At 38.8% G+C, this 144,179-nt stretch overlaps 2 protein-coding genes across 3 annotated transcripts; one reads left to right on the top strand and one right to left on the bottom strand.

The window, feature by feature from the left end:
- The first annotated feature begins 58,545 nt into the window (after nucleotides 1-58,545).
- On the top strand, nucleotides 58,546-72,486 carry PGRMC1 (progesterone receptor membrane component 1). The gene is made up of 3 exons (XM_074278631.1): nucleotides 58,546-59,066; nucleotides 66,077-66,232; nucleotides 69,806-72,486. Exons 1-3 carry the CDS (start codon nucleotides 58,739-58,741, stop codon nucleotides 69,907-69,909), a joined length of 588 nt encoding a protein of 195 aa, XP_074134732.1. The 5' UTR covers nucleotides 58,546-58,738; the 3' UTR covers nucleotides 69,910-72,486.
- A 12,299-nt stretch (nucleotides 72,487-84,785) lies between these two features.
- On the bottom strand, nucleotides 84,786-102,501 carry LOC141549213 (A-kinase anchor protein 17B-like). 2 transcript variants are annotated; one of them, XM_074278636.1, is made up of 5 exons: nucleotides 100,487-102,501; nucleotides 99,365-99,418; nucleotides 97,682-97,806; nucleotides 93,640-93,757; nucleotides 84,786-91,301 (listed from the first exon to the last, which is right to left on the bottom strand). In XM_074278636.1, exons 1-5 carry the CDS (start codon nucleotides 101,351-101,353, stop codon nucleotides 89,676-89,678), a joined length of 2,790 nt encoding a protein of 929 aa, XP_074134737.1. In that variant the 5' UTR covers nucleotides 101,354-102,501; the 3' UTR covers nucleotides 84,786-89,675. The 2 variants fall into 2 exon arrangements, with proteins under 2 accessions (XP_074134737.1, XP_074134738.1); XM_074278637.1 differs by lacking the exon at nucleotides 99,365-99,418 and having other exon boundaries at nucleotides 100,487-102,500.
- Nucleotides 102,502-144,179: the final 41,678 nt, after the last annotated feature.

The raw sequence follows: 144,179 nt of genomic DNA, 5'->3' as shown, positions 1-144,179 counted from the left end.
TTCTTCCAGGAAGATAGGCTGATATGGATAACTCTGTTTGACAAAATTGTAATTAGTTCAAATAGTAGCCTCCACTCCTTTTTTCCCCAAGAATGAATTACAAGTTTATAGGCTAATTTGTTGCCAAGAATAAAAGTCCATCATGTATACATATATTGTATTTAATTTATACTTTAACATATGCAGCATGTATTGGTCAACCTGCCAAATGGGGAAAGGAGTGGGGAGAAGGAAGGGAAAAATTGGAACAAAAGGCTTGGCAAAGGTCAATGCTGTAAAATTACCCATGCATATATCTTGTAAATAAAAAGCTATAATAAAAAAAAAAGATTAACTTACTTTCTATCCAGACTTCTCTATACTTAGGTACTAAAAACACTAAGTGTTTCACTCTTGGTCCAAGAATTCATATCCCTCTTCTCTGTTAAAGCTTTCACCCACATATACATGATCATTCCCCATTGCCAGTTAACCTCCTTACAACTTCCTGCTTTCATCAAACAATCATCAAGCCTTTATTACAGGCTTACTCTGTGCCAGGTGTGATGCTTAATGCTGGAACTAGAAATACAACGGTGAAATGAGGGGACATCCCTTTAGGGGACATGCATTCTATTAAGGAAACTTCATTAAAAAGAGAATAGTTGAGATGGATTTTGAAAGAAAGCAGGACTTTCAGAAAGCCAAGATGAGGGGAGGGAATACTTTTGAGGTATGAAGGATTGTAAGTGAAAATACATTGGAGGCTGGGTGGGCGGTGAAACCAGAAGATCAATATAGTTGGACTATAGAGCTTATGGAGGGTAGTAATATTTAAAAAGATGGAAAAAGTAGGGCAGATTGTAAAGAGATTTAAATCCAAACAATGGAGTCTAAATTTGATTCCTATAGGTAATAGGGGGGTCATTGGAGTTTTGGTGTCTGTGTGTGTGTGTGTGTGTGTGTGTGTGTGTGTCTTTGTGTCTGTGTGTGTGTGTGTGTGTGTGTGTGTGTGTGTGTAGAGCACTTAAGTAGGGAAAGCCCGTTGGCAACTGTGTGAAGGATGGATTAAAATGGAGAGAGAGGCTCTAGACAGGTTAATTAAAATGGAAGTTACTGTAATAGTCCTGGTATCTTGAAAGTATCTAAGAATGCAAAATAATGAGAATTCATCAAAAATGATGAATAGTTCCTATATTTTCTTAGCACATCATGTATAAATCTCCTGAAGAATCTTTCCCTATTTACCCATTTTCCTTGGTTCCCTATAATTCTACCTGATGCAGTAACTTGCTCAAAGGCTATGATCACACCTTGCTCTTGCTCTTCTGTTGTAGCTTGATGCACACTTCTTATATAAATTTTGGTGTCCCTTTCACCTTAGTCTTTACTCATACATGTTTCTGCAAGCCATTGATAATAAAATTGTTTTACTGGCAAAAAAAAAAGATATTAAAAAAGATTTTAAAAAAAGAATAGCTGTAATCATCCCTTTAAAGACAGAAGATTTTCTGCTTTTCAGTGGGTATGGCATCTGCCCATTTATTATTAAACTTTGTAAGAAAAATTATCATAGTATTTCTTTTTTAAATTTTCTTTTAGTGGCCTCTATTCTGTAACTATAGTCTTGGTGATAGTGTTAGAAATCTTGAGGCCTTATTCAGAAGCATCAAACAAGGGAAGAACTTTTCCCATGAATACACTTAGCCAACTGAGTCAGGAAAAAAATATACCCATCCTCAAGACAAAAAGAGAAACAAGTATTTAGCTACATTCCCGGGATGTTAGGGGGCTTGTACCAGAAGAGAGGCTGATATGGATAACTCTATTTGTAATTAGTTCTAATAGTAGCCTCTACTCTTTTTTTTCCAAGAATGAATTACAAGTTTCTAGGCTAACATGTTGCAGAGAATAGATGTGCATCCCTTTATAGAGTGGAGAAGTGTTCATTTTTCAGTGGTATGCCATCTGCCCATTATTATTAGCTTTATAATAAAAATTATCATAGTATTTCTTTTCTTAAGTTTTCTTTTAGTAGCCTCTATTCTGTAACTATACTCTTGGTAATGGTGTAATAAGACTTATCCTGAAGTATCAGATAAGGGCAGAACTGTCTCCTCGAACACTCTCAGCCAACTGAGTCAGGAAAAGATGTACCCATCCTTAAGACAAAAAGAGAAACAAGTATTTAGCTCCACTCCCAGGATGTGAGCAGGCTTGTTCCGTCAGATAGGCTGCTATGGATAACTATTTGACAAAATTGTAATTAGTTCAAATAGTACCCTCTTTTCTTTTTTTCCTAAGAATAAATTACAAGTTTAGAGGCTAATATGTTGCAGAGAATAGATGTGCATCCCTTTAACGACTGAAGAATGGTCCATTTTTCAGGGGTATGGCATCTGCCCATTATTATTAGCTTTATAATAGAAGTTATCATAGAATTTCTTTTATTAAATTTTCTTTTAGTACCCTCTATGCTGTGACTACAGTCTTGGTTATAGTGTAATAAGACTTATCCTGAAGTATCAGACAAGGGCAGAACTGTTCCCGTGAATTCGCTTCACGAACTGAGTCAGGAAAAAAATGTACCCATCCTCGAGACAAAAGAGAAACAAGTAATTAGCTACACTCCCGGGATGTCAGCAGGCTTGTTCCAGAAGATAGGCTGATATGGATAACTCTATTTGTAATTGTGATTTGTATTTGTAGTATTTCTTTTTTTTTTTCAAATTTTCATTTAGTACCCTCTATTCTGTGACCATAGTCTTGGTGACAGTGTTAGAAATCTTCAGGCCTCCTCCTGAAGTATCAAATTAGGGCAGAACTTTTCCCACAAATACACTTAGCCAATTGAGTCAGGAAAAGATGTACCCATCCTTAAAACAAAAAGAGAAACAATTATTTAGCTACAAACCCGGGATGTTAGGGGCCTTGTTCCAGAAGATAGGCTGATATGGATAACTCTGTTTGACAAAATTGTAATTAGTTCAAATAGTAGCCTCCACTCCTTTTTTTCCCAAGAATGAATTACAAGTTTAGAGGCTAATATGTTACAGTGAATAGATGTCCATCCCTTTAAAAAATGAAAATTATCCATTTTTCTGTGGTTTGGCATCTGCCTATTATAATTAGCTTTATAATAAAAATTATCATAGGATTTCTTTTCTTAAATTTTCTTTTAGTAGCCTCTACTCTGTGACTATCGTCTGGTGACAGTGTAAAAGGCCTTTTCTTGAAGTATCAGACAGGGGCAGAACTGTCCCCTTGAATACATTTAGCTAACTGAGTCACAAAAAAAAAAAAAAAAAAAACGTACCCATCCTCAAGACAAAAAGAGAAACAAGTATTTATACTCCTGGGATGTCAGCAGGCTTGTTCCGGAAGATAGGCTGATATGGATAACTCTATTTGTAATTAGTTTAAATAGTAGCCTCTACTCTTTTTTCCCAAGAATTAATACAAGTTTCTAGGCTAATATGTTGCAGAGAATAGATGTGCATCCCTTTAAAGACTGAAGAATTGTCCATTTTTCAGTGGTATGGCATCTTCCATTATTATTAGCTTGACAATAAAAATTATCACAGTATTTCTTTTCTTAAATTTTCTTTTAGTACCCTCTATTCTGTAACTATACTCTTGGTGACAGGGTGAGAAATCTTCAGGCCTCCTCCTGAAGCATCAAACAAGGGCCTAGCATTTCCTTTTTTTTAAAATTTCTTTTAGTACCCTCTATTCTTTGACTATAGTCTTGGTGACAGTGTAATAAGCCTTTTCCTGAAGAATCAGCCAAGGGCAGACCTGTCCCCTTGAATACTCTCAGCCAACTGAGTCAGGAAAAATATATATTCATCCTTAAGACAAAAGAGAAACAAGTATTTAGCTACACTCCCTGGATGTTAGCGGGCTTGTTCCATAAGATAGGCTGATATGGATAACTCTGACAAAATTGTAATTAGTTCAAATAGTAAGTACCCTCTATTCTTTTTTTCCTAACAATGAATTACAAATTTAGAGGCTAATATGTTGCAGAGAATAGATGTGCATCCCTTTAAAGACTGAAGAATTGTCCATTTTTCAGTGGTATGCCATCTGCCCATTATTATTAGCTTTTTAATAGAAGTTATCATAGTATTTCTTTTTTAATTTTCTTTTAGTAGCCTCTATTCTGTGACTATAGTGTTGGTGACAGTGTAATAAGCCTTTTCCTGAAGTATCAGACAAGGGCAGAACTGTTCCTGTGAATACGCTTCACCAATTGAGTCAGGAAAAGATGTACCCATTCTTAAGACAAAAGAGAAACAATATTTAGCTACACTCCCAGGATGTCATCAGGCTTGTTCCGTATGATAAGCTGATATGGATAACTCTGTTTGTAATTGTAATTTGTAATTAGTTCAAATAGTAGACTCTATTCTTTTTTTCCAATAATGCATTACACGTTTATAGGCTAATATGTTGCAAAGAATAGATGTCCATCCCTTTAAACCATGAAAATTTTCCATTTTTCAGGGGTATGGCATCTGCTCATTATTATTAGCTTTATACTAGAAGTTATCGTAGTATTTCTTTTATTGAATTTTCTTTTAGTAGCCTCTATTCTGTGACTACAGTCTTGGTAATAGTGTAATAAGACTTATCCTGAAGTATCAGACAAGGGCAGAACTGTTCCCATGAATACACTTAGCCAACTGAGTCAGGAAAAGATGTACCCATTCTTAATACAAAAAGAGAAACAAGTATTTAGCTCCACTCCCAGGATGTCAGAAGGCTTGTTCCATAAGAAACGCTGATATGCATAACTCTATTTGTAATTGTAATCTGTAATTAGTTCAAATAGTAGCCTCTACTCTTTTTTCCCAAGAATGAATTACAAATTTAGAGGCTAATATGTTGCAGAGAATAGATGTCCATCCCTTTAAAGACTAAAGAATTGTCCATTTTTCAGTGGTATGGCATCTGCCCATTATTATTACCTTTATAATAAAAGTTCTCATAGTATTTCTTTTCTTAAATTTGCTTTTAGTAGCCTCTATTCTGTGACTATAGTCTTGGTGACAGTGTAATAAGCCTTTTCCTGAAGTATCAGACAGGGGCAAAACTGTCCCTTTGAATACTGTTAGCCAACTGAGTCAGGAAAAGATGTACCCATTCTCAAGACAAAAAGAGAAACAAGTATTTAGCTACACACCCGGGATGTCAGCGGGCTTCTCCCAAGAAGATAGGCTGATGTGGATAATTCTGTCTGACAAAATTATAATTAGTTCAAATAGTAGCCTCCACTCCTTTTTTTCCCAAGAATGAATTACAAGTTTAGGGGCTAATATGTTGCAGAGAATAGATGTCCATCCCTTTAAAGACTGAAAAATTGTCCATTTTTCAGTGGTATTATTATTAGCTTTATAATAAAAATTATCATAGGATTTCTTTTCTTAAATTTTCTTTTAGTAGCCTCTATGCTGTGACTATATTCTTGGTGACAGTGTAATAGGTCTTATCCTGAAGTATCAGACAAGGGCAGAACTGTTCCCATGAATTATCTTAGCCAACTGAGTTAGGAAAAAAATATACTCATCCTTAAGACAAAAGAGAAACAAGTATTTAGTTATACTCCCGGGATGTTAGTGGGCTTGTTCCAGAAGATAGGCTGATATGGACAACTCTGTTTGACAAAATTGTAATTAGTTCAAATAGTAGCCTCTACTCTTTTTTTTTCCAAGAATGAATTACAAGTTTCTAGGCTAATATGTTGCAGAGAATAGATGTCCATCCCTTTAAAGAGTGAAGAATTGTCCATTTTTCAGTGGTATGCCATCTGCCCGTTATTATTAGCTTTATAATAAAAATTATCATAGGATTTCTTTTCTTAAATTTTAGTAGCCTCTATTCTGTGACTATAGTCTTGGTGGCAATGTAATAAGCCTTTTCCTGAAGTATCAGATGGGGCAGAACTGTCCCCTTGAATACTGTTAGCCAACTGAGTCAGGGCCACATAGCTTTATGTTCCAGATCAGGGTGGCTCTAACTCTCTTCCTTGACAGCAGCCTTGAGCAGTTGGGAATATATTCCCTGGATCAGGAATTCGTCATGATTTTTATGTCACGGCCCCTCTTTAGCTATCTGGTGAAGCCTTGAGGCCCCTTCTCAGAATGTTTTCAAATATAGCACAGGCACTCACAAAGAAAACTCATTATGTTGAAATACAGTTATCAAAAAATAATCATTCTTTCAAACAAGATGACTGTCCATTGACACTGACCTTCACGCTGTTCCTTGAACAAGACAATCCATCTCCGATTCCTTACATTTTCAAGGCCCGTGACCTCCATGCTTGCAATGCTTACTTTCCTCATGGCTTTCTCCTGGCTTCCCTGCTTCTTTCACAACCCAGCTCTCCCTCTCCACAAAGCCTCTCTCAGTCCTCCTTCATGTCGGTCCCTTTCCATGTTAGCTATCTTCTCCAATTTATCCAGCTTATAAACTTATATAGCTTATTTGTCAATAGTTTTTGGACTATTGCCTATTACTGGACACATAGTAGGTGCTTAATTAATGCTCTTTGACTGACTGAACAAGAGATGTACTGGTAAATGCTTACCAACCCCCCCCACAAAAAAGTATACACAAGACATACTTTTAAGTTTAATATTCAGATTTTCTCCATCAAAAAGCTAAATTAAGTCCTTGTTTGTAGTTTTTCCAATTTCAATGGTGTAAATACTCCAGCAGGAAATTTAACAATAAGCTTTCAAAAGCCACCCACTATATCCCTAAATTGAGCTCCTTTTGGTATTCTGATTTCCCTTGCTGAATTTTTTTTTTATCCACAAATGTAGATAAACCTTCGGAGGGTATTATTCACATTCTCATACTGAGTCAGTGTCAAATAGATTCTCCGTGTCATAGATTTTGATGTGGAAGGGAACTCCACCACCTTTCATCCATTTTATAGATAAATGGAGGCCCACCAAAGTTAGAAATCTTGTCTAAAGTTACACATAGGATTAAAGAACTAGATCTGGGGGCTCTGGACTTAGAATCAGGAAGACCCAAATTCAAATGCCATTTGAGGTTTCTAAAGTCTCTGTGACCCTGGATAAGTCACTTGATCTCTGTCTCAAGGTTCTCATCTGTTAAATGGAGATAATAGCACTTTCCTCCTAAGTTGTGAAAATCAAATGAGAAAATATTTGTAGTTGTAGACTTTAAAACACTATATGAATGTCAAATCTTATTATTCTTGTTAATATCATTGAGACATAGAATTTTCGAGTTGGAAAGGGTTATAGGGGCCATCTAGTCCAATTCAAAGCCATGAGAGAAACCTTTCTACAAAGACCTGCCCAAGTTCCACCCTTTGTCTCATCTCTGTCCCCTGGGACCAAACAGAAAAAGTCAGGCTTTTTAAGTATAAGAAGATAGATATCAAGTTTCCCATTCCTTTCCACTCCTAGTGTTCTCCAGACCAAAAAGATCACTAGCCCTAGAGCCTCAGAACCTGGGGTCATATCTTCCTCTGTGTGTGACTTTGATCAGACCACTTCTCCTCACTAGACTTCAGTTTCCTCACATGTAAGATGAAGGGGTAAGACTAGATGGTCTCTAGAGTCTCCTCCAATTCTAGATCTAGGATATTATGTGTGAACTTGGAAAAGTTCCCCTCCCTGGACCTCAGTTTCCCCATATTGAAATGAGGGAGTTGCAGCAAAAGAACACTAGGAAATGAGTGGGCCACAACATAGCATTTGCACTCTTTCTGCTGCTGTTTGCTTGCATTTTTGTTTTTTCTTCTCAGGTTTTTTTTACCTTCTTTCTAAATCCAATTTTTCTTGTGCAACAAGAAAACTATATGAATATGTATACAAATATTGTATTTAACATATACTTTAACATGTTTAACATGCATGGGACTGCCTGCCATCTAAGGGATGGAGTGAAGGGAAGGAAAAAGTTGGAACAGAAGGTTTTACAAGGGTCAATGTTGAAAAATTACCCATGCATATGTTCTGTCAATAAAAAGCTATAATAAAAAAAAATAAATAAATTAAAAAATGAGAGGATTGTATTAGATGGACCTCAGAAATCTCTTCCAGTTCTATATCTCATATGACATAGACTCAAGGCCCTTCAACATCCTGGTTGTCCCCTCTGGGTATTCCCCAGTTTACCAATGTCCTTCTTAGCATGTGTGACCAGCTCTGAGCCACACACTGGGCACAGTGGAATAGAAAGGTTCTATTTAGTACATTAGGCATAATTTCTAGAATGTCAGGCCTGAACTCAAAAGACCTGAGTTCAAATGTGACTTCAGACAAAATTTATTAGTTGAATGACACTTCACCTCTGTCTGCCTCAGTTTCTTCATCTATAAAACTGGGATCATAACAGCAGCTCCCTTCCAGAATTGTTGGGAGGATCAAATGGGGTAATAATTGTAAAGCACTTAGCACAGTTCCTGGTGCATGAGGAAATGTTATATAAATGCTAACTTATTATTATCACCCCTTTATTCTTGGAGACCGTGCCCAAATTTGAAGTCACTTTTGTTACCATCACACTGACTACTGTTGTAGTTCTTTTTTTCCTCCAAACAACTAAGTAGCTAAGCCTCCACCCTTTTGTATTTGTAAAGTCCATTATCTGAACCTGGGTATCAGGCTTTACCTTTATTTCTATTCAACTTCATCAGCCCAGTTTTCTAGCTTGTCACAGATCCTTTGGAATCACAGAGTACCTCCCCCCCCCCCCCCCCCGCCGTGTACAGCTTTGCACATCTACAAACTTGATACAAGTGTCACTGAAACAAATCACTGATAAAATTTTAGCTAGTATCTTATCATATTGGGGCCAGTTCTGAACATAGAGACCCGAAGACATAATTTTGAGTTCCATCTAAGATACTAACTATGAAACTGAGTATCTTTTAACTCTGTGAGCCTCGGTTTCCTTATTTGTAAAATGGAGATAATAATAGCACCTACTTCATGGGATCTGTGAGATTTAAGTGAAATAATACGTGTAAAGTGCTTTTCAAAACTTAAACTTTTAATAGAAATTCTAAATTAAAATTGATTTTCTTTTTAAAATTCATTTTATTATTAAATTATTAATTATTAAATTAATTTATTTTATTAAATTAATATATTATTATTCAAATAAAAATTATTATTAAAATTATTATTTTTTTTTAATTTTCAAAACATATGCTTAGATAATTTTCAATCTTCCCCATTGCAAAAAAACCTTGTGTTCAAAATTTTGTTCTCCTTCCCTTCCCCCCACCTCCTCCCCTAGATGGCAAGTAATCCAATGTTAAACAGGTACAATTCTTCTATGCATATTTCCACGATAAAATTAATTTTAATTTTAACTTTTAATTAATATAATGGTACTAAGCCAAGCTCTACACCCAAAGGGATCAGAGAAAAAAAAAAAGGAAAGACCTGTATTACAAAAATATTCATAGTAGCAAAAAAACCCAGAAACTAAGAGTGCCCACCTATCAGGTGGTGCAATGGATAGAGTACTGGACCCAGATTCAGACAGATCTAAGTTCAAATCCCCCCTCACACGCTCACTGACCATGTGACTGTGAGCAAGTCACTTAGCTCTGGTTGCCTCAGTTTTCCCAACTGTAAAATAGAGATAATGATGGCATTTACCTCCCTGAGTTGTTATGAGGATTAGATGAGATAATATTATAAATATGCATTCGTGCATCATAATTTGTTCAGCCATCCCCCATTAATTAAGTTTCCAGTTCTTTGAAAGCTACAAAAAGAATGGCTAAACTATTTCTAGGGACACCTAGGTGGCTAACCCTAAATGCTACGGTGGATACAGCATGAAGCCTGTAGTCAGGAAGATTCATCTCCCTGAGTTCCCAATATTATATATATAATATAAATATTATAAATCTGTGTCTAGCACATAAGGCACTATATAAATGCCTCTTCCCTCCCTTCCCTTGGCCCCTTTATTGCAGGATGGCTACACAAATAATGGTATATGAATATACAGTATCGTGTCATAAGAAATGACAAAAAAAGATGGTTTCAGAGCAAACTGGAAGAACTTGAGCAAACTAATGGAGAGTGCAATGAGCAGAACTAGAACAATACATATGATAGTAGCATCATAAACGAAATCAGCTTTGAAAGCCTTTGGGACATCCCGATCAACAATCAGCTCAGAGGATTGCAGACAGAACACAACATCCGCCTCCTGACAGAGGTGAGGGATTGAAAGTGCAGAGGGAGACCCACATTTGTGGACATAGACAATGTGGGACTCTGTATGAGTGGACTGTGCGTGTTTGTTATGAGAGGCTGATTTTCCTTTTCTTATTTTTTGATTTGTGCAATGAGAGCTAGTGGGAGACAGAGATAATAAATGTTTGTAAAAATAAATATATGTTTTTAAAACAGTTCAGGGCCAAGCCCAGGTCTAGAGTGCACTCCACTGGAAACCTCCTCCCAGGTTGACATGAAACCATTAATGACCACCCTTTTTTTTTTCCAACTTAATTTAATTTTCTTCAGTTATCAAAAATCTATTTTCTCTCTCTCTCACCTCTGCTCCCTTCCACCCCCCACTGGAAAGAAAAAGTAAAAAAAAAAACAAAATCTTTGTAACAAAATATGCATACTCAAGCCAAACTCCCACATTGGCCATGTCCAAAAAATATATGTCTCTATCTGCACCCTGAGTCCATCGTCACTCTGTTGGGGGAATGGGGAGGAGTAGCATGTTTTATGATCAGTTCTCTGGAATCATAGCTGATCAGAATACTTAAACCTTTCAGGGGGGTTTTAATCTTTACAATCTCATTATTATATATTATATTGTTTATATGTTTTTATTTATACATATATTATATACATTTTTCTCCTGATTTGACGTGTTTCATTTCCATCAAAGTCTACCTCAGTTTCTCTGAAACTGCCCCCTTCCGAATTTGTGCAATTGTTTTCCATTGCATCCGTGCATCATAATTTGTTCAGCCATCCCCCATTAATTAAGTTTCCAGTTCTTTGAAAGCTACAAAAAATTGGCTAAACTATTTCTAGGGACACCTAGGTGGCTAACCCTAAATGCTACAGTGGATACAGCATGAAGATTCATCTCCCTGAGTTCCCATCTGACCTCAGATGCTTAATAGCTGCATGATCCTGGACAAGTCACCTAATCTGTTTGCCTCAGTTTCCTCACTTGTAAAATGAGCTGAGGAAGGAAATGGCCAACCACTCCAGTATCTTTGCCCAAAAAAACAACCCAAATGGGGTCATAAAGACTCAGAAATGCCTGAAAAACAACAAAAATACTTTCATGTACATGGATCCTTTTCCTCTTTATCTCTTGGGAATATAGGCTTAACAGTGGTATCTCTGGGGTGAAGGGAATGGACAGTTTTGTAACTTTTTGAGTCTTCCAAATTGCTTTCCAGAACGAGCCAGTCATTCAATCAGATGAAAAGTCATTTAATTCTCGTATTTTCTCGTGCACATCCTTCTGTCTTTTCTACAAGAACAGCATGAGATACTGTGTCAAACATTTTGCTAAAAAAAATCTAGGGAAAATATCTATAGCAGTCCTTTTGATCTATTAGGTTAGTAGTTTTGTTCCTTGCCCCCCCCCGCCAAAAAAACCCATACAATAGAGGTATATGAATTTCTACTTGCTGATAAATATCTCTATTGAGTTCTTCCTTTGGAGAAGAAAGTTATATTTCATAATAATGGGACTTTTCATTGTGAGTAAGGACTGGGAACGGGAAGCAGAATTCTTTAGGTGAACTAATTAGAGCAATCCAGTCTTATCATCCCTCCCCTCACTGAGTTCTCGTCTAGTCTTACCCATTTATCATATTTGTCATTTCTGCTTTACTTTGTCTTTCCTTCTTCTGGAGAAGTCTCCTGCTCCCATGCTTTTCCTCAATCGCTTTCTCCTTTGGTTTGCTTCTTGCCTACCCATTCTCGCTCTTCAACTAACCCAACCCAACCCAAGGAGCAATTATTAACCACCTACTCTGTCAGGCACTGTACTAGGAATAGAGAATGAGAGGAGTAGGGACTGGTATCCTTGGTGTAAGGAACTACTGGATCAGAAAATCCTTCTGCTGATATAGATCAATACCTTCTCTGAATTTTAAGAATCTTTGAAAGTTTCCTAGAATACTGAGATGTTAAATGACTGATCCAGGGTCACACAGCAAGCATGTGTCAGAGAAAAGAGTAGACACAAAGCCCCAAACAAAAACGAAGAACTTCCAATCCCTACAAAGATGCTAAGTAAAGTTTGTCCCTTCTCAGTGGTATTTGTTTTTGAATAGGGAACTTTTAAAGAATGGAAAAGGTGGGGCAGCTGGATGACACTATGGATAGAGCACCAAGCTGAGTTCCAATCTGACCTCAGACACTTTCTAGCCGGGTGACTCTGGGCAAGTCATTTAACTCCACTTACCTGAAACAAACAAAAAACCATATAGTATATAATATAGATAGATAGATAGCTATAGATATAGATATAGATATAGATTATAGTTAGCCATACTATAATAATTGAGTCCCTACATCTCCTTAAATCATTCTAACCCAATCAATCTCTTCTGTCAACAAACATTTACTAAATATTATTAAATTAAATAATTAAACATTCCCTATTAGGTATCCAGCAGGGGATTAAAAAAACAAAAATGGAAAATGCCCCTGCCCTCGAGGAGTTTCTGATCCTTACCAAGATATTTTCATTTTGTGCACAGTATGACCCTTTAGTCCACCCTCTTCTATTTACAGAGGAAGAAACTGAGGCACAGGGAGAAGTGGCTTACCTATAGGAGTTTACCTTCTACATAAAGTATCTTCCTACTCCATATAAACAAGGTTTATCAGCTAAGAGCTGATTAATTGACAATTAATGGACAGAGTCCAGCAGGCTCAAATCTGATTTTCTCTTTAATACCTTCACCAACTGCCTAAAAGATCTGCTACCAAAAAAAATGACCATAAATACTCCCCAGTCAGGAAGCACTTGATCTTTCAATAAAATGGGCCTGCTGCTGCTTGTGTTAGTGCTATTGTTGTTCAGTTGGTTTCAGTCATGTCCGAGTCCTTGTGACTCCACATGAGATTTTTTTTGACAAAAATACTAGAGTGGTTGGCTATTTCCTTCTCCAGCTCGTTTTACAGGTGAGGAAACTGAGGCAAACAGAGTCAAGTGACTTACCCAGGGTCACTGCTAGTATATGTCTGAGACCAGATTTGAACTCAGTAAGATGAGACTTCCTAACTCCAAGCCCAGCAATGTGTATATTGTATCATGACATCCTAGAGGAAAAGGACATTAATAACCTTACTCTTTTTCAATAATAATAAGAGCACTTATGTTATGCTTTGATATTTCAAAGAATTCTGTAAATACTATTTCATTTTTGTCTTCACAACAACCCTAGGAGATATGTGCTATTGATATCCCCATTTTACAAATGAGGAAACTGAGGCTGAGAGAGGTCAAGTATCTGAAGAGATTAACTATCTGAAGCAGGATTTGAACTCAAGTTTTCCTGACTCTAGGTCCAATGCTGTATCCATTGTATCGCTGAGCTGTAAATTACACCTTCTTGAAAACTAGAGAAAATTTTACAGCAAGTTTCTCTGATAAAGGCCTCATTTCTCAAATATATAGGGAACTGAATCAAATTTATAAAAATAAGAGCCATTCCCCAGCTGATAAATGGTCAGAGGATATGGATAATTTTCAGAAGAAATGAAAGCCATCTGTAGGCATATAAAGAAATACTCTACATCACTCTTGATTAGAGAAATGCAAATTAAAATAACTCTGTTGGTGTGAGATGATATACCTCAGATTGTCACGAATGCCAGAAGACAGAAAAGGAAAACGACAAATGCTGGAGGGGATATGGAAAAATAAGGCCACTAAATGAAGTACTGATAAAGGAGAAAGCTAGTCCAACCATTTTGGAAAACAACTTGGAAGTATTCTAACAGGGCTATAGAAATGTGTATGTATTCTTGGATCCAGCACTACTACTGTATTCCAGAGAGGCTTTTTTTAAGGAAAAGGACCTCTGTTAGGTTCTTACTAAGTTTCTGGAGACAACGAAACATTACAGACCTGAATGTACAAAATATTTATAGCAGCTCTTTTAGTGGTGGCAAAGAATTAGAAATAAGGGGACGTCCATCAGTTGGTGAATGGTGAAACAAGTTGTGCTATGTGATTGGGATAGAATACTATTATATTATGAGAAACGATGAAGGGGAGAGTTTTCAGAAAACCGTGGAAAGATTTATCTGAATTGATACAAAGTGAAGTTAGAACACCGAGGAGAACATTGTCCACAGTTAACAGCAATTTTGTAATAACGATCAGCTACTCTGATCGAGACAATGATCCAAAACAGGAGCCGTGATGAAAAAGGCTATCCAGCTCCCGAGTGAGAATTGAGTACAAATTGAAGCATAATTTTAAAATTTTCTTTATTTTTCTTGCTTTTTTGTAACATAGCTAATATGGAAATATGGTTCGCATGATTTCACATGTTTAATTTTATTGCTTTCTTTCTCAATGGATGGGAGAGAGGCCACAGGGAGAGCACTTAGAACTCAAAATTTTGAAAAATTAATGTTAAAAATTTTAAAAATAATAATAAAATTTTAAAGCCAACAAATTCTACCTTCTTGCATATTTGCTAGAGAAAAATCGTCCCTTTAACTGGCAAAAATATCAATCAATGTGCAAACATTCATAAATCCATCCTGAGTGTTCTTGGTTAAGGAAATTGACCTCTCTGAGACTCAGTTTCCTCCACTGCAAAATGAAAATGTTGGACTGGAATGGCCTATGAGCTCCTTTCAAGAACTAGATCTAGAATCCCACCATCCTATGAATTAAACAAGTTAAAAGAGTGTGTGTGTTTTTAAACAAATAATTACCCCATCAAGATGTGTTTGGCCTCTTATCGCCATCTAGTGGCTATTTGAGGACAGGTCCTATTCCATTCCTAAATCAACTTCATTTTGGCTGATTTGATTAGCAGAGCAATAATTACATGGAGAGATTTAGGGCTGGAAATGACCCACAATTCTTCCATCTTACCTCTCCCTTCAAGTAGCTTCCCTGCTCTGTGCTTTTAAGTAACTAATATGCAACAGCAGTTTAAATAAGGATCTTGCACTACAGCTGATCTTCAAACAGTAAGCATTTATTAAGCATCTAGTGTATACCAGGCATTGTGCTAGGCATTGGGGTACAAAGGAAAAAATGAAACAAAGAGCTTACATTCTAATCTAGGAGACAACACATACAGGTAAAGGTATTTTTGTTTTTACTGAACCTGTGATTTCACAGGTGCAGAAAGCTTCTGATAAGAAATCCCTTTATCAAGGAAGGGTGGCACCTCCGTTTCAGAGAATTATCTGGAGCACCAGGAGCTTAAATAATTTTCCTAGGTTTACATAATAAGTGTGAGAGATGGGAATAAATATCTGTGTGTATACACACACACACACACACACACACACATATTTATTCTCATCTCTCACACTTATTATGTGAACCTAGGAAAATTATTTAAGCTGGATGTGTGTGTGTGTGTATATATATATATATATATATATATATATATATATATATATACACATATATACACACACACACACACACACACATATTTATTCTCATCTCTCACACTTATTATGTGAACCTAGGAAAATTATTTAAGCTGGATGTGTGTGTGTGTATATATATATATATATATATATATATATATATATATATATATATATATATATATATATATATATATATATGTATACACACACACACACACACACACACACACACACATCCAGCTTAAATAATTTTCCTAAGTTTACATAGTAAGTGTGAGAGGTGGGAATATATATATATACACATACACACACATCCAGCTTAAATAATTTTCCTAGGTTTACATAATAAATGTGAGAGATGGGAATAAATATGTGTGTATATATATATATATATGTATATATATACACATTATATATATATATACACACATTTTATATACACACACACACACACACACACACACACACACACACACACACACATCCATACACTGTGGGTTGAAACCCCATATAGCATCACCTAACTGAAAAAGAAATACAAAATGACTTCCTCCCTCTACCTGGTTGCCAGGGAGATGAAGCAGAGTTAGATACAGAATTGCCTACTGGCATCTTGGCACTGTGGAAGGCGGACAGATAGGCTGGGCTCTTTAAGCCTCCCTATTGGATTTGTTATCATCGTCATTTCTGGTGCTGTTTGTTGTGTCCAACTCTTTGTGATCCCATGGACCACAGCAAGCCCAGACCCCTTTATCCTCCACTATTTTCCAAAGTCTGTTTGGATACAGGATGGAAATTACCTCGACCCTCTCCACACACTCCTTTTCTCCTACAACCTCTCAATGTTCCTCCCTCATATATCTTTCAATCCCCCATCATGCCTGTTTCAGAACAATCAGTGTCTGGACTCTTTCTTATCATCCTATTCTCTGCCGGGTCAGGATAGAGAGAGAAGGGGCTCTCAGATTGCTCCCCATGTTGAATACAAGGACAGAGATTACAACCTGGGACTTCCTTGGCTGTCAGCACCACATACCTGCTCTCCCAATGACAACTCTTTTATTTATTTATTTTTTTATCTTGACAATAATTTATTTCTTTCCCTGATGAAATCAGCAAACATATGTCTCCTTTTTTCTTTTTATTATAGCTTTTTATTTACCAGATATATACATGGGTAATTTTTCAGCATTGACAATTGCCAAACCTTTTGTTCCAACTTTTCCCCTCCTTCCTCCAACCCCTTCCCCCAGATGGCAGGTAGTCCAATACATATTAAATATGTTAAAGTATAAATTAAATACAATATATGTATACATGCTATGACAACTCTTTTAAATCAAAGATTTGTAAAAATAAAGAAACAAATAAATGAATTTTTTTTAAATTGTGACTCATGCCCCTAACTCCCACCAGATCAGGATGGAAAAGACTGACCTCCAGGATCATTCTTTTTTTCCTATAGAAAGTAGAAACTATAACTCCGACCCCACTTTGGAAAATGTCACACTATATTTCAGCCTTGATGTCTGCTTCAGCTCATGGTGTTTGCTTTGCTATTCACACCCAAATCATCAGCATCAGTTCAGAGTGGAGAGAGAATAAGCCCCTTGATCCTCAGTGATGAACCCCAGGTGTCACTGCTACTATTACTGAACCCCATTTATCCAGGCTACTGACCACAGCAGGGTTCTTTTTCATTATTATTATTATAGCTTTTTATTTATAAGATATATGCATGGGTAATTTTTCTTTTTTTATAATTCTTTTTGGTTATAGCTTTTTATTTACAAGATATATGCATGGGTAATTTTTCTTTTTTTATAATAATTTTTATTATGGTTTTTAATTTACAAGATATATGCCTGGGTAATTTTCCAGCACTGACAATTACAAAACCAAGTTTTTCCCTCCTTCCCCCCATCCCCTCCCCGAGATGGCAGGTTGACCAATACATGTTAAATATGTTAAAGTATATATTAAGTAAAATAATATGTATACATATCCAAACAGTTATTTTGCATAGCAGGGTTCTATAACACTGTGGACTAGCTATCAGGTGCCATTGGGAAATGGAGGGAAAAGACAGACAGAGATCCTTAAGTCCCATCCTTTCTCCTCAGGTTTGTTCCGGCCCCCATGGACAGATTGCTTCCCAGAATACTACTGGGGCTTTCAAATAGCTCCCATTGTGGCTGGGCCAGATTTGGGAGACTTTGCCAGAAAAATTGGTTGCTGCTTATGGATAATTGTTCTTCTGTTCTGACTGTGACCATCAGTGAAGATGTCTGAGATTCAAATGAGAAACAGAACATTCTGGGAAACACAGGTGACAGTGGGCTCTTTTTGGTGAGTGACCTTATGGGGAATTTATGGAAACAGACCAATCTAATAGAAGAAGAGGAAGAGGAAGAGGAGGAAGAAAAGAGAAAGGGCTAGTTTTTAATCACAGAAGAAAATAGGAGGTACAGAAAGACACATCGCTTCAAAATTAACATGTTGAATTTATTATATATTTTTTAAAAGTTCAACTTTTTTTTCAGTTATCCTCCACCCATTGATGGCGCAAAAAATAAAAACCATTACAATTATGAATAGACGTGCAAAACAAATTTCCTTGTTATCGATGTTCCGAGAAAAAAGAAAAGAAAATATGCTTCAGTATCTACTCTTGAGTTCATCAGTTTTCTTTTCCGGAGATGTTTCATTACGAGTCCTTCAGAATTATCTTAGGTCATTGTGTTGATCAGAGTTACGAAGGTTGATGATCTTTACAACATTGTTATTATTTAATTTATTTATTTTATCACTTTTTAAATTCTGAACTCTATTTCTTCCTCCTCACCCTGTACTAAAGAGGACCACCATTTCACACCCCCACAAATATATATGTATATATTAATACACATTTTACATACATATATATACACACACAATCATACTATCCATATGATTGTCAGGTTTTTCTCTGGAGGTAGATAGCATCTTTCTTCATATATCCTTGGTAGTTGATTTGAATATTTACAATAATCAATAACCGTCTTTCACAGTTCAGCTTGGAACAATATTGCCATTACTGTGTTCCTTTCACTCTTCATTATTTTATGCAAGTGTTTCTACATTTATTGAAAAGTCAATCGGCTCATCATTTCTTATGGCACAGTAATATTCCATCACAATTTGTTCAGCCATTTCCCAATTGATGGGCATCCTCTCAATTTCTAGTTCTTTGTCACCACAAAGAAAGCATCATAAATATTTTAGAATATTAGAAATATTTTAGAACATAGAGGTTTTTTTTTTCTCTAGTCACCTTGGGAAAGAGATCTAATAGTGATATTGCTGGATCAAATGGTACACACAATTTTATAACTCTTGGGCAGAATTCCAGATTGTTCTCCAGAATATCTGGATCAATTCACAATTCCACTGACAGAGAATTAGTGTCTCAGTGTTTCCACATCCTCTCCAACATTTGTGGCTTTCCCTTTCTACCATTTTAGTCAAACTGCTAGGTGGGAGATGCTATCTCAAAGTTGTGGTATCTTTGGGTTTATCAAACACTAGATTACTATGCTCATTTGCTTCTGTGTATCTATACCTAATCTATTCTGTTGAGCAATCACTGTCTTTCTTATTCAATACTTAATTGTTTTATATTTAATATGTATGGGAATGCCTTCCATCTAGGAGAAGGGGTGGAGGGAAGGAGGGGAAAATTCAGAACAGAAGGGAGTACAAGGGATAATGTTGTAAAAAATTACCTATGCATCTGTACTGTCAAAAATCTTATAATTATAAAATTAATTTTAAAAATACTTAATTGTTTTGATGATTACCACTTTGTGATAGAGGCTGAGATCTGGTATTGCTAGAGCCCCCTTTTTTTGTATTTTTTTTTACCAATAATTCCCTTCATATTCTTGACATTTTGCTCTTCCAGATGACTTTTGTTATTATTTTTCTAGCTCCAAAAAGTAATTCTTTGGTAAATTGATTGGTATGGCATAGAATAAATTCATTTTAAGCTTTATCAGATTATCTTCTGCTGAGTTTTGTTGGCAATATAGAAAAATACAAAAGATTTGCATGGGCTTATTTTATATGGTCCAACTTTATTAAAGTTGTTTGCTTTATTTTTTTAGTTGATGATCTAAGGTTCACTAAGTATATTATCATGTCATCTGCAAAGAGTGTTCACTAAGTATGCCATCATGTCATCTGCAAAAAGTGTTAGCTTTTTTCCTCATTGCCTATGTATATTCTTTAAGTACCTTTTTATGTCTTATTGCTATAACTAGCATTTTCAGTAGAATGCTGAATAGTAATAGTGATAAAGGACATCTGTTCTTTACCTCTGATCTTACTGGGAAGAGTTCTAGCTTATCTTCATGGCAGATAATGTTGGCTCTTGATTTAAATTCTACTTATCATTTTAATGGCAAACTCCATGTATTATGCTTTTAATGCTATTTTTTAAAGAAGGAATTATTCATTTTGTGAAAAGTTGTTTCTGCTTCTATTGAAATCAAATGATTTTTATTGGGAAATGGCTGAACAAGTTGTTAAATATGATTGTGATGGAATACTATCGTGCTGCAAGAAATGACAAGGAGAATACTCTCCGAAAAACTTGGAGAGCCTTACATGAATTGTGAAATGAGTAGAATCCAGAGAACATTAAACACAGTAACAGCAATATTTTTTATAGTTTTTATTTACCAGATATAGGCATGGGTAATTTTACAGCATGGACAATTGCCAAACCTTTTGTTCTAATTTTTCCCCTCCTTCCCCCTCCCCCAGATGGCAGGTTGACCAATACAAGTAACAGCAATATTATATACAATGATCAACTGTGAATAGTGTACAGTTATTCACTTAGATCTTCTCAGCAATACAGTGATCCAAGACAAATCTGAAGGACTTATGATGAAAGGTGTTGTCCATCTCCAGAGAAAAAACTGGGGGAGCCTGCATGCAGATCGAAGATACTTTTTCTTTATTTGGGGGAAGTTTTGTCTATTTTTTTTTCATACCATAACTTAAATATAAATGTGTTTTGCATGATCATTCATGTATAACCTATGTCAAATTGCTTGTCTTCTCAAGGCAGGAGGAGAGATGAGAAAGAATCAAAATTTGAAAAAAATGTTCAAATTGTTTTTGCATGTAATTGGGGGGAAATGGGATATTAAATTAACTTAAAAAGCATTTCGCATCAATATCCATTAGAGAAATTGGTCTATAGTTTTCTTTTTTCTGCTTTTGCTCTCCTTGGTTTATCTTTTTAAAAATGCATATTTGTTTCACAGAAACAATTTTTTCAAGTCATTTCTGTAGTTTCAAAATGAAATGTTCTTAAAACGTTTGGTAGAATCCACTTGTAAATCCATTTGATCTTGGGGTTTTTCCCTTCCCTCAGGGAGTTCATTTATGGTTTGCTTAATTTCTTTGCCTAAGATGTTTTATTCAAGTAGTCTATTTACTGTTTTCTTAATCTGGGCAATTTATCTTTTTGTAAATATTCATCCATTTCATTTAGATTATCTGTTTTTTTGGCATAAACTTGAGCAAGACAGCTTCTGATAATTGCTTTTATTTTATCTTCCTAGTATTTCTCAAAGTCCAGTTCTAAAAGGCTATTTTTTTTTTTGGCTTGGCTTGCTCCCCAGACCCAGATCTATCAAACTAACTGAAAAGGAGGAATTATCTCATTTAAAGTTCAGAATGGTAAAGTTGGCCAAACTGATAATATAGATAGAATGTCCCATCTGAGAGAAGAAGGGAGAAGGGAGCAAATATTTACTAATTACTTCTGGGAAGAATACTCTGTCCACTGCACCCCCTAGCTGCCTAGAGAAGGAAAAGTATTGCTAGGACAAGTTGGCAATAATAACTGGTTTTTTGGCTGTGATAGTTGAGACTTAGACTAAGGAAATATAAAACGTTTTAGGCACATAGCATCTGCCCCTTTGGAGTCTTTGCACAAGTGGTTGCCCAGGTCTTGAGCTCACTCCTTCCTCACCTGAGTCTCACAGAATAACATATATTAATAATAATAATAATAACAACAATAACAGCAGCGAACACTTATATGATATTTACTATGAGCCAGGTACAGGGAGAATTGCTTTAAAATTTTATCCCAAATCATTAAAATTTATTATCTCAATAATAGCAATGTTGTAGATATACAATACATAGTAGTAAATTATTTTAGTCACTGTGTTTCACAAGCATAAAGATTTAAGTTGGTGGGATAAAAATTCACTATTTGGTAAAAAAAAATACATAAATAAATAAAATTACTATGACAACTAGAAAGCAGTCTAGAAGAAATGACATATAATTTAATATCTTATACCATTACCATCTTATACCATTTACAAGATAAGATCAAAATGGAGACATGACCTAGAAATAAATTAGAAGAACATAGTGAAAACTCTTAGCCAATAATTTCCCTACTTTCTTTCAAATATCTAATGTCAAATAAAGGCATGCATTCTTATTTCTTTTTTCTATTTTTAAAGTGGTAAAGGTCTAATCTCCCTGACAAAAACCTTTTCTGGCATTTGTATATCAAGGATGATGTTCTTCACTTGCCTGTTTTTGTTTTCTCTGGCATTTATTATGTGTATATCTTCATATACATAGTCTATTACATATATATGTATATATATATATATAAAATACACATACACACATATATTATTTGAATTATTTGTTTTCTTCCATATCATTCTATTGACTTCACCTTTTAGATGATTGGTTAATTCCCTGCCAATTCATACACTCGAACTATACCTTTGAGCTTGGTCTTTCAGAGAGACTGGATAATTTAGATAAAGAAATAGTACTGGAAAGAGAAATCAATCAGACACACACTGACTAGATTCTCTATAAGGGAAATCTTTGAAATTTCTTTGGCCTACTATGTGAGATTGAGAATCATATCTCCGATGAACCACAGAGCACCAAATGGAACAGCAATTATGTATATTTCTTGGACCTAGCTGAAAGCCATAGAAATGTAAGCTAGCTACAGGGCAGAAACAAAGAAGGTGTCCCTATTGGTTGGCCATCTAGCGACTGAATTTTTTTAGGTCCCAGGCCAAGCCTCATTTGGTCACTGTTTGGGTCCTGGTTGACTCTGATTCACTTGCATGTCATGGTATCACCTCCTTAATGAAATAGTCCTCTTTGAGAATAAATTAAAAACCAGAAAAAGAATATGGAACATATTACTTACTAGACTTATAGATAGGAGAAGAGTGTATGAATAAACAAGAGATAGAGAGCATTGTGAGATGTAAGGGGATAATTCTGATTACATTAAGTTGAAAAAGTCTTCTACAAATGAAATCAATGTAGCCCCAAGATTAGAAGGAGAAAATGTGGGGAAAATTGGATAGACAATTTCTTGGATAAAGGTCTCATATCTCACCTATATAGAGAACTTTGTCAAATTTATGAGACTAGGAGTCGTTCTCCTATTGATGAATGGGTCAAATGATATGAAAAGGCAGGGGTTTTTATGAAGAAATCAAAGATATGAAGCTTTTTGAAAATTTGTCTAAATCACTATTGCTTAGAGAAATGCAAATTAAACACCTCTAAGGCACCACCTCACACCCATCAGATTGACTAACACTACAGAAAAGGAAAATGACAAATGCTGGAGATGGTGTGGAAAATTATAATGCACTGTTGATGGATTGTAAATTGTTTTAACCTTTCTGGAGAATAATTTGGAATTACGTTCCAAGGGCTATAAGACTGCCCCAGCAATAATATCCCAGAGGTCAAAAAAAGGAAAAAAGACCTATATGTACAAAAACAGTTACAGCAGCTCTTTTTTGTAAAAATTAGAAATTGAGAATAAATCAAAATTTGACATTTAAAGACTAACCCCAAGAAAAGCATAAAAAGGTATGATAAATGAGAAATAATAAGGGACTAACGACCTAACCTTTTTAAGTCCCTTATTATTTCACTTGCATTTACCTTTTAGAAAGCATTTTTGGTTCATCTACGGTCTTTTTGTCAAACATGCTTGAAAGCCCTCTATTTCATATACTCAATTTTCTAGGTAGGTTTTTTTTGTTACAATCCTAGAGCCTTTGTTTTTCAGTATATGATTTTATAAGCCTTCCACTCCTTTATAATGGTAGCTGCTAAATCTTGTGTGATTTTTGGGAGGGTTTCAGGATATGTGAATGCTCTCTGAGCACTTCCAGTATTTTCTCTTTGAGCTAAGAGCTTTTTTGACTATAATATTCCTGGGAATTTTTATTTTGGGATTTCTTTGAGGAAGTGACTAGTGAACCCTTTTAATTTTTTACTTGAACGAAAGTAGTTTTAAGGTATCTAGGCCATTTTCCTTTATAACTGATTGAAATGTGATTTCTTGGCTCTTTTTTTATTCCTGGCTTTCAGGTAGACCAATGAGTCTTAAAGTATCTTTCTTTAATCTAGTTTCTATTGTTTCTGTCAGATATTTCATATTTTCTTCAAAAATTCAAACTTTGTTTGAAAATTTCTTAGTGTCCCATGGAACCACTACCTTCCAATTGGACAATTCTAATTTTTAAGAAGTTATTTTTTATTGATATTGTGAGTCTCTTTTACCAAGCTGTCAAGTCTCTTTTCAGAGCTTTTTTGGTTAGTTTTTATTTCTTTTTCCATTTTCTTTTCATTTTTAGTTCTACCAATCTTATTTGGTTTTAAATTTTTTCTATTAAAAAATCTTTAATGCTTGCTTTAACTGTTTTAATGCTTGTTTTGGGGCTTGTGTCTAATCTGCATTTTTATTTGTAGCTTTTCTTATAGACGTTTTCAAGTCATTCTCTTCTTCTGAGCTTGTGTCTTGAACTTTCCTATCACCATAGTAGCTTTTTATGGTCAGGTTCTTTTTCGTTTGTTCATTCTTCCAGTCTACTTCTTGACTTGAAACCTTAGGCTACTGTTGAGCACTTCTCACTTTTTGGGGGGTGGAGTGGGGGTGAAAAGGATGGAAAGTCTAGCTTAAGCTTCTCTTTGTTATATCTTTCTGTTGTTTTCACAGATCATTCTAAACTTCTAAAGCTTCTAAACTTTTATAACTATGTATAACCTATATAAAATGGAGTGGGAGAATTAAGATCTTAAAATGTTTTAAAAATGAATGTTAAAAATTGGGTTTTATACATGTACCTGAGGAAAAACAAAATATTATTCCAAATTGGTGTGATTGGAGAAGACATTTGTTCACTGACCTCTTGGTCTGAGCTCTGCAAAGTCTTGATCCAGCTTTGGGTCTGTTGGACTGTTTGGTTAAGTTTCAAGCATCTGTACTCAGGTGCTGTTAGCCCAGTGAAATGCTCTGCAGGTTCAGAGCAACTAAACTATTAGCTAACCTTTGGTATTAGTCTTCTGTTCTGGTTTTTCCACTGCATACAAATACTGGGCTAAAAGTTACTGCTCTGCTCCTGTGCTCAGAGACACAGCTAAGTTATTGAAATATGAAAGGCTAAGGCCTTTGACTCAATCACAGATACTCCTTTCCATCCTAGATCTGTGACCCAAAACTAGATAACAGGACACAGAGCTGCCAGATGGCATCCATTCTTGCTTCAGGGCTAGTTCAAGGGTTCCCTGAGATCTTTTTGCTGTCTTAGAGCATCCTGTCTTGGTGCTCTCTCCTTCCCTGGGTCCTAGAATGCTTCTGGCTGGTCACTGCTTCCACTCTAGTGCTCTCCTGGCCATACCTTGCTTACAGACTTCCTATGCTGTCTGTCTTACTAAGGCATGCCGGGCTGGAAAAATGGCTCATTATGACTTTTTTTTTTGGGGGGGGGGTTCCCAATCAGAATTTGATCTGATGAGTTCTCTAGCTTGTTGTGGAGGAGGTATATGGGGAAAACTAGACAGAAATGTTGATTTTTCACCCCGGTATCTTTTCCATACTTTCTCATACACTTAAAAAAAAAAAAAGTCAAACTCTAGTTAATGGGGATTTGTATTTTTAGGTACCATTCTCTCTTAAAAAAAAAAAAAGTCTGATCTGGTGAGTTCTCTAGGCAGAAATGTTGATTTTTCACCCCGGTATCTTTTCCATACTTTCTCATACACTTAAAAAAAAAAAGTCAAACTCTAGTTAATGGGGATTTGTATTTTTAGGTACCATTCTCTCCTCTTCTTCCTTGTATATAGAAATGCTCATATTGTTGTTCGTCAAGGTCAGAATAACAAAAAATAAAAAAAAATATTATGATAAAAATCACACTTAGTTCCAATAGAATGGGGAAGATTGCAGCCTTGAAATGTGCTCAGCCTTTAGTCATAACAATATTTAACATTTATAAAGCACTTTAGTGTTTCCAAATACTTTTCATTTTTATTTCATTTGATCCTCACAATAATCTGGAAGGTAGATATTATTATTTTTCAGATAAGGAAACTGAGGCCCCGCAAGGATAAGTGATTTGCCCAGTGTCACATAGCTAGTGATGGATGAAGCAGAATTTAAGTTAGGTGCTCCTGACACTAAAAGCAATGTTCTAGACATTATTTCAAGCCAAGTTTATTTTCTGGCTGATTGAGCATTTCTGTCTAATAACGGTACATAAGCTAGGAAGAATAATTGTGGAAATCATTTTTGAAAAGGACAGGTTGGCCTTTTCTCCCTAGAAAGGTGCCCTGGTAACACGCCAGCTGTGCTCTTTTATTCACACAGCCTGGTCACTTTGGCCACTGCTTGCAGGTCACCATGACCCTGAGTGATTTTGGAATGCATTGCGTGCCGTCTCTTCTCAACCAGACCTTGGGAAAGATGGGAAATGCTTGAGAACTAGCGGAGTGGGGATGGGCTGCAGTTTTGCTCTGCACAAGACTAATCAGCTTGGCAGGAACAGATCCTTTCTAAAGATCAGCAATGGCATTCATACTAATACAGACATTTCCTATCTAATGCTAAACTTTTGGATACTGGGGGGGTGGTCCAATCTTGAATCTATAGCCCATCAAAGGGTCTTATGGTGACTTTTTTACATCCAAGCACATGGAAATAAAGGCTGATAGGGAGAATTTTTTAAGTCAACCAGAGGTGCTCCATAAAGGAGACTGTGACCCCCAGGAGCAATAATCACTACTCTTTGGCTGAGCTTATTAGCACAAACAAAGCCCTGGTCAGCTTCCTAAAATGCTATTTTTTTAGGAAGAAGAAGAGGTGATTTTGGTCAGAATCGTGTTTTCTGAAATGCAATATCCTAAGTTCAATCCCCAACCCCTAGTAGAATACACTGAGAACCATAGTTTATGTTCTTTGGTACTCTGCTACCGCCCTTTTCCTCTGTACTGGTCTCCCCAGGACTTCTCAACTCCAGACACATTTTGTACTAACCACTTGGCCATTTGAACTTAAATAATAGTTTTAAAGATAGCAATGTCTCAGGACTAGGCCATATCCCAGGGAACTGGATGAGGGTTCAGGCTTCTTCCAGCACTGGGTTAATGAGGCTTGCTAAAATGACAGAGCCAACTCCTGAATGGTTCCCAGTGACTAAAGCTGTGAAGCTCAGGTCCCTGGGAGAGCAAGCAACCAGAGCTATTGCCCAGCTCCAAGGAAGGTGCCCTAACGAGACCAATCAGAGCTTTCCGAGATCATCCCTGCTACAAAGGATGGGTATCTCTGAAAGGATCACAATGTGCATTGTTGGAATAAAACCAACTGAGAAGAAAGAGATATGTTTCACTGTAAGAGATTGCCAGTTCCCAGTAGGCTGAATTCTGAAGTCCTTCAATGCCGTTTGAACCTATGTAGTCATGGACATTGGACATTTTGTTCTCCAGCCTCTCCTGGCTTCACTCTTCACCAGTTTGGACCAGTCAGCATAGGTTTCTCTCAATTGCTCATATGCACTGTTTCTTTTGGCAAAATAATATTCCATTGCATTCATATACTTTAGTTTTTTCTATTCTCTCTTCCAACCAATGGGCACCCCACTATGTCTCTAGTTTGTTGCTCCTCCCCTCCTTTTCCCCTCCCAAGTAATGCTGGGAATATTTTGATCCTATAAGCCTGCCTCCTACTTTCTGGCAATATCCCACCCCACCTCAACCTCTAAGCATGGAAAGTTTCCATTTAAAGTCAAGCACTGGGGGCAGCTAGGTGGCGCAGTGCATAGAGCACCAGCCTTGAATTCAGGAGGACCCCAGTTCAAATCTGGTCTCAGACACTTAACACTTCCTAGCTGTGTGACCCTGGGCAAGTCACTTAACCCCAGCCTCAGAAAAAAGAAAAAAAATTTTTTTAAAAATTTAAAGTCAAGCACTGAAAGATATGAGATTGTCAATGTAGGTATAGTTCTATACCTAACAGAACCCTTTAAAGGAGTGAAATTAAGGTTGTAATTTTTTTTTCTCATCTAAGTTCACAGATCCCATGAAATGTATCTATGGAGTCCTTGGCAGGGATGTCAATCAGTTCTGGTCCCTTCCTCTTTCCACTAAAGTTTCCACTATTGCTTCTCCTTCATTCAACAAACATGCTAAAGTCCCCTGTCTCTATTTTTTAAAAATTTTATTCATCCAAAATCGACCCTTTCTCCTTCCCCCTCTCCGCCCAAAGGAAAAACAAACTTTGTTACAAACAGCTATAATCAAACAAAATAAACTTCCATATTGGTCACATCTAAAATAAATATACACATTGTTTGTGGCAGCCCTTTTTGTAGTGGCTAGAAACTGGAAGATGAATGGATGCCCATCAATTGGAGAATGGTTGGGTAAATTATAGTATATGAAGGTTATGGAATATTATTGCTCTGTAAGAAATGACCAGCAGGAGAAATACAGAGAGGCTTGGAGAGACTTACATCAACTGATGCTGGGTGAAATGAGCAGAGCCAGAAGATCACTATACACTTCAGCAACGATACTGTATGAGGATGTATTCTGATGGAAGTGGATATCTTCCACAAAGAGAAGAGCTAATTCAGTTCCAATAAATCAATGCTGGACAGAATCAGATACACCCAGAGAAGGAACACTGGGAAATGAGAGTGAACTGTTTGCACTATTGTCTTTCTACCCAGGTTACTTTTACCTTCTAAATCCAATTCTTCCTGTGCAACAAGAAATTCGGTTCTGTACACATATACTGTATCTAGGATATACTATAACATATTTAATATGTATAAGATTGCCTGCCATCTGAGGGAGGGGGTAGAGGGAAGGAGGGAAAATTTGGAAAAGAAGTGAGTACAAGGAATAATGTTGTAAAAAATATTACCCATGCATATGTACTGTCAAAAAATTATAATTATAAAATTAATAATAAAAAATAAAATAAAATAAATACATGTATATAGTTTTCTTTTTTATGTAGGTATGAGACAAACAGAAAGACAAAGAGACAAAGAAAGAGACAAAGATAGAAAGATAAGGAGAGAGACAGAGAGATGGGGAGAGAGAGATGTTTTATTCGGCACTCCGAGTCTTTCGCCTATATGTCAGAAAGACACAAAAATTCATGAAGCATTCCAAAATGTTGAGGGTATATGGGTGTTTAAGGACCTTTGCAGGGCTACCTATTCACTTTTGGTGTCCACCTGACACTCAGCTCTTACCTGTGACTCCCAAGAAGCTGTGTCATATGCAGGGGCCACAGACAAATAGCTAAATCAGCTTGAGCTGAAGTGCCAGATCTTAAATTGATTAGTGAGTTAGGGGATGTCTACACTAAACATGGGAAGACTTTTTCCAATGGGTAGATGGCAATTGGTTTCCAATATCCACGAAGGTGACTGAAGCAGACACCATGGAGCACTTAGAGCTCGGACGAACACTGAAGATACCATGGTCATCCACTGCATCCTGGGTCATTTGTCTTGCTTTGATGACTGAACTTTAATGACTATGGAAAAGAGAAAGAGGCTAGTGACTCTATCCAACTCTGCCTCTTAAATCTAATTCACACACAAGTCAAGACATCACCCTATGATATCACTGGACCTCTTTGAAAAGTAAGGAAAAGGGGTGGAGCTACAATAGCAGAGAAAATGTGGGAACTTACCCAGGGCTCTCCCAAATTTCCCTCCAAACAACTGTAAATAATGCCTCAAAATGAATTTGGAGTGGCAGAAACTAGAAAAGGACGTGCTGAAAAAATTTTTCCAGCCTAAGACAACTTAGCAGTCTGGCAGAAAAAGTCTACGGTGGTAGAGTGAGAACAAAGCACAGTCCAATACAATGTCTTGGTAAGACAGCAGCAGGCCTCGGGGGCAACTGAATTGGCAGCAATGGCTTCCTGAACTCAATCCACAGATGGTAAATGCATTTGACAACTGGTCAGGAGATTTCAGGGGTCCCTTTGCTCCCATTAGATTCGGGGCTCTGCTTCATTGGCCATACCCAGATCCTTGGGGCTGCAATCCTAGAGTGAGGGAGAACACTAGCACACCAGAGTTTATGGCCTCAAGGGAATGGGGAGCCTCATTCTAGTTCCAGAATGGAGAAGAATGCTTGTGGCTGTTCACAGACCAGAGCACAAGCCAGGAGAGTTAGTAAACACATTTCTCCTTATATCATACCACTTTGGAACAACTGAAAACTTAGAGATCCTCAGAACTAGCTCTGAAAACAGTAGCACAATAAACCTGAAGCTCGGGGCAGCACTTCCTCTGTAACATGAAGTTAAAAGTCAAGAAACAAGCTGAAAAAATGAGCAAACAACAACTGAAAAAGAACCTGACTGTAGAAAGATATTATGGTGACAGAGAAGTTCAAAACACAAATTCAGAAGAATAGCTTAAAGTCAAAACTACTTCATCCAAAGGGGAAACTGTAAATTGGTCTCAGGCCCAAAATATTTCCTAGAAGAGCTCAAAAAAGAGTTTTAAAAATCAGATAAGAGAGGAAGAGGAAAAAATGGGGAAAGAAATGAGAATGGTGCAAGAAAATCATGAAAAAAGTCAACATTACACTTGTTTAACTTATATTGAATTGCTTTCTGTCTTGGGGAGGTGGGAGGGGAAGAGAAAGGGAGAAAAATTTGGAAGACAAGGTTTTACAAAGGTGAATGTTGAAGACTATCTGCATATATTTAGAAAGATAAAATACTATTAAAAATTTTTAAGAAAAAAAAAAAAGAGTCAACAGATTGGTAAAAGGAAGCTCAGAAAATACTAAAGAAAATAATACCTTATTTTTCAGAATAAACCAAATGGTAAAAGAGACATAAAATCCACTGAAGAAAACTCCTTAAAAAGCAGAATTGGCCACTTGAAAAAAGAGCTACAAAAGCTTATTTTCGTTGGAATTGGCTCAAAGAGGGAATAACATGCACATTCAACATGGTAAAGAAATCTATCTTATTCTACAGGAAAGTAAGAAGGGAAGAGGATAAAAGAAGGAAAAGTACTGATAAAAGGGGGTTGGATTGGGGAAGGTGGTAGTCAGAAGCAAAATACTTTTGAGAGAGGACAACACGATAAGAGAGAGGAAGTAGAATATATGTGGACTGGGTGGAATAAGATGGAAGGAAATACACAGTAATCATAACTGTGAAAAAATGTACAGCAAGTTTCTCTGATAAAGGTCTCATTTCTCAAATATACAGAGAACTGAGTCAAATTTATAAAAAAAAAAAAATAGGAGCCTGCAGTTTTCAAATGAAGTAATCAAAGCTGCCTTTAGACATACACAAAATACTGTAAGTCAGGGGTAATTAAACTTTTTTCACTTGCCACCCCTTTACACCTGAGAAAATTTTACATGACACTGGGTATGTAGATATGTAAAATAAGTACACAAATCAAACGTTTACTGATAATAAATCATATTCAGTTGTAGGACCCCATGTAGGGTCACAAACCACAGTATAAGATATATTTATACATTTATAAGATATATTTATAAGATTTATACATTTATAAGATACACATATTTATACACAGTATAAATCACACTGATTAGAGAAATGCAAATTAAAAGAACTTTGAGGTATCATCTCACACATATCAGATTGGCTATTATGAGAGAAAAGGAAAATGACAAATGTTGGGGAGAAAATTGAAACACTAATGCACTGCTAGTGGAGTTGTGAACTGATGCAACTATTCTGGAGAGCACTTTGGAATTATGTCCAAAAGACTATAAAACTATGAATATTTTTTGACCCAGCAATATCAGTACAAGATCTGTATCTCAAAGAGAATTAAAAAAAACATAGGAAAGAACTTACATTATAGAAATACTTATAAGCAATTCTTTCAATGGATAAAGAATTAGAAGTTGAGGGGATTCCCATCAATTGAGAAATTGGCTGAATAGCTTGTTAAATAGAATTATGATGGAATACTGTTATGCTTGTAAAAAATGACAAGCTGGTACCCTCAGAAAAACCTGGAAAGATTTACGTTAATTGATCCAAAGAGAAATGGGCAGAATCAAGACAACACTGTTCACAGAAAGAGCTATATTGTATGATGATCAACTAACTGTGAATGATTTAGCTCTTCTCAGCAATACAATGAATGATCCAAGACAATTCGGAAGGACTTATGAAAGTTCATCCCCAGAGAAGGAACTGGTGAGCCTGAATGCAGATCAAATTTGTTCTTGATTCTCTTTATTTGGGCTGATCTTTCACAGCATGACTTATGGGGATATGTTTTGTGTGAATATACACGTATGTATAGCCTATGTCAAGTTGCTTGCCTTCTCAAAGTGGGGAAGGGGAGAGAAGGGAGGCACAGAGAATTGGGGACTCAAGATTTGAAAAAAAGAGAGAATGTTAAAATTATTTTATCTGTAAATGGAGAAAAAATAAAATATTAAAATATTCAATACATTCTTGGCTCCTGAACCATTTCACATACCTGGTCTTTGTTTCATAGACAGTGTCTCCCTTAGTGAGGTAGCACAAAAGAATGTAAAATTTGAAATCAGAAGGACCAGAGTTCAAATCCTATCTCAGACATTTGCTAGCTTTGTGACCTTAGAAAAGTCACTTAATTGCATTCAGTATCAGTTTCCCCAGCAGTAAAATGAGCATAGTAATAGGCCCTACCACATGGGATTGTTGTGAAGATTGAATGAGTTAATTTATGTAAAGTGCTTTGCACACCTTAAAGAACTTATAAATGCTTATTACTGTTATTATCCTTCTTGTTGTCCCAAATACCTGATCCCTGTGTTTGATCAGGTGATTCTTCCTCAGGACATGCCAGGTCTTTATGCCCCATTATGTGGCTGGCCCCTAATTCCTGGTACATATCTGGTCCCTGAACCCTCTGATGTCTCCAGTTGTTGTTCCTTTATGAATTTGGTCTCTACATCCTGCGCTGTTGCTTGTCCAATTACCCTTTCTGTCCTTGATCCCTTTGTGCTGTTGTGGGATTGTTTCTCGGACCCTGCTGCCTACCAGCTTCCAGTCACCCGTTATGTGCTGGCATAGACCCAATACCAGTCAAAAGCTCCCATCCCCTATCGTAGCTAGGTTTAAGTTTCCTGGTTCATAGTCAATCCCCATTCCTTGGTACGATGTTGTTCCCCATCCCCTGCCTGCTTTTATTCTTCTCATCCCACACCCTGTCCTGAAGTGGCACCCTACATCCTGGTACTTAGCAGTTTGTCCTTGTCTCCTGCCATGCTATTCTCCTTGAACCTTGTTCCCTGTGTCCTAGTATGTACCATCTCAGGCAGCTGATCCTTGCACCCCTTCATGCCAGTATTTGATAGGTGCGCTTGGGACCAGTACATAGCTGATGGCTGTGCCCTTTGTTTGGGTGGCTCTATGCATACTTTTATGTAGCCAGTCTCTGTACTCGGTCATATGCTCGGTCTGTGTACCTCGGAGATATTGTGGCTTTGGTTCCAGACCGCAAGCTCGCAATAAAAGCGGGTTATATGAATTTTTTGGTTTTCCAGTGCCTATAAAAGTTATGTTTATACTACAGTGTAGTCTATTAAGTATGCAATAATATTATGTCTAAAAAAACCCAACCAAGTCTATATCTTAACTTAAAAATATGTTATTGCTTAAAAAAATAAAAAAATAAATGCTAACCATCATCTGAGCCTTTAGCTCAGGGGGAGGGTCTCTCCTCAGTGTTGAGGCTGCTGATTAATCAGGGTATTGGATGTGAAAGCTTGGGGTAACTGTGGCAATTTCTTAAAATAAGACCAAAATTAGGGCAGCTACTTGGTGCAGTGGATATAGCATTAGCCATGAAGTCAGGAGGACCTGAGTTCAAGTTTGACCTCAGACACTTAACACTTCCTGGCTGTGTGACCCTAGGCAAGCCACTTAAGCCCAATTGCCTCAGCAAATAAACAAACAAATAAATAAAAGGGCGAATAAATGAATGAATGAATAAACAAACAAATGACTGACTGAATGAATGAATGAATAAGACCACAATGAAGTTTTATGCATCAATTAATTCTTCTCACAAAACATTTCCTGGTAACCCGAGATGTTGTTTGATAGCATTTTACCTCCAGTAGAATCTCTTTCAAAACTGAAATCAGTCCTCTCAAACCCTGCCACTGTTTTATCAAGTAAGTTTATGTGATATTCTTCAATATTGCTTCAGGGAGTAGGAAGGCCCACAGAGAGGGAGAAAGATAGGAGGTGTCCAGTCAATGGAGCCAGAACACACACAGCATTCCTCAGTTAAGTTCATCAGTGGGTGCGGGTAGGATTTGTGACAGCCCAATGACAATAGTATCATCAAAGATCTCTGATCATAAATCACCATAACAGTGTATAATAAAGAAAAAGTTTGAAATATTGAATTCCCAAAATGTGCCACAGAGACATGACATGAGCACCTGCTATTAGAAAAATGGTATCAATAGACTTGTTTGATGCAAGTTTGCCACAAATTTTCAATTTGGGGGAAAAAAAAGAATAACACAATAACTGCAAAGTGCATTAAAATGAGATATGTCTGTATATGCGTATGTTATCTGGTTCCATGAATGCACTTCATATAGCTAGTGGTGTCCAGTTTTATATATTTGTATATATCCTAGGCCTCTCTTCCCTGTTATATGGCAGGGGGCAGTCCTGGTTTATAGCTGGATTCCGGATCCTGCTATGTCCTTCATCCCTGTGAGCTCATACGTTCCTCATCGCCGTACCTACTCATACAGTTGGTTCCTCTATTATCTTATGTACATTGTACCTATAGCCCATTTCCTTCTATGTATGCGGTCCTTATACCCTGTTAAATGTTTATTCCCTGGATGCAGTACAGTTTGTACTGCAATATAATCCTAGGACAATCTTATGTGGTTGATTATTGCAGGCCTCTACCATGGGCCCTCCCATGTCTGTGATCCTTCCTATTTTGGAAGGTCCCTATAACCCATTATGTGGATAGAGCCTAGACCCGCTGTGGTCTCTAATCTCTGTATGTTGTTATGAAGGTGGTCTCCATGCTCTCTTAAGGCCGTACATCCAGGCAATACCCCAGAGAAGTGCTGATCTCGACCAGCCAGTTTTCCATAAGGAGAGTCAACCAGTGAGCATTACAGAATATTAGTGCTGCTGGGGAAGGGCTTCACATTTATGGATGCAATTCCTGCTGATAATGCTCAAGTGTGGCTTGGAGAGACTTACATCAACTGATGCTGAGTGAAAGGAGCAGAACCAGGAGATCACTATACACTTCAACAACAATACTGTATGAAGATATATTCTGATGGGAGTGGATATCTTCAACACAGAGAAGATCCAATTCAGTTCCAGTTGATCAATGATGGACAGAAACAACTACACCCAGAGAAGGAACACTGGGAAATGAGTGTAAAATGTCTGCACTATTGTCTTTCTACGCAGGTTACTTATACCTTCGGAATCCAATTCTTACCGTGCAACAAGAAATTTGGTTTTACACACAGATATTGTATCTAGGATATACTTTAACACATTTATTATGTATGGGATTGCCTGTTATCTGGGGGAGGGAGTGGAGGGATGGAGGGGAAAATTTGGGAAAATGAATACAAGGGATAATGTTGTAAAAAAAAAATTACCCATGCATATGTACTGTCAAAAAAATTATAGCATTAATAAAAAAAAAAGATAATGCTCAAGTGTTCACTCTGGAGTCAGATGACTTAATGGCAAATCTCTGCTCTGATGCTTGATAGCTCCATGACCTTGAGAACCTCCCTAGTTTCCTCATGTATAGGATGAGGAGATTAGACTACCTGTTTTGAGGTTCTTCCTAGCTCAATCTATAGCCCCCATGTATGAGCACAGGCAGGTCACTTTCTCTCCCCAAGCCTCAGTTTCCTTCTCTGTAAGATGAAAAGGTTGGACCAGGTGGTTTCTGAGGTCCCTTCCACCTCTAGAGTTACAATCCTATGAAAAAGGGGAGTCAGGGGCAATTAGGTGGAACAATGGACAGAGCACCAGCCCTGAATTCAGGGGGACCAGAGTTCAAATGTGACCTCAGATACTTAACACTGACCATGGGCAAGTCACTTAACCCCAACTGCCTCAGTTAAAAAAAAAAAAAAAAAAAAAAAAAAAAAGGAGGGGGGGGGGAGTTAAAAAAATAAATAAATAAATAAACTTTGAGATCTTTAAAATGCGTAGGAAGAAAAAATTCCTGGTGCCTCTAGGAGCAAATAAAGAAAACAGCTTGTACCTTTCTTCTGCCTGAATGTGTACAGACTGTAATTTAGGCAAATAGTTCCCCCCCAAGACGTTCAGAAATGCCTGAGATTCTTTTTTTAAGAAGTATTCTTCATTGAGAAAAACAATATTCATGAGAACAACAGCCATGGAAATGGAAAAATGGTTTGAGGGAAAATATACCTCCTTCCCTTCCTTATAGAGGTGGGAGATTATGGATGCCACATAGTACATAGACTGTTATTCTGGGTTGATGTGTTGATTGGTTAACCTGAACTAGGTTTTTCCCCTCTTGCTTATTAAAAATCTTTCCTATGAGGAATGTCCCACTGAAGGGAGGGAGGATTACATTCAAAAATGAAGATGAAGTTAAAAAATATATATAATGTTTAAAAGAAAGAATGCCCATGGGTACAGAACAGTCTCTGGGTTAAGATGGAGTTGGGGTAGGAGAAACACTCTCTAAAACAAGAATTCTTATTTTTTTCTGTGTCCAGGACCCCTCCTCAGAATTATGGATCTGAATAAATAAAAGAGGGATGACGTCAATGGGAAACAAAGAGATAAAAAGCAGAAAGAAGCATGTCCTACCCTAGTTAGCTTTTTAACTTCCTTCAACGTGGAACTTCTTCTGAACTTCTTCTCAAAACACTTTGTATTTCTTCCCCGGATACTTCTTGTTGGCCCAGGCAGAATGTAAGCCTCCTGCTAGCAGGCACTTGCAATCGTGGGAGCCGAATCCCTGGCACTGCACCCAGTAGCCAGCACATCTAGGTGCTCACTGTCTGCTCATTGGTTCACTTTGTGATTGACCCTGAGACAAATCATTTTCCCAGTCTGCCCATTAGTCTCTCAAATAGGGGGTTAGATTACAAAAATTCTGAGATCAGTTCCAACTGTAGATCCTGGGATCACTAAGACCAAAAAAGGGCAACACTTGGGGTGTCTTTGAGGGGACAGTTGAAAATGCTAGGCTTTCAGTGAATGAAGGAGAGTCTCCAGAGGCTAAACTGGATCTGAGACTACTCCAAAGTGGCAGCAGGAAGTTGAGGGCCCTTATCTGGGAGTAGCCAGATTGTCTGCAGTGGCCACAGGAACCTAAGCCTAGAACTGAAAGGGAACAGAAGTGTTCAGGAAAAGAGCATAGGATTGTAGTTTTAGAGCTCCAAGGAAAGTCAGGAAGCTTTAATACCCTCTTTTTACACAGGAGGAAACAGAGACACAGAAAAAATGATTTACCCAAAGCCACACAAAAGCTCTTAGCTCTAGAACTACAAGGGACCTCTGAGGCCTTTTAGAGCAATACCTTCTTTTTACAAAGAAACTGAGCACATGAAAAATTACTTGCCCAAAGGCACACAAAAACTCCCAGCTCTGGGGCTAGAAGGGACCTCTGAAGCTTTTTAATTTAATCCCCCCTTTTTTTTTTAATTAAAGGTTTCTTTTCACAACATATGCATGAATAATTTTTCTTTTCTTTTTTTAAATTTTTTAAATTTTTAATTTTTTATTATAGCTTTTTGTTTACCAGATATATAAATGGGTAATTTTACAGCAATGACAATTGCCAAATCTTTTGTTCTAATTTTTCCCCTCCTTCCCCCTCCCCCAGATGGCAAATGAACCAATAAATGTTAAATATGTTAAAGTCTAACTTAAATACAGTATGTGTATACATGTGCAAGGATAATTTTTCAACATTAACCCTTGCAAAACCTTGTTTTCCAATTTCCATGCCCTTCTCCAACCCCTCCCCTTCATGGCAAGAGATTCAATGTTATACATGGTAGAAATATCTATTAAATTCCATAAATGCCTACATATTTATACAATTACCTTGTGGCAAAAGAAAAATTAAATCAAACAAGAAAAAATGAGAAAGAAAATTAAATGCAAACAAACAACAACAAAAATAGTCAAAGTGCTATGTTGTGGTCCACCCTCAGTTCCCACAATCCTCTGTTGGGTGTAGATGACTCTTCATCACAAGACTGTAGGAAAATGGTCTCATTCAACTAATTGTTGCAAAGAGCCACACCCATCAGAATAGAACATCATATAATCTTCTGGTTGCCATGAATCGTGATCTCCTGGTTTTGCTCATTTCCCTCAGCATCATTTCCTGTAAGTCTCTCCAAGCCTCTCTGCATTCCTCCTGCTGGTTATTTCTTACAGAACAATAATATTCCATAACATTCATATACCACAGTTTATTCAGCCATTCCCCAATTGATGGTCAGCCACTCAGTGTCCACAGTTTCTGGCCTCCACAAAGAGGGCTGCCACAAACATTCTTACACATACAGGTCCCTTTCCCCTCTTTAGTATTTCTTTGGGATATAAGCCCAGTAGTAACTCTGCTGGGTCAAAGGGTATGCACAATTTTATGACTCTTTGGGCACAGTTCCAATTAATCCACTCTTTTTATAGAAGAAAAAACCAAGACACAGGAAAAATTAATCACCCAAAGTTACACAAAAACTCCCAGCTCTAGAGCTAGAAGGGGTCTCTGAGGACTTTAGTTCAATCTGTTCTTTGTACAGAGAAAGAAACTGAGTGGCAGGAAAAATTACTTGAACAAAATCTCACAAAAAGCTCCTTGCTCTAGAGCTACAAGGGACCTCTCAGGCCTTTTAGTTCAATCCCATCTTTTTGCAAAGAAAGAAACTGAGGGAAAATTATTTGCCCAGTCACACAAAACCTCCTTGCTCTAAAGCTGGAAGGGACCTCTGAGGCTTTTTAGTTCAATACCTGCTTTACAAAGAAAAAAAAAACTGTTGCAGGAAAAATTAATTGCCCAAAGCTCCTAGCTCTAGGGCAAGAAGGGATCTCTCAGACCTTTCTGTTCAATCCCTTTTTTTTTTTTTTTTTTTTTTTTTTTTTACAGAGGATGAAACTAAGACATAGGAAAAATTACTTGAACAAAGTCACACAAAAGTTCCTAGTTCTAGAATTAAAAGCGACCTCTGAGACCTTTTAGTTCAATCCTCGCATTTTTACATATTAAAAAAAAGAAATTGAGCACAGGAAAAATTAATTACCCACTGTTACACAAAAGCCCCTGGCCCTAGAGCTGAAAGGGATCTTTGAGTCCTTTTAGATCAATCCCCTCTTTTCACAGAGAAAGAAATTAAGCCATAGGAAAAATTACTTTCCTAAAGTCACACAAAAACTCCTAGCTTTAGAGTTCAAAGACACCTCTGAGAAGTTTTAGTTCAATCCCCTCTTTTTACATAGGAGGAAACTGAGGCACTGGAAAAATTACTTGTCCAAGATCATAAACACTCCTAGCTCTTCAACTAGAAGGAATCTCTCAAACCCTTTAGTTCAATCCCCTTTTTTGCATAGAAAGAAACTGAGTCACAGGAAAAATAATTTGCCCAGAATCACACAAAACCTCCTTGCTCTAGAGCTGGAAGGGATCTCTAAGGCATTTTAGTGCAATCCCCTGTTTTTACAGAGAAAGAAACTAAATCACAGGAAAAATTACTTACCCAAAGTCACATGAAAACTCCTACCTCTAGAGTTCAAAGGGACCTCTGAGGACTTTTAGTTCAATCTCATCTTTCACAGAGGTGGAAACTGAGACACAGGAAAAATGACTTGCCCAAAGTTCTATCCCCTCTTTTTACAGAGAAAGAAACTAAGCCATAGGAAAAATGATTTGCAAAGTCACGCAAAAGCTCCCAGACCTAGAGGTAGAAAGGACCTATGAAGCTTTTTACTTCACATCCCTCTTTTTACAGAGAAAGAAACTGAGACACAGGACAAAGTACTTAGGTAAAGTCACCCGAAATCTATTAGCTCTAGAGCAACAAGGGATTTCTGAGATCTTTTAGTTCAATCCCCTTTTTACAAAAAAAAAAAAATTGAGGCACAGAAAAAACTACTTACTCAAAATCATACAAAAGTTTCTACTTCTAGAGTTACTGGTCCAAAGTCACACACAAAGCTCTCTAGCCGGAGAGCTACAAGGGACCTCTGAGGCCTTTTAGTTCAAACCCATCTTTCTTATATTAAAAAAAGAAAAGGAATTGAGGCAAAGGAAAAATTACTTATTCAAAGTCACACAAAACCACCTAGCTCTAGAGCTAGAAGGACTCCGAGACTTTTTAGTTCAATCCATTCTTTTTACAGAGAAGGAAACTGAGACACAGGAAAAATGACTTGCCCAAAGTCACACAAAAGCTTCTACCTTCAAAGCTAGAAGGGAACCTCTGAGAGCTTTTAGTTAAATCCCCTCTTTAACAGAAGAAGAAATTGAGGCACAGGAAAAATTATTTACCCCAAATCACACATAACCTCCTAGCTCTAGAGCAACAAGAGATTTCTGAGGTCTTTTAATGTAATTCCCTCTTTTTACTGAGGAGGAAACCGAGTCACTGGAAAAATTACTTGCCCAAAGTCACACAAAAGCTCCTTGCTCTAGAGCTACAAGAGACCTCAGAGGCTTTTTAGTTCAATTCCCTCTTTTTATACAAAAAAGAAAAGAAAAGAAAAAGAAAGAAATTGATCTACAGGAAAAAATATTTAAAATCAAACAGAAGCCCCTAGCTATAGAGTTTAGAGTTTACAGAGAAGAAAACTGAGACACAGGGAAAATTGCCTGAACAAGATCACAAAAGCTCCTAGGTCCAGATCAAGAAGAGATCTCTAATTCCTTTTAGTTCAGTCCCTCCTTTTTACAGAGAAAGGAACTGAGTCACAGGAAAAATACTTACTCAAAGTCACACAAAAGATCTTAGCCCTAAAGCTAGAAGGGACTTATGGGACTTTTAGTTCAATCTCCTCTTTTTACAGAGAAGGAGACTAAGACACAGGAAAAATTACTTTGACAAAGTTACACAAAATCTCTTACCTCTAGAGCTACAAGGAATGTCTGAGATCTTTTAATTTAATCCCCTCTTTTTACAGAATAAGAAATTGAGGCACAAAAAAATTACTTACCCAAAGCATTAGAGCTGGAAGGGACCTCTGAGGAGTTTAATTTCAATCCCCCCTTTTTTACAAAAAAAAATAACTGAGGTACAGGAGAAATTACTTGCCCCACACACATAACACACATCTCCTTGCTCTAAAGGTAGAGGAGACCTCTGAGACTTTTAGTTCAATGCCCTCTTTTTACAAAGAAACTGAGCCATAGGAAAAATAATTCTGAAAGTCACACACAAGCTTTAGTTCTATCCCCTCTTTTTACAAAACAGAAAACTGAGACACAGGAAAAATGACTTGCCCAAAGTCACTCAAAAACTCCTAGCTTTAAAAATAGAAGGGAACCTCTGAGACCTTTTAGTTCCCACCCTTGATTTTACATAGAAAAACTGAGACACAGGAAAAAGTACTTGGGCAAAGTCAAACAAAATCTCTTAGCTCTAGAGCTACAAGGGACCTCTGAGATCTTTTAGTGCAATCCCCTCTTTTTTCAGAGGGGGAAACTGAGGCACTGGAAAAACAATACAGGGGAAAAACTGAACCACAGGAAAAATGACTTACCCAAAGTCACACAAAAGCTCCTAGCCCTCAAGATAGAAAGGGCCTATGGGGCCTTTTTGTTCAATCTCTTTTTACAGAGAAGGAAACTGAGACACAAGAAAAAGTACTTACCCAAAGTCACACTATATAAGTTACTCTTTAGCTACAAGGGACCTTTAAGACCTGTTAGTTCATATGCTCAAAAAGTTATCAACCTGTGCATATCCTCTGATCCAGCAGTGCTAATACTGGGCTTATATCCCAAAGAAATACTAAAGATGAGAAAGGGACCTGTATGTGCCAAAATGTTTGTGGCAGCTCTTTTCATAGTGGCTAGAAACTGGAAAATGAATGGATGCCCATCCATTGGAGAATGGTTGGGTAAATTGTGGTATATGAAGGTTATGGAATATTATTGTTCTTTAAGAAATGACCAGCAGGAGGAATACAGAGAGGCCTGGAGAGACTTACATCAACTGATGCTGAGTGAAATGAGCAGAACCAGAAGATCACTGTACACTTCAACAACAATACTGTATGGGGATGTATTCTGATGGAAGTGGAAATCTTCAACATAGAGAAGATCCAACTCACTTCCAGTTGATCAATGATGGACAGAGGTAGCTACACCCAGAGAAGTAACACTGGGAAATGAATGTAAATTGTTAGCACTAATATCTGTCTGCCCAGGTTGCATGTACCTTCGGAATCTAAAGTTTATTGTGCAACAAGAAAATGATATTTGCACACATGTATTGTACCTAGACTATATTGTAACACATGTAAAATGTATGGTATTGCCTGTCGTCGGGGGGAGGGAATAGAGGGAGGGGGGGTAATTTGGAAAAATGAATACAAGGGATAATATTATAAAATATATATATATATATAATAAAAAAAAAATAAAAAAAAAAAAGTTCCTAGATCTAGAGCTAGAAGGGGCCTCTGAGACCTTTTAGTTCACTCCTGTCGTTTTACAAAGAAAGAAATTGAAACACATTAAAAAGGATTTGGGCAAAGTCACACAAAATCTCTTAGCTCCAGAGCAACAAGGGATGTCAGAGATCTTTTAATTAAATCCCCTCTTTTTACAAAGAAAGAAATTGAGGCACAGGGGGGCAGCTAGGTGGCACAGTAGATAGAGCACCAGCCCTGAATTCAGGAGGACCTGAGTTCAAATCTGGCCTCAGACACTTAACACTTCCTAGCTGTGTGACCCTGGGCAAGTCATTTAACCCCAGCTTCAGGGAAAAAAAAAAGAAATTGAGGTACAGGAAAAATTATTACCCAAAAATCACACATAACCTCCTAGCTCTAGAGTAACAAGACATTTCTGAGGTCTTTTAGTGCAATTCCCTCTTTTTACTGAGAAGGAAATTGAGTCATAGGAAAAAAGTGCTTACTTAAAGTCACAAAAAGCTTCTTACTCTACAGTCACAAGGGACCTTTAAGACCTTTTAGTTCAATCTCCTCTTTTTACAGAGAAAGCAACTGAGTCACAGGAAAAATTACTTAACCAAAGTCACCCAAAAGCTCCTAGCTCTAGAGCTACAAAGGAAGACCTTCTTTTTACACAGGAGGAAATAAGACACAAGAAAAACGATTCCCCAGTGTCCCATCCCCTCTTTTTACAGAGAAAGAAACTGAACTACAGGAAAAAGGACTTACACAAAGTCACCCAAAAGCTCCTAGCTCTAAAGCTAGAAAGGACCTATGGGCCTTTTTGTTCAATCTCTTTTTAGTTCAATCCCTTCATTTTACAAAGAAAGAAACTGAGTCATAGGAAAAATAATGCTGAAAGTCATGCAAAAAAATTACTTATCCAAAGTGAAACAGAAGCTTTAGAGCTAGAAGCCACCTATGAGGCCCTTTAGTTCAAACCCCTCTTTTTTACAAAATAGAAAACTGAGACAGAGGAAAAATGACTTACCCAAAGCCACTGAAAAGCTCCTACTTTTAAAGCTAGAAGGGAACCTCAGAGACCTTTTAGTTCAATCCTTTCGTTTTACAGAGAAAGAAACTGAGACACAGGAAAAATTACTTAACCAAAGTCACCCAAAAGCTCCTAGCTCTAGAGCCACAAGGGACCTCTGAGGCCTTTGAGAGCAAGACCTTTTTACACAGGAGGAAACTGAGACGCAAGAAAAACTATTCCCCAGTCTTCCATCCTCTCTTTTTACAGAGAAAGGAACTGAGCCATAGGAAAAATAATGCTGAAAGTCACACAAAAGCTACAGGCCCTAGAGCTAGAAGGGACCTATGAGGCCCTTTAGTTCAATCCCCTCTTTTTACAGAGGAAACAACTGAGTCACAGGAAAAAGTACTTAACCAAAGTGTCACACAAAAGCTCCTAGCTCTAGAGTTCCTTCAAAGGGACCTCTGAGGAGTTTAATTTCAATTCCCCCTTTTTTACAAAAAAAAAAAAAAAAGAAACAAACAAACAAACAAACTGAGGTACAGGAGAAATGGCTTGCCCCACACACATAACACAAATCTCCTTGTTTTAAAGGTAGAACGGACCTCTGAGACTTTTAGTTCAATCCCCTCTTTTTACAGAAAGAGAAATTGAGGCACAGGAAAAATTACTTCAAGTCACACAGAAGTTTCTAGCTCTAAAGCACCAAGGGACCTCTGAGGTATTTTAGTGCAATCCCCTTTTTTACAGAGGAGGAAACTGAGACACAAGAAAAATTACTTGCCCAAAGTCACACAAAACCTCCTAGCTCTAGAGCTAGAAAGTCCCCGAGACTTTTTAGTTCAATCCCTCTTTTTACAGTGAAGGAAACTGAGACATAGGAAGGGAACTCTGAGGCCTTTTAGTTCAACCCCCTCTTTTTTACAAAGAAAAAAAATTGAGGCACAGGAAAAATTACTTACCCAAAGTGAAACAGAAGCCCCTAGCTTTAGAGTTGGAGGGGACCTCTAAGGAGTTTAATTTCAATCCCCCCTTTTTTACCAAAAAAAAAAAAAATTAGCTGTGGTACAGTAGAAATTACTTGCCCCACACACATAACACATAATCTCCTTGCACTAAAGGTAGAGGAGACCCCTGAGACTTTTTAGTTCACTGCCCTCTTTATACAAAGAAACCGAGCCATAGGAAAATAATGCTGATAGTCACACACAAGCTTTAGTTCTATCCCCTCTTTTTACAAAACAGAAAACTGAGAAACAGGAAAAATGACTTGCCCAAAGTCACTCAAAAGCTCCTAGCTTTAAAGCTAGAAGGGAACCTCTGAGACCTTTTAGTTCCCACCCTTGATTTTACATAGAAAAACTGAGACACAGGAAAAAGTACTTGGGCAAAGTCAAACAAAATCTCGTAGCTCTAGAGCTACAAGGGACCTCTGAGATCTTTTAGTTCCATCCCCTCTTTTTACAGAAAAAAAAAATTGAGGCAAAAAAAATTATTTAACCCAAATCACACAAAAGCTCCTAGCACTACAGCAACGAGGGACCTCTGAGATCTTTTAGTGCAATGCCCTCTTTTTTTCAGAGGAGGAAACTGAGACACAGGAAAAATGATTCCCCATTGTTCCATCCCTCTTTTTACAGAGAAAAAAAACTGAACCATAGGGAAAAAATGACTTACACAAAGTCACACAAAAGCTCCCAGCTCTCACAATAGAAAGGGGCCTTTTGGTTCAATCTCTTTTTACAGCGAAGGAAACTGAGACACAAGAAAAAGTACTTATCCAAAGTAACACAAAAGCTCCTTACTCTATTAAGACCTGTTAGTTCATATGCTCAAAAAGTTATCAAACTGTGCATACCCTCTGATCCAGCATTGCTGCTATTGGGCTTATATCCCAAAGAAATACTGAGGAGGGGAAAGGGACCTGGATGTGCCAAAATGTTTGTGGCAGCCCTTTTCATAGTGGCTAGAAACTGGAAGGTGAATGGATGTCCATCCATTGGAGAATGGTTGGGTAAATTATGGTATATGAACATTATGGAATATTATTGTTCTGTAAGAAATGACCAGCAGGAGGAATACAGAGACTTAGATGAACTGATAGTGAGTGAAATGAGTGGAAGCAGGAGATCATTGTACACTTCAACAACAATACTGTATGAAGATGTATTCTGATGGACGTGGCCCTCTCCAACAATGAGATGAACCAAACCAGTTCCAATAGAGCAGTAATGAACCGAACCAGCTACACCCATCGAGAGAACTCTTGAGAGTTGACTATGAACCACTACAGAGAATTCCCAATCCCTCTATTTTGTACACTGTTTCAAAGTCTGATTCTTTTTGTGCAGCAAAACAACTGTATGGACATGTATACATATATTGTATTTAATTTATACTCTAACATGTTTAACATGTATTGGTCAACCTGCCATCTGGGGAGGAAAGGAGGGAAAAAATTGGAACAAAAGGTTTTGCAATTGTCAATGCTGAAAAATTACCCATGCATATATTTGGTAAATAAAAAGCTATAATTTTAAAAAAAGACCTTTTAGTTCAATCCCTTCTTTTTACAGAGCAAACAACTGAGTCACAGGAAAAATTACTTATCCAAAGTCACACAAAAGCTCCTAGCCCTAAAGCTAGAAAGGACCTATGGGGCCTTTAAGTTCAATCTCTTTATAGAGAAGGAGACTGAGACATAAGAAAAATGACTTGTCCATAGTCACTCAAAAGTTCCTAGATCTAGAGCAACAAGAAACCTCTGCAGAGTTTTAATCCAATCCTATCTTTTTTACAAAAACAAAAAATTGAAGTACAGGAAAAATTACTTACCCAAAGTCACATAAAAGCTCCTAGCTCTAGATCAAAAGAGACCTCTGAGGTTCCATCTCCACTTTTAAAAGAAAGGAAAGGAAGGAAAGGAAGGAAAGGAAGGAAAGGAAGGAAAGGAAGGAAAGGAAGGAAAGGAAGGAAAGGAAGGAAAGGAAGCAAAGGAAGGAAAGGAAGGAAAGGAAGCAAAGGAAGCAAAGGAAGCAAAGGAAGCAAAGGAAGCAAAGGAAGCAAAGGAAGGAAAGGAAGGAAAGGAAGGAAGGAAGGAAGGAAGGAACGAAGGAAGGAAGGAAGGAAGGAAGGAAGGAAGGAAGGAAGGAACGAAGGAAGGAAGGAAGGAAGGAAGGAAGGAAGGAGGGAAGGAGGGAAGGAGGGAAGAAAGGAAGGAAAGAAGGAAAGAAAGGAAGGAAAGGAAGAAAAGAAAAGAAAAGAAAAGAAAAGAAAAGAAAAGAAAAGAAAAGAAAAGAAAAGAAAAGAAAAGAAAAGAAAAGAAAAGAAAAGAAAAGAAAAGAAAAGAAAAGAAAAGAAAAGAAAAGAAATTGAGGTACTTGAAAAATTACTTGCCCCAAGTAATAAAAAATCTCCTTGCTCTAGAGCTACAAGACTCCTCTGAGACTTCTTAGTTCAATCCCATCATTTTACAGAGAAAAGAAACTGAGACACGGGGAAAAGTACTTAGACAAAGTCACACAAAATCTCATAGCTCTAGAGCTACAAGGGATGTCTGAGATCTTTTAATTTAATCCCCTCTTTTTACAGAATAAGAAACTGAGGCACAAGAAAAATTACTCACCCAAAGTCACACAAAAGCTCCTTGCTCTAGAGCTACAAGAGACCTCTGAGGCTTTTTAGTCCAATTCCCTCTTTTTTTTACCAAAAAAAAAAAAAAAAAAAAAAAAAAAAAAAAAAAAAAAAATTGATGTCCAGGAAAAATTATTTAAACGTCAAACAGAAGCTCCTAGCTTTAGAGTTCAAAGTGACCTCCCTTCTTTTTACTGAGAAGGACAACGAAGGCTCAGGACAAATTGCTTGCTCAAAGCAACACAAAAGCTCAGCTCGAGAGAATGGAACTCTGAGGTCTTTTGGTGCAATAACTCCCTCCTGTTACAGAAGAGAAAACAGAACACAGGAAAAATGACTTGCCCAACGTCACTCAAAAGCTCCTAGCTTTAAAGCTAGAAGGGACCTCTGAGACCTTTTCTTTCAATCCCGTCATTTTACAGAGAAAGAAACTGAGACACAAGAAAAGTACTTTGGCAAATTCATGCAAAATCTCTTAGCTCTAGAGCTACAAGGGATGTCTGAGATCTTTTGGTTCAACCCCACTCCTTTTTTTTTTTTTTTTTTCAGAAAAAGAAATTGAGGCACAGGAAAAATTATTTACCCCAAATCACACAAAAGCTCCTAGCTCTAGAACAGCAAGGGACCCCTAAGGTCTTTTAGTGCAATGTCCTCTTTTTTTACTGAGGAGGAAACTGAGTCACTGGAAAAATTTCTTGCCTATAACAAACACTCCTAACTGATCAGCTAGAAGGAATCTCTCAGACCTTTTAGTTCAATCCCCATTTTGCATAGAAAGAAACTGAGCCAAAGAAAAAAAGTTTTCTGAGAAAGAAACTAGGACACTGGAAAAATTACCAGCCCAAAGTCACACAAAAGTTCCTAGTTCTAGAGCTAGAAGGGGCCTCAGAGATCTTTTAGTTCACTTCCGTTGTTTTACAGAGAAAAAGACTGAGACACAGGAAAAAGTACTTGGGCAAAGTCACACAAAATCTCTTAGCTCCAGAGCTACAAGGGATGTCTGAGATCGGTTACTTCAATCACCTCTTTTTGCAGAAGAGGAAATTGAGGCACAGGAAAAATTATTCCCCCAAAATCATACAAAAGCTCCTAGCTCTACAACAGCAAGAGGCTTCTGAGGTCTTTTGCTGCAATTCCCTCTTTTTACTGAGGAGGAAACTGAGTCACTGGAAAAATTACTTGCCCAAAGTCACACAAAAACTCCTTGCTCTAGAGCTACAAGAGACCTCTGAGGCTTTTTAGTTCAATTCCCTCTTCTTTAAAAAAAAAAAAAAGAAAGAAAGAAAAGAAAAAGAAATTGATGTGCAGGAAAAATTATTTAAAGTCAAACAGAAGCTCCTAGCTTTAAAGTTCAAAGGGGCTGCCCCTCTTTTTACTGAGGAGGAAAACTAAGACACAAGACAAGTTGCTTGCTCAAAGAAACACAAAAGCTCCTACCTCTAGAGTGAGAAGGGAACCTCTGAGACTTTTTAGTTCAATCCCTTTGTATTACAGATAAAGAAACAGACACAGGAAAAAATACTTAGGCAAAGTCACACAAAATCTCGTAGCTCTAAAGCAACAAGGGATGTCTGAGATCTTTTAGTTCAATCCCCTCTTTTTACAGAAAAAGAAATTGAGGCACAAGAAAAATTATTTACCCCAAATCATACAAAAGCTCCTAGCTCTAGAATAACAAGAGATTTCTGAGGACTTTTAGTGCAATTCCCTCTTTTTACTGAGGAGGAAACTGAGATAAAAATTGCCTGCCCAAGATCACAAAAGCTCCTAGCTCCAGAGTTAGACAAGACCTCTAATTCCTTTTAGTTCAGTCCCCTCTTTTTACAGAGAAAGGAACTGAGTCACAGGAAAAATACTTACTCAAAGTCACACAAAAGCTCATTATTCTAAAGCTACAAGGGACCTTTAACACCTTTTAGTTCAATCCCCTCTTTGTACAGAGGAAACAACAGAGTCACGGGGAAAATTACTTAATCAATGAAATCCAAAAGCTCCTAACTCTAGAGCTACAAGGGACCTCTTGGGTTTTTTAGAGCAAGACATTATTTTTCAGAGGAGGAAACTGAGACTGGAAAAACGATTCCCCAGTGTTCCATCCCCTCTTTTTACAGGGAAAGAAACAACCAAAAGAAAAAGAACTTACACAAAGTCACACAAAAGCTCCTAGCCCTAAAGCTAGAAAGGACCTATGGGGCCTTTTTGTTCAATCTCTTTTTACAGAGAAGGAGACTGAGACACAAGAAAAATGACTTGTCCAAAATCACTTAAAAGTTCCTAGATCTAGAGCAACAAGGAACCTCTGAGGAGTTTTAATCCAAACCCATCTTTTTTACAAAAGAAAAAATTGAGGTACAGGAAAAATTACTTACCCAAAGTCACAAAAAAGCTCCTAGCTCTAGATCAAAAGAGACCTCTGAGGGCTCTGAGGTTCAATCTCCACTTTTTAACAAAAAAAAAAAAAAAAAAAAAAAAAAAAAAGAAAGAAAAAAAAGAAAAGAAAGAAAGAAAGACACTGAGGTACAGGAAAAATTACTTGCCCCAAGTAATAAAAAAAATATCTCCTTGCTCTAGAGCTACAAGACACCTCTGAGACTTCTTAGTTCAATCCCATTGTTTTACAGAGAAAAGAAACTGAAACACAGGGAAAAGTACTTAGGCAATGTCACATAAAATCTCATAGCTCGAGGGATGTCCGAGATCTTTTAATTTAATCCCTTCTTTTTACAGAAAAAGAAATTGAGGCACAAAAACATTACCCAAAATTACACAAAAGCTCCTAGCTGAGCAACAAGGGACCTCTGAGGTCTTTTAGTGCAATTCCTTCTTTTACTGGGGAGGAAATTGAGACAAAAGAAAAATTACTCACCCAAAGTCACACAAAAGCTCCTTGCTCTAGAGCTACAAGAGACCTCTGAGGCTTTTTAGTCCAATTCCCTCTTTTTATACAAAATTTAAAAAAAAAGAAAGAAAGAAAGAAATTGATGTACAGGAAAAATCACTTAAACGTCAAACAGAAGCTCCTAGCTTTAGAGTTCAAAGTGACCTCCCTTCTTTTTACTGAGAAGGACAACGAAGGCTCAGGACAAATTGCTTGCTCAAAGCAACACAAAAGCTCAGCTCGAGAGAATGGAACTCTGAGGTCTTTTGGTGCAATAACTCCCTCCTGTTACAGAAGAGAAAACAGAACACAGGAAAAATGACTTGCCCAACGTCACTCAAAAGCTCCTAGCTTTAAAGCTAGAAGGGACCTCTGAGACCTTTTCTTTCAATCCCGTCATTTTACAGAGAAAGAAACTGAGACACAAGAAAAGTACTTTGGCAAATTCATGCAAAATCTCTTAGCTCTAGAGCTACAAGGGATGTCTGAGATCTTTTGGTTCAACCCCACTCCTTTTTTTTTTTTTTTTTTTTTTTTCAGAAAAAGAAATTGAGGCAGAGGAAAAATTATTTACCCAAAATCACACAAAAGCTCCTAGCTGTAGAAGAACAAGTGACTTCTGAGATCTTTTAGTGCAATTCCCTCTTTTTACTGAGGGGGAAACAGACACAAGAAAAATTACTTGGCCAAAATCACACAAAAACTCCTTGCTCTAGAGCTACAAGAGACCTCTGAGGCTTTTTAGTTCAATTCCCTCTTTTTTTTACAAAAAGAAAAAAAGAAAAAAGAAAGAAAGAAAGAAATTGATGTACAGGAAAAATTACTTTAAAGTCAAACAGAAGCTCCTAGCTTTAGAACTCAAAGGGACTCAGAAGGAAACTGAGACTCAGGAAAATTTACATGGTCAAAGTCACATGAAAGCTCCTAGCTCTAGAGTTCAAAGGGATCTCTGAAACCTTTTAGTGTAATACCTTCTTTTTACAGAGGAGGAAACTGAGACACAGGAAAAATTACTTACATAAAGTCACCCAGTAGGTCCTAGCTCTAGAGCTACAAGGGACCTCTGAGGCCTTTTAGAGCAACACCTTTTTACACAAGAGGAAACTGAGACAAAGGAAAAACAATTCCCCAGTGTCCCATCCCCTCTTTTTAGAGAAAGAAACTAAACCATAGAAAAATGACTTACACAAAATCACACAAAAGCTCCTAGCCCTAAAGCTAGAAAGGACCTATGGGGCCTTTTTGTTCAAGCTCCTCTTTTTACAAAGAAGCAGACTGAGACACAGGAAAAATTACTTTGGCAAAGTTACACAAAATCTTGTATCTCTAGAGCTACAAGGAATGTCTGAGATCTTTTAATTCAATCCCCTCTTTTTACAGAATAAGAAATTGAGGCACAAAAAAATTACTTACCCAAAGCCAAACAGAAGACCCTAGCTTTAGAGTTGGAAGGGACCTCGGAGGAGTTTAATTTTTTACAAAAAAAAAAAAAAAAAAAAAAAAAAAAGTAAAAGAAACTGAGATACAGGAGAAATTACTTGCCCCACACACATAACACAAATCTCCTTGCTCTAAAGGTAGAAGAGACTTCTGAAACTTTTTTGTTCAATCCCCCCTTTTTACAAAGAAAGAAACTGAGCCATAGGAAAAATAATGCTGAAAGTCACACAAAAGCTACAGGCCCTAGAGCTAGAAGGGACCTATGAGGCCCTTTAGTTCAATCCCCTCTTTTTACAGAAGAAACAACTGAGTCACAGGAAAATATACTTAACCAAAGTGTCACACAAAAGCTCCTAGCTCTAGAGTTAGTTCAAAGGGACCTCTGAGAAGTTTAATTTCAATCCCCCCTTTTTTATAAAAAAAAAAAAAAAGAAAAAGAAACAAACAAACAAACTGAGGTACAGGAGAAATCGCTTGCCCCACACACATAACACAAATCTCCTTGTTCTAAAGGTAGAACGGACCTCTGAGACTTTTAGTTCAATCCCCTCTTTTTACAGAAAGAGAAATTGAGGCACAGGAAAAATAACTTACTCAAAGTCACACAAAAGCTCCTAGTTCTAAAGCACCAAGGGACCTCTAAGGTCTTTTAGTGCAATCCCCTTTTTTACAGAGGAAGAAACTGAGACAGGAAAAATTACTTGCCCAAAGTCACACAAAACCTCCTAGCTCTAAAGCTAGAAGGACCCTGAGACTTTTAGTTCAATCCCCTCTTTTTACAGAGAAGGAAACAGACACAGGAAAAATTACTTGCCCAAAGCCAAACAGAAGCCCCAACCTTTAGAGTTGGAAGGGACGTCTAAGGAGTTTAATTTTTTACAAAAAAAAGAAAAGAAAAGAAACTGAGGTACGGGAGAAATTACTTGCCCCACGCACATAACACAAATCTCCTTGCTCTAAAGGTAGAAGAGACTTCTGAAACTTTTTTGTTCAATCCCCTCTTTTTACAAAGAAAGAAACTGAGCCATAGGAAAAATAATGCTGAAAGTCACACAAAAGCTACAGGCCCTAGAGCTAGAAGGGACCTATGAGGCCCTTTAGTTCAAACCCTTCTTTTTACAGAAGAAACAACTGAGTCACAGGAAAATATACTTAACCAAAGTGTCGCACAAAAGCTCCTAGCTCTAGAGTTAGTTCAAAGGGACCTCTGAGAAGTTTAATTTCAATCCCCCCTTTTTTATAAAAAAAAAAAAAAGAAAAAAAAAGAAACAAACAAACAAACAAACTGAGGTACAGGAGAAATCGCTTGCCCCACACACATAACACAAATCTCCTTGTTCTAAAGGTAGAACGGACCTCTGAGACTTTTAGTTCAATCCCCTCTTTTTACAGAAAGAGAAATTGAGGCACAGGAAAAATAACTTACTCAAAGTCACACAAAAGCTCCTAGTTCTAAAGCACCAAGGGACCTCTAAGGTCTTTTAGTGCAATCCCCTTTTTTACAGAGGAAGAAACTGAGACAGGAAAAATTACTTGCCCAAAGTCACACAAAACCTCCTAGCTCTAAAGCTAGAAGGACCCTGAGACTTTTAGTTCAATCCCCTCTTTTTACAGAGAAGGAAACAGACACAGGAAAAATTACTTGCCCAAAGCCAAACAGAAGCCCCAACCTTTAGAGTTGGAAGGGACGTCTAAGGAGTTTAATTTTTTACAAAAAAAAGAAAAGAAAAGAAACTGAGGTACCGGAGAAATTACTTGCCCCACGCACATAACACAAATCTCCTTGCTCTAAAGGTAGAAGAGACTTCTGAAACTTTTTTGTTCAATCCCCCCTTTTTACAAAGAAAGAAACTGAGCCATAGGAAAAATAATGCTGAAAGTCACACAAAAGCTACAGGCCCTAGAGCTAGAAGGGACCTATGAGGCCCTTTAGTTCAAACCCTTCTTTTTACAGAAGAAACAACTGAGTCACAGGAAAATATACTTAACCAAAGTGTCGCACAAAAGCTCCTAGCTCTAGAGTTAGTTCAAAGGGACCTCTGAGAAGTTTAATTTCAATCCCCCCTTTTTTATAAAAAAAAAAAAAAGAAAAAAAAAGAAACAAACAAACAAACAAACTGAGGTACAGGAGAAATCGCTTGCCCCACACACATAACACAAATCTCCTTGTTCTAAAGGTAGAACGGACCTCTGAGACTTTTAGTTCAATCCCCTCTTTTTACAGAAAGAGAAATTGAGGCACAGGAAAAATAACTTACTCAAAGTCACACAAAAGCTCCTAGTTCTAAAGCACCAAGGGACCTCTAAGGTCTTTTAGTGCAATCCCCTTTTTTACAGAGGAAGAAACTGAGACAGGAAAAATTACTTGCCCAAAGTCACACAAAACCTCCTAGCTCTAAAGCTAGAAGGACCCTGAGACTTTTAGTTCAATCCCCTCTTTTTACAGAGAAGGAAACAGACACAGGAAAAATTACTTGCCCAAAGCCAAACAGAAGCCCCAACCTTTAGAGTTGGAAGGGACGTCTAAGGAGTTTAATTTTTTACAAAAAAAAGAAAAGAAAAGAAACTGAGGTACGGGAGAAATTACTTGCTCCACGCACATAACACAAATCTCCTTGCTCTAAAGGTAGAAGAGACCTCAGACTTTTTAGTTCAATCCCTTCATTTTACAAAGAAAGAAACTGAGCCATAGGAAAAATAATGTTGAAAGTCACACCAAAGCTACAGGCCCTAGAGGGAGAGGGGGCCTATGAGGCCCTTCAGTTCCAACCCCTCTTTTTACAAAATAGAAAACTGAAACAGAGGAAAAATGACTTACCCGAAGTCACTGAAAAGTTCCTACTTTTAAAGCTAGAAGGGAACCTCTGAGGTCTTTTAGTGCAATCCCCCTTTTTTACAGAGGAGGAAACTGAGACAGGAAAAATTACTTGCCCAAAGTCACAGAGAAGCTCCTTGCTCTATATTTAGAAAGGAACTCTGAGGCCTTTTAGTTCAATCCCCTCCTTTTTACAAAAAAAAAAAAAAGAAAAGAAAGAAAAAGAAAAAGAAAGAAAGAAAGAAATCAAGGCACACAAAAAATTACTTATCCAACGCCAAATAGAAGCCCCTAGCTAGCTTTAGTGTTAGAAGGGACCTCTGAGGAGTTAAATATTAAAAAAAAAAAAAAAGAGAGAGACCTCAGACTTTTTAGTTCAATCCCCTCTTTTTACAAAGAAAGGAAAAATAATACTGAAAGTCACAAAAAGCTGCAGGCCCTAGAGCGAGAACCCACCTATGAGGTCCTTCAGTTCAAACCTCTCTTTTTACAAAATAGAAAACTGAGACACAGGAAAAATGACTTGCCCAAAATTCAAACCCCTCTTTTTACACAAGAAGAAACTGAGACACAAGAAAAATTACCTTACCCAAGATCACAAAAGCTCCTAGCTCCACAGCTAGAAGAGACCTCTAATTCCTTTTAGTTCAGTCCCCTCTTTTTACAGAGATAGAAACTGAGTCACAGGAAAAATACCCCAAATCACACAAAAGCTCCTTACTCTACAACTATAAGGGACCTTTAAGATATTTTACTTCAATCTCCTCTTTTTACAGAGGAAACAACTGAGTCACAGGAAAAATTACTTAACCAAAGTCATCTAGCTTCTAGCCCTAGAGCTACAAGGGACCTCTGAGGCCTTTTAGAGCAAGACCTTTTTACACAGGAGAAAACTGAGACACAGGAAAAAATGATTCCCCAGTGTTCCATCCCCTCTTTTTACAGAGAAATAAACTGAACCACAGGAAAAATGACTTACACAAAGTCACACAAAAGCTCTTAGCCCTAAAGCTGGAAAGGACCTATGGGGCCTTTTAGTTCAATCTCTTTTTACAGAGAAGGAGAGTAAGGCACAGGAAAAATTACTTGCCCAAAGTGACACAAAAGTTCCTAGATCTAGAGCAACAAGGAACCTCTGAGGAATTTCAATCAAAACCCCTCTTTTTTACAAAAAGAAAAAATTGAGATACAGGAAAAATTACCCAAAGTCACACAAAAGCTCCTAGATCTAGAGCTACTAAAGACCTTTGAGGCCTCAGAGGTTCAATCCCCACTTTTTGACCAAAATAAAAATTGAGGTACAGGAAAAAATAATTGCCCCAAATGATACAAAATCTCCTTGGTCTAGAGCTACAAGAAACCTCTGAGACTTTTTAGTTCAATACCCTCTTTTAAGAAGAAAAGAAATTGAGGCACAGGAAAAATTATTTACCCCAAATCACGCAAAAGTTCCTAGCTGTAGAGGTTGAAGGGACCTCTGAGGATTTTTCAGTTCAATCTCCTCTTTTTTTTTTTTTTTACCAAAAAAAACCCAAAAATAAATAAATTGAGGCACAGAAAAAATTATTTACACAAAGTAAGCCAGAAGCTCCCTAGCTCTAGAACTACAAGGGACTTTTCACAAATTTTACTTCAATCACGTCTTTTTTTTTTTTTTTTTTTTTTTACAAAAAATAAAAAGAAAGAAAAAATGAAATTGAGGCAAAGGAAAAATTACTTACCCAAAGTCCCTCATAGGCTCCTAGCTCTTGAGTTTGAAGGGATCTCTGAGGAGTTCTAGTTAAATCCTCTCTTTTTACAGAGAAGGAAACTGAGACACAGGAAAATTACTGAGGCTTTTTAGTTCAATCCTCTCTCTTTACTGAAGAGAAAGTGAGACACAAGAAAAATTACTTGTCCAAGGTCAAATAAAAGCTCCTGGCTCCAGAGCTAGAAGGGACCTCCAAGGCCTTTAATTCAGTCCCCTCTTTTTACAAAGAAACTGAGTCACAGGAAAAATGCTTCCCTAAAGTCACACAAAAGCTCCCAGCTCTAGAGCTAGAAAGGATCTCTCACACTTTTTATATCAATCCCCTCTTTTTGCATAGAAACAAACTGAAACACAGGAATAATTACTTGTTCAAAGACACACAAAATTCATTGCTCCAGAGCTAGAAGGGACCTCTGAGACCTCTTAGTTCAATCCTCTCTTTTTACAAAGAAGGAAAATGAGACACAGCAAAGATGATTTCCCCAAATCACACAAAAGCTCTAGGGCTAGAAGGGACCTCTGAGGCCATCTTGGCCAGGAGCTCCTAACCCTTTGGGGGCACGGACCCCTTTGGGCAGTCATTCCGGAGAAGGAATACACCAGTAGAGTTCAGGGCTGCTGAAAATAAGGGATATTTCCCCCCATCCAGATTTGTGGACCCCCTGCCATCTGACCCTGGGCCCCCTACCAGTAGACCCCAGGTGAAGAACCACTGCTCTGTCCAACCCCCTCATTTTGCACAAGAAGTAGTGGGCCCCAGAGAGGGGGACAGGCTGGGCCAAGGGCACATACAGGCTCCTGGGGCTGGAGCTGGAAGGGACCTCAGGGCCTATGGAGGCCCCTCTCCCCCCTTTAATAATGAGGAGGCCGGGGACCCCTGAACTATATGACGTGCCCGGTGGGCCCCAAAGGAGTCCCCTCCGATGGGCTGAGAGGCAGAGCCCATGAGAAAAAGGAGAATGCCTGCTTTGGGCAGGTGCCGGACTGTGGCAGGTGGGAGGGCAAAAAAAAAGCACCCGGGAGGTCAAGCAGCTTGCTCAAGGCCACACGGCAGGCAGTGGAAGAGCGGGGTTAGAACTCCGGGTCCTACTGGCACTGGAAGCCAGCTCTCTTACCACTAGACCATGCCGCCTCCCACTGAAGCAGGCACCAGACTGGCCTTTACTGCCGAGGCTGCTGATGCTGCTGATCATCTCAGCCTGTGATTTGCTGAAAATGACATCAAGCCTCTCAGACCAGGGCTGGAGGGACCCGGGCAGGCAGCAAGGAGGCCTCGGATCCTTAACTCTTGCTGTGCCAATGGAGCCTGGCACACGGGCCGCCCGACCCGGAAGCCCTCGAGGGCCACAAGCCAAGGGCTGCCTGTACCTGGGGATGATGGAGTGGAAAGCACAAGGTGTTCCCTTTGTTTCTCCCACAGAGTCACGGTCCTCCCGGGTCTCTTAAGAGTCCCTGCTTCATAGGAACCAGCACCAAGACTCTATCCCTCTGCTAGTTGGATTGCCATTTTGGACACCTGATCTTGTGCTCCCCAATATATCATAAACTGTCTCTCACGAAAGCTTTCTGACAAGAACCAGTGTTTTTATACCATGCTAACATTTCCAAAATGCCTTCACACTGAACCAATTTCTTATTTATTTGTTAACTCATTCATAGCCATGGACCAAATGTTACAAGAAACCAAGATGGCAGGGGGCTCTGCAAAGCCAGTCAGGTTCATGGACCTCCTGAAATCTATTCATAGCCACCCCCCCTTTCTGTGGGCCTCGAGTTAAGAACCCCTCCCTTGATTTATTTTAGCCTCCTCATCTTCCAAGGGAGGAAACTGAGCCCTAGAAGGGGGAGATAAGAAGACCCTCAGCCAGAGCTGGAAGGGACCACAGAGCACATCTAGTCTGATCCCCTCATTTAGGGATGGGCCACCGAGGAGCTGCAAAATGATTTGTGCAAGGAGCACAGACATGGCAAGCAGGACATCCAGGTGCCCGGATGCACTGAGCACTTGGGTTATTGACAGGTTTTGGCACATGAGGGGATGAGGGTGTTGGGGTGGGGGGGCATTTTGGAGGGAAGGGGAAAAAAAACATTAGGGCCCTGAGAGGTGAAGGGGCTTGCCCAAGGCCCCACGACAGGCCAGCGACAGAGCAGGGATTAGAACCCCAGTTCTTCCGGCTGTGGAGCCAGCACTCTTTCCACTAAACCATGCCGCCTCTTCCCACCCGGGAGGTTAGAAGTGGGGTCTGTTGCTGAGGCTTCAGCCGGGGGGTGTGGCCCAACGGGAGGGAGGGGGGAGAAGGGAAGAAGGAGAGAGGGCAGGCGCGAGGCGGAGGCGGGGCCAGCGGCCGGGGGCAGGAAGGAGAGCGCGAGCGGAGCCCCGCCTCCCCTGGCCCCGCCTCCTGCTGCTCTTCCTCTGGCCGCCGGGTTCCTGGGCGCTTCAGTGTGCCAGAGCGAGGGTGGGACTCGTCGCAACCGCAGCAGCAGCACTACCGCCGCGGCCCCCGACAGAGCCCGATCTCGTTCCGCGCGCCCGGCCTGCGGCTCTCCGCCCCAGCTCGGCTCCCTCTCGCTCCCTCAGAGCATTCGATGGCTATCATGGCCGCCGAGGAGGTGGCGCCCGGCGAGATGGAGGGCGATGCGGGCGGCCTCCTGCAGGAAATCTTCACGTCCCCTCTCAACCTGCTGCTGCTCGGCCTCTGCTTCTTCCTGCTCTACAAGATCGTGCGTGGCGAGCAGCCCCCGGCCGCTGGCGACGGCGACGGCGACGAGCCGCCCGCGCTCCCCCGCCTCAAGCGGCGAGATTTCACCCTGGCTCAGCTGCGCCGCTTCGACGGCATCCAGGACCCGCGCATCCTGATGGCCATCAACGGCAAGGTCTTCGACGTGACCAAGGGCAGGAAGTTCTACGGTCCGGGTACGGGGATTGGGAGGCGGGAGGGGGGAGGGGGCCAGAGTGGCGGCGGGAGGCCGGGGGCTGGCGGGTTCGGCGGCGGGGGGTGGGGCGGAGGCCCGAAGACCACCTGCGGGGGGAGGGGGGAAGAGAGGGAGTACGCGGGCTACCTGCAGAGCTTAGCGGGGGGCGTGCGGGCCAATCTGCGTGGGGGAAGGGGTGGCGGGGGCGTTCGATCCTCCCGTGGGAGGGTGGGGTGCTGCCGAGAGAGGGGCGGGGGGCACGCAGATTGACCCGCAGGAGAGTGGGTGGGACAGCAGGGGGCGGAGGCGCGGGCGCAATGCCTGACGAGGTGGGGGGGGGGAAACGGGGGAGAGACAATTTGGGGGGCCGGGGGCTCGTGGTCCGGCCGGCTGACTGAGGAGATCTGGGGGACAATGAGGGTCGGGGAGGGGAGACCGGTGGGCACGCGGGGCGGTCTCGGGGAGGCAATGATGGAGGAATGGGAGACAGGCTTGAGGGCTTCGGCGTGGTGGTCATCGAGAATATGGAAGGCTCGGATTGCCATGGAGAATTAGGGAAGCGAAAATCACGGAGACGTGAGGGGCGTCGTGGGAGACTGAGGAGAAGAAAAATGGGGGACTCGGGCGGTCGTGGTGGGGAGTAATGGAGTTAGGGGGAGGGGCACGCGCTGTATAGGAATCTCGGAGCAGTAGGAGCCCCGTGGAGACCGTGGAGGCAGAGCAGCCCAGCGATTTCGGGCCTTGTGGGAGAGCAGCGGGGTTAGAGGGCAGCGTGGACAGGTTCGGTGGGATTTTTCTGGCACGGAGCCATCGGTCGCTCGCCGCGCGTTTGGGTGCCAAGCACGGTTCTAGGCGCCCGGGGCAGGGCGCTTGTCGGCGTGTGTGGGAGAGAGGGAGAGGAGGTTAGAGGTTGGATTCGAAATGTGAAGTAATCTGGGTGTGAGCACGAAAGTGAGATAGGGAGGGAGCCGGAGAGGCCGGAAAGCGCCGTGGTCAGAGCCCCGGGGCTGGAGTCTGAGGCCCGAGGTTCAAATTTCCACCTCCGCCAGCCTTTCGATGGCCGAGATCTTGAGCAATTTCTCTCACCTCCCGACCTCATGTTCCTGCTCCCTAAACAGAGACGGTAGCCAAGATGGCCTCTCGGGCCTCTTCGAGCTCCAAATCCATGGCCTCGGAAGGGATTGGGAATTTGAGGACTATGTGATTTGGGGGCTGGGCGGGCAGTTGAAGGATTATGGTCAGGTGGGAGCACGATTGATGAGTGGAATAGAAAATGGGAGTGCAGATTTGGGGTGGGGGGAGGGCGACGCCACAGCCACGGCCCGAGAGTGCAGGGATAATGACTGACGAATATGTGGCATTCTGGATTTCGCAAAATGCTTTACAATCGGGGGGAGGGGGGGAGAGGGCGAGAGCGTCGAAGACGATGGGATTTGGGTTTGTTCATTCTGGAGCGGTTGGCTGGAAAGGGAGAAGAAATGAACCACAAATCCCTCCCTCCCCCCCCCTCCCAGTATTAGGTAAAGCTTAAATCTTACCTGAAAATCAGGTGTGCAGCAGCCCTGCTTGGGAATCGATCCCATGGATTGTGCTCGTGGACGTTTCCTTGCGAACATCCCTGCCTTTTACCATTTTGGGCATCCACGGGCAATATTTCATTTTTTTAAGCCTGCTTTTTATGGACGATGCCTTTGGTGTTGTTTTTTTTTTTTTTAACATGGCCTTCCTCTCCACACGTGGCCTTCCCCTTCCCAGAAAGCCATCCCATGGCTCGAAGGTTTTAAATGAAAGAAGAAAAAGCAACTGGCCAACCCAACTAATATATTCCATCAGGCCTGATTGTATACAGTTGTGTTCATTAGTCAGTGAAAGGAAGGATCTCGATTTGTTCAGTCGTTCCAATTAAGTGTCGTCTTCTTATTGGTTTTTTTTAAATCTGTTTTATTTGTATGTATTATTTTCATGGTTCTCCTTTCTTCCCTCGGTCCATAGACATTTTTCCATGCTTCATATGTAGTCTCCATGTTCCTCTTTTCTTTAACTGCAGTAATAATCCATTACATGTTTAGACCACAGCTTGCTTAGCCACTACCCAGTCATTGGGCCTGCTCTTAGTTTGCAGTATTTTCAATACCACAAAAAGAGACATTACTATTTAAAAAGGGGGAATTTAAAATAGAGGGGTGCTTTTAAAATAACATTTATTAAGGCACCTAGAGGTACGGCCAATAAACATGATTGATGGGGAACCCTTGCATCATCACTAAGGCATAAGGTAGGGTAGCAAAGCAGAGAAATTCAACCACAAATTATCCATCGTCTACACAGTCCCTGGATGAGGCTATGCTGGAATCATCATGGTAGAGGGAAAGTACCTGAGGGCTAGGAGGCTGGGGGAAGTGCTTGGATTCAAGGCTCTGGCTATGTCATTGATTCTGTGACCTTGACCAAGCTGCTTTGTCCTTTCTGGGCTTCATTTCCTTGAATCAGGGTCTCTTCTCCTGAGGAAGGTTCTTATTTTGTTCGTTTTGATGGCGCTGTTTGAATTGGATTGATTCTCAAGATATTTGACTTGATGAATTTTAAAATCACGATTCTAAAAAAGGGGAGGCTTTTCCAAATTGCCAAAGGGGAGTCCCAGACACAAATAAGGTTAATAAGCCCTGGCCTGGGATTTCAAAGTCCTTTCTTTCTTTCTGTGGTCTTCTAACAGGTGGTTTTTATAAAAAGATCTGATTTACTGGCAAGGAAAGAATGATTTAATTGCCACATTACCTATTTGAGCAGAGTAAAATGGAGCAATTGGAAGCCCCAAGGGGTGCTTCAAACTCGTTTTTCCTGCAAACTGTTTTCAAGTTCTCTCTTTTGTTGAATTTATAGTGGTCTAAAACATTTGCTAAAGAAATGGGGAAAGCTAAAAATAAAAAAGAAAAGAAAAGAAAGAATGATTTAAAAAAAAAAAAAAAAAAAAAACCAAACAGGAAAATACCCTGAAATGCTCAATTTAATGGCCAGGCTTGACCCAAAAAATATGTACAAAATGTACCTCCTTGAGCTCCTTTTTTCTTAGAAAGGGGTATGTTTTGGACACGAGTTAAATTGATTGAATTGCATTTTTTTTTCCTTTTTTTATTTTTAATTACCCAAAAAAAAAAAAAAAAAAAGGTAATCTCTCTGGAAATGACAATGTTGAAACAAACAGAGCTAAATCTTTTTCTTGAATTTGCTAACAGGTAAGTAAGCTTCAAGCCTGGCACTTGGTCAAATGATCACAAATTGTGGATTCAGTGGAGTCCAGCTTGCAGAGGTGTTACTGTGCTAAACTGCTTGGGTCTGGAATCCTAACATTTCGACCACCTTCCCTGATCCAGGAAAATACAAACAGATATTCAGTTCAGGTGCTTAAAGTCCTCCACCCACTCCACCCCCCATCCCCTTTGGAGAATGAATGCCCGTTGTATCCAGCTCCTGGCCTGGAAATGAGCCTGATCACGAATGCTCTTGCAGATTCTGTTGAAAGTTAACCAGATTTTGTTTTTCTTGCTTTCTCAATTGGGGTGTGGGGAGGAGAGAATGGAGACCTGAAAAGGTTTTTTAAAAAGAAATAAATTTAACCAGACTATTCTGCTAGACACCTTCCATGTTCACCATTGCAATTTCTAAAGGCAGATATAGCTCTGTTGAAACAGTGCCCTCATGCCCTATTTCACATGCCCTAGGACATCTTCACTTTGCAAATGTGAACACCCCCACTTATGGGATTGCTCCAAGTTTATATAGTCTCATAAGTCCAAAGGGCCCTTCCCTTCCCACTGCTGCTTACCCCAACCAGAATTTTTTTTTTTTCATATAAAAGGAAAAAGTTGCTGGATTTTTTTTTCCCTAGCAGTGATTAGATAGCTAGCCCACTCCCTTTCCTCCACAAAAGGACTGTGGGACTGGACAGATATGGGACCATGGATGACTTCTGTAAAGTGATTTCTCCAACAGATGCCATGCGTTAATGTTTAATGGAGTTTTGCAACAGGATATCTTGATAAGATACCTTTGTCTTACTTTAAAAAAAAAAATCAAGGTTTATTACAAAACTTCTAGTTATTTTAGAAGCTTTTTTTCATTTCAAAACCTGAGCTTTTGGGTCAATTGACTGCATGTTTAGTACAAAGGTTTTTTGTTTTGTTTTTCAGTTTGGAGGGAGAAAGGAGACTAGGAATAGGATTGCCCTCTTCTCCCTCAGAAAAAGAAAGAATCTTTGAAACTTTTTTGAAATGCACAGGCCAGAAGGAATTTTAGACCAACAGGATAGCTTTTGAAAGTTAAATGTTAAAAAAACAAACAAACCCAAATTAACAAAAAAAAAAAAAAAAAGGAAAGTTAAATGTTGAATTGCTCATACATTTTAAATAAATTAGTTCTACATACTTTGCAATTTCATATATAAACTTTTTTATTCTACTATGAATTTGGAAATGCTCATTTGGGCTTTGTTAAATCCAGAATAAAAACAATTATATATATATATATATATATATATATATATATATATAACTCTAATTTCATATATATGTAAATACATATTTTGCAATTTTATGTATAAATTTTTAAAATTCTGCTATGAATGTGGAAATGCTCATTTGGACTTGGTTACATCCAGAATAAAAACAATTTCATATATATATTTCCATGTATATGAAATTAGAGTTTATACATATTTTGCAATTTCATGTATAATTTTTTTATTCTACTATGAATATGGAAATGCTCATTTGGGCAGAATAAAAAAAATTTTATATATTAGATATATTTAGAGCTTATTACAAAATGTCTGGTTTCTTTATAGTTTTATTTCTGATTCTTTGATTTTTGGAAGGTGTAGGAATTTGTTTTGCCTCACTATGAATATGTGTTCCAAACATTTTCTTTTTCTTTTTTTTTTCTTTTCTAATTTAGAATAGGGAAAGGAGGGGAATAGTAGAAGTGACTTGGGGCCAGGGTACAGTTGCTTCCTTTCCCCTAAAAAAAAAAAGAAAAGAAAAGAAAAGAAAGACATTGAAATATTTTTAACTGCTCAAAAAGAGTCACAGATAAACAGGACAGCTTTGAAAGTTCCAGATTTAATTAATTATATCTTTTTTGAAAGCTAGATCTATATATAAAGTTAATAATGTGCAACCTTCTTTTTCTATTTTCCTAGAAATGCTTGTTTTATTTTTTATTTATCCATTGAATTCGGAATAAAAAATCCCTCAAAGATTTTTTAAAATCAGCTAATTACAAAACTTCTAGTGATTCACTTCAAAACCTGTGATTTTCAGCCAGTGTGGGAATTTCTTTTACATATTTGTTGTCTGTGTGCTTCCATTTTCACATAACAAAAACTTTTACATCATGCTTTGTTTTTTAGAACTAGCATAGTGAATTAATCACAAATTACTTAAGGAGTACGCTTTTTTATATGCCAATTTAGATTTACTTTTGATGTATTTAAAAGAATATTAAATTTGGAGATCAGAAAACTTAATTTGAGAGAAAAATGATTATTTAGTCTACCACCTCATTTTGGATAGGTGGTTAAGTAAGTGGCAGTCAGGTTTTGAATCCAGAATCAGGATAAAGATTTTTCAGCAAGAACTAAGACTATATATATATATATATATATATATATATAAAAACTACTCAAACCCCATGAAAATCCTTTCTTTTGCTCTCCTGCCCCTCTGTAGTCTCAGATTTTTGAGCTTTGTTTCCCTGCTCTGAGACTGTATTATTGTTAGAGCTGGAAAGCAATTTGGAAATCATCTATGCAGAGCCCTCACATTTACAAATGAGGAAACTGAGGCCCCAAGAGGAGCAAAAGCTTCAATAAAAAAAATTAAAAACAAAACAAAATAGATGCATAGATAGTTTTCAACATTTACCCTAGCAAAACCTTGTGTTCCAATGTTTTTCTCCCTCTTTTTTTGCATAGTGATCCAATCCAAATCCTATCCTCTATCACCTTAGCCCAATCATTTCCCCTAATTTGGGCCCCAGTTTTTAGCTATATGTGTACCTTTTCTTTTCTTTATTGAAGATAATCAGGAAAACTTTTCTATGCATATTTTGTATATGTAGAGTAGAGAATGGAAGGCATTTTTAACAAGCAAGACAGCTTGGAAAATTCATTCTGAAGTGACTACATACTTGTTCAAAAGCCAACTGTATATAACTGATTTGCATTTTCACATAAAGTCCTAGAAACTCACATTGCATTTGGCGGTTATTTAGGTTCAGAGAAAAAAAATTAAATTGTAAACAAAGTAAAGCATTTTGCTATTTTTTTTTAAAAACTGATTTTCACTGGTAGCCAATATTATACTTGAATTCATAGTGACCAAAGTCTTATCCCTTCCCCTTTGGGAAGTTCAGTTTATTTAAAACAAAACAAAACAAAAAAACCAACTCCCTCTTTCTACCCCCCCCCAAAAAAAACCACTCCAACTCTGGTAGCCTTTGTTTTTAAAGGCTTTAAACCCTACCCAAACAGACTGAAAGTGCCAGTCTAGCTAAGCCTCTGGCCAATTTGCCTATTTTGGATGACCTATTGTCTGCTTCCTTTCTCTTGTTTCTAACTATTTAATCCTCCCCACCTTCCCTTTGTTGATTCTAGTTTCTCTCCCCTGAATTGGAATCCTAGGAGTAAGCACCTTATTAAACAGTTAAGCACTTCAGTAAACAAAAAATCTGGAGTCTAATCTTGGCCTTCAGACCTTGGATAAGTCATTTTCTCTGACTGTTGGAAGGAAAATGGCCGCTGTTACAGTGATTCTATTGTGGTTACTAGAGAATTGGGGTTTCTTGGACACCAGATTGTAGCCAACAGCCTCATGACTTCAGAACACAATCTCAACTCCCAGAGTTCAGGGGCTATTTGACCCGGGACAAAACTGTTTTCTTGATTTGAAGCCCAGAGAAGCTAAGAGAGAGAATCCTTGGCTAATGAATCCACCTCTTCTGTTTTATTTTCTAAAGAGGGTCCATATGGAGTCTTTGCTGGACGGGATGCTTCCCGGGGCCTTGCCACTTTCTGCCTGGATAAGGAAGCTTTGAAAGATGAGTATGATGATCTGTCAGACCTCAATGCTACTCAGCAGGAGACCTTGAAAGACTGGGAATCGCAGTTCACATGTAAGCTTTTTTATTGTTTGTTTTATTGTAGTAGTATTAAATTTCCATTAGTTGTGGGGATTCAAGAAAGTCCAGTGCCATTTTCTCCCAAGAGCTTGAAATTTAAGCATATTCTGATTGGCTTTTTAAATTGGGATAAAGTTCATGTCCTAGGGCGATTGCAGCTGTAATGACTCCTTTGCTGTGTTGAAATGCGGATATTTTTTCCCCAAGCTTATACCTGAAGGTATCACACACACTTAAAATTAGAGGGGAAAATGTCCCCCATGTAACTCTTGGTGTTCACTATGTCACATACAGGCTTCTAGATGAAGGTCTGGAAGGAGTCTAAGAAACCAGCTAGTCCAATCCCCTTGTTTTTCTGAAGGGGAAATTGAGGTCCAGAGAATCCACAAGTATTTATGAAGAGACTAATACTTAATGCTGGGAAATCAGAAACAAATAATGAAATGATCCCTACTCAAAATAATCTTGTATTCTAATGGGTCAAGATCATATAAAAATAGATGTTTTATTCATACATACACACACACACACACTCTTAACATTTCCTAGCTGTGTGACCCTGGGCAAGTCACTTAACCCCAATTGCCTCAGCAAAAAAAAAAAAAAAAAAAAAAAAAAAAAGCTATGGCTTTTATTCAATGCAATGAGGTTACAGTGAGAAAGACAAGCGATGGAGTCTCATGTGTGAAGAACAGAGAGAAGACCAGGATTTCAGGGTACAGGAGTAGGAATGCTATCTGGTGAAGCTAGAAAGAGAAGGTGGAATCAGATTGTCTTTGAACTTTCTCCTCTGATTTCAAGTAATTATCCTCACTGAAAAGAGGAAGCACATGATCAAATACAGTAAATATACACACACACACACACACACACACACATATATATATATATATATATATATATATATATATATATATATAATTGCTTATTATACTATATATTCTATTATTTATTCTATAATCATATTTAATATATTATTTATATATTTAATATATTTATATTATATATCCAATGTATATTTAATATAGTATATGTAATATTGATGTATTTTATATCCAATATATTTAATATATTTATTTTATATATATATATATATTTCAAATGTTTTGGAAGCCTTTTAATTGCTACATAAATGTTAGCTAATATGTACACCAGCTTGCTCTTGTAGAACTTGACATTTAAAGCAACCCAGGGTACCTTTATTTAAAAAATAGCAGCCCTGCAGTTTATGAATCTAATTGAACTTTACTCTTAAAAAATTAAACATAGAAAGAAAACCAGAAGCACTGTAGCCTAGTGGCTAGAGAGCCAGCCCTGGAATAATGTACTTGAAAAAGCACTAAGGATGGGAATAGAAAAGTGAGACCATTCCTGTTGTCAAGGATCCCCCATTCTCATGAGAGGCAGACAGCATTTATAAGAAGGAGCAGCTTCAGGACAAATAGAAAGGCCTAGTGGTCCTTCTGGTGGAGAAGCAAAAGAGCTAATGGTAATGGCTCATCTTTAATGTCACTTCTGTTGATAAAAACACATCCATCTCTGGTAGAGAACCATTTCACAGCACCAAGGACTTTGGTGATCAGCTTTCCTTTGCTGGTCTTCAGTAGTTGTGGGCAACAGTGGCAATTGACAGAATGCATCTCCACTGGGGTGGCTCCCCCGGATGATAATCCTGATGACAAGGAGTCGTCAGGCTAGGGAGGGCTACTGCAAGGGTTCTTGGGCTCATCTGCTCTAAAGTCAGATGGATCAGTAGTGATGAAGGGCCCCCTCAGTGATGGCTGTGGGGGCCGGGCTGGAAGCAACACCAGAGTTCCGGAGGGCACTGTGATCACCAGAGCTCTTGGGCGCTGAATCTATTACACAAATGAATTCTTATTTTATTTAACCATTCCCTTCTTGTGGAATATTTAGGCTGCTCTTAGGTTTTTGTTTTTGCCATCGTAAATCACAGCTATTAAGATCTTTGAAGTGATAACTTTTTTCCTTCTTGATAAGCTCCCCACAAAGAGCATGATTATTTTTGCAGCCTTTACGACATACTTTCAGATAGCTTTGCAGAAAGAGGCTGTGAGCTGATAAATCCGGCCACAAGGAATGAAGGAGTTTGCCATTTCTCCACAACTCCAACAGCATTGGGTTCCATTATTTTTGCCAATTTGATGGGTATAAGATGGTACTCTCAAAGTTGTTTTCATTCACATCTCTGATTATTAATGAAGTTAAGCATTGCATTAATAACCTGGGTTCCTGTTAAAAATTGCCTGTTTAAAATTGTCTATTTATGACCTTTGCTTTTAATCCACTGGTGACCAGAAGGTTCCACCTTCAAGTTTTAACAGTTCCTCAAACAGAAACTTTAAGGTTATGGAAATGCTGGATCCCTGGGCTTCTTCTGAGCAGCAGAAGACAAGATACTTGGGAGCAACAGATGGTGACCCTGGAGACAGAAGTCCCTGCTGCCTTCCCCTTCCCCTCAGGCCATTACTAGTGGCTTAGATGTAGGGGAGCAGTGGTGGGAAGAAAAATGGTCCTTGACCAGATTGGAATGGCACATTTTTACCCATGGGGGGATTTTTCTGGTACTCCAGTCAGTAGCTCTTCACCAGCTGGTATATCCAAGAACACCCCCCTCATCTTTATGTATTATTGTTTCTGAGGGGGGAGGATGAACATTACTTAACAGTTTCCCCGAATTGCCTTTTGGACACAAGCCTTTTTGTAAAGTGGGGACCACTGCTATGAGATACCCAACTCAGCACATTTCTGCGAGTTCAAGTTTAGTGGCCCCCCCAAAAAAAGATTATTTTGCTATGTTAAATCAGTGGATTGCTGTTTTACCTTCGTGGATATGTCCTATCAACTTATCCTTCCCAAACTAAGTCTATTCCACAGTATCGTGGACTCCCAATACTACTTCAAGCCAACATGTGTGACCCTTTTCAGAGCTCATTTCTATGGGCCAGCATGTTGCTTCTGAGCTGTTTCCTCTATACCAGGCACCCTAGAAACCTTCACTATGTTCCAAACATTCAGGGTAATTGTTTCACACAAAAACATCTCTGATTACCTGGTTAGACAGGTTGATCATTTCTTTCTCACCTTTGTTCCAAGAGAGAAGCAGTCTTCTTGGCCACTTATATTAATGTCATTAATCCTCGTCCAATTCTTCCGTTAAATCTTTTGAAACTACCTAGGACAAATCCTTGTAATCTCTTTGGCCCTCAGTTTTCTCTTCTCGATCGAGGCCTCCAAGAGCTTTTCCATTCTAGATATAGAATCCTATGATCCAAGAGGAAGGGGACATATTTGAAAGATGGGGAGGTAGGAAACGCTTGGACCCAAGTCTTCGATTCTAGGGTGACCAGGAAGATGGTGCAAGGGGGCATCTGGTGGGGAGGAACGGACAGAAATGAAAGGCCACTCAATGGCCTTCCTTGAAACTCTGGCCCTTGTCCTATGTTTCTTCCTACTCTCCTTGTTTCCTCTCCTTTCTGGTACTTTCCCCCTTCCTCCAACCCTTTGGGACCTTCTCTAAAGACCAGTTGTGTATTTTCTTCCTTCCAGTCAAGTATCACTACGTGGGCAAGCTGCTGAAGGAAGGGGAGGAGCCCACCGTCTACTCGGATGACGAAGGTCCCCAGGATGCCAGGGAGCGAAAGGATGACTAGAGGCTACGTGGATGAGATCTATTTTTGTATGTCCCAGCATCATTTGTAATATCCTCTCGTCTCAACCTAGTCAGCTTTAAGCCCAGCCTTAGCAAAGCTTTGGATGTGTTGTTAATTGTTTTTTAATCATATGAAACTCACTAGTTTACCTTGATCACTTTAGCCCCCTGTCTCTTAGACAATGCATGATAAACTTTAGAGAACCCCAAAGTAGAGCACTTACAGAAAGTGAGAAAAATGGTAATCCTGTTGTATTGTTATTGTTGTTGTTGTTATAATTGTTGAAACTCATAGCATATTGTAGACCGAAGAGCTTTTTTAGTGCCAGATGAGAAATTGCTCTTGAGGAGAGGTTGATACCAAAGCAATCAAAGGTACCCCATGTGAAACAACTGTACCCTTTCAGGCGTGTTCTTGAGGCCAGCAAACATCCCATTTTCCCATTAGACAGACTGCACGATTTCGGTTTTCTCTACCTCCAAAGCCAATCTGCAGTGTTACAAAGGCTTTAATGTTGCTCAGAGGTGGCCACCTAGGACCAGAATGAAGCTTCAAAGCTTGGCTCGCCTTTCACTGTGTTGTCATCCAGAGTGAAAGGGAATCCATGTGCAATGTTGTTAATTAACTCCTTAAGCTTCCTGTTTCTCTCCCTTTATTTTGGGCCATTTTAAAGAACTCTTAAGAACAGTTCTTAACATTCCCGTGTCCAACAGAAGAGAATGGGACAAGTCCTTTCTTCAGCAACAAGTTCATTTAGAAACAGCTTGTTAGTGGCTTTCTAGACTCTCCTGGGCAAACAGCTAATAAAATTCCCACTCATGAATACTCAACAAGATGGTTTCCCAAGCCCCGCTGCCAGGGCCCATGTTCTCAGTCCACTTCTTTCTCAGCCTGGGGAAAAAAAAAACAAAAAATACTCCCAATAAAAGAGGCCAATCTTGAAGGTAGATTTCCTTCCTCCTCTTTTAAACAGTAAGAAAAAAAAGTGGCTTTTTCTGTAGTTCAAGAAAAAAAAAGTTAATTTGGGGGATAGTCCCTCATCATTGGTCACTCATTCTCCACTTAGAAATGGTCACTCAGAAAACTCATTTTCAGATTTCAGATCTCCATTGTGTCTCAAAAGTACTCATTTCATTAATTCCAGGAAGAAAGATCAAGTCCATAGAGGTTCATCAAATTGAGGAGGAAAATTTAGGCAAGCTTTGGAGGTGGAGGGGAGCTTTTAAATATAATCTAGATTGTTAGGCTTTCATGAAGCAGTGAAGGAAAGTTTTTTTGGAGCTCCCATGAATGTTGAACTGAAGGCAATTGGAGGGATGGTACGCAGACCCTGAGCCCCTAAGAAACCCATGAGTTTTTTGGGGAAAAAAAAGTTTTTTGTTTTGTTTTTTTTTCTCCCCACACAATAAGGCCTCCAAGCATGTTGTGCCTGTGTGACTTTGGATCAGTCACTTCATCTCTTAATGCTGCAGGCAACCCTGTAACTATCAATTGCAGAGAAGGTATAGAGGGGGTTTCCTTATCCGGGAAGTTCCCGATACCAAAGGAATCATAGATCCCATTTTGGATATTCCTTTTCTAAATTCAGTGCCACAATTCCCTGAAGCAGGAAGCGAGCCCAAGTGTTCCGGCCAGGGCTCCACAATATCTGCCTCTATGGTGCATTCTCCTAAAATGCTGCCATCTTCTAGGTACTGGTGGGCATCTATCCGTCCAGTGGAGACCTCCCTCCATGGATTAACCTTTTCCTCTTCAGTTTATTGCCCATATTCACAAAGCCCTCGTCCTCTCAGGTGTCAGACGTGAAGGAATTGGATTGTCATTTTGGAAACCATTGTGTCAGATCAAACTTGATTCTATAGTATCATCTGCAGAGTGAATGAATTGGATGTTCTGGGGAAAAAATATCATTTCTCTTTCAGTGCCTTTTGGTCAAGGGTACCCTTAGACTGGATATAAGGAGGTTGGTTCATGCTTTTAGGAGTCCCAGAAAAAATTCTTACCCAAGGTCTCCCCTGTGAGTGAGGCAGAACTGGGACTCCAGCCCCACCAGTCTTTCAAGCCCCAGTCGTCTGGTCTTTGCTCTGTAGGTAGTAGACACATACCTTTCTGTTCATTACCCATGAGTAAGCACACACCACTAACCAGGATTTTAAAAGACACTCTTTAGAAGATACTGCTAGTTCTTTGATCACAGAAAAAGTACAGCCACTGAAAAAAAAATAAGAAAAAAAAAAAAAAACCAGGTGTGGGGAGAAAAAAAAAAGTTCTGGGAACAAAAGGCCTCTGGGAAAACGCACCACTGTACAAAGGCTGATCAGCCCACTTGGGGGGAGGAAATTTAGTGGAGGTCTCCAAGCTGATCAAATCACAGGTGTGGACACAAAGCACACACCTGAAGAGTGGGGAAGGGGCACTTGTTAAGTATTGCATGAGTAGCTTCAAATGACCGAAGCAAGCTGTTTTCTTAAAGCCATTTACTTTGTCAACTATGTGTAATGGTTTTACCTCAAATCAGAATGAAGTGCTATTGTCATCTAAATAAAGTGGCTTGATGTGGTACTACAGCTCTTCAAACGGTGTTCTGTGTCTTTTTTTTACATTAACACTAAACTAAAGATGCCCTGGACATCCTTCTCAGTCTGGGGAAGCTTGTGGCCCCCTTCGCACAAATAACATTTGTAAATATTCGAATGAAAATAAAGATGACATCCCTCCATGTCCACAGACCCCATGACAACATCCATGGTTAAGAATATAGAGTTTAGGCCTTTTTACAGAGGAAGAAACTGAGCCACAGAAAAAATGACTTGCCCAAGGTCACAAAAAAAGATAGAAGGGACCTCTGAGGCCATCTAGACATGAGCCCTTAATTCTTTGGGGACAAGGAGCAAATCTTGGGCAGTTTCTCTAGAGAAAGAATACACAATTGGAGGATGTTAAACCTCAGTTCAGGGTTGGTGAAAAGAAAGAATATTTTTCCCATCAAGATTTGCAGACCCCCTGCAAGTAAACCCCAGGATAAGAACCCCTGCTCTAGCCCAACCCTCTCATTTTGCAGAAGAAATGAGCCCCCAGAGAGAGAGAGAGATAAGCTTGCCCCTAAGGTTACATACAAGTTCCTGGGGCTAGAAGGGACCTCTTGAAGCCTTGTAGTTCAATCCCCTCTTTTTTTTTTTTTTTTTTTTTTTTTTTTTACAGAGAAAGGAACTGAGTCACAGGAAAAATGACTTCCCTAAAGTCACACAAAAGCTCCCAGCTCTAGAGCTAGAAAGGATCTCAGAACTTTTATCAGTCCCCTCTTTGCATAGAAACAAATTGAAACACAGGAAAGATTACTCCCCCAAAGAGACACAAAGCTAGCTCAAGAGCTAGAAGGGACCTATGAGACTTTTTAGTTCAATCCTTTGTCTTTACACAGAAGGAAACTGAGACACAGGAAAAATTACTTCCTAAAAAGACACAAAAACTCTTAGCTCAAGAGCTAGAAAGGACCTTTTAGTTCAATCCCCTCTTTTTACAGAAGAGAAAATTGACACAGGAAAAATTACCTGTGCAAGACACAAAAGCTCCTAGCTCTAGAGTAGATCTCTAATTCCTTTTAGTTCAGTCCCCTCTTTTTACAGAGAAAGTAACTGAGTCACAGGAAAAATGACTTCCCTAAAGTGACACAAAAGCTCCCAGCTCTAGAGCTAGAAAGGATCTCTCAGAACTTTTATCAGTCCCTTCTTTGCATAGAAACAAATTGAAACACAGGAAAGATTACTCCCCCAAAGAGACACAAAGCTAGCTCAAGAGCGAGAAGGGACTTTTTAGTTCAATCTCTTGTTTTAACAGGGGGAGAAATTGAGGCCCAGAAAAATTACTTACATAAAGTCACCCAGTAGCTTCTAGCTTTAGACCTACAATGGACCTCTGAGACCTTTTAGTTCAATCTCTTCATTTACAGAAAAAAACTGAGACACTGGAAAAACTTCCTCAGTTACACAAAAGCTCCTAGCTCTGGGGCTAGAAGGGACCTCTGAGGCTTTTTAGTTCAATACCTTCTTTTTAAAAGAAAGTGAGACACGAAAAATTACTTGTCCAAGCTCCCAGCTCTATAACTAGAAAGGATCTCTCACACCTTTTATATCAATCCCCTCTTTTTGCATAGAAACAAACTGAAACAGGGAAAATTACTTGCCCAAAGAAACACAAAAACTCAGCCCTAGACCTAGAAGGGACCTCGGAGGCCTTTTAGTTCAATCCTCTCTTTTAACAGGGAGAGAAATTGAGGCCCAGGAAAAATTACTTACACAACTTCACCCCAAAGCTTCTACCTAGCTCTAGATTTCCAGGGACCTCTGAGTAGTTAAACTTAAATCCCCTATTTTTACAGAAGAGGAAACTGAGACAAGGGAAGAATGACTTGCCCAAAATTCAAATGTCTCTTTTTACAGAAGAGAAAACTGAGACAAGAAAAATGACTTTCCCAAAGTCACACAAAAGCTCCTAGCTCCAGAGTAGAATAGACCTCTAATTCCTTTTAGTTCAGTCCCCTCTTTTTACAGAGAAAGGAACTGTGTCACAGGGAAAAGTACTTACCCAAAGTCACACAAAACCTTCTTACTCTACAGCTACAAGAGACATTTAAGACCTTTTAGTTCAATCCCCTCTTTTTACAGAGGTAACAACTGAGTCACAGGAAAAATTGCTTAACCAAAGTCACCCTAAAGCTCCTAGCTCTAGAGCTACAAGGAACCTTCTGAGGCCTTTTAGAGCAATATCTTCTTTTTACAGAGAAAAAAACCGAACCACAAGAAAAATGACTTACACAAAGTCACACAAAAGCTCCTAGCCCTAAAGCTAGAAAGGACCTATGGGGCTTTTTTGTTCAATCTACTCTTTTTACAGAGAAGACTGAGACCCAGGAAAAATGACTTCCCCAAAGTCACACAAAAGCTCCTCATTCCAGAGCTAAAAGACATCTCTAATTCCATTTAGTTCAGTCCTCTCTTTTTAAAGAGAAAGGAACTGAGTCACAGGAAAAAGTACTTACACAAAGTCACACAAAAGCTCCTCATTCCAGAGCTAAAAGACATCTCTAATTCCATTTAGTTCAGTCCTCTCTTTTTAAAGAGAAAGGAACTGAGTCACAGGAAAAAGTACTTACACAAAGTCACACAAAAGCTCCTAGCTTTAGTTTCAAGGGACCTCGGAGGAGTTTCAGTTCAAATCCCTCTTTTTTACTAAAAAAATAAATAAATTGAGGCACAGAAAAAATTACTTACACAAAGTCAGCCAGAAGCTCCCTAGCTCTAGAGCAACAAGGGACTTTTCAGAAAATTTAGTTCAATCATGTCTTTTTTTCCAAAAATAAAAAGAAAGAAAAAATGAAATTGAGGCAAAGGAAAAATTACTTACCCAAAGTCACACAGAGGCTCCTAGCTATTGACTTTGAAGAGATCTCTGAGGAGTTCTACTTAAATCCTCTCTTTTTACAGAGAAGGAAACTGAGACACAGGAAAATTACTGAGGCTTTTTACTTCAATCCTCTCTCTTTACTGAAGAGAAAGTGAGACACAAGAAAAATTACTTGTCCAAGGTCAAACAAAAGCTCCTGGCTCCAGAGCTAGAAGGGACTTCTAATTCTTTTTAGTTCAGTCCCTTCTTTTTACAGAGAAAGGAACTGAGTCAGAGGAAAAAGTACTTACCCAAAGCCACACAAAAGCTCCTTACTCTACAGCCACAAGGGACCTTTAAGACCTTTTAGTTCAATCTCCTCTTTTTACAGAGGAAACAACTGAGTCACAGAAAAAATTACTTAACCAAAGTCACCCAAAAGCTCCTAGCTTTAGAGCTACAAGGGACTTCTGAGGCCTTTTAGAGCAAGACCTTCTTTTTACAGAGGAGGAAACTGAGATGCAGGAAAAACGATTCCCCAGTGTTCAATCCCCTCTTTTTACAGAGAAAAAAACTGAACCGTAAGAAAAATAACTTACAGAAAGTCACACAAAAGCTCCTCCCTTTAGAGTTTGAAGGGACTTCTGAGGACTTTCAGTTCAAACCCCTCTTTTTTACAAAAAAACAAAAATAAATAAATTGAGGCTCAGGAAAAATTACACAAAGTCACCCAGTAGCTCCCTGACTCTAGAGCCACAAGGGACTTCTGAGGCCTTTTACAGCAAGACCTTTTTTTTTTTTTTAAACAGGAGCAAGCAGACACAGGAAAAACGATTCCCCAGTGTTCAATCACCTCTTTTTACAGAGAAAAAAGCTGAGCCATAGGGAAAATGACTTGCCCAAAGTCACATAGAAGCTCCATAGCTCTAGAGTTCCAGGGACCTCTAAGGAGTTCTACTTAAATCCCCTCTTATTACAGACAAAGAAACTGAGACTCAGGAAAAATGACTTGCTCAATGTAACTCCTAGATCTAAAGCTACAAGGGACCTCGGAGACTTTGTAGTTTAATCCCCTATTTTCACAAAGGTGGAAACTGAGACACAGGAAAAAATGACTTGCCCAAAGTTCAACCCCCCCTTTTTTTTTTTTACATAGAAAGAAACTGAGCCATAATTAAAATGCCTTATTTAAAGTCACACAAAAGATCCTAGCTTTAGGAACCTTCTAAGACCTTTTAGTACCATTCCCCTCTTTTTACAGAAAAGGAAACAGAGGCACAGGAAAAATTACTTGTCCAAGATCAAACAAAAGCTCCTGGATCCAGAACTAGAAGGGACCTGTGAGGTCTTTTAGTTCAGGCCCCTCTTTTTACAGAGAAAATAACAGAGTCACAGGAAAAATTACTTCCCTAAATTCACACAAAAGCTCTTAGCTCTAGGGCTACAATGGACCTCTGAGGCCTTTTAGTTCAATCTCCTCTTTTAACAGAGAAAGTAACTGAGTCACAGGAAAATTACTTCCCCAAATCACACAAAAGCTTTTAGCTCTAGGGCTAGAAGGGACCTCTGAGGCCATCTAGACCACGAACCCTTAATTCTTTGGGGACAAGGAGCAAATCTTGGGCAGTTTCTCTAGAGAAAGAATACACAATTGGAGGATGTTAAACCTCAGTTCAGGGTTGGTGAAAAGAAAGAATATTTTTCCCATCAAGATTTGCAGACCCCCTGCCAGTAAACCCCAGGTTAAGAACCCCTGCTATTGCCCAACCCCCTAGTTTTGCAGAATAAATGAGCCCCAGAGAGAGAGACAAGCTTGCCCTAAGGTCACATACAAGTTCCTGGGGCTAGAAGGAACCTCTGAGGTTCAGTCCCTCTTTTTACAGAGAAAGGAACTGAGTCACAGGAAAGATACTTACCCAAAGTCACACACAAAAGAAGTCACACAAAAGCTCCCAGCTCTAGAGCTAGAAAGGATCTCTCAGACCTTTTATATCAGTCCCCTCTTTTTGCATAGAAATAAACTGAAACAGAGGAAAGATTATCCTCCCAAAGTCACACAAAGCTAGCTCAACAGCCAGAGGGGAGCTACAAGGCCTTTTGGTTCAATCCTTTGTTTTTACAGGGAATGAAACTGAGACACAGCAAAAGTTACTTGCTAAAAAGACACAGAAAAACCAGCTCAAGAGCTAGAAGAGACCTTTTAGTTCAATCTCCTGTTTTAACAGGGGGAGAAATTGAGGCCCAGGAAAAATTACTTACACAAAGTCACCCCAAAGCTCCTTCCTAGCTCTAGATTTCCAGGGACCTCTGAGTAGTTAAACTTAAATCCCCTATTTTTACAGAGGAGGAAACTGAGACAAGGGAAGAATGACTTGCCCAAAATTCAAACGTCTCTTTTTACAGAAGAGAAAACTGAGTCAGAGGAAAATTAACTTGCCCAAAGTCACACAAACGCTCCTAGCCCTAGAACTAGCAGTGACCTCTGAGTACTTAGTTCAATCCCCTGGAAACTGAGATACAAGAAAAATTACTGCTAAAAAAGACACAGAAAAACTAGCTCAAAAGCTAGAAGAGACCATTTAGTTCAATCTCCTATTTTAACAGGGGGAGAAATTGAGGCCCAGGAAAAATTATTTCTACAAAGTCACACAAAAGCTCCTAGCTCCAGAGTAGAATAGACCTCTAATTCCTTTTAGTTCAGTCCCCTCTTTTTTCAGAGAAAGGAACTGAGTCACAGGGAAAAGTACTTACCCAAAGTCACACAAAAGATCCTAGCTCTAGAGTTTGAAAGGGCCTCCAAGGAGTTTAACTCCAATCCCCTCTTTTTTACAAAGAAAAATTGAGGTACAAGAAAAATTCATTACCCAAAGTCACGCAGAAGCTCCCTAGCACTAGAATTCCAGGGACATCTAAGGAGTTCTACTTAAATCCCCTCTTTTTACAGACAAGGAAACTGAGACTCAGGAAAAATTACTTGTAACACAAAAACTCCTACATCTAGAGCTACAAGGGACTTCAGAGACTTTGTAGTTCAATCCCCTGTGTTCACAGAGCTGGAAATTGAGACACAGGAAAAATGACTTGCTCAAAGTTCAACTCCCCCCCCTGTGCCTTTTTTTTTTTTTTACAGAGAAAGAAACTGAGCCATAACTAAAATACCTTGCTTAAAGTCACACAAAAGATCCTAGCTCTAAATCTAGAAGGAACCTCTAAGAACTTTTAGTTCCATCCCCTCTTTTTATAGAAAAGGAAACAGAGGCCCAGGAAAAATTACTTGCACAAAGTCACCCAGTAGCTCTTAGCTCTAGAGCTACAAGGGACCTCTGAGGCCTTTTAGTGCAATACCTTCTTTTGTTCAGAGAAGGAAACTGAGACACTGGAAAAATGATTTGCCCAAAATTCAAACCGCTCTTTTTACAGAGAAAAAACTGAGTCAGAGGAAAATTAACTTGCCCAAAGTCACACAAAAGCTCCTAGCCCTAGAATTAGAAGGGACCTCTGAGGAGTTTCAGTTCAATCCCTTCTATTTAAAAAAAAAAATAGAGTCACAGGAAAAATTACTTACACAAAGTCAGCCAGAAGCTCCCTAGTTCTAGAGCTACAAGGGACTTTTCAGAAATTTTACTTCAATTATGTCTTTTTTTACAAAAAAGAAAAAGAAAGAAAAAATGAAATTGAGGCAAAGGAAAAATTACTTACTCAAAGCCACACAGAGGCTCCTAGCTCTTGAGTTCGAAGGGATCTCTGAGGAGTTCTACTTAAATCCTCTTTTTACAGAGAAGGAAACTGAGATACCGGAATAATTACTGAGGATTTTTAGTTCAATCCCATCTCTTTACTGAAGAGAAAGTGAAACACAAGAAAAATTACTTGTCCAAGGTCAAACAAAAGCTCCTGGCTCCAGAGCTAGAAGAGACCTGTGAGGTCTTTTCATTCAGTCCCCTCTTTTTACAGAGAAAGAAACTGAGTCACAGGAAAAATGACTTCCCTAGAGTCACACAAAAGCTCCCAGCTCTAGAGCTAGTAAGGATCTCTCACACTTTTTATATCAATCCCCTCTTTTTGCATAGAAACAAACTGAAACACAGGAAAAATTACTTGTCCAAAGACACACAAAATTCCTTGCTCAAGAGCTACAAGGGACCTCTGAGACCTTTTAGTGCAATCCTCTCTTTTAACAGGGGGAGAAATTGAGGCCCAGGAAAAATTACTTACATAAAGTCACCCAGTAACTCTTAGCTGAGGCCTTTTAGAACACCTTCTTTTTAAACAGGAGCAAACGGAGACGCAAGAAAAACAATTCCCCAGTGTTCAATCCCCTCTTTTTACAGAGAAAGAAACTGAACCACAGAAAAAATGACTTACACAAAGTCACACAAAACCTCCTAGCTCCAGAGCTAGAAGAGACCTCTAATTCCTTTTAGTTCAGTCCCCTCTTTTTTCAGAGAAAGGTACTGAGTCACAGTTCCTTTCCTAAATATAGGAAAAAGTACTTATACAAAGCCACACAAAACTCCTAGCTTTATAGTTGGAAGAGGCCTCTGAGGAGTTTTACTTAAATCCCTTCTTTTCACAGACAAGGAAATTGAGACTCAGGAAAAATTACTTGCTCAAAGTAACACAAAAACTCCTAGATCTAGAGCTACAAGGGACCTCGGAGACTTTGTAGTTCAATCCCGTTTTCACAGAGCTGGTAACTGAGACACAGGAAAAATGATTTGCCCAAAGTTCAAACCCTCCCCCCCCTTTTTTTTTTTACAGAGAAAGAAACTGAGTCATAATTAAAATACCTTGCTTAAAGTCACACAAAAGCTCCTAGCTCTAGAGCTACAAGAGACCTCTGAGGCCATTTAGTGCATTCCTTCTTTTTACAAAAGAGGAAACTGAGACACAGGGAAAATGATAGACTTGCCCAAAATTCAAAACCTTCTTTTTACAGAGAAAAAACTGAGTCAGAGGAAAGTTAACTTGCCCAAAGTCACACAAAAGCTCCTAGCCCTAGAATTAGAAGGGACCTCTGAGGAGTTTCAGTTCAATCCCCTCTTTTTACAAAAGAGAAAATTGAGACAAGAAAAATTACCTGCCCAAGATCACAAAAGCTCCTAGCTCCAGAGCTAGAAGAGACCTCTAATTCATTTTCGTTCAGTCCCCTCTTTTTACAGAGAAAGGAACTGAGTCAGAGGAAATAGTACTTCCCTGAAGTCACACAAAAGCTCCCAGCTCTAGAGCTAGAAAGGATCTCTCACACCTTTTATATCAATCCCCTCTTTTTGCATAGAAACAAACTGAAACACAGGAAAAATTGCCCAAAGACACACAAAAACTCCTAGCCCTAGAGCTACAACGGACCTCTGAGGCTTTTTAGTGCAATCCTCTCTTTTAACAGGGGGAGAGATTGAGGCCAGGAAAAATTACTTACACAGTCAGTCACTCAGTAGCTCCTAGCTCTAGAACTACAAGGGGCCTCTGAGGCCTTTTAGTGCAATACCTTCTTTTTACAGAGGAGGAAACTGAGTCCCTGGAAAAATGACTTGCCCAAAATTCAAACACCTCTTTTTACAGAAGAGAAAACTGAGTCAGAGGCAAATTAACTTGCCCAAATGTGAAGTTCTGTTGTCTCTTCAATTATAATCCTTCTTTAGGGAAGTAAAAAATTGGGAAAATATTTTTAAAAGTAAAGGTTCTGACAAAGGTCTCATTTCCAAAATATATAGAGAACTGACCCTAATTTATAGGAAACCAAACCATTCTCCAATTGATAAATGGTCAAGGGATATGAACAGACAATTCTCAGATGATGAAATTGAAACTATTTCCACTCATATGAAAGAGTGTTCCAAATCACTACTGATCAGAGAAATGCAAATTAAGACAACTCTGAGATACCACTACACACCTGTCAGATTGGCTAAGATAACAGGAACAAATAATGATGAATGTTGGAGGGGATGTGGGGAAACTGGGACACTGATGCATTGTTGGTGGAGTTGTGAAAGAATCCAGCCATTCTGGAGAGCAATCTGGAATTATGCCCAAAAAGTTATCAAACTGTGCATACCCTTTGACCCAGCAGTGCTGTTATTGGGCTTATATCCCAAAGAAATACTAAAGAGCGGAAAGGGACCTGTATGTGCCAAAATGTTTGTGGCAGCTCTTTTCGTAGTGGCTAGAAACTGGAAAATGAATGGACGCCCATCAATTGGAGAATGGCTGGGTAAATTGTGGTATATGAAGGTTATGGAATATTATTGCTCTGTAAGAAATGACCAGCAGGAGGATTTCAGAGAGGCTTGGAGAGACTTACATCAACTGATGCTGAGTGAACTGAGCAGAACCAGAAGATCACTGTACACTTCAACAATGATACTGTACAAGGATGTATGCTGATGGAAGTGGATTTCTTCAACATAGAGAAGAGCTAATCCAATTCCAATTGATCAATGACGGACAGAACCAGCTACATCCAGAAAAGGAACACTGGGAAATGAGTGTAAACTGTTATTTTTACCTTCTGAATCCAATTCTTCCTGTGCAACAAGAAATTCGGTTCTACACACATATATTGTATCTAGAATATACTGTAATATATTTAACATATATAAGACTGCTTGCCATCTGGGGGAGGGGGTTGGGAGACGAAGGGAAAAAATCTGAACAGAAGTAAGTGCAAGGGATAATGTTGTAAAAAATTACCCATGCATATGTACTGTCAAAAAAAAAGTTATAATTATAAAATAAAATAAAAATTAAATTAAAAAAAATAGAGTCACAGGAAAAATTACTTACACAAAGTCAGCCAGAAGCTCCCTAGTTCTAGAGCTACAAGGGACTTTTCAGAAATTTTACTTCAATTATGTCTTTTTTTACAAAAAATAAAAAGAAAGAAAAAATGAAATTGAGGCAAAGGAAAAATTACTTACCCAAAGTCACTCAGAGGCTCCTAGCTCTTGAGTTTGAAGGGATCTCTGAGGAGTGCTAGTTAAATCCTCTCTTTTTACAGAGAAGGAAACAGACACAGGAAAAGCTACTGAAGCTTTTTAGTTCAATCCTCTCTCTTTACTGAAGAGAAAGTGAGACACAAGAAAAATTACTTGTCCAAGGTCAAACAAAAGCTCCTGGCTCCAGAGCTAGAAGGGATCTCCAAGGCCTTTTAGTTCAATCCTCTCTTTTTACAAAGAAGGAAAATGAGACACAGCAAAGATGATTTCCCCAAATCACACAAAAGCTCTAGGGCTAGAAGGGACCTCTGAGGCCATCTTGGCCAGGAGCTCCTAACCCTTTGGGGGCATGGACCCCTTGGGCAGTCAGTCCGGAGAAGGAATACACCAGTAGAGTTCAGGGCTGCTGAAAATAAAGGATATTTCCCCCATCCAGATTTGTGGACCCCCTGCCATCTGACCCTGGGCCCCCTACCAGTAGACCCCAGGTGAAGAACCTCTGCTCTGTCCAACCCCCTCATTTTGCACAAGAAGTAGTGAGCCCCAGAGAGGGGGACAGGCTGGGCCAAGGGCACATACAGGCTCCTGGGGCTGGAGCTGGAAGGGACCTCAGGGCCTATGGAGGCCCCTCTCCCCCCTTTAATAATGAGGAGGCCGGGGACCCCTGAATTATACAATGTGCCCAGTGGGCCCCAAAGGAGTCCCCTCCGATGGGCTGAGAGCCAGAGCCCATGAGAAAAAGGAGAATGCCTGCTTTGGGCAGGTGACGGACTGTGGCAGGTGGGAGGGCAAAAAAAAGCACCCGGGAGGTCAAGCAGCTTGCTCAAGGCCACACGGCAGGCAGTGGAAGAGCGGGGTTAGAACTCCGGGTCCTACTGGCACTGGAAGCCAGCTCTCTTACCACTAGACCATGCCGCCTCCCACTGAAGCAGGCACCAGACTGGCCTTTACTGCCGAGGCTGCTGATGCTGCTGATCATCTCAGCCTGTGATTTGCTGAAAATGACATCAAGCCTCCCAGACCAGGGCTGGAGGGACCCGGGCAGGCGGCAAGGAGGCCTCGGATCCTTAACTCTTGCTGTGCCAATGGAGCCTGGCACACGGGCCGCCCGACCCGGAAACCCTCGAGGGCCACAAGCCAAGGGCTGCCTGTACCTGGGGATGATGGAGTGGAAAGCACAAGGTGTTCCCTTTGTTTCTCCCTCAGAGTCACGGTCCTCCCGGGTCTCTTAAGAGTCCCTGCTTCATAGGAACCAGCACCAAGACTCTACCCCTCTGCTGGTCAGATGCCATTTTGGACACCTGATCTTGTGCTCCCCAATATATCATAAACTGTCTCTCACGAAAGCTTTCTGACAAGAAGGAAAGAGACACTCTCCCACCCCTCTGCCCTTGTTGTATTGAATGAAATACATGTTAACAGTCCAGAAAATAATATGGTAATCTTTATATTTTATTGAGGAAGATAAGGAGTCATATAAACACAATGTCTTGCCATGATAATGTTGGAATTGAAATGTTCCGAGCAATATAGAATACATCATGGAACTGGATTCTCAGACCTCAATCAACTTTGACGGACGTCTTCCTTTTCGTGTTCCAGAATGCCTTTCTCCTAGTGAATTCTGATTGGAGGGGGAAAGCCCTTAGGTTTAAAACCAGTAGTTGAAGAGTTTCCCACACACATATCATACAAAGGAAGGATCCTTCAAATGACCTAATATTTGTGATACAATCTCTTACATGGGAAGAGTTCAGTTTGCTCCTTTTATATGTAAACAGAACTGGCAGCTGGGAGGGGAAAAAAACTTCTCAAAAAACTTGATCCCCACGTAGCCAGATTCCAGGCCTTCAGAAATGGGTTTGTGTCACTAGTTTACTGTGACTAGGTATTACTTGATGCTAAAAAAATGGATTTAAATATTCTCAGAGCCAACAAATTCTTAAAGTCCATTTATGTAAACAACTTTAAAAGGTGAGAATATTTGCAATCAGCAAGTGTTAATGAGCTCAAGGTAATTTTTTCCTTAGTGCCTTCACCCAGTGGTTGAGAGGCAATTTTCTTCTACCTTGTATTGTGTGCAGACTTTAACTACAAGTCTTTTTTTCCAGTATTCTTGGTTACATTCTGTAAAAAAAACAAAAAACAGGGCACTGAGAAAATGTTAACAATTTATATAATGGATCAAAAAGGTGGCAGGAGCCATGCAATCACTGGACTTCAAAGCCAATCAGTTCTAGCATTATGTCAACTCAGAGAAGTGATTTCTCCTCTCAAGGCCCATTTCCTCATCCTTAAACCCAAATTTATGATTAGATGTCTAAATTCAACCTTGGCCAGATCCCAATCCTTTTCTTTTCCTGTGAAATGATGGAGGTGGTAAGAGATGACCTTGGAAGTCCCTCCCATCTGGAAATCTATGATCCTCAGACTCAAGGTCCCTCTCAGCCTGAAAATGTTGAAGTAAATTACCATGAAAAAAAAACATTCAGAATCGCACTTGGTTTAAAAGCAAGGAAAACACAAACCTACTAATATTTTTTTATTATATTTTATTTTTTTTTCAATTAACAAGCAATTTTATCACCTTCCCCTCCCACCCCAACCAAAAGAATAACAAAAAATTCCTGTAACAAATATGCATAGTCAAGCAAAACAAATTCCCATATGAAGCCCAAAAATATTGTAACAGTTGGATCAATGTCCCTTACAAGTTCCCCAACCTAGGATTCTTTAACAGATTTAATACACTTCTACTACTTTGCAGGGAACCAGCAGGAACACATGTGGAAGTGTTTCATAAACGCTATTATCACCCAGAAGTTAGCTTTTACAATTTCACTTGCTCCATTGGGGGGAAGGTATGATGGAATGGAAAGGGGCTGGACTTGAAGTCAGGATAAATCTGGGTCCAAATCCCTTAAAGGGATTTCACTAGCTGTGGCTCTGGGCATATCATTTCTCTCTGAGCCTCTGTTTCCCCATTGAAAAAAGCGAGACAGTTGGATTCAATGGCCTCTGAGACCTCTTCCGAGCACAAAATCCGATTGGCTGATCACCACCCTTTTCTGACAGCACCATGGTCGGAAGGTCTTGGAAATCATAGACCTCAGGTTAAGGAGCACATGTAAACAAATCTACATGGACCAAGATTATGCAAGGCCTAAGACAGGTAGGTACACTTCCTCAGCCAACTAGGCCATTCGTAATTATGCAAATTTGCTCCTTCCTCTCCAACCAAGTCCTTTGGCTACTTCATGATTTCAACCCATCATGGGTTGAAAGGATAAAGTGACAGATCTAAAGCTTTGGGTGCCTAAGCACAAAAGAAGGGGATATTTAATAAATCCTTAAAAGAATGGGGAAAAACTCAAGAACTTACTATGTACAAAGCACTTGTTGATTGACAACTCGTGGGATTTTTATAACTGGTAAAATTATTCATTCCTATTATAGATGTGAACCTCTGTAAGACATCACGTTAACAATGTATTAGAAATAGCCATAAAAAAGGTGCTACAAATACATTCTGGTTTTTCCATCAGCACCCAGAGGTCACTTTTTTTTTTCCTACCTGAGAAATTTGAGACGTGCAAAGCAAACTAAACACACGCCGACCCTATGGCGCTAAAGCTTTCAGCATCTTTCCTAAACGGTCACCATTATGACAGTCACATATTTAAGAGGTCAAACAGAAAAGCTAATATGGTGGTAATTCATTAGTACAAGAGGCAGAAGGTTGAGCAATTGATTAACACTACCCAGAGGGTTTCCTAACCCACCATTAAGATTTAAAGATAGTGAGAAAATCAACTGACAGTATTCCTAAGTTTCCCACCTCACTTTTGTGGAGCCATCAGATTTCTAAAGTACAGAATGTCATGGAGTGAACCTTGTTTTGGTTTTTCACTCTGTGCATTCTAAATAGTTGACCTCAAACATAAGATAGAGGGAAGAGGAAGGAGCAGAATGGAGCAAGTACACAAACACAAAACCAGTATTTTTACTTCTGGCTGGGCCCCACAAGTGCTTACAAATGGGGGGGTGTGTGTGTAAAAGAATGGGGGGAGGGAGGAAATGCTACAAATGAATACCTTAGCACCAATTCCATGATATTAAATCACTAGGCAAAATGCCAAGGACTTCATGGGTGGGGTTTCATTGGAATGCCCTCCAACACAGCAGATCACTTCTCTGTAAGTTAAGAGAGAAGTAGGAGAGAGTCGCCGACCTGGGGGCTCAAGAGTTGACTTAAATGACTAGCCCTTGGTCATACAGCTAGTAAGGGGCAGAGGCCATATTTGAACCACCCAAGCTTTCCAGATTTCAGGTCCAGCATTTTTATCTTATCTTATCCTTGTTGTGCTACACCTAGACTAAACTCCTTTTATACATATGCTACATTCAGAAAGAATGTAAGCTCTTCATTTCGGTCTGTATACCTAACACCAATACTCTGAAGCACATGGCCCAGCTTAAAAAATGTTTGTTGTTTGATTGCTATGGCAATTAAAGTTTCATTTCAGAAGCATTCAGTAGCAAATCTTTTTATACCCATAAACTTTGTATAGAAAAATACTCTGAACCAGATGACCAAAGAAACAGCATATTATCACAATAAATGTAGCTGTTACAAGCTCTTTAGCGCAACTGTACAAAAGATTGTAAATAAAAGCAGAAGCCAAAGAGGGTAGGTTTTCAACACTAATTCACACAAAGTCCCTTGACAAAAGACAAGCTGTATGAACTTTCCAAGGTATTATGAAAAATAGTAACTCCGTCTGAATGTTAGCAGTCATTCCTGAGCCTAGGAGAACATGGAAAGGCACTCAATACACAGGAGGGATTTGAAAATTTGACAACAGATCACATCCAGTTTGCTGAGTCATTCAACAAAAAGCCAAATTGTACATGAAGAGCAGCACATTTTTCTCATCACAATCTTATTCACCTTAACACGATAAGCACGTACGTACAATTACAACATATTCTCGGTTGAGTCCTTGTTGAGTCACGTAACTATACACTTAAATATTTTAAACCACCACCATGTGGTTCTTAATGCAGAAAAGTTAGGGTATTTGGTAGTTTTGAAGGATTTCATCCATGAGGTACCAGACATTAAACAGGCCACTCCAGAGATGAGGATCCATCCTCATTTCCACCACCCATCTCCCCATCAAATCCCCAGAGAAATCCCGGCCCAAGAGTCGGTCAAATTTTGGGCTTCAAACCGTTCAGGCTACTAGGGGGAAAGATGGGATCCTCAGATGCCTCAATTTAACCAAGTCAGCAGATGTTTCTTAAGCCTCCGCCACATACAAGGCTTCATACACGAGGCTACTGAAATGAGGCAGACCTTGCTCTTAGGGAGCGTGCAGCAAAATTGGCTGGGGGGATTTTACACACGGGAACACAATCTAATTGGCTGGGGTGGGAGGTCAAAGCACATAGAAGTCTTATTGGGTAGATAGGATGGGAGCACATATACACAATCTCATTGGCTGGAGGGGGAGCACTTTTAGAGAAATAATTATGATACAAGAGAGAATGTAGAAATTCAGGTAATGTGCTCTTATAGAAATTCATCAGAATTTCCAATCAGGCCTATTTTAAAGATAAGCCAACCTTTTCAAACCTGGCTTGCTATGACTTCTGAGCATTGAACAGCATTCATGCTTCAGGTTGTCTCTGATCTAGTCTCTAGCCTCTGTAAAATAAATGGTCTCTGACCATTTATTTTCAATTGTTTAGGTCAAGTATGATTTTGTAGGAATTAGTTTTATCTCCTGTGCTTGGAGTAGCCAACTTCAACATATCATATCTATGCTGCAAAATTCTTGAAGTCATAACTATACGATTCTGGGGAAGGGTTCAGCTTTAAGCAGCACCAAACATGTAATGCAATAAAAAAAAGTTCCCATTTTGAGCCTACAGATCCAAAAAATCTTAACATGTAAATACTCCATAGTCTTTTCCCATCTAGAAAACTCACCAAGGACTCAGACCCGGTCATGTTTTTCCATGACACCTCAGGGTAACAAATAAGGAGGCCAAAGCGAAGCTTGGGACACTGGATGATTTTTACAAACAGATTTCATTCTCGACTCTAAGCAAAACAAGTATACACACTCACAAAGTATTTCGCTCGTCTTACTCTTTCACTTCTCTGAGTCTTTCCCTCAGTTTCTCAAAACAGCATTTGAGCTGCCCTTAAACCTCAGAATGGCTGAGTCCTCAGCCAGATTCAGGTCCTCTAAGATCCAGTTGCTTAGTTCCCACTGCCAAATTCAAAGAAATTTTGTTACCTGTCTTCACATTAAGATGTCGCAAGTAGCAGATGCTACTGCCTGGTCCTTGGAGCTCGGTTGTCCCATTTAAACCTCCAAGCACACTAGTCTTCCTCCTTAGGAACTTAGTCCTTTGGTCTGATGTACTTCCCACACACAGACTCTAGTTTTGTGTTTGAGATGTTTCTGAACATGTCATCTCTTCCCTGGGTCTGAGCACTTAGCAGGTGGCACCCGGGAAAAATTAGAAATGAAATGAATTGTCAGCTTCTTTTTCCATATGTTGTCCCCAAAGGAATGGTTCATTGATGACTGTGTGTTGATTCTCTTCCGGTATCTGTCCATAAAATGTTCAGAATCATTTCTTCAAAATTACAATTCAAAGTGAGCTTCTAGCTCTTTCTCTTTTTTCATTTGATCATTGTCTGCTAAGAAGAAACACAAAAAGGTACCAGTTGTTTTTAAACTCTAGTTCTTAACCTGGGGTCCACAAATAGATTTTACAGAGTCCATGAACTTGGATGAAGGGGGAAAAAAATCACATGTTGATTTTCACTAATTTCTAATTGAAATTTAGCATTTCTTTTCAATTATGAAAAAAAAGTTAATGGGTTTCACCATACTGCTATCAAATGGCTCCAAGACACAAAAAAGGTTAGGAACTCTGCCATATGCAAAGATCATGCTTCTTGAAGCATAAATCATTTTTGATCATGCTTCTTGATGCAGAAATCATTTTGACCAAATGGGAGAAAACAGAAAAAGGTCCCCCAAATTCATAGCTGTTGTTTTGAGAAGAACAAAAAATAATGTAGTAAAGATACTTCCCTACTCTGCAAATTATATTTGCACTTTGTTGGACACTCTATTGAAGGTTCAATTAAACTACTGGATTGCTCACTCTTAGCTAGCAGTGATCTGCAAGTACATCGTAGAACTATCCCCAAGTCTTACTAATATATCTGCTTTCATCACAATAAATGAGCTATACTAGAGGAAGGATTAAACTGGTCACAACTAAAACTTTTAAGTGACATCTTGCCATCTAGCTGATGAATTCCTAAGATCTTGTTTTGTGGTTTTGTTTTTGCTTGTTTTTCTCTTCTCCAGTCACTTACCATTATGAAAAAAATGGGTGACTGGGCCCAAGCGGCTTTTAAAAATTCTTCAGTTTAAAGACTGAAGATTTCTTTTCGGAATCATTTTCAGAGGAAAAAGGATCTGGACTGTCACTGCTGGTGGGACAACCACTGGAATTCGAGGTTCCTTCTTTCTGTTTAACACATCTGTTGGAAGCTCCTACGTCTTGATCAGATTTCTGCTCCCAAGGACTATCTGTATCCTCAGAAAACCCCTGGAGTAGGGGGATAGTAATGGTTTCTGGAGGTGGTATTGGTATAAAATCAGCTGTATATTTCATCTTGGGTTGCACCAATTTCTTATTGGGGTGTCTGAGATTCCATATGGTGAAGGGATCAAGGAGGGCTTCATGAAATCCGTCTTCTACGAGTGCCTGTTTCTTCTTTTTTCTGGTGTTTTCCTCAATACCATTGGTTGCAAATTCATCTTTGGGCCCTGAGCATTTTAATTCATTCACGGACCTCTTCACTGTTTTCTTGAGCTTGGATCTGCGGGGATTTGGGCACATGCCACACTGGCTACATCTCTTTCCTCGGTCAAAGGCAATAATCTTATCATATTTGCCTGACCTTTTCTTCACCTTCCTCAAGTTGTCTTTATTTGGAAAAGAGCTTCGAGGCTCACTGTCTTCACTCAGTGTTTCGTTAAAGCAATCAGAATTACTGCTAATCTCTTCTAAAAAATCTGCTACCTCATAATTAGAGCTACTAAGACCTATTTGAGAACTCTTTCTCTTAGGCCGATGCTTGGAATCTTTGACGGTGCTAACATGGGAATTCTGCCACCGATAGGGTTTTCTATCCACATCAAATGCAAAATCTTCAGTTTCACTGTTTGACTCTGTGCAAGGACGTTTAAATTCTTCTGTGAATCCTTCAGCACAGCTTGCGTCTGTAGCCTCTCTTGGTCCAGGCCTTGACTCCTGATGGGCAAGATTCCACTGCTGATCATCCTCTGGAGCCCAATTGCTCTTCTGCCCATTTTGCACAATGCTACTGTCTGACTGGTTCAAATTGACATTTTGCTGTGCTCCAATGTCACGGACCTCCCTTAGCCACCGAAATTTGCTTAAGGTATTCTTTGGGTCTTCATAAAAACGGGCATATTGTGAAGGTTGGTAGTAATTTAACAGGTAGTAAATAAATTCCTCAGTTTCGTAGATTTTATCTTTTCTGTTACGTTTGTCTTTATAGACTTTCGGGTTAGAGGATGTATTCCATACCCGCCAATCTTCTTCATCATCTTCTTCTGTTTTAACAAACTGCATTACCTGGCTCTTGTCTTGTTTAATTGTGATCAGTAAAGAGTTCAAGGGAGAGATGAAACGGAGCTTGTCTACTCCAGATAACTGATCAGAACTGCGTTCTTTATTTAGGTCACGCAGAAAGATTTTCTTCAAATGGGAAGGACGTTCAAAGAGTTCACTCCTCCTCGCAGGTTGGTGGTTTAGGGTACTTTCACTCTCAGTAGACTTCTTTTTGATTATTTTCCTCTTTGTCTCTTGGAACAGGGAACTTGGAGGAACGTTTATATCGTCTTTCTTAAATGTCTTCACCTCAGACTCCACAATGTGCTCTTCTTCGGTCTTAATGTTCTCCATCTTCTGACTATTAACTTTTCCACTTTCCTTTGAATTAAAATGCTTTAAAAACAAACAAAAAAACCTCAGATGAAAGCACAGCAAAAAAAAAAAAAACCCAAAAGTCTCAAATACAGTTTTTAATTTCTTTTCATTGAGCTATCATTAATACCACGGGAGCAAGGCAATCAGTTACATTACATTAGAGAGCTAGAAGACAAAGAGTTGTCTTCTGTTTTGTGCTGCTCTCTCTAGATTCCTGTTTGGTCTTGTTCACAGGGCTCTGCAAGACATGGACAGACTGGTGCATCCCAGTCATGGAGAAGATAAAAAGTGGGAAGTGGACATCAGCTAGCTTCTTGTTGTATATGGGGGGGAGAGGGTAGGAGGGAGAGCCTATTAACATTCTCTCAACTGCCAGTGAACTTATCCTTTGCTCCTAGTGACATCTAACACTCATCAGGAGCAACCACTTGTTATCAGAGCTCTGACTACATTAGGCTCTGTAGATTATAGAGCCAATAAATAATGTTAACAAGACTTAAGTACTACAAGATTAAAAAGCTAGATACTTGGTACCTAAAAGAGAATTAATTACTCCTTGGTTATCATAAAGAAATGAAATCAAAGGTCATTTCAACTTTGTCAGAAAATATCAATGTCTTAGACTAGAGCCTATCATTTGAGGAATGGCTGAGCAAATTGTGTATGTTAATATAATTAAATGTTATTGCATTGGAAGAGATGACAAGGGTGCAGAATTCCAAGAAACACAGGAAGGTTTACATGGTGTGATGTGCAGAAAACTAAACTAGAAGAATCATGTACACATTAACCACAGCAAGGTAAATAAGGCTAAAACTCAGCTAAATTCAGATTAATTGCAGCAAAGACCAATCTTAGTCCTAGATAGCAAATGCTGCTTACACTTTCCCCATCTCTATAGAGAGCTGGGATACCGCAGGCGTATATCCTGTCAAATGTGGTTAATTGTTTTTCTTTTTTAAACAGGGAAGAATTCATGGAGGTCTATCAGGAAATGACTGCCATGAAAACAAGGCATCAATAAAATAACATTTTTAAACATTTTAAATGTTTTAAAATAATGTTTTGACCTTATCTTTCCCTATCTGCAACCCCGCCCCACCCCCCAACACTGGTTAGTAGGCTCCAGACTTCAAATATAAATGGAATTCTTAAGAGGTATTTTGATACAGTGGAAAGAGCACAAATTGTAACTGAGAGACCTTAGTTCAAATCCTGGACCTTCTACTACATAGATGTGGAACCCTAGAGAAGTCATGTCATCTATCTGAGCCTCAGTTTCCTCATCTATACAATGAGGATAATAACTACTACACTACTTGCCATAGGCCTGCTATGGGCCATTGCCCTGTAAACCTCTGAGTTCTAGATCGTGGCAGTAGCACTAATTAGCAGTGCTAATGGTAATATCATCTGCTCTTGGGTAGGTCCCTCCCCTCCTTTGGCTCTCAGTTTCCTCCTCTGTAAAATCTGAAGGAATCCTGGTTGTGCTTATTTAATGTCACAATGATTAATTATGCATAATTATTACTAATAACAGCTAGAATTTATATAGCTCATTAAGGTGTGCAAATTCACTTTTACAAATGTTATTTCATTTACTCCTCAGAACAATCCTAGGAGATGGACGCTATTATTTATGGATGAGGAAACTGAGGCAGACAGAAGTGAAATGACTTTGCCTAGTGTCACACAGCTAATAAGTGTCTGAGGCAGGATTCAAACTTAAGACTGCCTAACTGCAAATCAGGCCCCCTATCCTAGCTGCTACTCGACTATATCTGGGATCTCTGAATGTCTTTCAAAGTCCATTGCCAGAAAGAGAAAAAAAAAACGTAAATGGAACTTTGTAAAACAAACAGCTATATAGCAGACAAAAGGTCAGTCTGATAAATGGAAACAAAGGCTCCATATCAGAACTCTTCACAGACTATAGTGTTGTTTTTCTTCTCTAGTACTAGGAGCAATGAGTGGAAACCCTAAAGAGACTCTTCTTGATGGGAGACCTCAGAAGATGCTGGGAGGGAAGATTATTTTCCATTTTAAATAAATGCAGAGACTCACCCCACATTCCAGTTACTGTTTACATGAATTGAGTTGTTACGAGCAGCTTCACTGAATTCAGCCTAGCCTTCAAATGGACCCTATTTGGAAGGGACCACCCAGGTTCAGTAAAAAGGGGTGTCCCATTCAGCACAAGGGCTTGCTGTCAAATCTAAAGAGGGACTGTGAAACAGCCTTGCAATAATTCCACTTAGCAGCACCTTAGCAGTAGAAGGGTCCTCCCTTCATGCCTCAAGACCAGCAAATCCTCTCTTGCTCCCCCCCATTCATCATGGGAACCAGAATTAGGTACCTGAGTTTTAGCCTTCTTTCGGGGGTGCTTCTCCTCTTTCAGTTTATGTCTCTGTTCTTTCCGTTTGAGCCTGCTTCTCCTCTTCTTTTCTCGAAGCTTCTTCTCATCTTTTCGTTTCCTAGGTAACGATTAAGATGAACAAGCCACAGGGTATTTCTCTGAGGGCTAGAACTGAGATATCTGGCATCAACAGACTATCCTAACCAAGAAATGTCAGGTCCTGGCACTATCAGACTAGGATGAAGAATGTACACATGGAGGGATTTGTAGGGGGCTCTCAAAGCTTTCTTCTCAAGAAATCCCTTTAAATCATTCATGGGGGAAGCTATGCAACCACATCTGCTCATCTTTAGCTGCTTCTAATATTCAAATTCTCTTCTCTCACTGCATTTTTTTTGTTTTGTGGATCAATTTAATTATAAGAAAGTGATGAAGAAAATACTAATCAAACAGATTAAACTTCAAAATATGTTAGAAGCTGTGGTTGTTAAACATTTACCAGTGTGCCCCAACCAGAAAGACAATACAGTCAAATCTCACTGCATTTTCATTGATGCTTGCAAAAATATCTCTAGAAAAGAGGTTCTTAACTTGAGGTATATAAGTTTGTTTTTTAAAAACAATATTTTGAGCCCTCTATTTCAACATAACTGGCTTCCTTTGAAATTCCATATGTTTTAGTTTATGCATTTAAAAACATGAGGAACAGTCCATTAGGCTTTATCAGACTGCCCAAATGAGTCCATGACCTCCCCAAAGATAAAGACTCCCTGTTCCAGAGAGTACTGGGAGAGAAGTCATTCCTATTCTTTGGAATAGCCATTTTACAGTTGACACAAGATCCTGTGCTTATGACCAGTAGCTCACCCAATTAAATAGTTTCTCCAACTAGATCAGCTCCTGTCCCTCCCCCTCTTTCCAGGCAGGAGAGCTAGTCCTGAACAGTGCCACAGTGCTCCTTACTGTTATCTGTAGCAGCAGAGAATTGATGGCCAGGAGGTCCATAAAATTCATCCATTTTCTGACATGGCCAATGTATGGATCTGCTTTACTTGACAATTCTTATTTGTTACAAGGAAGGGCTTTGGGGAAGGAGAAGGGACAGTGATGGCAAAAAAAGAAGAAATGAGATCAAATCAATAAGATGGTTAAAAAAAAATACACAAAAGAAGGGGACATCAACCAGAATGATAGCATTGGAATCACTAGCTTAGATTTAATATATATTTTAAGACAAACTACTTGGAATAGAGATTCATAGATTCATATATGATCCTCTTTATATATGAACTGTTCATGGTTGTTAAGTTGATCATAATGGAAAAGAAAATTTATTTTCAAAAAAGTTATCTAGGAGACTTTTTTTGGATATGGTCAATGCAGGAATTTTTTTTTGTTTCTCTATATATTTGTGGCAAGGAAAAAATAGTTTATTTGTGCCATAGCACTTTCTAGTTGAGCACTACCTCAAACATTTTTAAATGAAATTTTATACAAGATACATATATTGTATTTAATTTATACTTTAACATATTTAACATGTATTGGTCAACCTGCCATCTGAGAGGGGGAAGAAGGGGAAAAAATTAGAACAAAAGGTTTGGCAATTGTCAATGTTGTAAAATTACCCATGCATATATCTGGTAAATAAAAACTATTAAAAAAAAAAAAAAGAATTTTTATACAAGAGACATGTGAGACAAAATCACATTCCCATAGAGCAAAGCTGTTTTTATAAATAGTATTTTTTTCTATGCATCTTGTATATACTCCTGCGTGTTGATATTGTCTCCCAATGGAATACGATGTGCTCTGGGAGCATAGGAAAGGCTTCTGTCTTTGTATTCCCCATATTTGGAAAAGTAATGGACACATAGTAGGTACTTAATGAATGCTTATTGATTGAGTGAAAAAAAGGTAAAACTATAGAAACAGAAAAATGAAGAAAAATCTTTACTATCCTGATGAACAAGGAAATACACTCAACACATCCAGAATTTAAGGGTCATTGACTTTTCTTTAGCATTCAGTCAAAAGACAATCCCAAGAGAAGTCTTTTGAAAAATCTGTCCAAACATTACTGTTTCTGTTCAAGTTCTTTTGACAAATTGAACTCTCCTGGGACATTATAGTCAACTAACTGATTGAGACAAAATGTTTAAAACAGAAACCTATGCAAAAATGGTGTAATATGTAAAAGGAAAATGATCTTGTAGCCCCCTCTTTTCTGCAGGCAAGGCCCACTGCAATCCAACTCTTATGCCAGGCCTGAAGTTTACGTGGATTTTTTAAAAACTTAAGATACCATCAAAGGTTCAGTTTGCTAGTCCCCTCCCCTTAAAAAGCAGAAAATAAGTTACAAGTATTTAGAAAGCCTAGAGAATGAGAATGAGTCCTTAGTCCCAAATAGGGTAGAAATAGAAGAATCTACTGGCCTAGAATGTCATGAGTCTGTCTACTTCAATCATCCAAAAATTAAGCCTGATTTTGCTCAAGACTCCAAAAAGATAGACAGCAATGTGACCAAGGCCTTGTTCAAAAGCCTGGCAAACTATGCTTAGTTGGAAACCCCTCTGGGCTGATCTTGAAGCTCCTTGTCTTGACTAGGTTTCTGGCAATATTTCTCTAAAACATCTTCATTTTGCAGTGATCTTAGGTGACTCATTATCCCATTAGGAAAAATAAGTAGAAAACAAAGAAGGAAGAAATGGCAAGAAATTGTTGTAAAAGACTGAAAGAGATCAAGGGAGAAGGGATAAAGAGGTGAAAGAGTCTGATTCTATTCATATAAATCATGGGAGAATAGATTTTCAGATTGCTGATATTTCAGACCTTCCTGACATGCTGTTGGGGAAAACCAATTCCCCTTCCTAAGGAACCCAGGTCCATGTGAAAAATACTGCTAGGTTCAAGAAAGGAGAAAGGTTCCTGAACACCAAAAAAGTACCCCAGACAACAAAAATGACCCTGCACAGAGGTGTGACCAATAAGTCAATACTTGTGTGCCTTATGGGTCAACCTAACTCTAACTGCCATTTGCCCAGCAAAAATCTTTCCCAGATCTATGGTAAACTTAGGTGAGCAAATCACTCAATAAGCATTTATTAAGCACCTACTAAATATGCCAGATACCATACAAAGCTCTGGAGATACAAAAAAGGTAAAAATATTGTGAACTCCTTGCTGCCAAGAAACTCACAATCTAATGAAGGAGAACACATACAAAAAAATGAACATGCAAGATCTATACAGTGTAAATGGTAGGTGACCTTGGAGGGAAGGCACTTAACTAGCAGTGAAGGGACCGCTGATATTAGTTAACCTCATCCTCCCTATAATTCTGGGCCTCTCAAGTTCTGCCATCATGACTAACATTCTGTACTTCTGCACTCTTGTCTTGGAAATCTCTGGATAACAGAATGAATTTGTTTGGCTTGACTAATTATTTCTTATAAGGGAGAGCTTTTAAGTGTGTGAAAAGGGGAGGGGAAGTGACAGAGATGCAAAAAAGAAAAAATGTCAATAAAACACTTTAAAATATACAGAAGAAAGCAGAAAGATCAGAAGCTTCAGAAGGAAGGAGAGCAATGGTGGATGAAACATTTTTTATACATATATGTTTGTACATATATAGGTATAAAATACACATGCATATGTATTTTTTAAGAAAAACATATGATATTCATTGTTTCATTTACAATCCTCTTTTTCTGTTCTTCGTCTACATGAAAATGTTTTTACTTGATGTCTGAGCTCATAATAAAAAATAAAAAAAACAGGAAATTTGTGAAAGAGAACCTCTAGCCACATACATTTTCATTTCATGCCAACATAAATGGAACAACCAAGATGGGGACTTCCTACACGAAACAAACAAACCAAGCAGGTACAGTCTTTGGTTGTATTTTTAAGCTTGAGACAATATTGGCCCGGCCTGTTTGACTCCTAACAATCAGGGCCCTCACAATCAAAGCCTGTTGCATGGATTTCACCCTGAAGTTGATTGAGAAAAAAAAAAAAAAAAAAAAAAAGTTAAGCTCACCTTTCTGCCTCTTCTCGCCTCTTTTCTCTTTTTCTCTCCTGTTCCAGCTCTTGCAATTCTAATCTTTCCTGGTCTCTCTTCCTTATAGCTCCTTCACTGAAGTGTTGGGTTGTATCAAACATAACCTGTCCAAAAAGAAGGTGAAGGTTCGGTAAGAGACCAAGTTCACTGACTTGTAGAAACCAAGGATTTCCCAAGTGTGGCTAGCCACCCACGAAAACCAAATCCAAAGACTCATGGTCAACTAAAGGAATTCCTCATTATCCTGGCATATTCCCACTCCAATAGAGTCTAGGGGCTTCTCTGAACAAGAGGCCAGAATTTCCTCCAGCCATAATGTTGGAGAACAGGTCTTGTCTCATGAGTCATTAGACTCATGTTCATTTGCACATTTCCATGTTAGTTAAGGGAGGTGATTTCAAGTGCCCTTCTCGGGGCACACTTGTACAAGCTGTCAATATATCACCTTGCTTACTACTTATCAAGATGAGCTCCATTAAGGGTTTTTAGTATTTCTACAGTCAAAAGTTACCAACTATAAGGTATAAAACTGGCAGCCACAAAACCCATGGCATTAAATCTCTAAACTCAAAGTGTGGGGAATAAACAAGATAAAACTGAAAATCCTATCCTCAGCAAGATAAATCTTAACTTCAGAAGTAGTGTTGGGATATAATTTGAATTAGATTTATGACTTCAATAGGGTTCTGGAATACACTTCTTCGAAAGGAATAATATAGGTAAAAAATGTAGAATGGAAAAACAGCTCATGAGGGTATTAAAAGATACATTTATGCAAAGAAATCCAGGGATGAGAAAAGGAAATCATGACAGGGAACATTTAGGAAAAGAGCAATAGAGGCAGAAACAAGAAGTGATATTATCATCAGAATATATTTCAGACCATCTAGGCAGAAAAAGTCAATAGATGAGTTCAGGAAACAAATCACAAGACTGGCCCTGAGGCATGAAAGAAGAATTCTGTTATTCTAAATTCTGGATACTGCTGGACCTTTCTCTCTACTAAAAACAAAAAAGCTAATAACTACTTACCTTAATAGTAATTTTATCCTTCAAAAGGTAGAACCAATAAAAGAAATTTTTATTCCCGCTTACAAAGGAGAACTGACTATGGGGGTAAAAATGATGGGAGCCTAGTGGGGAGATGACCACCTTTAAAATTTATGCTAGAGAGAGGAGAACTGAGAATAGCGTGGGCATGTACCTTAGATTGGGGAGAATACATTTTAATGGTTTTGAGGAAAAGATAAGAGGGGATCCCATGCCCTGAAATTCTAGCACCCAAAGTAGTCCAAGAGGGACTGGAAGCTCCCAAGAAAGAAGATCTAAGAACATGACAAGCAATAATTTCAGTGAGGAAGAAAGAAAATGTTTAAAGATGTGAATGCACACAGGCTTCACCAACCCAGCTGACTGTTCAAAGTCAAGCAGAGAAGACGAAAGCAGGGATACACAAGACGGAAGCAGGGGCGCACATAACAGAAGATGAATAACAACCCTCGGCACATCCCTGTACGACGAGAATTAAGGCTATCAGAACAAGCCAACAATTTTTAAGGAAAGCTAAGGATGACAAAAATGAATTTTAGAGCAATAGTAGAGAATATTGGAAGAGTTGAAATGAAAGTAAAGGGATATAAGATAGAATTTTGTTATACTTACTGAGTTCAAGTCACACGAGACCCAGATGAATTCGTACTCGAGCTGATGAAAGACCTGGTGGAAGTGATTGCTAAACTGCTTAAACTAGGCTTGGAAATAATATGGAGAAAAGATGGTGGCTCCAGGACAAGAGAAAAGCAAATATTATCCCATTTGTCAAAAAAAGGAAAGAGAATGGCGCTTACAAAGGGAATTTGCATTCATTTTTCTGGCTAAATTCTACATCATGATCAGTGCCCATTTAGGTAAGGAAGCAGTCAGAGATCACAAAGAAATGGTGGCTTCCCCCAAAACAGATCATGCCAAAGGAACTTAATTTCCTTTTTTTGACAAGGTTACCAAACTATCTTCCAGTTTTTCTCTCCTTTGTCAGTGGAGTGTGGGCTAAAACTGCAAATGCCAGTCTCTTATTTCCTCAAAGCCAAAGCTCCTATGATTTTCCTGATAGTTTCTGTCAAATTCTAATCTCTCAAATGTGGAAGTTTCATAGCTTCAGAAATGTCCTTCAATGAAAGCTAGCTCCATTAAAATCCAAGTCAGAGATGTCAAAAACAAAAACAAACAAACAAAAAACCCCAGCCCAAGCCAAAATCAAAGACTTCCTAACTATAGTATAGAGAGTGAGAGACTATATAGCAAAGAAAACTGACTCTTGGATTGACAGGACTTGGATTCAAATCCTACTTCTAAAAACTACCTCTGTGACCACAAGCAAGTTGCTTAACCTCTCCAGGCCTCAGTTTCCCCTCTGTAAAATGAGGGGTTTGCAACTAGACAGTCTCCAAGAACTCTTCCAGATCTGTGAACCTATCAATAATCACCTTGGGAGTAGGGTTCAAATCAAGATACCAATATCCTGGAAAAAAAGCCATATGCCCTGTCTTCTTCCTATCCACTTCTAATAACCATCACTTCAAACACTAGCTGAGGGCAGGCCTGATAACAGAAGAAAAGAAGACCTCCCAAAAGAGGAATTCTCTCTAAAAGACATCAATGTCATGACAACCGAGATCCAGATGCTAGTTGTTATTTGGATGCCTAATGGGACCAGAGGCACAAGGTTGGTCCGGATGGTTTTATTTTGGCTCTGTCCCATCTGGAAATCCCAGCCAGGCCTGTTACCTTTATGTTGCAGGCCAGGCCTTTCCCATCTTCCCCCTTAAGCAACAGCTTCATTCCCCTCAAGGATTCCATGGCTTTGATAAAGTCAGCATACTCCTGATACTGGATGAAAGCTTCAAAAGTCTGAAGGCTGCCTAAGGTACAATATTTGGAGGTACCAATGGCTGCTCGATAAGGATCGAGCATGGGAATGTCAATGTTCTTTATTTTCCCAAAACTTTCAAACACTACCCTGAGGACCTCTTCACATGGTTTTTCCCCACTGGAACCCTTGGATGCAAACCACTTGCAGGGCAACCCCTGAAAGTAAATGGAATCAAGACTGTCATTAAGTTTTTGCTTAAGAAGCTCATCGCTTTCTGCCTTGTTTTTCTTGGAGGCCAAGTCCCAGGCTTGCCGGGATGAGAAGTCCGGCCAGGCATCTGTGACCACTACTTTCAAGCCGTTCGTCAAGCCGTTCAACCTAATGATCTTTCCATGCAGTTTCGCCTTTAGGATCTGAACTAGACTTCTGGTCTCTGCCTCGCCCTCAAACCGAATGAAGTCCTTGGCGCTTTTTGAAAGTCGAACAGTGCTAAACTGATTTGGGCAAATAAGATTCTTCAGATGGTCTAGTATCTCCCAGTTGGAAAATGATCTAGTGTAAGTGAGATCTTCGGGCAGCATCACATTGATGGTCAGTTTGGCTATAGGCTTCAGATACAGGTGCTGAGCTGCACACAGCTCCATGGCCTCTGAGTTATCGTAAACTATGCTGACAGTCATTGTGTCCTCAATGCTCCTTAAGGGGGAAAAAAGATAAAAGGATGTTAACACAAACAGGGAAATGAAGATCGAGATTTGGAAACCTCCCACTAGCACTGACATGTCAAAGTGAGATGTCAAAGTAAGTTTCTAGAATTAAAATTAGACCCTGAATGATTCGGGCTAAAACCCTGGGATTCCCAAAAGATCTGGACCCTGTAACAGAAGTGGTTTAGGAAAATCTCGAATGAGGAAAGTCTTTTTACCAATGTAGGTCAGCACCTGCCCAGCAACTAACAGTCTTAGACAGCTGCTGGGATGCCCTGACTGATGAAGAGGCTTCCTAGAATCACAAAGTTAGCGTTAGAGGTAGGACTTGAACCCAGGGCTTCTAGCTGTCAAGGCAAATTCTCCATCTACTATGTCTCATCAACTCGCGAGTTTGAGATCCTATAAAGGATAACGGTACTGCAAAATCTAGTTCTGTTAAGCAGCATTCATGAATTTAGGCACTCCGTGGACACATTTCATCTCCAAGCTTGAAAGAGTATTCCCCTACTAGTTTGGCTATTGGAAGAAGATAAGCTCATCAGTTTGCTTTTTCCTTTGAAAGTGGTAACACCTAAAAGCACAAGGCCCTTCCTAGCATTTTATCCAGAAGACCAACATGGTTCTTCTAAAGAATCTCTGACAGGTCTTCAGAGATCACATAGGCCAATTCATAGAGCAGATTTCACAAGTGTTCAGCCAGCCTCTGATTGAGGGACAGTCTATTCTACTCTAGGACAACCCTAACTATTAGGTGCTTTCTCCAGGCATCAAGCCCAGAACTGCCTCTGCAATTTCCTCTTAAGTCTGCCCTCTGGAGCCAAAAAGAACACATGACAGCCATTCCAGTGATAGCCCTTCAAGTTCTTGAAGATACTTGAATACTTCTTTTCTACAAGCTAAACACCTCAAGTTCCTTTAACTCCTTCTCTTATAACATGATCTTATAACATTTACTGATGATAAATAACACATTTAGTTACAAGATCCCATGTGAGGTAGCTAACCACAGTTTAAGAAGTTGGGATCTATATCACCCCACCCTAACCCAGATCCTTTTCATATAAACTGCTATCTAGTCATGGCTCCATCCTAAACTTGTGAGGCAGATATTTTAAATTAAAGTATTCACATTTATCTCTATTAAAAAGCAGCTTCTTTAATCTGGTTCAATAATCTAGTCCGGTGGTCCTCAAACTTTTTAAATAGGGGGTCAGTTCACTGTCCCTCAGGCTGTTGGAGGGCCAGACTATAGTAAAAACAAAAACTCACACTCTGTCTCCGCCCCTCAGCCCATTTGCCATAACTAAGCAGGCCACATAAACGTCCTCAGTGGGCCGCATCTGGTCCGAAGGCCGTAGTTTAGGAACCCCTTATCTAGTCTGTCAAGAAAGATCTTTGGGATTCAGACTGTCAGCCACCCAATGGCGGCTTTGTGCCACTTGTAAATTCAATAAGCATGTCATTTATGCTTTAGTCCAAGTGATTCACAAAAATATTAAAGATAACACAGGGCCAATCACCAATCTCTAAAGCATTCCACATTCTCCAGTTACATATCAAGCCAGATGTTCAACTAGTTCCAAATCTAACTGTGCCTTCATCTGACCCTCATCTTTCCATCTTTGCAAAAAAAAAAAAATAGCATGATCCCCAGTATTGAAAATTAATATTTCTGCTGGCCCATCTTAAACAGAAGGTAACAATAGATATTTTTAAAGAAAAGGATTTGTAAGGAGACTATAAACTGAGCAAGTTCTACTCTCTCATAATCCCACCCTGAAGTCTGATGACTAAAACATATAAATAATGAACCCCAATATATTTGGGGGGGAGAATTTGTGAGACAATGGGGTTAAGTGACTTGCCTAGTGTAAAACAGTGAGTGTTAAAAGTGTCTGAGGACCTCATTTGAACTCAGGTCCTCAGTGACCTTAGGGCCAGTGCTCTATTTACCATGCCATATAGCTCTCCCCTCCATTTGTGGTCAAAGGGGCATGAACAAACTGTTCATTCACAATCCATCAACAATCATGTGAAAGATTTCCCCAAATCTCTGTTAAGATTCTTACAAGGTACTAAGTCATTAAAATGGATATAATTATCTAATGGTTCAGTATGATGTCTGCTCCTACAAGGAAGTGTTATGGGTCAGAACTTGAGACAAGGTAATGTACTTGGTTCACACCTTTAAAGGAGTTCGCTCATTGGCTTACACATTTGACCTCATACCTTTAGAGAGCAGATAAAAGGACAAGCCCACTCTCTGAGAGAAGATTCAGAGCCACGATTCAGTTTGGGAGATTCACAAGTCTAAAGGAAAAGCCTGCTCAAGGCCTTCCAGGAGATTCAGGGCCAAAGAGGACTTTGGGAGATTCACAAGGCAGAAACCCACAATCCCACATTCTTGGAGATTCAGAGTCAAGATTCAGTCCCACTTTGACTTTTGTGCTGACTGGAGACATTGGGAGGAAGAGAGGCTGAAGCTGGCTGGGGAGATTCAGAAAAAGCTCTCGGGGAACCAAGGAGAGAGACAGGCCTCTAAGAAAGCTAACCAGGCCCAGGAAAAGATTCAGGACTTTGAAAGACACAATAATCTGGATTTCAACTCCTGGCTGCATTTTGGGATTATTGAACTAAACTGAAAAGGAAGGCTGCCTCCAGAAGCTCTCCAAGAGATCTGTTCCCAGAGAACGATTACAATTTAGAGAACAGAACATTACATTTTTACGCCCGAATGTGGGACAGACAGGATCCTAATTTCAGTGGAAAAGCCTCTGATCCTGATTTCAATGGAAAAGTCTCTCTTACCCAGAAATTACGGTGAGTACAACAAGGAAACTTTGTTAAAGAGCTAAAGTAGAATTTCAGCGAATTTTTAGAAAACAGCTTTCTCTTTCTCTTCAAGGAAAATGTTTAGAGAGCATTGTCAAGGTTATGAAAAGCCAAGGATTGATGATAATTTGTGAGCAGATCACTGAACTTTTAAAAACTGTAGAGTACACATCTCCTTGGTTCTCTAAGGAAAAAGAATTGGATCCAGACGAGTGGAAATTAGTAGGAGAGGAACTAGGTGAATATTACAATTCCAATCCAAACTCAATTTTCAAAGATACACTTCATACATACAATTTAATACAAGTGGCTTTAAGAAATTATATAAGTGTTAGACTAAGGAAAAAGAAGAAAGAGCAGGAGGGGGAGGAGCCAACTGAACTAGGTGAAAAGGATGAATCAGATAATAATGGAATTTAAGTATAATTCTGAGTATGGCACTTCACAACAGGAGAATTTCCCATCTCCTCCTCCTTCAATTAACCCTTCATGGGTGGAGGGAGAAGGAAAAGGGGAAGAGGCAGAAACACAAACAGAATCACCTATGAAGCAGCCTATGACAACATTAGAAAAAGCATTAGTTAAGGCAAAAAATGAAGGAGGGGATATAAGTGATTCTATAGCTGCATACCCTGTGATTGAAGAGCTTGACTCTTCAGATCAAAAAAGAAGAAAATACACTCCTTTTGATTTGGATAAAATTAAGGATTTGAAAAAAGGTTTCAGTCTTTATGGGGCTACATCATCTTATGTTAAAATGTTAGTAGACAATTTGGCTTATGAAATCTTAACCCTGAGTGATTGGAAATCGATAGCAAGGTCATGTTTAGAACATGGACAAAACTTGTGGTTTTTGGAGTATCATGAATTATGTAGGATTCAAGTCAGATGCAAGAGGCAAACAAGAGTTAACACAAGTGACTTTTGGCCAACTAGCAGGTGAAGATCAGTATGGAGAGTTTTCAGAACAGATTGATTATCCCATAAGTGTATGAACAAATTTCTAAGGCTGCAATAAAAGCTTGAGGTTCCCTCCCCAGACAGAAAGATGGAGGTGGAGCCTTCATAAAAATAGAACAGGATCCCAATGAACCTTTTGCAGATTTTGTGTAACAAGAACCACTGGACAAAATGCAGCTACAGAAATAATGACCAGACATCATCTGGCTATGGAAAATGCCAATAAGATTTGCAAGAGAATTATATGGGGACTACACAAAGAGACTCCTTTAGAAGAGATCATAAGATGCTGTGCCACAATGGGCACAAATGCTTATTATATTCAGACTATGATGAACATGAAAAGACAGGGTCCCTCTTGGCAAGTGACTTCAAGAGAAACTCGTCGATGTTTTCAATGTGGAAAAGTTGGACATCTGAGAGCCCAATGTAGATATGGAGATAGAGTGAGAAGACTGGCTGAGAGAAGACCTAAAGCATCATGTCCAAAATGTCACAAGGGCTTCCACTGGGCCTCAGAATGTAGATTAATGCAGGGAAATGAGAGGTGGGGTCCAGTTCCAAGACCTCAATCAAAAGATAGGAGGGACATGACGTCAGCTGAGGTTACAGCCAAAGAGCCTTTAGAAGGTTAGGACTCTGATGTGATCAACCAACAGAAAAGCAATCAGATAGCAGAAATGAATTGTAATTGGGGAGAATACAGGTTTGTTTTTTGGTTGTTTTTTTTTTTCTGAGGCTGGGGTTAAGTGACTTGCCCAGGGTCACACAGCTAGGAAGTGTTAAGTGTCTGAGACCAGATTTGAACTCGGGTCCTCCTGAATTCAAGGCTGGTGTTCTATCCACTGCGCCACCTAGCTGCCCCTGAATACAGGTTTTTTAAACCAACAGGGCAGTGTCCAGTGCAAACAGCTCCAATGTAGTTGCCAGATGATGAGAAATTTAGAAAGTGGTAAATAGAAGGGAATTAGATAGGTTACCTGCCTGGAAGAGAGAGTTTGCTTGTATTTCTTCAGATGAAGAAGGAATCAGATGGGTGTCGAGTTGTATTCGCCTTGTCCATCAGAGAGAGACAGAAAAAGAGAAAAATCTGGAAACAAAGGAGAAGATCTAAGAACAAAATCTGCAGGAATCATTGGATTCTCTAACACAAAATAAGACTGTTAAAGGACTTGAAAATCAGCAGGGATCATCGGATTCCTTGAGATGAAAAATTGTTGATGAGACTATTGCAGGACTTCAAAGCTTACAAGAATTATTGTATTCCTGGCATGTCAACTAATACACAATGGATTCCTTTTGGACTATTTCTAGGACTTATGGATATTTGTAATTTCTCATGTGTTATTTTACTATGTGCTTATGTAATTTATGTAATTATGTGTAATACCTTCCATCTTGATGGATTTATGTATACCTTTTTCAAGTGAGCCCCTTCAGAAACCCACTAATCTGATTTGATTTCCCATTTCCTTTGATGTTTTCATCTCCCTGAGAAGTCAGGGAAGGTGTGACCACCTCCTTTTATGCTGTTTTCACTTCTTTTTTGAGCACTCAGGGAAGGAGTGATCACCTTCTTTTTTTGGGTTCTCATCTCCTTGAAAAGTCAGAGAGGTCATGACCATCAAAAGAAAGGAGAAGATGTTAGGATTCTTACAAGGTGCTAAGTCACTGGAATTAATATAATTATCTAATGGTTCAGTATGATGACTGCTCCTACAAGGTGATGTTATGGGCCAGAACTTGAGACAAGGTAATGTACTTGGTTCACACCTTTAAAGGAGTTCATCCCTTAAAAGGAGTTTACACCTTTAAAGGAGTTTCTCTCATTGGCTTACACATTAGACCTCATATCTTTAGAGAGTATATAAAAGGACAAGCCCCACTCTCTGAGAGAAGATTCAGAGCCAGAATTCAGTAGGGGAGATTCGCAAGTCCAGGAGATTCACAAGTCTAAAGGAAAAGCCTGCTCATGGACTTCCAGGAGATTCAGGGCCAAAGAGGACTTTGGGAGATTCACAACTAGGATTGACTTCTGGGACATTCACAAGGCAGAAACCCACAATCCCACACTCTTGGAGATTCAGAGTTAAGATTTAGTCCCACTTCGACTGTTGTGCTGACTGGAGACATTGGGAGGACGAGAGGCGGAAGCTGGCTGGAGAGATTCGGAAAGAGCTCTCGGGGAACCAAGGAGAGAGACAGGACTCTAAGAAAGCTAACCGGGCCCAGGAAAAGATTCAGGGCTTTGAAAGACACAATAAAGAGTCTGGATTTTAACTCTTGGCTGCATTTTGGGATTATCGAACTGAACTGAAAGGAAGGCTGCCTCCAGAAGCTCTCCAAGAAATCTGTTCCCAGAGAATGATTACAATTTAGAGAACAGAATATTCCAAATCTCAGTTTTACCTCATTCCAACAAGTTAATTCAAATAACTAAAGATTGAAATGGTCAATGCTGAAGAAGCTGTGGGAAGTCAGGCACATTGATACACTGTCAATAGGCCAAACACTATGAAAAATAATCGAACTTAGCTTTTTTGAAAAGTGACTAAAAGATCCATACTTTTGGATCCAAAGAACCTATATCTAGACATATACCTGAAGGAGGTTAAAAGACAAGACAAAAAAAGCCTCATTTGTTTTGGGTTCTTTGGTGAGACAATGGGGTTAAGTGACTTGTCCAGTATCACACAATTACTGTTGTGTCATCTTGGACCTCAAGTGGCCCCATGGCCAGTTCTCTATTCACTGTGCCATCTAGCTACCCCCCCCCTTCTAAAATGAGAAGATTTATATGAACTGATACATAGGGAAATAAATAGAAGCAGAAAAAAACAATATATATAATGACAACAACAATGATGCAAAGAACAAAAAAAAAAAAACAAAAAAAAAAAACACAACAACAACCACAGTGAATGCAGTTTAATTATAAGAACTAAGCTTGGTCCTGGGGAAGAACTTCTTAGCAGAGGACAGAAAATGTTGTGTGTGCTGTCTGATGTGGAGAATGTATTGTTTGGTTTTGCTGAACCTATTTTTTTCTTTTTTCCTTTTCCTTTCTTTGTTACAAAGACAATCTCACCGGGTAAGGGAAGGGAAAGGATATATTCAGAAATGATGATATAAAAGCAAAAACAAGTATTTAAAATCACTTCCCCCATAAATTCCTATCACTTTTGGCTTACATTAAAAAAAACAGTGAATTCTATGTTTCACATAAGGCAATTATAGTTTCCTAAACATTGATCATCTAGGACCAAAGACATTTCCTAGCATTATACGATTCAATAAAATTCCAGAAAACAGACTCCCTTTTGACAGTATATCCTGTAGTCTACATTTGTAGTTCTCTCTACTACATATTCTTATCAGGTTTCCAAGACCAATGGACACTGTTCATCATTATTCCTCCAAATTTGCTTTTAATTGTTATTATTTAAATTATCACGGCCACTATGTAAATCCCTCTCTGGGTTTTGCCTTTTTCACTCTGCATCATTTCATACACACCTTCCCAAGTTTCTCTGAATTCCTCATATTGGTTACCTTATAGTACACCTAACATACCATGACATCCATGTACCACCATTCCTTCAGCCATTCCCCAACAGATGGATACACATTCTGTTTCCATTTTTTTATTATCACAGAGAATACTGCTATGAATATTTCATTATACATAAAACCTTTCAGTCACTGTCCTGAAGATATTTGCCTAATAATGAGACTGTGAGGGCAAAGTTCAATGTTTTCATTTCCTCATATAATTCTAAAATTATTTCCAAACTTCTGGACCAAATCAAAGCTCCATTAATTGTGTCTCAGTGTGCCCACAGAGCCACCAACACTAACTGTTCTTAGCATTTTTATAATCTTTGCCAACTACACGGGTTATAAAACTTCAGAGCTGCATTACTTTGTCTTAACCCCATCACTGCAGGTCTGAAGATGATTTCTTCTTTTGAAAAAATTCATACCCTTATGAGATAGTATTTTATTAATAATACTAGCTAGCATTTATATAGTGCTTCAAGGTTTGCGAAATGCTTTACATATAAGAAACACAATGGCTTAAACACTCTCCTAGCTAGATTCTTTAAGCTCTCTCATTAAAACTAAAATTCACAGATTTCACTTTTTTTAGAGACAGTCTTTTTATCCTTGACATGATCCTGCCAGGACAATGATAAAATATAAAAAGAAAGAAAAAACAAACACAAATCCACACAAGGTAAAAAAAGAAGACCCTGAAAATAACTGACATGAACTGACTTCATAACAATTAGCGTTATCTAGATGTGAAATGAGCTGCCACCTGGGAGATAAAAGAGCTACTGATAAGACACAATCCTTGTCCTCAGGAAGGGCATCTAAACAAAAAACACAGAGATAACTAAAATACATAATATTGCAAGCTCAGTGCCTCAGTATATTCAAAAATAAAGTACAACGTGGGGGAGGGCAGAAGGTGATTAACAAGCTTCCCAGAAAAGATGGTTGTTTTTAAGTTGGACTTTTAAAGGGTGGGAGAATTCAACAAGTGAAGAAGGGAAATGAAAGCAGAAGAAGGCAGTATAAGAAATGTCGTGAAGGTAGGAAATGCGTTCAGGGGCCACCAAGCAGCCCAATTCACCTGAAACAGTATAAAGCTGGAAGAATGAGGTACTATCCGATCATGAAAGTCCTTGAATACCAGGCTGTGGGGTTGGCCTAAATTTCAGAGTACGCAATAGGATATTGCTAAAGAGTGTCAAGAAGAGAACTGATCAGATTTTGCTAGATTCTGGCAAGCATTCACCTGACATCTTTATGCCAAGCCACAAGATGTGGAGCCACCTCTTCTACCTCTGAGCACACCAATCTCTTAGTCAACACTAGCATTCAGGGAAGGATCTCATAAGTCTCCTTATGGCTTTCTTCCTTTCCCCTCCCTGCTTCCCTCCCATCATCAATCTCCCATGTGGGTGGTCCTTTCCTATTTCCAAACTCCTTGATGGCAAGGCCTTTCTGGCTTTTGAGTATTTCTACTCCTAGAACCCAGTCCAATGCTTGGCACATAAAATAGAATGTCTAATAAATGGTTTTCATTCATTCACATGATAGTCATGTGAACATGGAGAAACATATGTCAGATAATGGTAGAATTCGGCAGTCATAGGTAGATGTTGGCTGATGGACTCTAGTGGCAAGCTAGAAGTTTCTCTGTACTTGGCCCCATCTCACTGAATGCTTCTACTAGTGACTCAGATGAAAACATAAAAGGCATTCTTAACAAAATCTCAGAAGAGATGAAATGAAGATAGATGGCTAATGTGGTTTTATGAATCTAGATTCAAAAACCATCTTGATGGGTCCAAACCAGTAAGATTAAATTTAAGAGCAATACATTTGAATTCTCGTATTTAGGTTTACCAAAAACTATAAAAGTACAGGGTGAAGGGAAAGTAATTAGTAATTCATACAGGAAAAAAGGATCCGAGGATTTTAACTAATGGTAAGTTTATTGTAAGTTGAGAATATGATGATGCAATCACCTAGAAAGTTAATAAAAATTTAGATGGCATTAAGAAGTAAATTAACTGGAACAAGGAAAGCATCAGCCTGTTCTCTTTAGTCCTGGTCAGATGATCTCTGGAATATTGTGTTCACCTCTGGGATCAGCATTTTAAGAACACGTACAAACTGGAACATGGCCAAATCCACAGAATAGGGAAGTACAGTAAAGGATTCTAAAAACAAGCCACCTGCACAACGGTTCAAGGACCTGGGGATGGTTAACCTAGTGTAATCAAGGCTTTTGCTGTTGTTGCGGGGTAGGGAAGATCATTAGGTCCTCTTCAAACATGGAGAATGCTGTCTTAAAGAAGAGAGACCCCATTTAATTCTGTATAGTTCCAGGAAGAGGGAGAATAAGCAGCTCCAAGTTACAGGGAAGTCAATTTCAGTTCAATAAGAAGGAAAAATTATCTAATAAATATAGCCATCCAAAAAGGAGAATGAGCTGAATCTGTTGGCTAAGCTGGTTAAAATGCATATTTGAAACTCTGAGCTGATGTTACATAACATGAAAAAGCAATGAATGAAATAATGTTGAAATGGATTTGGAGTCAGGGGACCAGCTTCTGCTGCTTACTCCTTGTGTGACTTAATCTAAGTAGATGAGCAAAGTGCAGGAGTCTACTGCTTCTATTTGCAGGCAACATGATTGTTTACCCAGAAAAACTCAAGACAGTCAGCCCCAAAAGTAAGGGAGGTAAATTGCTTTAGTAACCAGTAGAAGGACACAAGATAAACCCATATCAATTATCTCCATGTTTGGACCAACACCAAGAATCAAAAGAAACTCAAAGAAAGAAGACTATGCTTTAAATATTACCAGGAAAACACATCACACCATATTAACTTCTCAAGGTATACAAAAGGCCTCTGGAAAGGCTACTTGAACATTTCTGATTTGATAGAAAGGAAGATATCTACCCTGCTCATAGCTAGATAGTAAAAACCTCATTTTTTTAAAAAACTAAAGCAAGGTATAGATTTAATACGATAACAATGAAAGTACTAAGTTATTTAATAGAATCTAAGTTATTTACATTATTATGTTACTTAATAGAATGAGTTATAACAAAACTCATACAGAAAATGAGAAGGACAAGAATATCCAGATCTCTAAAAGAGAAAACTAGCAGAAGGGAGGCTATACAAATAGAGCCTAATGAATATAAGGTCAGTATTTGATAAGTCCATGTAGAAAACACACTGGGAAATGGGATCACTTTTCAATAAAAACTGTTGGGAAAACTGGATAACAAAAACTGTGTTTGGACTTGCCCTACAAATTCTTATTGGACATCCATACAAGGATAAAACAACACTTTTTTCAAACTGGAAAACAGAGTAAGTTTGTCTCAACTGTGCAGGCTCTTTTTCCTAAATTAACTAGAAAAAAATCTCAATAGGTTTGATTATACAAAGATAAAAAGAACTTGCCCTTAAAAAAGCAGTCTCTACGATTAAAAGAAAAACATGGGGATAACTAGTTACACGAAATATAGCAGAATTAGATTTGACATCCAAAAGCCATGAGATGTTACTAATACACAATGATCAATAGAAAAAAGTTAAAAAACCCGGGACAAACCATTTTGCAAAGAGTAAAAACACACCATTAATAGGCATTTATTCAATTCAAACATTTATTAAATATCTGCTATATGCCAGGAACCATGTCAGGTACTAGAGACACAGAGGCAAAAATCAAATGTCCTGCCCTCTGGGAGATGATTGGAGGGAATGAATCCATAGACACATAAAGCTATTGTGGTAGTTTGTCCTTTGTTCTGGAAGAGGACCATGACACCAGCCCCAAGAAATGCAAGTGAGTGGCTCCGGATGTAGTGGGAGACCTTGGCTTTTTGAAACCAGTCTTTTAACAGGTCTCACAGTTTGACTGAGGAAACACCCATTCAGTGATTAAGGTTAGGTAGCAATTGAGGCAAAGAATGGCCTCTTTCATCTAGTAGACAGATAGAATACAGGTAGATAAAGACAGATAAATAGATAGAGGTAGGCAGATTATATAAATACATAAATCTGAGAGAGGAAGACTCTTAGAGTTTCTGACCAAAACAGAAGACTGCCATTTAGGTTTACTCTGAGTCTATCAGGATCAAAACAACAATCAATTGGGGCTTGGCTTGGGAAAATGTTAATACAAAGTAATTTGGGGGTAGGATGAGATTTATAATAGAAGGAGATTAGGAAAGGACTGAGGTATGTTTGGATAGCAGGGATTCTTAATGTGGGGTCCTTGAACTTATTTTTAAAATATTGGGATAACTGTATTTTAATATGATCTGTATCCTTGATAACCTTACAGATTTTCTGTATTTAAAACCACCAGTCTGGGAAGGAGGATATATGCTTTACCAGTCTGCCAGAGAGGTTCAGGACACAAAAATGGTTAAGAAGTCTTAGCAGAGAAACAGTCAGAACTCCAAGGGGCCTTAATGACCATACAATACAATCCTCTGGTTTCACAGAAGAAAAAATTGAGATCTAATTTTCTTGCAACAGGGAGAAGGTCAAACTAATTGAGGGATTCTTAACCTTTTGGGGATCATGGACAATCTGGTGAAACCCATGGACCCCTTTTCAAAATAATGTCTCTAAATAATTGAAGGAAATTCAAATTTTCAGTTAGAAGTTAATGAAAATTTAAATGGCTGGATTTTTTCCCCCATCCAAGTTCAAAGATCCCCTGAAATCCACCCATAGTCTCCTTGGGGGCTCTCTGGACTACAAGTTAAGATCAGGTGAAGAACTCCTGTATTTAATGATGCTAACCCTTCCAACTTTAAGATTGATTTGGGAGAGTAAAAATCTGTTCTATTTCTAACAAAGTAGAAGCTAGCAATTTCAACAGGACAAAGTGCAAGAGATGTAAAATAGAACCAATTCCCAGGAAATGACTTTGTCAATCAATGTTCATTCATTGTAATCTTCCAACTGAAGTCCTCCTTTGTTTTCTCCTGGAGATGTGAAGGTGACCTTGGGATACCAAAGGCTCTCCAAGATGGAAAGGCTTGAAGCATAGACCTAGTAATCTATCAAACGTCTAAATTTAGCCTAGCTAAATAAATGCCTAGCTCATCACTCCCTTGGCCAAAGGGATTGAAATTTTTGGCTATGACAACACTTTAAGACCTTCTACTAAGTCATGGAGGGTTATGATCACTGTGGTCAAAGAAATGCTTTAAGTATCAAAGTTTACTGCAAGACATTTCAGAAAACTCAGAAAATCTCTACATCCACTCAATATCCCAGTTTTAATGTTATTCTTTAAAAAAAATAACAAATGGTCCATGGTATTGTATGCTTGAATACCAATAGTCTCTATAATATTCCTGACAAATGATCATTCATCCTTTTCTTAAAGACTTCAGTTGAGGGGAAACTTACTACCTCCCCCTAAGGCTGCTCATTCCACTTTGAATAGCTCTAATTCAGAGAATTCTTAACCATTTCTGTGCCTGTATCTATGTTGCAGTAGATGGCAACCAGCAGACATCTTCTCAGAATCATTTTTCATTTTCAAGTGCAGTGTCTTTTAAGCCACTGCGTTGCCAAGGAAACCAGTTCTATTAAAATATTAAAAAGACAAATTCACAGACCCTTAGAAATAAATCCATGAATCTCTTCTAGGAGTTCACGGACAACAATCTTATTCTTAATTAAAATGAGGTGGTGCGTCAACAGCCAGCCAGCCAGAATATGCCAGTCTGAAACCCAGTCAAAGCTGACTTAGGACGTGCTGCTATGTATGAGTGGTCCCTGAAGTCTATACAAGATGGTTCTAAAACAAATCCTATTTGGAATGTAAACAACACTGGCAGAATCCCCACCCTTCTCTGGCTAGGTTCAAAAACTGGCTTTCAGAAACAAGCAAATTCTTTGAGAAAATGGTATTTTACCAAACTGCCTCTCAACTGAGAGCAAGGACAGAATTTATTAGCAATTTCTCTCTCTGTTACCAAGTCCCACTGTTGTAAAGAAGAGCTTGATGAAAGCCTAATTGCTTTTTCATGTCATTTTTACCTGGAATTAAGTTTAAAAAAAAAAAAAAACAAAACACCTTTCCCATGTTCTTTTGGCCTCTGGCTTGAGTTTTTCAATCAAAAGGAACACCGTTGAATTAATGTGTTTTCCATTTTATTTTTACAGGCAAATGAGAGCTCTTTTAACCTTGGGAAAACTCACAGTAACATAATGTTTGGACAGTGCATTCCAGTAATATCTTGTGAACATACTTTGATGCTGGAATTTTAAAGCCTCCACACACTTCTTTTATGGAAGGGAAATTGTGGATGAAGCCTCAAGACAACCTGAGCTGCTTTCTTTAGTCACCCAGGCTTCTTGTCTGTGAGTAAGGGAACAGTGAGCTGCTCTCATGAAAATTCTCTTCCCTTTTCTAAATGACCACAACCAACAAGTTCCTTAATTTCACCTCTTGAGGGATGGACAAAGGCATCAATGCCAACTCCCCTAAACCTGACTGTTAAGAGGAGGAAATGGGAGGCAGCAGGGGGCAGTGAAAACTCCACTGCCTCTAGAGGCAAAGGGCTGGGTCATTATAACAGCAAGTGATTTCCCTTCCCTCTGTCTCAGTTTCCTCATCTATAAAACGAGGGCTCGCCCCAGAGGGCCCTTCCACCTACAGGTCTAGGATGCCAGACACATTCAGTAAGATTTCTTTGCCTTTTCTCTTTACCAGACCTTTACATTTTAAAGCTGCAGTCCTTCTGCAAATGACATTTAAGATGGTAATAATTAAACCTGACATTTCTCCAAGTCAGAGGATCAGCCACATTTATTTGGAATAAATCAACCTAGCCAACTGCTTCCTTGTTTTCTGTCGCAGAATTCCGACGGTTCGCAAGACAAAAATCAAAATCAAAATCAATCAACAGGTGTTTATTAAGCTGCTTTCCATGTGCCAGGCACTGTGCTGGCTGGCGGAGTTAGAAAGACCAAAATGAAGCTCTTATATGCTGCCAAAGGGAACAAAAATATCTTCTTGCTTTTTCACAAAGGCCTCGTGAATGAGCAATATCCTGTTATAACTGGTACTTCATTAAGATGAACAAAATTAATTTGGTTATATGTTAAATTAAACAATATGTTAGTTTACACCAAAGCTCCTTAAGCTCTGGGTTGCAACCCCACATGGGATCACGTAATTGACTGTGGGGATCACAAAATTATCATTTATTATCAGTAAATGTTTGGTTTGCATACCTTTTAAGATACCTATATACTCAGGGTCATGTAAAAATTTCTCAGGCTAAAAGGGGTCAAAGTGGAAAAGATTTTAAGAATTCCTTCCTGGCTTTAACCTCTCCATAAGACAGGAAGGATGAATGACACTTGTCTGAATGTGCCTAATGTGTTTTTCCCTCAAAACCATCAATTTCTTAAATCATACTGGTCAGAGGAGCAGAGACCTAGAGAAGGAAGGGACCCCTAAGGTGAAGAGACTTACCTAAGATCATACATAGGATCCTAGAACTAGAGGGGCCATTTAATATACCACTTTCTTTGTACAGAGGAGGAAACTGAAGCACAGAGAGTGGCCTCAGTGAACTGCCCAAGGTCAGGCAGGAAAGTAGTGGGTCTTCCATGGCCTTTGGATACTGGACATTTTTGGGCACAGGAAAAAGGCTTCCTAGAAATCAATTACCATAAGGCAATGCTGAACCCTGGGCAACCAAGTCTAAATCTCACAAAGCATCTATAGGTTTTGCCAGGCTTTGGTCTTTAAACTTTATTTTTTCTTCAAAAAAAAAATCAACCTAAAAGATCAGTGCAAATTGATCATTGGGTGCAAAGAAAAAGTATTGGTTTGGGAATTAAGGAACCCAAGTATGTGGGTTCACTGCAGTTTGTTATACCACACACTAACTTCTTAGTGTCTGCTTCCCATGTTAAGAAAAGGGACAGGGGCAGCTAGGTAGTACAGTGGATAGAGCACCAGCCTTGAATTCAGGAGGACCCGAGTTCAAATCTGATCTCAGACACTTAACACTTCCTAGCTGTGTGACCCTGGCCAAGTCACTTAACCCTAGCCTCAGGGGAAAAAAAAGGGATAACATCCTACTTCTTTCTCCATGAAAATGTAACTCAATAGCAAAGTAGGATGGAAAAGCACCATGTGGGCACAGTAGAATGGGTAGTGGTGGTCTGTGTCAGAGGATCTAATTCTGCTCCCTCGGAGCAGTTCTTAACTTCTCTGGGGCTCAGTTTCTTCATATATAAAATGAGAGGAGTGAGAAAGATGGCCTCAAAAGTCCCTTCAAGCCCAAGGGCCACGTTCTTATGATGCCCCAAGCCTCAGAGGGTTATATTTTTACCACAGGCTTGGAACCCCTCAACACTTTCAATTTATCACAACAATATCTATGCACAACGGGGAACAAAATTGTAGAGACTGAATCAGTAAGCATTTATTAAGTGCTGACTAGTTGAAAGGCACTGTGCTAGGTGCTGGGGAAGCAAAATCAAAAGAACCATTCCTATTCTCAAATGAAAAAACGCACATTTAGAAGTCATTCAAAGGTAGTCGGCCCACCCCCAAGTCTAGGCCTACCTTGCAGACCCCTATAACCACCCCTGCTAGCCATGCAGCTATTTCTCTCTCGGTTTCTTCATCTAGAAAACAAAGATAATAAAGAGTGCCACCTCCTTGCGAAGATGCAAAACTGGCTAGTGGAAGGTACCATCAAGTATTACTGAAAAAATAAAAATAAGAAAAATAAAGTATTGCTGAGACGAATGTGTGTGACAAGGCCGAATCTGGAACGTGGAATTAAAAATACAAAGAAGGCTTTGTGTCTGAGGCTCGTCCTAGCAAGCCCACTGACAAGAGCCAGTTGTGTTTGGGTGGTCAGTATGTTACTGCTAAATATTCCACAGACTCTCCCCTCAGGCAGCTACTCAGCAAGGTCTCGCTCTTGATGTGTGACAAGGAGCCAAATACCAGCAAGCCCATCAAGCCCCTCTTTCACAGCCACTGATTTAACCCGTGATCAGGCTTTATACCTCTGCCTCTTTACATCGTCATTAACAACATGAGGGCAAACAGCTCAAACAACTCAACTCAGTGTTTCAGTTGAATAGCTAACCATTTAGTGGAAGAAACACATTCATCTAAGAATAGTTGCCAATCTTTTTTCTTTTGAAACTAATTTTATTTTCACAATTTGAAATGAGGTAACAGTATTCCTATTGATGAGTCGCCATCTGCAGGGGAAACACACACATTAAATGAAGCATGGCTCCACCTTCCTACCAGTATTTTACAGCAGAATTTCCCAACATTCCCATGCCATGGCAACATTTCTTGTCAATTTGCCTGGATGCCCAGTGTAGGGGATGAGGCACAAGGCCCTCAGATGATTAAAAAGAAGGGCAACTATATTTGAAAAAGTTACCTCAAAGAAAGAGGCAATGAAAACCCAAAGCTCAAACAAGTGTCACTCAAGAAAAGTCTTTCCAAGTGATGGCAAGAGCATTGGATCAATTGGGTGGTTCAATGTAGTGTGTCAAACTCACCAGATCCTACTTCTGACTCTTCCACTACCTCGCTGGCTTTGGCCAAGCTCTTTAATCTCTCTGGATCTCAATTTCTGCAATCAAACAATCATGAAACAATTATTCAATGCTATGAGCTAGGCATTGTACTAGATTCTGAGACTATACAGACAAAACTGCAACAGGCCCTGCCCACGTGGTGCTTACAAATCTATCAGGCCAGATAACATGTATACATAATTTTATGATGATTCATTAGTATTGGGAATACCTAGACAGGAAACTCCTTCTAGGAAGGCAATCAGGACTTCCTCAGCTTCTTATCATCATAGAGAATTGTCCAGGATATTAAGAGGTTAGGTGACTTGCCTAGGGTCACACAAATGATACCTGTCAAAGTCAGGACTTGAACCCGAATATGATTTGGCAGTCAGCTGGGTTTACACTACCTTCCTTTAAATACCGAGAGATATGCACACACATATATACATATAATACACACGTAAGTATAAATATAAATATTTGATGGGGGAAGCACTAGTAGCAAAGGGGGTTAAGGGTAAGTGAAAATCAGGAAGGGGAATATAGGAGGTAACACCTAAGCTTTGAAGAAAGTTAGGGTGAGAAGGGAGTATGTTAGAGGCATGGGAGACATTTGTGCCTTTAAAAACAGGGAGATAGAAGAAGATTCTTTCACAAATAGCAAGAAGCTCTATGTGGCTAAATGTCTGAGTACGTGAAAGGGAATAAAATACATAATCAACTTGGAAAAGTTTGCTTTTGACCCTAGATAACAGAGAGCCAATGAAGTTTACTGAGCAGGGAAACGATGTGGTCAGAAATGTGCTTTAGAAATATCACGTTGGGGGCAGCTAGGTGGCGCAGTGGATAGAGCACCAGCCCTGAATTCAGGAGGACCCGAGTTCAAATCTGGTCTCAGACACGTAACACTTCCTAGCTGTGTGACCCTGGGCAAGTCACTGAACCCCAGCTTCAAAAAAAAAAGAAAAAAAAAGAAAAAAAAAAAAAAAGAAGAAATATCATGTTGGCAGCTGCAGGGAATGTGTATAGGAGAAGGGAGAAACTGGAGGCAGGAACACAATTAGGAGGTTATTTTAGTAATTTAGGTGATGGCATTACCAAGTGAGACCGTACAGGTAAACAACTGTTAAATCTGGGAAAGAGCATGTTCTAAAAATCTGCCCAAAAGAAAAAGGAAAAAACCAGAGAGAGGAAAATCCAGGCTGGAACACCAGGGATTCTGACAGTTAGGAGATGAGAAATGGATCCTCCGTCAAAGGAGATTAAGAAGCCATAGATTTGATGGGCAAAAGGAGAAGCGAAAGAGAAGAGAGTCCCCGAGAGACAAAAGGTTGAGCAACAGCATCAAATAAAGCCGAGAGGTCAAGAATGAGAATTGACAAAAGGCACAACCACTAAGAAGAGATCAGAAGGAATTTTGGAGAGAGAAGCTTCAGGTAAGTGATGAATTTGAAGATGAAGGCAGTGAGTGTGGATTGTTTTCTAGGGGTGTGGCTGTAAAAAGAGAAGAAAGCTACAGGATGACAGCTTGATGGTAGGATCAAGTGAGATTTTTAAAGATAGAGGAAACCTGAGCATGTGAGTAGGCAGCAAAGAAGAAACCTGGAGATTAAAGAGAGAGAGCGGATGATGATTACCAGGACAAAACACTAGAGGACAAGGGATCAAGAATACATATAGAGTGGAGTAGCCTTGATAAGAAGGGCTATTTCATTATGACAACTGAGGGAAAAGAATAAAGAGTGACGCATGGTGTCAAGGGATTTGGTGTGAAGAGAAGGGGAAAGAGGGAGCTCAGAAAAAATGGCTTCCAGTTTCACAGAAAAGAGGAAAGGTGGAGCAGCTAGGTAGCGCAACAGATAGAGCACCAGCCCTGAATTCAGGAGGACCCGAGTTCAAATCTGATCTCAGACACTTAACACTTTCTAGCTGTGTGACCCTGGGCAAGTCACTTAACCCCAGCCTCAGGAAAAAAAAAAAAAGAAGAAAGGTCCTCAGCTTGGAGAATGGAAGGAAGGGGAAGGAGGCTTGAATTCAGAAGGCAAGGTCTGGAACAGTCACTGTGATGAGTGGATAAACTGTAGGGCTTCTTAAACCTCTTCCACATGACCCTACATATATGGGTATATAAAATAAGCATAAAAATCAAACATTTACTGATAATAAATCATAATTCCACAACTCTACATTCAGTTACAAGCCCCCATGTGAGGAGTTTAAGAAGCTGGGGAATAGAGAAGCAATTGGGAAGGAATAGGAATGTCTTGTTATGGTGAAAGCCAAGTCAAGACTGGATACAACTTTGTAGTACACCACATGAGTAGGGAATATGGATGGGGGGTAGAAGGCAGGGTTGGAGTTGGAGAGACATGAGAGGACTAGAGGGCAAGGATTTAAGAGTAGAGAACAGTGTATTAAGGAACTAGCTAGCTCCAAGATCAAGAATGGGAAGTTGTTGGAGCAAGGAGAATGGCTTGGGGTGGGGAGGAAAGGTGAGGAGAGAAAAAAGGAACATGTGATCATTGAAGTGGAACATTTGGTAAGATGAAAGGAGTAGCCCAGGCCAAGAGAAGAAGAGGTCATGGGAATTGAAAAGATGGAAGAACTGAGATATCCAGGTATTTGAAAGCCCATCACCCAGCAGCATGTATGTTGAAGATCCCTCCTATAATGGTAGAAAGGAAGACTGTAAATCAGGTAATTAACTCCTCATGGATATGTCACAGGCTTCCCCGTTCCAGTATTTATGTCCCAACTAAGGACTTGTGAATCAATAGGGAAGAGGTATTAGCCAACTCAAAAATTAAGGTCCTATTTGTAGTTCTCAGTTTGATTAAGCCCTTGTTTTTGGTTTTCAGAAATTAAAACGTCTTTCTTTTGACTTGGGTTTCTCAGTATAGTTCAACCTAATGATAGTTTGTAACTGAAACAATCTAATTCCCCTAAATTCCATAATGCTACAAAGAGTGACCCCTTTTCCTAGAAGTGGGTCAACCCTTGTGTTCTTCTAAGGGTCCATCACAGTTATAAAGATTAGATTCATGAAGACTTTTGAGAGGCAGCAATGACTAATGAACTAGGAATAGTACTAATAGTAGTAGTGAGAATAGTAAGAAGAGATTTTTACAATTTTTATCTCATTTGATCTTCACAATAGTTCTGCAAGGAAGAATGTATCCCTATTTTACAGATGGGGAAACTGAGGTAAAGAGAAATTACAAGTGTCTCAGAATCACACTTCAAGTATTAAAACCAATTTGAATTGGTCTGCCCAATTCCAGGGCCAGTGTTCTATGTCCTGTGGTGTCTCCTAGAGGCCTCTGCTATTATATTCCTCTCTCCACTCCACCCACAGTCACAAAGTAGTAACATAACTGAAAGAATATTGGATTTAAAGTCAGAGAACTTTAATTTGGCGCAGTGGATAGAACACCAGCCCTGAATTCAGGAGGACCCAAGTTCAATCTGGTCTTAGATACTTAACACATCCTAGTTGTGTGACCCTGGGCAAGTCACTTAACCCCAGCCTCAGGGGGGAAAAAAAAAGTCAGAGAACTTGGGTTGGAACACCAATTCAGTCACTATCTATTTAACCTTATCTTCTCAAGTCCTATCTATCTCTAAGCTTTGAGCCTAGGAAATGACTGATTAAATGCTGTTCTTTAACAAGTTTTAGGCCTTCACAGATTTACAAACAACAGATGACTCTCTTTATAAACATATTCATACACCCACCCTAAGATCCAAATTGTGACAAATATCTCAATACTGTACAAGCAAGTCTACATAACAATGTGTTGCAACAGGAGCAGAGTTTGGTATCACCATATTTCTTGATTTAAAATAGATATGACCAAATTCTTCAAACTCCCACTTTAAAACATTTGCCTCACACCAAAATCAAGCCAGTGACTCTGAAAAACAAACAAACAGGGTTACAGGGACCCAAGGGAGAAAGTGGAAGAACTGAGAGTTGGGTTTTTTTTTCTTTCTTTTTTTTTCCCCTGAGGCTGGGGTTAAGTGACTTGCCCAGGGTCACACAGCTAGGAAGTGTGAAGTGTCTGAGACCAGATTTGAACTTGGGTCTTCCTGAATTCAGGGCTGGTGCTCTATCCACTGCACCACCTAGCTGCCCCCGAACTGAGAGTTGTTTTATAAAATAAGTTAGTCATTCAAATCAAAAAGGTTTTATTTCACACCCACTGTATGCTAGGCACTGTGCTAAGGGGCTGGGATTACAAAGACAATACTGAGGGCTTGCATTTGACAAAGGGAATACAGCATATTCACAGATAATATTCAGTATTTATATAGCACTTACTACAAGCTAGATGCTGTGCTAAGCACTTTAAAATTATTCTTTCATTTGCTCCTTACAACAATCCTGGGAGGTAGGTGTTATTATCCCCTACTTGACAATTGAGGAAACTGAGGCAAATGGGGGAAATTACTTTCCCATGATCACACATCTAGAAAGTGTACAAGGTAAGATATGTATTCAGTCTTCCTGACTCCAGGCCCAGCACTTTGATCCACCATATCACCTTGCTGTTAAATATGTACATACACAGCAAAATAACTGTTCAGACATGTATACCTATATTATATTTAACTTATACTTTCACATATTGAACATGTATTGGTCAACCTGCCATCTGGGGGAGAGGGGAAAAGTTGGAACAAAAGGTTTTGCAATTGTCAATGCTGGAAAATTACCTATGCATAAAATTTTTGTAAAAATTAATTAATTAATTTTAAAATATGTACATACAAGATATGTACCAAATAAATACACTTATTTGGAGGGGGGGAGAAAAAGGAATACTAACAACTAGGGGAATTGAGGAAGGTCTTCTGAAGAATGCAACACGAGATACATCTTAAAGAGAACTAGGGGTTCCAAAGAAATAAGCCCCTCTACCAAATAGTTGCCTAAACTGTTTTAGAGCATGGCTTCTTAAACTTTTCCCACTCCCTTTTCACCCAAGAAATTTTTACATGATCCTAAGTATACAGGTATATAAAATAAGTATACAAATCAAATATTTATTGATAATAAATCATAATTTTGTAACCCCCACATTCAATTTCATGACCCACAGTTTAAAAAGTTTTGTTTTAAGAGGCAGCTAAGGGGATAGCAGTGGACTCAGTACTGGGCCTGGAGTCAAAAAGATTTGATTCAAATCTTACTAGCTATGTGATCCTGAGCAAGTCATTTAACCTGTTTGCCTCGTTTTACTCAGCTGTAAAATGGAAATGATATCAGCATCTACCAAACAGGGTTGCCATGAGAATCAAATAAGATTTTTAAAAGTGTTTAGCACAATGCCTAGCACACATAGTAGGCACTTCCTAAATATTAGCTATATTATTATTGTTGTTGTTCAATATATATTTCTTTTTTTAAATTTATTTTATTTATTTAATATTTCCCCCATTACATTGAAAACAATTTTTTTTACATTTGTTTTCAAAATTTTTGAATTCTAGGTTCTCTCCCTTATCCCCACCCACAATTAAGAAACCACATGTCAAGTTATGCAAAACATTTCCATAAAAGTTAAGTTGTGAAAGAAAACATAGATCTCCCATTTTAATGAAAACAAAAACCTCCAAGGAAAATGAAGTTAAGAAGAGAGAGAAAAAGAAAATGCTTCAATTTGTACTCAGACACAATCAGTTCCTTCTCTGGGTATGGATAGGATTTTTCATCATAAATCCTTCAGGGTAGTAGCAAAGTCATTCATAGCTGGTCACCCCAGAACATTGCTATTACTCTGTACACAGTACTTTGCTTGAGTTCATGGAGGACTTTCCAGGTGCTTTTTCCCCCCTGATTCATTTCCCATAGAACAATAATAATCCATTACAAGTATATACCACAATGAATATTATGGAATATTATGGTTCTATAAGAAATGACCAGCAGAAGGATTGCAGAAAGGCCTGGAGAGACTCACATGAACTGATGCTGAGTGAAATGAGCAGGACCAGGAGATCCTTGTATACTTCAACAACAATACTTCAATTCTGATGAATGTGGCCCTCTTCAACAATGAGATGAACCAAGTCAGTTCCAATAGAGCAGTAATAAACTGAACCAGCTACACCCAGTGAAAGAACTCTGGGAGATGACTATGAACCACTACATAGAATTCCCAATCCCTCTATTTTTGTCTGCCTGCATTTTGGATTTCCTTCTCGGGTTATTTTTACCTTATTTCTAAGTCCGAATCTTTCTGTACAGCAAAATTACTATTTGGACATGTATACATATATTGTATTTAACTTATACTTTAACATATTTAACATGTATTGGCCAACCTGCCATGGGGGTGAGGGAGGAGGAGGGGAAAAATTAGAACAAAAGGTTTGGCAATTGTCAATGTTGTAAAATTAGCCATGCATATATCTGATAAATAGAAACTATTAAAGAAAAAGAAAAAGAAAAAAAAAAGTACATACCACAGTTTAATTAAGCCATTCCCCAACTGATGGACATCCTCTCAATTTCCAATTTTTTTTTTTGCCTTGAGAAGACAGCTGTTAAACATTTTTTGTACATGTGGGTTTAAAATATATTTTTCTTAAAAGCAAACTCTAATTTCTTTCTGGACTACTGGTTTCTCCTCAAGATGCTTTCACTAAGGAATTTCTCTAAAGCCTAGTAGATAAGAATGGAATTTGGAAAACTTGAATTTGAATCCTGTCTCAGACACTTACTAGTCATATGAATAGTCACTTGGCAAGTCACACTTAATTCATGGCAGCCTCAGTTTCTTCATCTGTTAAAGGGAAGATGATAATAGCACCGACCTTTCAGGGTTACTGTAAGGAGCAAATGAGATAAGTAAATCACTTTGCACACCTTACCATGCTATATAAATGCTATTATTATTTTTGAAATCCTAGTATGTAGAATTTTAGAGAAGGCAAATTTATATAAATAAAATCCTCATGAAATTTCAGCTATCAACAATCTTAAGAAAAAAATACTCTAAATCACTAATAATTTTTTAAAATGTAAACTAAAGCAACTCTGAGGTTCCAATTCATACTAGACAAAGATGACAAAACGTGGACATGACAAAGGATTAGTGAAAAACAAGTACACTTGGGCATTATGAATCAAAGGAAATGAACAGGAAGAAATCTGAGCTATCAACCCTTTAAAAAAAAAATGCTCTAAATCCCTAATACAGCAGCCTGGCCAAGATGACAAAAGAGGAAAATGACAAATTTTCCTTTTTGGAAAGAGCTGTGGGAAAACAGGTACACTCAAGATGGTTGATGGAGCTGGAAATTGATTCAGCCATTGTAGAAAGAAAATTGGAATCCTGCCCAGAGTTCCCAAATTGTATATGCCCTTTGACCCAGGAATACTACTATTAGGTTTATACCCCCAAAACAATGGAAGGAAAAGGATCTGAATATACAAAAATAATTATGGCAGTGCTTTTCATAGTTGTCAAAAACTGGCTCCTTAGAGGGGTTTCTTCGCACTAGGGAATAGCTAAACAAACTGGGACTATATGGATAAGATGGAGTCTTATTGTACCCTAAGAAATAACAAAATGGAGACCTTCAGAGGAAGTTGGGAATACCTCTAAGATTCGATGCAGAGAGAAGTGAGCAAAAGTAGGAGACTAATTTATACAACGATAAAAGAAAAAATAAAATATCTTTGAAAGACTTTCAAACTCTGATCAATGCAATGCTAAAACAGGAGTCTAAAAGACAGAAGATGAAACATACCATTCACTTCCTGACAGATGATTAACTTAAAATAAAGGGATCTAAGTTTTCAGCCCTAATTCATATGGGAATTTATTTTGGTGGCTTCTGTATATATGTGTTTGGGGTTTTTTAATTGACTTTATTGAAGAGGAGGGGGAATTGAAGGGCTTAGATTAATTTTTTAAAATACTAGAAAAAGGTAGCCATAACATGTATACATATATTATATTTAATTTATACTCTAACATATTTAACATGTATTAGTCAACCTGCCATCTGGGGAAAAGAGGGGAAAAATTAGAACAAAAGGTTTGGCGATTGTCAATGTGGTAAAATTACCCATGCATATATCTGGTAAAGAAAAACTATTAAAATATTTTTTAAAGGTAGCCATATATAGCATTTGAATTAAAAATGTTAAAAGTTGTTCATTTTTAGATTTGAGTCACTGTTTTCCTCATATCCCAGGCCACTGCCCTAAAAACCTAAGACACAAAAATGGTGAGGAATGCCATTTTTGTGCCCTGGGTCTTTCTAACAGCCCAAGAAAGCCTGGGGACCCCTGCTCAGAATCATGTTTGTTCATCCCTAAGATAAAAATACTGAGGATGGTAAAGAAAACTCAGTTACACTGAAACAGAGCTATCCAAATATTTTTTCAAAACAAATTCATGGTCCCTAAGTTAAGAATTCCCTGCCCTAAACTATGAGTAAACAGCAAAAAGATGAAAGAGGACTGACCGCTCAGCCTAGAACTTTAATATTTACCGAGTCTGCCATGAGAAAATAAATGTTAGAAATATCAATTCTGACTTATGGTCAGGGGAAGAATACTGAACTCAGAGTCCTAACAGAGTGGAAAAATGGAAAAGCATTGACCAAAAAGTCAGAGGACCCAGGTCTTATCTCACCTCTGTATCTAACAAGTAAGCCCCTTCTCTTCCTTGAACCTCAGTTCCTCTGTAAAATGAAGGACTTAGATTAAGTGGCCTCTAAGGATCCCTTCTAAGTCTAGATCAAGGATCCTCTCTGTGACCTTGGATCATTCCCTTCCAATCCCTGGGCCTCAATTTCCCCCCTCTATAAAATCAGGGGATTAGACTAAATGGCCTCTGAGATCCCTGATGGCTGTAGATCTGTAGCATAAGGGTAGAGTCAGAAAGACCTGAATTCAAATCTAGCCTCAGATGCTTATTCAGATGAGACCCCAGGCAAGTCACTTAACTTCTGTTTGCCTCTGTTTCCTCATCTATAAAATGGGAATCATAACAGCACTTACCTCCCAAGGTGGTTGTGAAAATTAAATGACATAATATTTATAAAGGACCTACTGGCACATCTTAAGTGCTATACAAATGTTAGCTATTGTTATTAATCTTATGATCATCATTTACATTTACGTGTGAGATTGAGAACAAGCCTTTTGCCTCTCTACAATTCAACATTCTCCATATATTCAAATCAGGAGCATGGTTCTTGCATCATCTACCTTCCAGTCTTTTGAAATGGAAAGATCCTTTGTAAATCTGAAAATCCTAGAGAGTTAGTAGTCAGCCCACAAACAGCTGCTCCATTCAAAAAATGATTTTCACACCATCAATTTGAATTTAACACGTTATTATCACCTCTGATCTCTCTCTCTCTCTCTTTCTATATCTATTTATAGATATAGAAGTAGAGATAGACATATATAGCTATCACCTGCCCTAACCTCTCTCTTGAACTCCATTTCCACACGGTCAACTGCTTTTTGAATATTTTGAATTTGATTCCACATGTCCAGAATGGAATTCATTCTAGTTCTCCCCTAAATCCTCCCTTCCTCTCAAATTCTATGTTGTTATATAGGCTACCATTATCCTCCCAGTCTCCTAGGTCTACAAGTCCTATCAATTCTACGTCAGCATCATTCACATACATCCCTTTCTCTCTGCTCACCCAGCTAACACCCTAGTTCAGACTCATGTTGTCACCTGGACTACTTCGATAGCCCTCTAATAGGGCTTCAAGTCTCTCCCCTTTCCGATTCCTCCTCCATTCCACTTCCAAGGGGATTTTCTTAAAGTACAGATCTGCCCAGATAGACATAGGTCTGGCCACCTCCCTACTCAAATGCTCCCTATGACCTTTAGGACCAAACAGAAGCTATGCCTGAGGCCTTCTTGTATTTCCAGTTTTATTAATCACCATTCCCCTCCATATACTCTATGATGTAGGTATACTAGGTTTCTGAGACTGCCTCATATACAACACTCCATCTGCAATCCTGTGTCTTGTTCTCTTCCACTTCTTGGAATCAGTGGCTTCCCTCAAGACTCAGTTTAAGTGGCAATTTCCACTACAGAACTTTCCCTGGTTCTCTCCTGCTCCCCTCCTTGTCCCCCATTCTTTTTAAGGTAGCCTTGAATCTACTCTGTATACATCATTTGTTGCTGTTCAATCATTTTTTCACTTGGGCCTGACTCTTTATCATCCCATTTGAGCTCTTCTTGGCCAAGATCCTGGGATTCTCCAGCTCATTTTACAGATAAGGAAACCAAGGCAAACAGGGTTAAGTGTCTTGCCCATGGTCACATAGCTAGTAAGTGTCCAAAGCAGCATCTGAACTCAGGTTTTCCTGACTGAAGGCCCAGTGCTTTATCCACTGCCAGGGAAACAGCATACAATGACAAAAATAAAATAACAACAAAGCTGAAAGCCATGAACTATAATCACCAGATCTGGCAGCAGAGAAGAATTGAGATGAGGCGCCTCTGCACAGGCTGGGAACAAAAGTTATAGACTATCACCTGTGGTGGCAGGGCAGAGCCTGGTTATCGGCGCCACCTAGTTGCCATAGAATGCACATGTCTAGGAGTATTTTCACTTTTATGCCTAGAGCTTAATAGATGCTTGTTAATTATTCTAGGAGAAACTGGCATTTGGGCAAGGTTCTTAGGGAACATGGGGAAGAGAATGGAGGGTTGTCAATATTGAATATTAAATTATGTTATTATTTAATATTATTAAATACTATATTATCAAATGTTATTTAACTGCTTTCATTATACTGATGAAAAAAACAAAATCTAAACAACCGTCCAGTCACTCCTTATTTCCTACCATAATCTAACTCCTCTTTAAATCCCTCAATAATTTTTCCCCAACCACCTGCCCCACCTTATTTTCCATCCCCAGCCCATACCCTGTAGTGTAGTTTCAAAGGTCTACAAAGACACTATTTCCCATTTCTGCCTTCAATGTGTGATCCTTGTCCTAATGCCTGGAAAATCCCCCTTTCTGTCTATCCAAACCCTACACATCCTTCTATAATCTTGCCTGTTTTCCCTCAGTTGTGATCTATTATAATACCAAGCTAGAAAAAGAATACATTATAGTGGAGCTATGAGATTATACAACCATACACATATATGTGTGTGTATTCAATATATTATTTATTTATATAAATACTTATTATATATTAAATATATTAATTATTATTATTTATTATATAGGATATTATTATATTATGAAATATATCTATTTATATAAATACTTATATTTTTAATATTTTATTTATTAATAATAATAAGGAATGCTTTAATATTATTATTTCATATTTCATATTATGTATAATCAGTCCAACCATCCTGGAAAACAATTTGGAATTATTCTTTAAAAAGTGACCAACATATTTATACCCTTGAACCCAGATATGGCCCACATGGAAAGATCTCACATATATCCAAAGTATCACAGTACCACTGTGATAGCAAAGAACTAGAGACAGTGTCAGTGCCCTTCAACTGGGGAAAAGCTAAGCCAATTATGGTCCATGAACAAATGGAATATCACCGTGCCAAAATAAACTAGGAACGAGAAGAATCCGGAAATGCCTTGGGAAGATTCATAAGAAGTTGGACAATATGAAACCTATACAACAACAAAAATAGCAGCAGAACAAAGAAACAAACCTGAAGGCCACAGAACCAGAAGCACCAAATTTGGCACCTTAAGATGATATGTCTCCTTGCAGAGGTGGGGGGGAATCAGTTATAGAATATCACCTACAGTGGCAAATTCTGTGTGTTGGTTGGATTTGCTGGGTGCTTTTCTTTTTCTTTTCTAATCTTTGTTAATAAGAAGTGGCTCACATCTGTATCCAGAGAGAGGACTGTGGATCACAACATAGTATTTTCATTCTTTTTGTTGTTCTTAGCTTGAATTTTGTTTTTTGTTTTTTCATTTTTTCTCTTTTTGATCTGATTTTTCTTGTGCAGCAAGATAATTGTGGAAATATGTGTAGAAGAACTGCACATGTTTAATATATATTGGATCTCTTGCCATCTCGGGAGAGGGTAGGGAAAAAATATGGAACACAAGGTTTTGCAATGGTGAATGTTGAAAATTATGTATGCATATGTTTTGAAAATTAAAAGCTTTAATAAAAAAATAAGGGATCGCTCAGTGCATAGGGAGAGAGACATATTCAGAAATTAAGATGATGGAAAAACAAGTACCTTTGTGTATTGCAGGCCAAAAAGCTAAACAAAAAATTTTCAAAGAAATCTGATGTTAAAAGACATCGGTAAAAAAAATAAAAATGTTTAAAAGAAATGCTATTTAGTATACATGTAATATTATGTAAGAAACTCTACAACATAATATGAATACCTGATTTTGTCAATGTTCTTGCCTTCCCAACTAGATTAGAAATTCCTTGATTGTGGGGACCACATGCTTCCCAACAACTAATGTAAGGCTGAGTAAGTAGTGGGTGCTCAATATTCAATAATAAACTAATTACTTTACATTCCATTAGAGAACACTGCACTAGGTTATTTCCAAACTAACACCAGTGGGATCCTATCAAGGCAAGTGAGACCCTACAGCAAAACATAGGAAAGGAGAGGAAGAGAGCTCATCAGCAATCTGGCTTAATTAGACCCCTTCTCCTCACCTCCTACATTCCCTTCCCAGTAAGGTAAGGGATAATGATGGTAAGGTAGCAGGCAGCATGTCCCCAAAGGAGCGTTTTTGTTTGGGGTTGGTATTTTTGGTCCTTGTATACAGGAACAGATGGGGCTAGACTAACAGAAGCAAGCTTTTGCTTTTGCAAAATGGTCCATAAGAAGTTAGCAAATTGTTGCATAAATCAGTACTCAGATTACTAGGACAAAAGGGGGGGGAAATAAGGGAGAAAAAGAAAAGGACTTTGGGGGTTATTATATAAATGAACATTTTCAATGCCACTATTCTCCAAGGCATTTGGAGATATCAAATCATATCCACTCCAGCAAAACCTCAAAGTTTCAAGATGGCACACATGAAAAGCAATTTTTGAACCCTGCCTAGGTTCAAAACATACCTAATATACATATATATTATATATGTATATATAATATATATACCTAATTTCTACCTGACTAGATGCAATGGATCCCCACTGCTTTAAGTGTCGTTTCAAGCTATTAAGAACCTCAAACTGGAGCAACTATCTAGCTAAGTGGATAAAGCATGGACCTGGGAGTCTCAGGAAGATCTAAGTTCCAATCTTGCCTCAGATATTTAACACTTAGCACTACTGTCTATCTACCCAGGTTACTTATACCTTCGGAATCTAAGATTTAATGCGCAACAAGAAAATGGGATTTACACACATATATTGTATCTAGGTTATATTATAACATATGTAAAATGTATGGGATTGCCTGTCATCAAAGGGAGGGAGTAGAGGGAGGGGGGGGATAATTTGGAAAAATGAATACAAGGGATAATGTTATAAAAAAAAAATTACTCATGCATATATACTGTGAAAAAATTTATAAATAAAATTTAAAAAAAAAAGATATTTAGCACTTACTAGCTGGGTGACCCAGAGCAAGTCACTTAATTCCACTTGCCTCTCAAAAATGCTCAAAGAAAACAAAAAAACCCAAACCAAAAACATAATAATAATTTTTAAAAACCTCCCTCAAACTGCACTACGACTTTTGGGACACCTTGTATAATGTCTCTCCTGGTTCAAATCTCTAAAAGCTTAAGCAGAAAACCTCACAAATCAGCTCTATGTGCATAGCCTTTAATTACAGGAATCTCTGGGATGAATTAAATGTCACCTTGTCCTTTAGTCACACGTCCTATCCCAAATAAGAACCTTAAATTTTAAAATTATATTAAAAAAAACAACAACAACCAATACTTTTAGGAAGGTTACCCACACTTGAAGAACAAACAATAGAATTCCACTTGTAAAAAGAAAGGAAATGAGAGCTCACAACTTTCTAATCACCTTTGAAATATAAACATTATTTTTCTGCCAACTTATGTTCCCAAAGGAATCTTCTCTCAACATGGAAAAACTCATATCCGAGATGCTTCATAGAAATCACACTGGAAAAGAAACACCAAAAAATAAGAAATACAAACAAGCCCCTTTAATAGCATGGGCCTTGAGCTAGAGATCAGCAGATGATACATTTCTCATTTGAGAAATAATCTGAAAAAGAGACCAAAATGCTCATTATATCTCAATACCTGGCTGCGAATGAAAATCCACAAAGGCCAAATAATGCAACAAAACCAAATCTATTCCAGGCTGGAGCCACAAGTTATCAAGTAGAGGTCCCTGAAATAGGTTTAAAGATATACATATATCTTTATATATGATATATATATGTGTGTGTGTGTGTGTATATATATATATATATATATACACACACACACACACACACAGACACACACACACAAATAAAGAGAGAGAATAAACAGGAAGAAAGTAAATTCGAGGGGGAAAGGGATAAGAACAAAAGTGCTTCATTCCAAGTCTTGGATAAAGATTTTGTTCAGCCTCCTCCCTCAAGTGAGAGGAATAGTGAAGTGGAAAAACAACCATGGGAGCTCGTGTGACCTTACTGGGTCTCAGTTTATTGGATTGTAAAGGAAGAGGGTCAGATCAGACAGACTCCAAGATCCCTTCCAGTTCTAGCTCTAGGGGTCCATTGATTCTCTCAAGCTTACAATCAGAGATGAAAAAGCAAGGAGCAATATTGCAAGTTTTTTTCAGCTGGAGCACAAGATTTCTCATAATCAAAGCTGGAAATAAGGGCAAATTTGGGTAAAAAAAGAGGGAAAGAGACTGCTAGTTACACGGGAGCCTCAAAGAGCAAGGAAAAGAATTCTGCAGAGGGCCACGCCAGCCTGATGCCTTGCAAACTTTAACTAGATGCTAGACAAACAGGGAGCGGGCAAGGGCACCACGTGCCAGAGGATGGGGAATCTAGCTAGCGCAACTTCTGGGAGCCACTAAATCCAGAAAAGCAACGACGTTTGTGTCTGTCTGGGGCGGCTACGGAGACCCCAAGACAAGTGCAAATGAATATCTCTTGTCAGAGAGGGCGCCCCTGGAGCCAGACCTTGAGAGCAGCACCTGCTAGGAGGCTAGCTCTCCTCTCAGAGCCCGCAGCCAAGCCGCGGCAGCCTCGGGGCTCGCCCCCTAGGGGCCGTCAAAGAGCCCAAGAGACTAAACCATGCACCCCCCCACCCCCCACCCCCGTCCCCAGCGCCAGGACGCTCCTCACCAGAGCCGTCCTACCCACAGTGGTCCGAGGCTCGAGAACCGCGGGGACCAGGGACTGGCTGCGAGTGGGGCGTTACCGCCGGCTCCCGGCTCCGCCAAGGCCAAGGGCAGGCGCCCTTGGGGCTACCGCTCCCGCAGTCCCGCGCCCCCGAACGCCACCGCGTCGGTGGCAGCAGCGGCGGCGGCGGCGGCGACTGCGACTGCGGCGGCAGTGGCGGCGGTGGCGGCGGCTGTGGCGATAGCGGCGGCGGCGGCGGCGATAGCGGCGGCGGCAGCAGCGGCGGCAGGAGTAGCGGCAGCAGCGGCGGCAGCAGCAGCAGCAACAGCGCCGGCGAGCAGCGGCGGGAGTACCACGGCTAACGCCTGAAGGCCACGCCCCCCTGCCCCCTGGCGCTCACCTTCCACCCTCACTGCGCAAGCGCGGGCCTCTCTCCCACTCTCCTCAGTCTCTCAGCCAACCGCCCGCGAGCTCCTTCTAGTAACCAGTCTCCACCAATGGCCTGTCTCTCGCCATCCTCGCGCCGCCCTCTCTGCGCCCTCTCTCGGCGCAGCCGCCAGATTGGTCTTATAGTAATCGGTGGAGACGAAGACAAGTCCCGCCCCTAGACAAACCCCGGGCCAATGACCTCTTCCCACTGGAAATCTCAAATAGCTCTGCTACTGCTGCAGGCAAAGTTTTGCCCGCGCTCCTTTCTTCTCTTTGCAAAGGGGCATAAAATATCTGCACTGCATATGATGGCTAATATTTGCAAACATTAACGCCGCTGCACGTGACAGCCTTCTGCTAATGAGCAAAGGTCTGAGTCCCCACAGTTCTAGCCCTAGAGTGAATGCACAACTTTCACTCCTTAAACGGAGAAAAGCATGAGCAGTATTGCAAAGGGAGCTGAAGTATTTCTTGCAATATTCTTAGGATACAGCTCCAGATCTGCTAGGAACCTCCGGAAGTCCTACACCCTCATTTGACAAAGGAGGAAACAGGCCCACACAGGGCAAGGAACCTGACCAAAGTCCCCCGGCCAAAATTCTAATGCACATCTTCGGAGTCCCAAACCACAGCTCTTTCCATTGTACCATGCTGCCTGCAGTGGGCAAGGGGGACAATGATAGCCCAATGATAAGCTCCCGGAAATCCCTGGAGAAAGGAGGGTTTGGAGGGAAAAGGAAGAGTAGTTTGGGTTTATCAAGGACAACTATAGAGCTAGCCATCCATAACCCTATCTCCACACTCATCAAATCAAAATAAGAACGAATACTTATTAGTTGGCTCACTCCCAGCAAAACTCCTAGATAATATATCATTAACAGGATATAGATAGATAGATAGATAGGTAGATAGATAGATAGGTAGATAGATAGATAGATAGATAGATAGATAGATAGATAGATAGATAGATAGATAGATTAGAGAACTAATTTTTTTCTAATTATCCCTGTCATTTTACTGCCGCATTAACCTCCCAACGAAAAAATTCCTTCCAATGACGCTCAGCCCTGCAATTTGGAATTTTAGAGAATCCCTGAGACATGAAATGACTTGGCAGGAATCTCTTGGGCACTAGCTGGCAGAGGAATGACTCGAACCCCAGTCTTACAGATTCTGAGCTCCAGCTGTGCAGCAGCTGTCTATTCTACTTCTTTTTTGCTAAATTGTGCATATAAACAAATGCTGTTCTCAATGGAGACTGCAGAGATTTTATAACATCTTCATCTGTATGAGTTTATCAAATTTTTAAAAATAATTTTATTTCTACAAGTTAATACGATAGAAATTGTTGAGAGGCAATTTAAACTCACATGAAAAAATGCTCTAAAACACTATTGATTAGAGAAATGCAAATGAAGACATTTCTGAAGAGCCACTTCATACTTCTAGTCTGCCCTAAAATGATGAGAAAAGATAATGATAAATGCTGGAGGGGATGTGGGAGAACTAGGACAGAAATGCCTTTCCGGTGGACCCGTGAAATGATCCAGCCATTCTGGGGAGGAATTTGGACTAAACTGTGCATACCCTTGGAGCTAGCAGTGCCCCTACTGAGTCTGCATCCCAAAGAGATCATAAAAGAGGGGGAAAGACCCACTTGTGAAAAAAAGGTTTAGAGCAGATCTTTTTGTTGTCGCAAGAAACGGGAATTTAAGTGGATGCCCATCAGTTGGGGAATGACTGAATAAGATATAGTATATGAATGGTATGGAATATTATTGTTCTAGAAGAAATGATGAGGGGCAGCTAAGTGGGGCAATGGAGTCAGACCTGAATTCAAATCTGGTCTCAAGACACTTAACATTTTCTAGCTGTGTGAAGTCACTTAACCTCAACTGTCTCAGGAAAAAAAAAAGAAATGATGAGCACTATGGTTTTTCCTTTTCGGAATTTTCTCTCCCATATGGAAAATATGGAAATATATATTATATACATATGTATTAAAATATATATTAAAATGAATGTACATGTGTAACAAAAATGTTTTTACATGTAACTGGGGGAATTAAAATAATAATAAAAATTTAATTTAAAATACAATATTTTTTTAAAATTTTAAAATAAAAAGAAATGATGAGCAGGCTGATTTCAGAAAATCAAGACTAGAAAGACATGAACTGATGCTGAGTGAAGTGAGCAAAATCCAGAGAAATTTGTACGTAATAACAGCAAGATTATGTGATGGTCAACTGTGATGGACTTGGTTTTTCTCGGCACTGTGGTAATTCAAGACAATTCTAAAAGACTTGAGATGAAAAATAGCAATCCAAAGAGAGAGCTAGGGAGACTGAATGTGGATCAAAGCATAGGATTTTCACCTTTGCTTGTTTGCTTGCTTTTTTCTTTCTCATGGTTTTTTTTTTCCCTTTTGGTCTAATTTTTCTTGCACAACATGACAAATATGGAAATATGTTTAAAAGGATTTTACATGTTTAATCTCTATCAGATTACTTGGTGTCTTGGGAAGAAGGAAAATTAGTCTCATCACTTTTTAAATATAAGCATTATATTTATCAAAGATGCTTCATGGGAATCACACTGGAAAACAAACAGAAGAAAATAAAAACAAGCCCCTTTAATAGTGAGGGCTTTGAGCTAAAGACTAGTAGATGATACAGTTCTCATTTGAGAAATAATCTGAAAAGGAGACCAAAATGCTCATTATATCTTAAGACCTGTTATCTAGCTGGGAATGAAAATCCACAAAGGCAAAATAACGCAACAAAACTAAAGCTACTCTATGCTGTACCCACGAGGTACCAAGCAGAGGTCCCTGTAATAGGTATAAAGATATACATATGTTTGTGTGTCTATGTGTGTGTGTGTGTGTGTGTGTGTGTATATATACATATATGTATATATATATATATATATATATATATATATATATATATATATATATATATATATATATATATGCAAATAAAGAGACACACAGAGACAGACAAAGACAGAGGGGGGGAGAGATAATAGGAAGAGAGTAAATACAAGGGGGAAAGGGACAAGAACAAGAGTAAGTACTTCATTATAAGCCTTGGATAAAGGAGTGAGAAAAAATTGGAACACAAAAATCTTACAAAAATGAATGTTGAAAACTATCTTTACATGCATTTAGAAAAATAAAATACTATTGAGGAAAAAAAGAAATTGAGAGGCAATGTAAGCATATTGGATAGAGAGCTGGCTTTAGGGTTGGACAAAACAGGGTTTAAGGCCCACCTCTGAAACAAACCAACTGCAGCACAACAAAGTTGGCCTAGCATGACCTGATCTTGGTCCAGCTAGAATGGCTTTTCTGTTCCTCACATGTGGTATTCTATTTCCCTCTTTTCTATCTTTGCAGTCACAAAACTGGCCCTGGGATGTGTTACAACTTCATTTCTCTCTTAGAATCCCCTCATTTTTAAAAAAAATTTCTCTCTTAGAATCCCTCATTTTTTTTAAAAACTCAGCTAATGCATCACCTAACTAAAGCCCTTCCTTAACCACCCAATGCCTCTCCCCTCTACCTAGAAATCATCATATATTTATTTCATACATTTTATATGAATTCATTTATATATGTCATCCCTTCTATAGAATGTAAGCTTCATAAGGTTGGGGATTGTCTCATTTTTTGTTTCCCCAGTTCCCGGCACAGTGGCTGGCACACAGAGATACCTGATAAAAGTTTGTTGTTTGACTGATGTTTACTAACCATTTATAAAATGTTCCATAATTATTCCAGAGATTGAAGTCAAGCTCAATTCTCTATAGTGTTGGAGTTTCATTTCATCTTTTGGAAAACAGAATATTTGGCCTTCTCAAGACCTGTGACACCTCTTTTATCCTCCATGTTTCAAATGTTATTGACAGTGGCTCACCAATAATCTTCAAGGATTTTACTTCACAATGTTCCTTAAGACAGTAAAAACTCCCAGGAATATTAAAGCCCAACCCCAGTCCCCCCAAATTAAAGAGAAAATACTTCTCATAGCTAGAAAAAAACAATTCAAATATTGGGGAGCCACATTCAGGATCACAAAAGATTTAGCAGCTCCTATATTAAGGGATTGGAAGGCTTGGAATATATTCCAGAGAGCAAAGAAGCTAGGATTACAACCTCCCCAACAAAACTGAGTATAATTCTTCAGGTGACAAAATGGATATTCAGTGAAATAGAGAATTTTCAAGCATTCCTAATGAAAAGACCAGAGCTGAACAGAAAATCTGATTTTCAAATACAAGATACAAAAGAAGCATAAAAAGATCGTAAGAGATTTGATAATGTTAAACTGTTTATATTCTTACATGGGAAAATGATATTTATACTTCCTAAGAACTTTATCATTATTAGGACAGTTAGGAGTATACATGGATAGAAAGGAGAGGTGTGAGTTGAATGTGATGATATAATTATCTTAAAAAGTAAAATTAAGAGATGAGAAAGAAGAAGACACTGTGAGTAGAATGGAATACATTAGTGTGCATAAAAGAAGCCTAAGAGAGATTTTACGGTGGAAAGGAAAATAGGAAAGATGAGGTGGGGAACATATAAACCTTACTTTCACCATAACTGGCTCAAAGAAGGAATAATATATGCACTCAGTCGGTGTGCAAATTTATCTTACCATACTAGAAAGTAGAAAGGGTTGGGGGAGCTGATAGAAGGAAGCGCAGTTTGGGGAAGTAAAAGTCAGAAGGAAAACATTTTTAAGAATGGACAGGTTAAAAGGATGAAGGGAAATACATAATTGGTAATCATTACTGTAAAAAAATTTTTATAATTTCTCTGATAAATTATTTCTCAAACATACAGAAACAGAGTCAAGTTTATAAAAATAAGATCTGTTCCCCAAATGATAGTCAAAGGATATGAACAGGCAGTTCTCAGACAAAGTAATCAAAGCTATCTATAGTCATATTTAAAAATGCTCTAAATCCCAGCTTCTTAACTATGGGACATGACCCATTATTGGGTCTCATAATTGAATATGGAGGCTGCAAAATTATGAACTATTATCAGTAAATGACTGATTTGTATTTCTGTTTTATATACCCATATGCCCAGGATCATGTAAAAATTTCTTGGGTGAAAAGGAGTTCCAAGTGGAAAAAGTTTAGGAAGTCCTACTATTGATGAGGGAAATACAAATTAAAACAAACAACTCTGAGCTACTATCTCACACCAGTCAGAGTGGCTAATATGACAGAAAAGGAAAATGACAAATGTTGGAGAGATGTGGGAAAATTAAAACACTAATATACTATTGGTGAAGTTGTATACTGATTCTGGGGAGCAATTTGGAACTATGTCCAAAGAGCTATATAAAACCATGCAAACTCTTTGACCCATCAAAACCACTACTAAATCTGCATCCCCAAAGAGATTTTAAAAAAAGGAAAAGTACCCATGTGCACAAAAATGTTTATAGCAGCTCTTTTAGTGGTGGCAAAGAACTGGAAAGTGAAGTGATGTTCATCAATTGGAGAATAGTTAAACAAGTTGTTGTATATGATTGTGACAAAATACTATTATATTTTTAAAAAACAATGAGCAGAATTCTCTCAGAAAAACATGGAAAGATTTACACAAACTGATGCAAGATGAAATGAGCAGAAAGAGAACATTCTACAAAGTAATAGCAATATTATATGATGACCTACTAAGAATAAGTTAGCTATTCTCAACAATACAATGATCCAAGAAATTTCTAAAGAACTTTATGATGAAAAGTGCTGTCTGTCTCCAGAGAAAGAACTGGTAGAGCCTGAATAAAGATACATTTACTTTCTTTACTTTTGGGGGATATCTGTTTTCTTTCACAGAATGACATACATGTAAATGTACATGTATAACTTCAAATTGCTTGCCTTCTCAATGGTAGAGAGAGGGAGAAAATTTGGAACTCAGAATCTGAAAAAAAAAAAGGATGTTAAAATTGTTTTACATGTAATTGGAGAAAACCAAGTATTAAACAAAATTAGAAAAATAAAAAATATGCAATAATAAGATTTAAGAAAATATGCAATTATTATGTCATTTAGAAGAGAAATTTAAATGTAAAGGTTGGAGCAGTATTAAATTCATATGTTTCAGATAAACCAAAAAAACCCCATCATCATCAAATTGAGGGAGCAAGGTAGGAGATAGCTAATGCAACTCCTGATGGGGAAGAGTTCTTGACCAAACGAGGAATGGAGAGTATCACAAAAGATAAAATGGACAATTTCGATTAGTTAGGATTGGAAGAGAAACAGTTAACTGGTGGAAGGAAGGAGGCCAGGAATTCTTATAGTAAATTTCTCTGATAAAGCTTTAATATCCAAAATATGTAGGGAAGTGATATAAATACATGAGGGCAAGAGTCATCCTCTACACAGGAAATTCTCAGAAAATATAAGAGATAAAGAACCATTTGAAAACACGCTCCAGTCATTAATAACAAGAAAGATAAAAATGAAAACAACTTTGAATTTTCACCTCATAACTTATCAGATTGGCAAAGATGACAAAAGTGGAACATAACCATTAGTGAAGCAGCTATGAGAGGATAGACACATCAATATAATGTTAGAGATGCTGGGAATCAACCCAGCCGTTCTGGACAGCTATTTTGGAACTAAACCCCAAGTAACCAAATGGAAGCTAGGTGGCACAGTGGATAGAGTACCAGACCTAGAGTCAGGAAGACTGAATTCAAATCTGAATTCAGATGCTCACTAGCTGTGTGACCCTGGTAAAGTCACTTAACCTCTGTTTGCCTCGGTTTCCTCATCTGTAAAATAAGCTGAAGAAGGAAATATATCAGGTATCTTTGTTAAGAAAACCCCAAATGGGATCATGAAGAGTCAGAACTGAACAGCAAAATGCCCTTTAATCCAGCAATACCACTAGAAGGTATACCTCCAAAGAAATCAAATAAAGACAGAACATAGCCATATGTACAAAAATATTTGAACAGTATTTTTGTCACAGCAAAGAACTGGAAACAAAGGATGCCCATCACTTGAGGAATAGCTGAACAAAATTTGGTACATAAATGTAAAGGGATATTATTGTGCTTTAAGTAATAATGAAAGGGATGTTTTCTAAAAACCCTAAGAAATTTTGTATGAAATGATGCTGGCAGACCAAGTTATACAATGAATACATTATAAAGGAAAACAACTACGAAAGACTGGAAGTCTGTAATCAAGAAAATGGTTAGTTTTACCTGTAGAAGACCGATGATGGACACCTCTTGACAAAAATGTGATATACTAGAAGTGAATAATGAGACATTTTCAGACATGGCCATATGGGCATTTGTTTTATCTGATCATAATTATTTCTTACAAGGGAAGACTTGTATTTGGGGAGAAGGGAGAGTTATGGGGAAGAAAGGTGGTAAAGATAATAATACTTAAAAGAAAAAGAAGAAAAGAGTGTTCGTGGGTCATTTAAAAATAAATAGAAGAAAGCTGAAGGAAGTTCAGAAAGGTCCACAGAGAAGCAGGATACTGGAGGAGAACTACTGCATTTAATTTGAAATACACCCCCCCAAAAAAAAAGACACATGTAGTAGAGACTCCCAGCTTTGAATACAGTCTCTTTTCTATCTTCTGCACAAAGAAGTATTCATGTTTATTGATGTTCAACAAATGTATAAAGAATAAAAAAGACGTTTTGAAAAAAATGTAATTGTGTTAACAAGTCTCATGAAGAAATCTGATGTTGTACCTTCCCCCCTCCTTGTGTAGGAAATTCAAGTCCATTTATGCAATTGCAAAGGGCCTAATAAAATAGCCCCTGATGATTCACTGAGAAAATTGGAAGAAGAATGACTCAGAGCTAATCTAATAACCTTGTATTTGCTTTATCTGCCTAAGATCTAATATAAAAAAAGACTTAAGAAGCAAGGTGAGAGGCAGAGCTCTTTAAACTGGTTGCCCAAGAAACATAAGCTAATTCCTTACACAATCGGTCTACTTAATAAGCTCACTACAGGATAATGTTTTTTTAAATAATTGAAGGAAATGCAAAATGTCAGTTAGAGGTCAGAACCCCTAAAGAAGTAATTATTTCCCACCCACATTCACAGATCATCTGAACTCTATCCATAGACCCCTTCTTCATGGACCCTACTTCTTATCAAGATCCCAGTTAAGCTCCTCTTTTCTTGTCCAAGTCTCAGAGAAAGAAATTCATATATTCCAGAGAACCCAGGTTCCCAGCCCAACTAGAACTCAGGTCTCCCAGCTCTCACTCCAGTATTCACGCCATAAAATCTAAGTTGTACAACTGTGGACCTGTATGTATTTTAGGAAATGAACTTTGAACTTGGGTTCCTAGATTTTTTGTTAGTATCCCTAATGATAGATCTCCTTCTTCAGTGGAGTAGCCTAAGTTGCTTCTGTTCCCCTCACAAACAGGAACCTAAGGAAGTGAGTGACTGCTAGAAGAAGAAGGGTAGTGTAGTGAGAAGAACCTTGGGTTTAAAAGCCTTGGGTAGGATCATATGGAGTAGAAATAGTATTTATCCAATGAGATAATGTATATAAAGTATTTTACAAACTTGAATTGCTATATAATTGTTATAATTACTATTTTTAATTCAAACAATGGCTAAATAATCACCAAAGGTATGAATATGAACAATACAAATTATTTTAAGACAATTACTCAAAGTTAGCTATATGAAATAGTTAGAATCATAAAGATTACCCTCTTTTTGAATACAGCCTTTAAACATCTACTCTTATATCCTCTTTAGCTTACTAATTGACTGAGTTACTCATATTTTGTTTGAGAATATTCAGTATGGGCATCTAAGAAAGCTAGATACTAATGTATTCCCTGCCTTTAAATAACTCAGGATTTAACAACAAGACAGGACAAAGTCAAATAGCAAAGTCTAAAGAATAAATTAAAGGAAATGAATAGATGAATGATGATGAACAGAACAGATAGGTGACTCAATAGATAAGAGTTCTGGGCCTGAAGGCAAGAAGATTCATCTTCTTGAGTTCAAATTCAGCCTCAGACAATTCCTACCTATGACCACTTCACCTTATCTCAGTTTCCTCATCTGTAAAATGAGCTGGAAAAGGAAATGGTACTCCAGTATCTTTGTCAAGAAATCCCCAAATGGGGTCTGAAATAACTGAACAACAATAAACATGAATAATTGTGATGTGATAGAGTTATAAAGATAAAGATCTTTGCGCTGGAGTGAAATAAAAAATGATTAGTTATAGTTAGGTTTAGTCTAAGAAGGCTTTAAGAGAAGGTCAGGATGGGCAGCACTAAACACACTAGACATACTTGCAAGTAGCCTGGGGTTCTAGTCCTAACTCTGACTACAATATGACATTAGATTAGTCACTCAATTATGGGTTAATCATATTAAGATCTGGAAACTAGAACTAGAAACCATCTGTTTTAATCCCCTGACTTTACAAAGGCATATTCTCATCTGAATAATGAGTATAGTAATATTTGAACTACTTAAAGGACTTTTGTGTTGACCAAATTAAGAAGGCATTTGGAAGTACCATTGGATATCATTGTAATCTATTGTCCTGATGTGCCAATCTAGTCTGGTTAATTTGAATCTACAGATACCTGAATTTCCCAAGGATCTCACTATTTGTTAAAAGGAAATAATCAAAATGCAATCTCAGGAGTCTTAAAGATTGTCTTTTAATGTGAAAGGAAAAAAATAGAAAGAGGGAACTAACAAAAACCAAAGCCTAGATCAACAACCAAAAATGTTGGAAACCTGACCTGCTCTATCTTGTTTCAACCCACCTTGTTCAAGAGTAAATTTAATTAAGAACTTGGTAAGGTTAATGAATTCCTAAGAGCTAAATGTAAGCTGGGGGATAAAAGCAGACCTGACTATGGGCCTGGAAACCCACCAGCTTCTCACTCTGTGTTCATGGTTTTTTTCCTACCCACAAATATACTCCCTAAAACAAGTCCTATATCCTATTTCAGGAATGTCAAGGTTATTGTTCTTAACCCTTTTGGGGTCAGAGACCCCTCTGGCAGTCTAGAGAAATAAACATATCCCTTCTCAGAATGATGTTTTTAAATGTGCAAAATAAAATACACAGAATTACAAAAGAAACCAAAGGTCAGGGAAAAAATTCTTTTCCCATACAAGTTCATGAAATCTATTCAAGATCACCTTGAGTGTCTGAATTTCAGATTAAGAAAT

The sequence above is a fragment of the Sminthopsis crassicaudata genome, chromosome X (assembly GCF_048593235.1).
Source record: "Sminthopsis crassicaudata isolate SCR6 chromosome X, ASM4859323v1, whole genome shotgun sequence".
NCBI classification, from domain to species: Eukaryota; Metazoa; Chordata; class Mammalia; order Dasyuromorphia; family Dasyuridae; genus Sminthopsis; species Sminthopsis crassicaudata.
This window is presented reverse-complemented; position numbering and strand designations above follow the sequence as displayed.

Bases quoted from the DNA above. Each gene is read 5' to 3' on its own strand.
- PGRMC1 (XM_074278631.1), top strand. From the start codon at position 58,739: ATGGCTATCATGGCCGCCGAGGAGGTGGCGCCCGGCGAGATGGAGGGC. The intron at 59,067-66,076 runs GTACGGGGATTG...TATTTTCTAAAG, and splicing joins CAGGAAGTTCTACGGTCCGG to AGGGTCCATATGGAGTCTTT. The intron at 66,233-69,805 runs GTAAGCTTTTTT...TCTTCCTTCCAG, and splicing joins CTGGGAATCGCAGTTCACAT to TCAAGTATCACTACGTGGGC.
- LOC141549213 (XM_074278636.1), bottom strand. From the start codon at position 101,353: ATGTCAGTGCTAGTGGGAGGTTTCCAAATCTCGATCTTCATTTCCCTG. The intron at 93,758-97,681 runs GTGAGCTTAACT...ATCGTTACCTAG, and splicing joins AGGCGAGAAGAGGCAGAAAG to GAAACGAAAAGATGAGAAGA. The intron at 91,302-93,639 runs GTACCTAATTCT...TTGTTTTTAAAG, and splicing joins GAAAGAAGGCTAAAACTCAG to CATTTTAATTCAAAGGAAAG.